Below are 127,961 nucleotides of genomic sequence, written 5' to 3'. Positions count from 1 at the left end.
ACTCTCTGTTTCCTCTCACTCCGCCAATTTTGTATCCATGCTGCTCCTGTCCCTTTTATTCCGTAGGTTCTGACATTGCTGACAAGCTTGTTATGCGGCACTTTAGCAAATGCCTTTTGGAAATCCACGTGCACCGCATCAATCGCACAAACCTCATCAACTGTCTCTCTTACCTCATCAAAAAATAGAATAAATCTCCTCTACTCTATCCCATTAAGCACTCCCATCACAGGTACAGCACGCATTAGATACAGAGTAGAGCCCCCACTACACTGTCCCATCAAACACTTCCAGGACAGGGACAGCACTGGGATTGGCTGCTCTCTGATTTGGGATCCTGAGTGTTGAGAGCCTCAACGAGGTGCAGCTGAGAGTGCTGGTGGCAGTTGGAGGTTGCAGAGGTGGAGAGAGGAGCTGCACTGAGCAAGGGAGAGCAGCTACCAACAAGCAGAGGAAAACTCCAACAACAGTCTCCATTAAAGAGAAGAAAGGGACATTTTTTGGAAACAAGGCTTTGTCTGGAGGTGGGTGCTGAACACCAGTAATTTACTTTGGACTGTTGGGGGAGGAACAAGTGGCTGGAACAACAAGGGGTGGGGCTGCCAATTCAGCAGGAATCTGTGCTGCTGCAAAAGCACACAGGAAAGCTCCCTCCCCACCCCAATTGCCAAGCCTGGGTCAGCTGAAGCTGCCCAGCTAAACAGACGGAAGGGGATAGATAGTGCCTGGGCAGCTTCAGCTGACCCAGGTGAAGACGACTCCCCCAACCAGAGGACCGGAAGACCAACTTCAAAGACTGTTTGTTTTAAGTGTACTGTGAGCACCACCTCCAGAAAGCAAGTCATCCCTTCCAGCCTGCCTTTGCCTCTCCTCTCTTACCTCAGCCTCTCCACTAACCTGTTGTTTGTTTGTTTGTCTTTTCAAATTTTTCTGTGAGTCGCTGTTATTTAGTGTGCAAGTCCACAATTTGGGGTGGGTTTAGCTCTTAGACCCATGGCAAGCCCTTCATCACCGGTGGCGGGGCCCTCTACTATCTACGCAGCTGCAGCTTCTGTGGCTGCCCACGTGGCCCCGTCACCCTTTAAATTATTGACATGCAGCCATGGGGTGAAGAGCTATCCCCACCCCAACATGTCTATTGAGGCCTGCGTTAAGGCAATGGCCGTGGTTGTCGGCCCCTCGGCCATTGTTGCGGCCTCAAAGATGTATGGGAAGGCTGTGTTCTTTTTGAAGACCGAGCGGGCGGTGTCCCTGGCCCTGAGTAAAGGGCTCACTGTGGGGGGGACCTTCCTGCCAGTGGACCCTCTGGGGGCCACTGCGCATCGGATAATGTTGTCCAACGTCCCACCCTTCATTCCCAGTGAGCTCCTCCTCCCCCACCTGCACCATCTGGGGGAGGTGAGGTCGGGGATCACCCCAGTCCGGCTTGGTCTTCGGGAGCACAGCCTCCAACATGTCTACTCCTTCCGCCGCCAGTTATTTATGCAGCTGGCATGGGAGGAGGACACGGAGGGCCAATTTAATGTGGAGTTCCAGGGGACAGCCTACCGCGTCTTTTGGACCTCGGACGGGGCGCGGTGCCACGTCTGCAAGGGGGTGGGGCATGTTCGTAAGAACTGCCCCAACCTCCCGGCCGCCAGCTCCACCTCGGCGGCCCAGAGTGGTTCCACAGCACCTCCTCCCACTCCCCCCACACATCCAACAGACACCGCTCAGTCGGTTCCGGAGGCTGTGGTTTTCACAGCCTCTGGCGGGGAGGGGAGCGTCCGACCGAGCGGAAGGAAGACGCGGGGAAAAAAAGAAACATCGTGAGGCGCGTCCCCTGGCCACTTTGACTCAACCCGAGCCTGAGCTCAGCCCAAAGCCCATTCCCATGGAATCCACCTGTCCCAGGGCTGGGCTCAGGCCCAGGGTGACTAAAAAGGGAAAAAAGGGTGCGGAGGCGGAGGCCTCTGATGACATGGAGGTCTCTGAGTCTCCGCGCCCAAATGCGAAAAAGAGGAGAAGGCACCCCTCCACAGAAATAACACAGGGCCCTGAGGTGCAGGGCCCATCTGTTGGAGGGGAGCTGCCTCCTGTTTCTGGTCCTCAGGTTCCCCCTACCGCCACCACCAAGGCTGCAAAGTCCGGGCAGGTGCTCCCTATTCCTCAGGATGGAGGGGAGGGGATGGCCCCGGTACGTGAGGCCCCTCCTGAAGGAGTAAGTGGGGCCCTGCTTGTGGTGGGGGAGCCTGGGGAAACCGCCCATTCCGCCACTGCTACTGGGTCGGGTGCCCTGAATGAAGGGGAGGGCGAGGCCCCAGAGGGTCGGGCCTCCCAGCCGGAGTCCACCACCAACCAGGAGACACCCGACCCAGTTATAACTGAGAATGCTGCCCCATCTGCTGGGCCTGTGGGTGCTGGCGGAGCGGGAGATGGCCTCCTCTCGCCGCCTCCAGTCTTGGCTCCGGCTGGTTTCCCGGAGTCCGGAACTTCTGTCTCCCCTGGACCACTCATTGGCCTGGGTGATGGAGGTGGAGGGGGGTCCTGAACCGCTGGTGCCTACAGGCTCCAGTTTCACAATAGAACCCAGAGAGGACTCCTCCGCCATTGATCCTGGGGGTGGGATCGTGACGGAGGCGGGACCAGCTGGCGCGGCCGGGACGTCTGCCCCACAGTGTGTGGTGGATGTGTCGGCCGCTGGCGGTGACGACCCGGAGGAGGATGGGGATTCGGTGCGGGGCACGGAGGATGATCTTGATTCCATCGCCAGTGAGGTGGTGGAGTCCCTCGTGCCTCCCACCGAATCTCCTCTCATCCCCACGGCGGAACTCCGGGATTTCCTCGCGGCTTGCAGAGGTTGCCGCAATAAAGTTCAGCTGGCCCTCGACCGTTGGTCGAATCTGGCGCTGATCATCCAGTCCGTCCGTGCCGCCCTTAAGATAGCGGGCAAGCGCGCGGACGTGAAACTGGTTGAGAGGCGCCGTTTTAATGTGTTCCTCAATGGGTTGCTGGGGGAGTGGAGGGCCAGGTGCACTTCCACTCCCTCCTCACAGTGAGGTGTTGGTGACGGGTTTTAAGTACCTTTGACATGAAGATAACCATAGCCAGCCTCAACATCAACGGCAGCAGAGGGGCTCACCGCAGATTTCACAATCTCTCAGTCCTTAGGGAAGGGAGATACGCGGTGAGCTTTCTGCAGGAAACCCACACCGTTCCGGGAGACAAAGCCACCTGGCTCCTGGAGTGGCAGGGTGGGGTCTACATGAGTCACCTCACCCCTATTTCTAGTGGGGTGGCTATCTTGTTGGCCCCGACTTTTCAGCCGGAGATCTTGGGGGTCAAGGAGCTAGTGCCGGGCCACTTGCTCCACCTCGCCGTTCACCTGGGTAGCGTGCCGCTCCACTTTGTGAACGTGTACGCGCCCAGGCCCAGCGCGTTGCAAGCGCGCTTCTTTGAAGAAGTGTCCGCTCTCTTGAGCTCCATCGATAGCGGCGAGTGCATCATCCTCGGGGGGGATTTTAACTGCACCCTCGAGGTGGGGGATCGCTCCGGTCCCCAGCGCGGCCAAGCGTCGGTGGAGAAGTTGAGGGGACTGATCAGCTCCCTTAACTTGGTGGACGTCTGGCGGAATCTCCATCCTGACTCCAGCGCCTTCACGTGGAGGTCTGGAGGAGGGGGGTCGCGAATCGACCACCTCTACATTTCGCAGGCGTACGTCTCCCGCGTTTCGGCGGCCTCCATGCGGCTGGTGCCGTGCTCGGACCACCGCCTGGTGTGGGCGGAGTTCACTCCACTCCACACGCGGGCGGGGTCCGCGTACTGGCACTTTAACAACCGGCTGCTGGAGGACGTGCGATTTCGGGACTCGTTCTGTCGATTCTGGGCCGACTGGAGAAGGAAGCAGGGGGGCTTCCCCTCCTTGAGGCTATGGTGGGATGTGGGCAAGACTCACATCCGCGTCTTCTGTCAGGAGTACGCGAGGGGGTCAACCAAGAGGCGGGAAGCCGAGATCGGGCGCCTTGAGAGGGAGGTGCTCGACTTGGAATCCCGCCTCGGTCATGCCGTCGCGGACCCGGCCCTGTGGCAGGCGTACAAAAAGAAGGGCGCGCTGAGGAACCTGCAGCTCATAGGGTCCCGAGGCGCGTACGTGAGGTCGCGGATCCAGATCCTGGAAGATTTGGACCGCGCCTCACCCTTCTTCTACTCGCTGGAAAAATGGCGGGGGGTCCGTAAGCAGCTCGTCGAGCTGCTGGCCGACGACGGATCCTCCATCACGGATCCGGAGGGAATGGGCCTCCTGGTCCGGACGTATTACAGTGCGTTGTTCTCTCCGGATCCGTCCAGCGAGGATGCGCGCAGAGTTTTGTGGGAGGACCTGCCGCAGGTCAGCCCGGAGCCGCCGAAGGATTGGAGGCTCCGCTCACGTTGGCGGAGCTGACCGGCGCCCTCCACCAGCTCTCGAGGGGCAAATCCCCAGGGCTGGATGGGTTGACCGTGGAGTTCCTCAGGGCGTTCTGGGACGTCCTGGGGGACGATTACGCGCGGGTCCTGGGGGAAAGCCTGGCGACCGGGGAGATGCCCCTCTCGTGGCGCAGGGCGGTCATCGTCCTGCTGCCAAAGAGGGGCGATCTCCGCCTGCTTAAAAACTGGCGTCCGGTCTCCCTCCTCAGCACGGATTATAAGATCTTTGCCCGGGCTATGTCTACCCGCCTGGGCTCCGAGCTGGCCCACATGATCCACCCCGACCAGTCCTACACGGTCCCGGGCCGGTCCATCCAGGACAACATCCACCTGGTCCGGGACCTGATCCATCTTTCCCAGAGGACTGGTCAGTCGGTCGCCTTTCTCTCCCTCGATCAGGAGAAGGCGTTCGACAGGGTGGATCACGATTACCTTTTCGGGACTCTGCGCGCTTTCGGACTCGGGCCGCATTTCGTGGCCCGGGTCCGACTTTTATACGCCGCCGCAGAGTGTCCAGTCAAAGTTAACGGGTCCTTGACGGCGCCCCTTCGATTTGGGAGAGGAGTGCCTCAGGGGTGCCCCATGTCCGGCCAATTGTATACCATCTGCGTGGAGCCCTTCCTGTGCCTGCTTCGCAGGAGGTTGACGGGATTGGCTCTGCGCGAGCCGGCCATGCGGGTCGTCCTCTCGGCTTACGCCGACGACGTGCTCCTCGCAATCACAGATCCCGTTGACTTGCGGAGGATGCGCGACTGCCAGCAGACCTTTTCTGCCGCGTCCTCCGCGAGGATCAATTGGGAGAAATGTTCCGGACTCCTGGTTGGTCAGTGGCGGGTGGACTCCCTGCCGGAGGAGATGACACCTTTTGCGTGGAGCACCACGCACCTCCTCTATCTGGGAGTCCACCTTAGCCCCGCTGAGGAAGCCTGGCCGGCAAACTGGCAGGAGTTGGAGGCGAAAGTCACTGCTCGGCTGGGGCGCTGGACAGGACTGCTCCGAGTGCTTTCCTACAGGGGCCGAGCGTTGGTCATAAACCAACTGATGGCCTCCATGCTGTGGTACCGGTTGGTCACTTTGGCCCCGCCCCCTGTATTTGCCACCAAGATCCAGTAGAAACTCGTCGATTTCTTCTGGGGCAAGAGGAAACACTGGGTCTCTGCCGCGGTCCTGAGTCTCCCGATCGAGGAGGGCGGTCAGTCGCTGGTGTGCGTCCGCACCCAGGCTGCGACTCTCCGCCTTCGGACCCTGCAGAGATACCTGTACGTCGAGCGTCCTCCCAGATGGTGTGCGCTGGCGACGTATTTTTTCCGCCAGTGTCACTGCCTTCAAGACGACACGCAGCTCCCGGTGGAGTCCGTTAGCCGCGCCTCTCTGAGGGAGTTGCCTGTCTTTTACCGGGATCTTTTCCGAGTCTGGAACATGGTCGCCTCCAGTCAGGGCGCTCCCCCGCCGGCGGAGGAGAGCGCCTCGGCTGTCCGGGCGGCCGACTCCGGGGACGGTCCGGCGGGCGGAGGAGTAGCCGAAACCCCCGGGACGCCCCTCACTGCGGATGGCGAGGGGGCTCGGGAGTGCGGAGCGATCCCGGCCGAGCTGACCCCCGCTCGGCCGGAACTGCTCATCGGACCCAGGCCCCGAAACCCTCCTCGGGAGCCGGTCCCGCACAACCCGAGCCGCCTCTAGGAAATGCCCTCCGTGCCATTCCAATCGGCGCGGAGGGGTTTCCTGTACGGGCTGCTCCTGCACACTCTCCACTTCCTCGCCCTCGTCAGCCGGCCGGACACGCCCTGGCGGTCCGCGTTGCCATCTGGCGGCGAGGGGAAACCCCGATGGAGGTCTCTCGACGCGGGAGTCTTCCCCCTTTACATCGGGGACCTGGGGTGGAGGGTGCTGCACAGAGCAGTCCCGTGCAATAGGCTTTTAAGTAGGTTCACGGACTCCCAGGCCAGCTGTACTTTCTGCGGCCTGGACGAGTCCGTGTTCCACATTTATATGGAGTGTGCGAGGTTGCAGCCCCTATTTGAGTATCTGAAGGGGCTGCTCCTCAAATTCTGGCTGCACTTCAGTCCCACGCTCCTGATCTTTGGGCACCCGGTGCGGAGGGGCTTGGGCCGGGAGGAGGATCTCCTCGTCGGTCTGCTCCTGGGCCTGGCCAAGGTGGCAATTCACAGGTCCAGGTTGCGGGCCGTCGGGGGGTCCGTCCTCCCCGTTTGCCTGCCCCTCTTCCACGGTTACGTTCGCGCCTGGGTGTCCCTGGAAAAGGAGCATGCGGTGTCCGCCGGTACGCTTGAGGCCTTCCGCGACCGGTGGGCACCGCAGGGACTGGAGTGCATCGTCGACGCCGAGAATGGCATTTTAATTTGAGTTTTTTGTTTAGTTATCTGGTGTTAATAAAGTTATTTTAAAAATATAAGTATGTATATAAAGGGGGCCTGAGGAATAAAGGCCCCCTCGACATAAAAATATATATAATGGGGGCCTGAGGAATAAAGGCCCCCTCGACATAAAAATATATATAAAAGGGGCCTGGGGTATAAAGGTCACCTAAAAAAAAACAAAAAAAAACAAAAAAAAAACAAAAAAAAAAAACAAAAAAAAAAAAAAACGGGGGTTAGATACAGAGTAAAGCTCCCTGGATTCTCTATCATACAGCCCGGGACAGCACCAGGTCTGCATTTCCCAGACTGAAGCCGCCCCTCAGCCCAGGCTGTGGGTTTTTAAAAATCCAGGCCTCAAACTGCAGCGCCGCCAGTGGCCGTAAGCTGGAACTGCAGCGTGACCTGTTTACATAGGGAATCCGCATGGGAAAAAAATGGGGGGAAAGGAGGGCGGCAGAAAGAGTTGGGGGGCATTAATCCCCTTCCCCCCGCCCCCTGTGACTCCCTACCCCGGATCCCGGGCCGCCCGACCCATCCCGACCCCTCTGGGCAGCGTCTCTCACCCTCCACCTCCTCCAGCGACTCCTCCGTCTTGCAGCTAAAAAAAAAAGAAAAAAAAAAACGGGGTTAGCTGCTAACCAGTTGGAGGTGCTGAGTGCATCAACGAGGTGCAGCTGATAGTGCTGCAGTCAGTTGCTGGAGGTGCTGTTGTAGAGGGAGAGCTGAGGACTGAACTGCAAAATTTTGAACAACTTTTGCTGCAGAGGAGGAAAGACTTTGGCAATAAGGCTGTATTTCGAGGTGGGTGTCGAGCACCAGGCTTTAATTCATTTGGACTGTTGTGGGAGGTGGAAGAGGCCGGAACAACAAGGGGTGGGGGCTGTACAATTCTGCAGGGATCTGTGCCATTGCACTGAATACACAAGGAAGCTCCCTCCCCACCCTAATTGCCCAGCCTGAGTCAGCTGAAGCTGCCTGGCTATAGAGACAGAAGGATCTAACTAGTGCCTGGGCAGCTTTCGGCTGACCCAGGAAAAGACCCCTCCCACAACCAGAAAACCGGAAGACCAGGAGTGTTTACAGTGCTCTGAGTACCACCCTTCAAGGAGAAAAAAAAAGCAAAGTCATCGCTTGCAACCTGTCTTTCCCCTTTCCTGTATTCCCTCAGCCTCTCCCCAAACCTACTAGTTGGTTTCTTTGTTTTTGCTTGTTTGCCTGCAATTTGGGGATGGGTTTGGCTCTTGAACCATGGCAAGCCCATCATCACTGGTGGCGGGGCCTTCTCATACCTATGCGGCTGTAGCCTCTGTGGCCGCCCGTGTGACCCCGTCACCTTTTAAATTCATTACTTCGAGCCATGGGGTAAAGAGCTATCCCCACCCCAATGTCTATAGAGGCCTGCGTAAAGGCAATGGCCGAGGTTGTCGGCCCCTCAGCCATTGTGGCAGCCTCAAAAATGTACGGGCAGGCTGTGTTCTTCCTGAAGACCGAGCGGGCCGTGCCCCTGGCCCTGAATAAAGGGCTCACTGTGGGTTGGACTTTCCTGCCGGTGAACCCTCTAGGGGCCACTGCGCAGCGGATAATGTTATCAAATGTGCCGCCCTTTATTCCCAGTGAGCTCCTCCTTCCCCACCTGCACCATCTGGGGGAGGTGAGGTCGGGGATCACCCCAGTCCGGCTTAGTCTTCGGGAGCACAGCCTCCGACATGTCTACTCCTTCCGCCGCCAGCTATTTATGCAGCTGGCGTGGGAGGAGGTCTTGGAGGACCACTTCAGTGTGGAGTTCCAGGGACGGTCTACCACGTCTTTTGGACCTTAGACGGGGTGTGGTGCCACGTCTGCAAGGGGGTGGGGCATGTTCATAAGAACTGCCCCAACCTCCCGGCCGCCAGTTCCACTTCGGCGGCCCAGGGTGGCGACACTGCACCTCCTCCCACTCACCCCACACATCCAACAGACACCGCTCAGTCGGTTCCGGAGGCTGTGGTTTTCACAGCCTCCGGCGGGGAGGGGAGTGCCCGTCCGAGTGGAAGGAAGACGCGGAGGAAAAGTAAACACTGAGAGGCTCGTTCCCTGGACGCCGTGACACAACCTGAGCCTGGGCTCAGCCCAAGGCCCGCTCCCAGGGAATCCACCTGTCCCAGGGCTGGGCTCAGGCCCAGAGTAACTAAAAAAAAAAGGGTGCGGAGGCCTCTGATGACATGGAGGTCTCTGAGCCTCTGTGCCCCAGCGGGAAAAAGAGGAGAAGGCACCCCTCCACAGAGGTAACACAGGGCCCTGAGGTGCAGGGCCCATCTGTTGGAGGGGAGCTGTCTCCTGTTTCGGGTCCCCAGATTCCCCCTACCACCACCAACATCAAGACTGCAAAGTCTGGGTAGGAGCTCCCTATTCTTCAGGATGGAGGGGAGGGGGAGGCCCCGCTACATGCAGCCCCTCCTGTGGGAGCAATTGAAGCCCTACTTGTGGTGGGGGAGTCTGGGGACGCTTCTGGAGAAGCCTCCCGTTCTGCCACTGGGTCCGGTGGCCTGCGTGGAGGGGAGGGCGAGCCCCCAAAGGGTCGGCCCTCCCAGCCAGAATCCACTGACAACCCGGAGACACCCAACCTGGTTATAACTGAAAATGCTGCCCCATCTGCTGGGCCTGTGGGTGCTGGCGGAGCGGGAGATGGCCTCCTCTCTTCACCTCCGGTCTCAGCACCGGCTGGATTTCCGGAGTCGGGAACTTCCGTCTCCCCTGGACCGCTCATTGGCCTGGGGACAGAGGTGGAGCGGGGTCCTGAACCGCTGGTGCCCACAGGCTCCAGTTCCATCTTAGAACCCAGAGGGGACTCCTCGGCCATCGATCCTGTGGGTGGGATCGTGACGGAGGCGGGACCAGCTGGCGCGGCTGGGACGTCCGCCCACAGTGTGTGGTGGGTGTGTCGACCGCTGGCAGTGACAACCAGGAGGAGGATGGGGACTCGGTGCGGGGCATGGAGGACAACCTTGATTCCATTGCCAGTGAGGTGGTGGAGTCCCTCGTGCCTCCCACCGAGTCTCCTCTCATCCCCACGGCGGAACACTGGGATTTCCTCGCGGCTTGCAGGGGTTGCCGCGATAAAGTTCAGCTGGCCCTCGGCCGTTGGTCGAGTCTGGAGCTGATCATCCAGTCTGTCCATGCCGCCCTCAAGAAAGCGGGCAAGGGTGCGGGCACGAAACTGGTTGAGAGGTGCCGTTTTAATGCGTTCCTCGATGGGTTGCTGGGGGAGTGGAGGGCCAGGTGAACTTCCGTTCCCTCCTCACAGTGAGGTGTTGGTGACGGGTTTTAAGTACCTTTGACATGAAGATAACCATAGCCAGCCTCAACATCAACGGCAGCAGGGGGTCTCACCGCAGATTTCACAATCTCTCAGTCCTCAGGGAAGGGAGATATGCGGTGAATTTTCTGCAGGAAACCCACACGCTTCTTTGAAGAAGTGTCCGCTCTCTTGAGCTCCATCGATAGCGGCAAGTGCATCATCCTTGGGGGGGATTTTAACTGCACCCTCGAGGTGGAGGATCGCTGCGGTCCCCAGCGCGGCGAAGCGTCGGTGGAGAAGTTGAGGGAACTGATCAGCTCCCTTAACTTGGTGGACGTCTGGCGGAATCTCCATCCCAACTCCAGCGCCTTCACCTGGAGGTCTGGAGGAGGAGGGTCCCGAATCGGCTGCCTCTACTTTTTGCAGGCGCTCGTCTCCCGCGTCTCGGCAGCCTCCATGCGGCTGGTGCAGTGCTTGGACCACCACCTGGTGTGGGCAGAGTTCATTCCGCTCCTCACACGGGGTCCGCGTACTGGCACTTTAACAACCGGCTGCTGGAAGATGAGCGATTCCGGGACTCATTCCGTCGATTCTGGGCTGACTGGAGAAGGAAGCAGGGGGGCTTCCCCTCCTTGAGGCTATGGTGGGATGTGGGCAAGACTCACATCCGCGTCTTCAGTCAGGAGTACGCGAAGGGGTCGACCAAGAGGCGGGAAGCCGAGATCAGGCACCTAGAGAGGGAGGTGCTCGACTTGGAGTCCCGCCTCGGTCATGCCGTCGCGGACCTGGCCCTGTGGTAGGCGTACAAAGAGAAGGGCGCGCTGAGGACCTGCAGCACATAGGGTCCCGAGGCGCATACGTGAGGTCGAGGATCCAGATCCTGGAAGATTTGGACAACGCCTCACCCTTCTTCTACTCGCTGGAAAAATGGCGGGATGTCCGTAAGCAGCTCGCTGAGCTGCTGGCTGACAACGGATCCTCCGTCACAGATCCAGAGGGAATGGACCTCCTGGTCCGTACTTATTACAGTGCGTTGTTCTCTCCGGATCCGTCCAGCGAGGACGCGCGCAGAGTTTTGTGGGAGGACCAGCCGCAGGTCAGCCCGGAGGGCGCCAAAGGATTGGAGGCTCCGCTCACGTTGGCGGAGCTGACTGGCGCCCTCCACCAGCTCTCGAGGGGCAAATTCCCAGGGCTGGACGGGCTGACCGTGGAGTTCCTCAGGGCATTCTGGGACATCCTGAGGGATGATTACGCGCAGGTCCTGGGGGAAAGCCTGGCGACCGGGGAGATGCCCGTCTCGTGGCGCAGGGTGGTCATCGTCCTGCTGCCGAAGAGGGGCGATCTCCGCCTGCTTAAAAACTGGCTGTCTGGTGGGCCGGCCCCAGGGATGGACCGACGGCCGAATAAGTAGCTGAAGCCCCCAGGACGCCCCTCACTGCGGGTGACGAGGGGGCTTGGCCGGAACTGCTCATCGGAAATGCCCTCCGGGTCATTCCAATTGGGGGGGAGGGGTTTCCTGTGCGGGCTGCTCCTGCTCACTCTCCACTTCCTCGCCCTCATCAGCTGGTCAGACACGCCCTGGCAGTCCGTGTTGCCATCTGGCAGCAAGGGGAAACCCCGATGGAGGTCTCTCTATGCGGGAATCCTCCTTTACATTGGGGGCCTCGGGTGGAGGGTGTTGCACAGGGCAGTCCCGTGCTATAGACTTTTAAGTAGGTTCACGGACTCCCAGGCCGCCTGTAAATTCTGCGGTCCGGATGAGTCCGTTTTCCACGTGTATATGGAGTGTGCGAGGTTGCAGCCCCTGTTTGAGTATTTGAAGGGGCTACTCCTCAGGTTTTGGTTGCACTTCAGCCCCACGCTCCTGATCTTTGGGCACCCGATGCGGAGGGGCGTGGGCCGGGAGGAGGATCTCCTCATTGGTCTGCTCCTGGGCCTGGCCAAGGTGGCAATTCACATTTCCAGGCTGCGGGTCATCGGGGGGTCCGTCCTCCCTGATTGCCTGCCCCTCTTCCGCAGTTACGTTCGTGCCCAGTTGTCCCCGGAGAAGGAGCATGCGGCGTCCGCCGGTACGCTTGAGGCCTTCCACGACCGGTGAGCACTGTCGGGGCTGGAGTGCATAATTGATGCCGAGAATGGCATTTTAATTTGAGTTTTGTTTTATTTATCTTTTTTTAATAAAGTTATTTTTATAAAATGTATATAAAGGGGGCCAGAAAAATAAAGGCCACCTCGACATAAAATATATAAAAGGGTCCTGGGGCATAAAGGCCATATTATAAAAATAGAGATGAAAAAAACGGGCAAGATACAGAGTAATAAGATCATAAGATCATCAGAACTAGGAGCAGGAGTAGGCCGTCCGGCCACTTAAGCCTGCTCCGCGATTCAATAAGATCATGGCTGATCTTTTCGTGGACTCAGATCCACTTACCCGCGCTCCCACCGTATCCCTTAATTCCTTTATTGTTCAAAAAGATATTTACCTTAGCTTTAAAAACGTTTACTGGAGAAGCGTCAACTACTTCACTGGGCAAGGAATTCCACAGATTAGCAACCCTCTGGGTGAAGAAGTTCCTTCTTAATTCAGTCCTAAATCTGCTCCCTCTAATCTTGAGGCTATGCCCTCTTGTCCTAGCTTCACCTGCCAGTGGAAACATCCTCTCTACTTGTATCTTATCTATTCCCTTCATGATTTTATATGTTTCTGTAAGATCCCCCCTCATTCTTCTGAATTCCAATGAATATAATCCCAATCTACTCAGTCTCTCCTCATAAGCCAACCCCCTCAACTCTGGAATCAACCTAGTGAACCTCCTCTGCACCCTCTCCAGTGCCAGTATATCCTTTCTCAAGTAAGGAGACCAAAACTGCACACAGTACTCCAGGTGCGGCCTCACCAGTACCTTATACAGCTGCAACATAACCTCTCTGCTTTTAAACTCAATCCCTTTAGCAATGAAGGACAAAATTCCATTTGCCTTCCTAATTACTTGCTGTACCTGCAGACCAACCTTCTGCGATTCATGCACAAGGACACCCAGGTCCCTCTGCATAGTAGCATGCTGCAACTTTTTACCATTCAAGTAATAATCGTTTTTACTGTTACTCCTACCGAAATGAATGACTTCACATTTATTAACATTGTATTCCGTCTGCCAGACCTTTGCCCACTCACTCAATGTATCTATGTTCCTCTGCAAAGTTTCACAGTCATCTGCATACTTTGCTCTGCCACTCATCTTAGTGTCATCTGCAAACTTTGACACCCTACACGTGGTCCCCAACTCCAAATCATCTATATAAATTGTAAATAATTGCGGTCCCAACACCGATCCCTGAGGCACACCACTAGTGACTGATTGCCAACCAGAATAGCACTCATTTATCCCCACTCTCTGCTTCCTGTTAGTCAACCAATCCTCTATCCATGCTAATACTTTACCCCTGACGCCATGCATCATTATCTTATGCAGCAGCCTCTTGTGCGGCACCTTGTCTAAGGCCTTTTGGAAATCTAGGTACACCACATCCACTGGGTCCCCATTGTCCACCTTGCTCGTAATGTCATCATAGAATTCCAAAAGATTTGTCAAGCATGACCTGCCCTTCATGAACCCATGCTGCGTCTGCCCAACGGGACAATTTCTATCGAGATGCCCTGCTATTTCTTCCTTGATAATAGACTCAAGCATCTTCCCCACTGCAGAGGTTAAGCTAACCGGTCTATAATTCCCCATCTTTTGTCTACCTCCCTTTTTAAACAGTGGCGTCACATCTGCTGTTTTCCAATCAGCTGGGACATTCCATTAGGGCCAGGAGACTTATCAATCCTTAGCTCCATTAGCTGGCCCAACACTACCTCTTCCGTAATAATGATTGTTTCCAGGTCCTCACCTACGTTCGTCTCTTTGTCAATTACTGGCATGTTATTAATGTCCTCCACTGTGAAGACCGATACAAAATACCTGTTTAATGCCTTGGCCATTTCATCATATCCCATAACTAAATTCCCCTTCTCATCCTCTAAAGGACCAACGTTTACTTTAGCCACTCTTTTTCGTTTTATATATTTATAGAAACTTTTGCTATCTGTCTTTATATTCTGTGCTAGTTTTTTCTCATGTTCTATCTTACTTTTCTTTATAGCTCTTTTTGTGGCTTTCTGTTGACCTTTAAAGTTTTCCCAATCTTCTAGTTTCAAGCTGCTTTTGGCCACTTTGTATGCCTTCTCTTTCAATTTGATAGCCTCCCTTATTTCCTTAGACACCCATGGCATATTACCCCTTTTCTTCCAGTCCTTCCTTTTCACTGGAATATACTTTAGCTGAGCACTTTGAAAAATTGCTTTGAAAGTCCTCCACTGCTCGTCAACTGTCCCACCATAAAATCTTTGTTTCCAGTCTACTTTAGCCAAGTCCTCCCTCATTCTATTGTAGTCCCCCTTGTTCAAGCGCAGGACCCTGGTATTGGATTTTATCTTCACACTCTCCATCTGTATTCTAAATTCAACCATACTGTGATCACTCCTTCCAAGAGGATCCCTAACTATGAGGTCATTAATTATTCCTGTCTCATCACACAGGACTAGATCGAGGATAGCTTGCTCCCTCGTCGGTTCCATTCCATACTGTTCAAGAAAACTATCACGGATACAGTCAATGAACTCCTCCTCAAGGCTACCCTGACTGAGCTGGTTCGACCAATCTACATGTAGATTAAAATCCCCCATGATAATTGCCGTACCATTTTTACAGGCATTAGTTATTTCTTTGTTTATTGCCCGCCCCAATGTGATATTATTTGGTGGCCTATAGACTACGCCTATCAATGACTTTTTCTTCTTAGAGTTTCTAATTTCCACCCAAATTGATTCAACCTCATTCTCCATAGAACCTATATCATCTCTCAGCACTGCCCTGATGTCGTCCTTGAATATCAGAGCTACACCACCTCCCTTACCTTCCTGTCTGTCCTTCCGAATAGTCTGGTACGCCTGGATATTTAACTCCCAGTCGTGACCAACCTGTAACCATGTCTCCGTAATGGCTACCAAATCATATTTATTCGTGATGATTTGTGCCGTTAACTCATCAACCTTGTTACGAATGCTACGAGCATTCAGGTAAAGTGCCTTTATGCTAGCTTTCTTACCCTCATGATTTCCAACATCTCTAATAATAACTCCTGAGTTATCCTTCCTTTCTGCTTCTTTCATAGTCTGCCTTGAACTTAAACCCTCCTGCACACATGTTAACCTGCTGCTTACCTTTTTATTTACCATCATACTCCCTGTCGTTTTCCCTTTCCCTGCCCCCTGAGTCACTAGTTTAAAGTCCTAGAGACCACCCTATTTATCCGTTTCACTAGAACACTGGTTCCAGATCAGTTCAAGTGGAGACCGTCCCATCGGTACAGATCCCCCCGGTTCCAAAACTGATGCCAATGCCCCATGAAATGGAACCCCTCTTTCCCACACCACTCCCTTAGCCACCTGTTTACTTCCCTAGTATTCTTATCCCTAAGCCAATTTGCACGTGGCTCGGGCAGTAATCCGGAAATTATGACCCTCGAGGACCTGTTCCTTAATTTCGCTCCCAGTGCTTTATAATCCCCAAACAGGTCCTCCATCCTAGCCTTGCCTATGTTGTTAGTCCCAATGTGGACCACAACAACTGGATCCTCCCCCTCCCGCTCCAATATCCTTTCAAGCCGGTCAGAGATGTCCTGCACCCTGGCACCGGGCAGGCAACACACCATGCGGGACTCCCGATCCGGCTTGCAAAGGATACTATCTATCCCCCTAATTATAGAATCTCCAAAAACTACCACTTGTCTTTTTGCTCCCCCCTCTTGAATGGCCTTCTGCACCATGGTGCCATGGTCAGTTGGCTCATCCTCCCCGCAGCCCTTTTCCTCATCCAGACAGGGAGCAAGTATCTCGTACCTGTTGGATAAGGTCAAAGGCTGAGGCTCCTCCACTCCTGAACTCAGGATCCCCCTACCTGCCTCACTTGCAATCACACCCTGTTGTCCCTGATCACTAACTGAATTTGAATTACTTAATCTACCAGGTGTGACTGCCTCCTGAAACAAAACGTCCAGGTAACTCTCCCCCTCCCGGATGTGCCGTAGTGTTTGAAGCTCAGATTCCAGATCATCAACTCTGAGCCGGAGTTCTTCCAGCAACCAACACTTGCTGCAGATGTGGTCCCTGCCGTTCACAATGGGGACAGCCAGCTCCCACATCATACAGCTACAGCACATCACCTGCCCAGCCATTTCTACTTAGTTAATTACTTTATTACTTTATATAAATTTATGAGTTAAATACTTTCTGATACTTCTCTGCTATGGTCTTTTTCAAATAACCAATTAATAGATAAATCAAAAAAAGAAAGTAGATTTTTAACCAATCACACAATACAGAAGAAATAAAAAAGCTTACCTTATCAACACACCAGAGTCCTTTTTTTTTGGTTAGAGGAGGAGGGCGGGTGGGAGACACTACATGTGTAGTGTCTCGGGTTCAGCCACTGCCCAAATATATAATGCTCCCACTCTGGGGAGAGTGAGTGTCTGGGAGCGAGTTACAAAAAACCTAAAGCAACATCAGCATAAGAGAATAAGCTGATCAGTGAGTAGCTGGTGACTATTTCTTTTGGTCTTATATTTATTTCTGATAAGTTAGTTAATAGTACAATAAAGAAAGACATGGTAGTGCACCTCAGTCCCATGAAATGCTCATCCTGTTCCATGTGGGAACTGCAGGACTCTTCTCCTGTCCTGGACAATCACATGTGCAGCAAGGGTCATCAGCTGGAGGAGCTCGAGCTCTGAATTTCAGAGCTGGAAAAGCAGCTCCCGTCAGCGTGCTGTTTTGCTAGACTGTGAGTTTTGAGGAAAGCACGTTTCTGGATGCAGTCGCCCCACAGCTTAGGAGAGAGAAGGTAGCAACGATTGGGCAACAGCCAGATGGACAAGGAGGATGCAGCAGGTATTGCACGAATCTGCTGAGAGCATCTTGATCTCCAACCAGTGTCCAGTTCCGAATACTGGTGAGGCCAATGGTCCATCGGGGAAGTACAGCCAGTACCAAGACCATAGCCCAAAGGGTGGCTCATCTGTACAGGGGTGGGGAGGAAGATCAGAAAAGCAATAGCAACTGGGGATTCTATAGTTAGGGGAACAAACAGGCGTTTCTGTAGTCGCAGACGTGATTCCAGGATGGTACGCTGCCCCCTGCACTTGATTCACCAGCAATAGTTTAAAATCAATGTTCATGTGGCAGAATTAATTTTCCTCATTCTTGCAGGTGGGTGGGGAGGATGGGGTGGGGGTGGGGGGGGGGGGGTGGGGGAGGTGGTGGGTGGGCTTGCCTGACACCTCCACATCCAGGGGAATGAAGTGTGATTTGAACAAAAATGGCAGGGTTTGAGAGAAATATAAGATACAGAAAGAAAAACCATGCATTTCTCTCATTCATATCCCTTCTTAAAGCCTATAGTTAATAGGATAGTCAATTAGGATAGTTAATTAGGCTATTAGGATAGCTAATGTTGTGCCTTTATTTAAGAAGGGCAGCAGGGATAAACCAGGGAACTACAGGCCGGTGAGCCTTACATCAGTGGTGGGAAAGTTATTGGAAGGGATTCTGAGAGACAGGATTTATATGCATCTGGAAAGGCATGGTCTGATTAGGGATAGTCAGCATGGCTTTGTGTGTGGGAAATCATGTCTCACGAATTTGATTGAGTTTTTCAAGGAGGTGACCAAGAGGATTGACGAGGGCAGGGCGATGGACGTTATCCACATGGACTTTAGCAAGGCCTTTGACAAGGTCCCGCATGGGATCCAGGGTGAGCTAGCAAATTGGATACAAAATTGGCTTAGTGATAGGAGGCAGAGGGTGGTAGTGGAGGGTTGTTTTTCAGATTGGAGGCCGATGACCAGTGGTGTGCCGCAAGGATCGGTGCGGGGCCCTCTGTTGTTTGTCATATATATTAATGATTTGGATGTGAATGTAGGGGGCATGATTAGTAAGTTTGCAGATGACACCAAAATTGGTGAATAGTGGACAGTGAAGAAGGTTGTCTAAGGTTACAACAGGATATAGACCAACTGGGAAAGAGGGCAAGGGAGTGGCAAATGGAATTTAATGCAGACAAGTGTGAAGTGATGTATTTTGGGAAGTTAAACCAGGGCAGGACATATACAGTGAATGGCAGGGCCCTGAGGAGTGTTGTTGAGCAGAGAGACCTTGGGGTGCAAGTACATAGTTCCCTGAAAGTGGCAACACAGGTAGACAGGGTGGTGAAGAAGGCGTATGGCATGCTTGCCTTCATCGGCCGAGGCATTGAGTACAAGAGTTGGGACGTCATGTTACAGTTGTACATAACGTTGGTTAGGCCGCACTTGGAGTACTGTGTGCAGTTCTGGTCGCCGCACTACAGGAAAGATGTGATTCAGCTAGAGAGGGTGCAGAAAAGATTCACAAAGATGTTGCCAAGTTTGGAGGGCTTGAATTATAAAGAGAGATTGGACAGGCTGTGTCTGTTTTCCCTGGAGCGAAGGAGGCTGAGAGGGAACATGATAGAGGTATATAAAATTATGAGAGGCATAGATAGGGTAGATAGCCAGAGTCTGTTTCCCATGGTAGGGGTGACTGACAACTGGAGGGCATAGATTTAAGGTGAGAGGGAGGAGGTTTAAAGGGGATCAAAGGGGTAAATATTTCACACAAAGAATAGTGGGTATCTGGAATGAGCTGCCTGAGGAGGTGGTGGAGGCAGGAACAGTAGCGACATTTAAGAGGCATCTGGACAGGTACTTGAATGAGCGAGGCATAGAGTGATATGGAATTAATGCAGGCAGGTGGGATTAGTATAGATAGGCATTATGGTCGGCATGGACGCGGTGGGCCTAAGAGCCTGTTTCTATGCTGTAAGACTCTATGACTAATAAAAATGGTCTTTACTGGATGCCAGGGCTGTTTTAATTTCCCCCTTTTTTTCTCAGGAGAGTTAGTTGTGGGCGGGTCAATCCTGAATTATCTGAGTCTTGCAAAGACTTTTGACTTCAGGGGATGGGTGGTTCCCTTTTCCTCTGACTGTGGGGGAGGAGCCTTTGTTACTCTCTCCTTTGTTCTCTGGGGACACTCCTACCTGCAGGTATTTCTGCAGACTTAACTGCACTCGCCTGTGTCACTTCGACGAGATGAGGCATCACCCTCACGGTTTCTGTGCCCCCTAGAGGTCTTTTGGTCTCTACAGGTTCCTGTAAATGCTGTTAGCAGTGCTGGTGGGGTGCTTCTGGAATCTACATTTACATAGGAGGTTGTGGGGTCTAGTCATTCACATTTATCGGGGTTGGTTGACCAGACAGCAGAGGTTTTCATCCAGGATTCTTCCTGGACTTCCTTTAACCTGCCCTGTTGGTCACTTTTTCCCTTTCTCTTTCTAAACTTTTGCCAGCCGTGTGCCTTCCTGCCTCCTTTTGTTCTCATTTGGGGTCCCTTACAGTTCACCAGCCCTCTGCTGGTGGGTCCTCCTAACACCAGTACAGGATTTAGGGCTGCAGGTTTCACTGTAGCTTGGGGTTTCCCCTCAACCTGGAACATGTGGCAATTCTTGCAGTACTCCACCACCTCTTTGTGGAGTTTTGGCCAGTCAAACTGCTGTCTTATGCGGGGGTTGGTCTTTCGTAAAAGCCACAGCTTGTTCTGCTGTGCTTTGCATCAGGTCATTGAGTGGATGTGCCCTGATTAACCCTCCCGGTTTCCCCTTTAGTTTCCAGCAGTCAGCGTTTAAATGCCCTGCTTTATTACAATGGAAGCACACAGATCTTCGGGTCTCACTCTTGCTCACTGCACCTTCCTTTTTTGCTGGAGGAGGGCCCCCTGTGTCTCCTGCTTTCCTTTCTCTCCCAGGACTGTCTGGGCTTCTATCACCTTCCCACCCTTTGTCCTTTTCGGATTTGTGGGGGTGATTAAGAAAGGTTCTCCCTGGGAAACCGACTTATAAATTAAAGCAAACTCATCGGTCAGAACGGCCGCTTGCCGGGCTCTCTGAACCCACTGCTCCTCTACATGGGTCTTTATTGAGAATGGGAGAGAGTTTTTAAATTCCTCTAACTGGATTACTTCTCTGAGAGTCTCATAGCTGAGCTGGATTTTTAAAGAACTCAGCCATTGGTCAAAAGCCAGCTGCTTGCTTCTTTCAAACTCCAGATAAGTTTGATTGGCTTGCTTTTTGAGGGTTCTAAACTTTTGGCGAAAGGCTTCGGGTACTAATTCATATGACCAGAGGATAGCATTTTTGGTCACTTCATAATTTAATGAACTCTCATCTGGCAACAAGGAATAAACCTCATGGGCTTTTCCAGTTAGTTTGCTTTGCGATAAGAGAGACCAGGTCTCAGATGGCCATTTTAGTTCACTTGCCAGTTTCTCAAACGACACAAAAAATACTTCCACATCTTCCTCATTGAATTGTGGAATTAACTGAATGCGTTTTAGCAATCCTGTACCCAGCCCTGAAATATGCTCCTCCATATTGGCCATTCTTTCACTGGGGTTACTCCATCACTCAAGCCGCTTCAACTCTCTTTCTTCGGATTCTTTCCGGAATATTCTTTCTCTCTCGCTCTCTCTCTCTCTCTTCCTCATTTCTTCTCCTGTCTTTCTTTCTCTCTTGCCTCTCTCTCTATTTCTTCACATTCCTTCTGAAAGGCTCTCTCTTTCTTTCTCTCCCTTTCCTCAAATTCAAGTCTCCTCTGGTCCAAGGGCGGCACAGTGGCGCAGTGGTTAGTGGTGCAGTGGTTAGCACCGCAGCCTCACAGCTCCAGTGACCCGGGTTCAATTCTGGGTACTGCCTGTGTGGAGTTTGCAAGTTCTCCCTGTGTCTGCGTGGGTTTCCTCCGGGTGCTCCGGTTTCCTCCCACATGCCAAAGACTTGCAGGTTGATAGGTAAATTGGCCATTATAAATTGCTTGCCAGTTTGCTACCCAGTATAGGTAGGTGGTAGGGAAGCATAGGGACAGGTGAGGATGTGGTAGGAATAGGATTAGTTTAAATGGGTCGTTGATGGTCGGCACAGACTCGGTGGGCCGAAGGGCCTGTTTCAGTGCTGTATCTCTAAACTAAACTAAACAATTGTATCTTTGCAAACAATACCCTGTCAGATTCTGTTTCTAACACTGCTTCTGCATCTCCTAATTCGAGAGAAAAATGGTGGGCCACTAGCCTTAGGAGTTCAGGCTTCCTATCCTTGCCACCTACTGTGATTCCACACTGCTCGGCCATTTTCCTCAACTCCTTCATAGACAGTGCTTTTAACCTATCGCAAATTACTTTACCCTGGCTTGGAGAGCTACTCACTTCAGTTGCAGACATGTTAATATTCAATAGCACACAATCACAAGAAAACCTGTATTGATCTTTGCTCGTTTTGATTGGGAAAAATTTGGCTTCTCACTTCCAATTTCACTCGTTCGTCTGTGGGTAAAATTCCTGATGCTAGCACCCAATTTCTGTTACGACCAGGTGAGAAAGATGTCTAGAGGTCTGTTACTATCTTCACCTGGTCTTATTGTAACAGGGTTGAATTTTAAACACACTCTGTTTTGAGCTCCCCTTTTGTGAATCCTTGTTCACAGCTTTCCAATTATAAGGCAAAGAAATGAGCACAAACAGGCTTTCTTTGGCTTAAAGAAGAAAAGTGAAATTTATTAAACTTACTTAATCTCTAATAAAGTTCACGCCTATGGATATACGATGCGCCCAGGCTAGCATGCACATGCGACATACACATGCAGATAGGGGCAGAAAAGAGAAGAAAAGTTTGTGGTTCACATGTTTTCACAAGATTCAGTTCCATGGGAAGGAGATGGACAGGCAGACATGTCTTTTTAGTCCAGGAGCTAACAGCCTTCAGAGTTCAAATCCTTTGTTGGAAGTTCAAATTTCAACAGCCAGCTAATCATGTGACTAAAACTGGTCTGACCACTTCTGCATTTGTGGATTCTGCTATCTTAGCACCTGGAATGCGAGCTCCCCTCACCATCAACATCTGGTAATCAAAAGTCCATTGTTGGTTGAATGGGTCAGGGCATGGTCCTTTGTCTCTTGTTCCAACACTATCTGTTATCGTGCAAATGTCTTTCCAGTCAGGAGCTTGCAATTTTAAGTTTTAATGTTCATGTGGCAGAATAATGTGTGCCTCAGTCTTGGCAGGTGAGGGTGGAGGGGCAGGTGGGGTTTGCCTGACAGTATTCTCGTGCATGAATCACAAAACGTTAGTACACAGGTACAGCAAGTAATAAAGAAGGCTAATGAAATGCTATCCTTTATTACGAGAGAAATTGAAAATAAAAGTAAGGATGTTACGCTTCAGTTACACAGGGCATTGGTGAGACCATATCGAGAAAACTGTATGCAGTTTTGGTCTCCTTATTTAAGGAAGGATGTGAATGCGTTGGAGGTGGTTCAGAGGAGATTTACAAAATAGATATCTGGAATGAGTAGGTTGTCTTATGAGGAAAGGTTGGACAGACTGGGCTTGTTTTCAATGGAGTTTAGAAGAGTGAGGGGAGACGTGATTGAAGTATATAAGATCCAGAATGATCTTGACAAGGTGGGTGTAGAAAGGATGTTTCCTCTTGTGTCCAGAACTAGGGGGGAACTGTTTTAAATTTAGGAGTCACCCTTTTAGGACAGAGATGAGGAGAAATATTTTCTCTGAGGGTTGTGCGACTTTGGAACTCTCTGCCTCAGAAGGTGGTAGAGGCAGGGTCATTGAATAAGTTTAAGGCGGGGGTAGATAGATTCTTGTTAGGCAAGGGAATCGAAGATTATCGGGGTTAGATGGTAGGTGTAGTATTCTTGTATTTCCAAAAGGCATTCAATAAGTTGCCACACAAAGAGCTAATACATGAGATAAAGCTGCATGGAGTTGGGGGTAATATTAGCATGGCAGATGATTGGTTAACAGACAGAAAGCAGAGAGCAGGGATCAACAGGGCAGTTTCAAGTTGGCAGACTGTAACTAGTGGAGTGCCAAAAGGATCAGTGCTAGGGCCTCAGCTATTTACAATTTATATTAATGACTTAGATTACGAGACTGAGAGCAATGTATCTAAGTTTGGTGATGGTACAAAGCTAGCTGGCAATGCAAGCTGTGAGGATGAGGCCGCAAAGAGATATGGACAGGTAAAGTGAGTGGGCAACAAGGTGGCAGATGGAGTACAAAGTGGGGAAGGGTGAGGTTATTCACTTTGGTAGTAAGAACTGAAATGCAGAATATTTTGTAAAAGGTGAGAAATTTTGAAATGTTGATGTTCAGAGAGACTTGGATGTACTTGCACAAGGAATGCAGAAAGTTAGCATGCACATATAGCAAGTTCAAAGTAGAGTGGAGAGCCAGGCATACCTCAAAATGAGGTGTCAACCTGGTGAAGCTACAACACAGGACTACAGGACTACGTGTGCCAAACAGTGTAAGCAGCATGTGATAGACAGAGCTAGGCAATCCCACAACCAACAGAACAGATCTAAGCTCTGCAGTCCTGCCACATCAAGTCGTGAATAATGGTGGCAGACAATTAAACAACTAAGTGGAGGAGGTAGCTCCACAAATATCCCATCCTCAATGATGGGGGAGCCCAACACATCAGTGCAAAAGATAAGTCTAAAGACATCTCAGCCTTTTCCTGAGGTCCCCAGCATCATAGGTGCCAGTCTTCAGCCAATTTGATTCACTCCAGGTGATATCAAGTAACAACTGAAGGCACTGGATACTGCAAAGGCTACGGGACCTGACAACATTCTGGCAAAAGTACTGAAGACTTGTTCTCCAGAACTTGCCGTGCCCCGAGCCAAACTGTTCCAGTACAGCTTCAACACTGGCATCGACCCTGCAATGTGGAAAATTTCCCAGATATGTCCTGTACAGGAAAATCAGGACAAATCCAACCCGGCTAATTACCACCCTATCAGTCTACTCTTAATCATCAGTAAAGTAATGGAAGGTGTCGTCGACAGTGTTATCAATTGGCACTTGTTTCGCAATAACCTGCTCACTGATGCTCAGTTTAGGTTCTGCCAGAGTCACTCAGTTCCTGACCTTTTGGTTCAAAAATGGGCAAAAGAGCTGAACTACAGAGGTGAGGTGAGAGTGACTGCTCTTGACATCAAGGCAGCATTTGACCAGGTATGGCATCAAGGAGCCCTAGCAAAACTGAGGTCAACGGGAATCAGAGGGAGAACTCTCCACTAGCTGGAGTCCTACCGAGCACAAAGGAAGATGGTTGCGGTTGTTGGAGGTCAAGCATCTCAGTCCCAGGACAGCACTGCATGTGTTCTGCAGGGTAATGTCCTAGGCCCAACCACCTTCAGCAGCTTCATCAATGACCTTCCTTCAGTCATAAGGTCAGAAGTTGGGATGCTTGCTGATGAATGCACAATGTTCAGCACCATTCGCGATTCCTCGGATACTGAAGCAGTCTGTGTAGAAATGCAGCAAAACCTGGACAATATCCAAGCTTGGGCTGATAAGTGGCAAGTAACATTCCCACCACACAAACGCCATGCAATTACAATCTCCAAAAAGAGAGACCTCCAACATCTCCCGTTGACATTCAATGGCATTACGATTGCTGAATCCCGCACTATCAACAATCTGGGGTTATCATTGACCAGAAACTGAACTGGAGTGGCCATATAACTACCATGGCTAAAAGAGCAGGTCAGAGGCTCGGAATCCTCCTGACTCCCCAAAGCTTGTCCACCAACGACAAGGCACAAGTCAGGAGTGTGATGGAATACTCTCCATTTGCCTGGATGAGTGCAGCTCCAACAACACTCAAGAAGCTTGACACCACATCCAATGAATGAACTAAAAAAAGAGAAGATATGGAAAGATGTCCTTTGTTTTGGAGTCCCAAATGCATCCAGACAGCTGTCACTGGGATCTTCCCAGAACAGTTCTTTCTAGACGATGTTGAAGATCAGTTTGGGTAGGCTTTCCAAGAAACGCAGCAACAGAGGTTCCAGATAGGCCTCACAGCAGAGGTGTGGCATTGATATAACTGTTGGCAAACAAGAGGCGCAAACCACAGCATCACGTGAGAATGAAAGATGCTGCATTAGCTTTCAGTATTGTTATCAGAATGTCCAGCAAACTTTAAATTAATTCATGGGGAGATTGGGTGTGGGGATGACGATTAACCCACATCCGTCGATAGCACTGCACGGAACAGCTAGCTTCCTGTACTCTGTCCCATCAAACATCACAGCAGGTACTGCACGGGTTCGATAGAGAGTAGCGCTCCTTCTACACAGTCCTATCAAATACTGACCTGATGGGATATAAATTTATCTCAATTACATTCGTTAAACATTCACTCCCTCCATCACTGGCAAATTGTAGCTACAACGTGTAATATCGAATGGACAACTCACCAAAGCTTCTTCAGCAGCACCTCCCAAAGCCACGAGCTAGAAGAACAAGGGCAGGAGGTATATGGAAACACCATCACTTCCACGTTCTCCTCTAAGTCACACTCCATCCAAATGTTGTTCCTTCATTGTCTCTGGGTCAAACTCCTCAAACTCCTACCCTGACAGCATTGTGGGAGGACCATCACCACACAGCCTGCAGTGATTCAACAAGAGAACCCACATGACCCACCACCACCTTCTCAAGGGTACAAAGAGCGGCGGCACAGTGGCGCAGTGGTTAGCACCGCAGCCTCACAGCTCCAGCGACCTGGGTTCAATTCTGGGTACTGCCTGTGTGGAGTTTGCAAGTTCTCCCTGTGTCTGCGTGGGTTTTCTCCGGGTGCTCCGGTTTCCTCCCACAGCCAAAAGACTTGCAGGTTGGTAGGTAAATTGGCCATTATAAATTGCCCCTAGTATAGGTAGGTGGTAGGGAAATATAGGGACAGGTGGGGATGTGGTAGGAATATGGGATTAGTGTAGCATTAGTATAAAATGGGTGGTTGATGGTCGGCACAGACTCGGTGGGCCGAAGGGCCTGTTTCAGTGCTGTATCTCTAAAAAAAAAGAACAGTACAGCACAGGAACAGGCCATTCGGCCCTCCAAGCCTGCGCCGATCTTGATGCCTGCCGAAACTAACACCTTCTGCACTTCCGGGGCCCATAAACCTCTATTCCCTTCCTATTCATATTAGAATGGGCAATAAATGCTGGCCTTACCAGGGCTACCACATCCCAAAATTGGTTCTCAAGTGTTCAGTGACCAAAGGACACAGAGCTAAGAAAGAACCAGAAGCAGAAGTGAGATGAGGAGACAGTTATTTTACACAGCGAGTTGTTGTGATCTGGAATGCACTGCCTGAAAGGGCAGTGGAAGCGGATTCAATAGTAATGTTAACTCTGTTTCTCACTCCACAGATGCTGCCTGATCTGTGACAAGAGGAGACATTTTTTACACAGTGAGTTCTGATCTGGAATGTTCTGCCTGATTCAATAGTAACTTTCAAAAGGGAATTGGATAAATATTTGAAAGGGAAGACTTTGCAGGGTTATGGGGAAAGAGCAGTTGAGTCGAACTAATTGGAACTCTCTTTCAAGGAGGTAGTACAGGCACAATTGGCCGAATGGCCTCCTTCTGTGCTGTATGATTCTATGAAATGTAGTAAAAGGCGATGCTAAGGAGGAGCCAAAGTACATACACAAAGAATTATTTATTGCACTGTTCACAATCATTGCAGCTCCATCATGTAACTTTGATCGACTGACAGTAAAAGCACAGATTCACTCTGAGATCAGTTATTGAAAGCTGACTGACCTCCAGCAGAATCTCCCGTCACACCCGTAAACGCTAGTAACGCGAAGGAAAAACATCAAGGCCGGAATTTTATGTTGGACGGGAGGCCCCACCCACCGGCCGAAAAGTTGGGGGTGGCTGCCCGGGGGGAGCAAAGCCAGGATTTTTCACTTCCCAAGCCCTTAATTGGCCCCGGGCAGGACTTCGACCTGCTTTAGGCAGGAAGTCCCGCCTAATGGAGCTGCCAGCCAATCGGCTGTAGTCCCAGCAGCGTCACTGGGAGTGGTGGCCACAGCTGAGACTACACCCAGCCAGCGGAAGCACGAGGAAGTCTGTGCCCGGAATTAAAGTCAGTTTTTGGGGACTCATCAGGGACAATCAGCCAGGCCCCGACGAGGCAGTTGGGTAGGGGGCGGTGAGGGGGAAGTGTTGTGGAGTTGGGTCGTGGGGGGGGCCCTCTGTGGGGCACAAGGTGCCCAATCAGGAGAACTCCCTTTCCAGCCCATAATAATGCAGCCAGCTTTTGGCTGGCAGTGTGCTTGGGGCCTTTGCTGTAAAATAATAGTGGCGGTGGGAGGAGGCCCTTAAGTGGCAGTTAATTGGCCTGGATGGGTGGGCTGTTTCTCACCACCACCCCACATAAAATTGCAGGGGGGCAGGAAGGTGTCAGGAGCGGCCCTGCCACCACCCTGCTCGATGGTGGGGGTGACCTAAAATTACAGCCCAGGAATGTAAGGGGAAAACACCAGGAATGTGAGTTAAATGTCAAGAATGTGAGCGAGAAAAGGATTGAACATGGGTTGGTTCCCTCTGGTACCTCTGGTAGAGAGAAAAGGTTGAGCAGTAACACCTCCCCCCCCCCAAAGAAAACTCAGGAATTGGGTTACCCAGTTAGCGTTTGATTTATAAATTCTGCTTTAATTCTTGGCCCTAAAATTGTTGCATTCTACAAAACAAAAACTGAAATATTGAAATATTTTACTTGGCCTTTCCTAACCAACAACACTTGACTAAAGTGGATGCGCAACTGGCCAAATGTCACAAATCGCCAGTGTTATGATCCTGTAGTTTGTTTTCTTTTCTGGGAAGTTTGCGGTGTGCCTTTAAGGCTGTAAAAGGATCAGGCCAACTTTAAGGCAACAGGTTCCGGGGACTGTGAGTCAAAAGATGCATTTTAGTTGCCGTTGGATACAACCCTACAGAGTGGAACAGCTAGCTTCAAATGTGCATCATGGTTGCCCCAGATACAGCCACTCAGAAACTGAGGCTAAATATACATTGTTGTGATTAACTGTTTGAACTGGCTTTTTATTTTGAAATAGACTGTTCTAAGACAGACAGCTGGACCAGCATGATTGGAACAGAGATCTCTGGTAATTTAAACTGAAGGAAGGTGAATTTTAGGCTGATCACTTTTTCACCCCTCAAAATTCTAAAATAAATTGATTAATTGAAGTGCTTGCGAGTTGTTGATTGGCTGAGGCCATCACCGGATGAAAGATGAGTTGATGTTTTGGATGTTGGACATTTTTTCTATCCCCATTGGACGACTGTGAGGACTTCAATCAACCTCGGTCAGTTCCACATTGGAAGATTCCACTTTGGCAGGAGGGTAAATCTGCAAGGAGAATACTTTTTTCTATTTTAAATGTTGTTTATATCTTAGTGTTTTAAGAATTTATTTTTTCTAATGAAACAGTTAATTTGTTGATCTAAAGACACCTGGTTTGGTTAGCCTCATTCGGCAGTTAATAGATGGTCAGTTTGGCTCTGGTTTTCTTTAATTTGGAAAGTTTAAAGTGATATGTTAGGCGATCTGTAGAGGGACGGAAGTATGTTTCTCCCACTGCAATCAGAATCATATATTTTGATTGGGGGCTTTGTCTTGAGCTTGAGGTTGTAACAGCAGGAATAGGTCCAACCAGAGATTATTACTGGGTCACTATTGGATACGTGGGCTGTGGTCACTATTGGATACGTGGGCTGTGGTCACCATTGGATACGTGGACTGAGGTCACTATTGGATACGTGGATTGTGGTCACTATTGGATACATGGCTGTGGTCACCATTGGATACATGGACTGAGGTCACTACTGGATACGCGGGCCGCGGTCACTCCCTCAGGTTCCTCAGTACAGCTGCTGTTTGTACCTCACCTGCTCCATTATAGAGAACCTTAAGGCTGAATATTGGGAGAGTCTCAGGACTCAGCATTAACACAGGGCAGTAGCTTGAGGCCCCCGCTTTCCCGAAATGGCTGCACCAGAATTTATAACCACCTGCATTTATACAGACTTAGGTTGGGAAAGATCATTTTCAGATTCCATTTGAAATGAGTGTGTGATCAGAGACGAGCTGAAGAGTTGTTTAACATGAAGAACTTTGTACTCTGTATCAGGATCACACAGTGAATGCTAAACACCCGAAGAGAAAATATTTACAAAGCTACGGGAACGGGACAAGGGAGTGGGACTAGCTGAGTTGCTCATGCAGCGAGCCAGCACAGACACGGTGGGCTGAACTGCCTCCTTCTGTGCTGTAACCATTCAATGACTTTAACAACAAAATGAATTTGAACAGTTATTATTCGAAAGCACCTTCTGTAACTCCGTACCGAGACCGACAATAAGACAGCGGAAAGCCAAACGTAGAGAGAACCCATCGCCAACTCTTCAGTATTTCGTCCTTCTCACTCTGCTTCTTGTCTCATGAAACTGAAATACAGAAGTTGCTCAAAGCGTTCCTTCACCTCCTGCGAAACCTGCCCACAATCAGTTTATAAATCTTCCTGAATTTACTAGCTAACTGGAAGTCTCTTCATGTTGATTTGAAAAAGAGAGCAAAGTGTTGCTGACTAACAGACTAGGGATATTTATATAACTGTTGGAAAAAAGAGGGACAAACCACAGCATCAAGTGAGAAGGACAGATGCTGCATCAGCTTCCAGTATTGTCAGAATGTCCATCAACCTCTATGGGGGATAAATTGATTAGCGGGGAGGAGGAGGAGTGTTGGGATGGCGTTCGACAAATAACCCACATCCGTAGATTGTGCTGCACAAATACACATTCTTGTGTTCCAGAAAGCTGGGTCCTGAAGGATAGAACTGGAGCCCAAACCTTACGCACTTGTAAGCTTTTATTTACCAAGATACGTTTTACAAGCATGCACCTCCTGATCCCCATTACCACAGTTTCAGTCTGCTCCTATGTAAAGACAAGTGAATCCCCAGTTAATGCCCATCACCTGAACACAATTCAATATTCAATTACTATACCAGTAACCCACACCATTTAAAGATAGTCAGTACCTCTTAAAGAGGAGGTGGATTGGTCTTCTGGATGTGGTGTGAGGAAGTGGAATGAAACCTATCACAAATGTCTGAGCCTGGGAGAGTGCGGACATAAAGTTTCCCTGATGCTGCACTGGAGGCCTTGGTGTCGGAAATGGAGAGGAGGAGGGACATCCTCTATCCCTGAGAGGAAGTGGGTGGTCTGGAGGTGGAGGAGGGACATCCTCTATCCCTGAGAGGAAGTGGGTGGTCTGGAGGTGGAGGAGGGACATCCTCTATCCCTGAGAGGAAGTGGGTGGTCTGGAGGTGGAGGAGGGACATCCTCTATCCCTGAGAGGAAGTGGGTGGTCTGGAGGTGGAGGAAGGACATCCTCTATCCCTGAGAGGAAGTGGGTGGGCTGGAGGTGGAGGTGGAGGAGGGACATTCTCCATCCCTGAGGAGAAATGGGTGGTCTGGAGGTGGAGGAGGGATATCCTCAGGAGAAGGAATGGGGCATCCTCTATCCCTGAGGAGAAGGGAAACTTCATAGCACATGCTGAGGAAGCAAGGGGAGGAGATTACAGAGGAGCTAAACACAAGGAATGTGGAGCCATGTACCTGGATACAGTGTCGATGAAGTTCAATTATCTGACAAGAGTTGTTGAGTTAAGATCAAACTTCAAATGACAGCTGCACTTCTAGCCACATCAGTGGCTGAATTAACATCATCCCTATCCCCCACTTACCCACAATTTCTATTACTCAGTACTGAACACTTCAATGAACAGGCTTGACATCACACACTCACACTCAGCATTGTAGAAAAGGTTACACCCATAACTCACACCACACACAGACGCATACACAGATATACAAACAGATACACACACATACATACACAGACACACACAGAGATACACACCCACACAGACGCACAAACAGATACACACACACACACAGATATACAAACAGATACACACACACAGATACACACATACACAGATACACACACACACCACACACACAGATATACAAACAGATACACACAAACACGCACAGATACACACACCACACACAGATATACAAACAGATACACACACACAACACACACAGATATACAAACAGATACACACACACCACACACACACCACACACACACATATACAAACACACCACACAGACAGATACACACACACACAACACAGATACACACACACAAACACACACAGACACACAATCTACACACAGACACACAATCTACACACACAGATACACACACACAGACACACACAGATATACAAACAGATACACACACACAGACACACACACAACACAGATACACACACACCACACACACAGATATACAAACAGAGAAACACACACACCACACATACAGATATACAAACAGATACACACACATACATACACAGACACACACAGAGATACACACCCACACAGACGCACAAACAGATACACACACACACACACACACAGATATACAAACAGATACACACACACAGATACACACATACACAGATACACACACACACCACACACACAGATATACAAACAGATACACACACACACACACACACACAAACACGCACAGATACACACACCACACACAGATATACAAACAGATACACACACACCACACACACAGATATACAAACAGATACACACACACCACACACACACATATACAAACACACCACACAGACAGATACACACAACACAGATACACACACACAAACACACACAGACACACAATCTACACACAGACACACAATCTACACACAGATATACAAACAGATACACACACACAGACACACACACCACACACACAGATATACAGACACAGATACACACAGATACACACACACACAGACACACAATCTACACACACAGATATACAAACAGATACACACACACAGACACACACACAACACAGATACACACACACCACACATACAGATATACAAACAGAGACACACACACACCACACATACAGATATACAAACAGACACAGATACACACACACACAGACACACAATCTACACACACAGATATACAAACAGATACACACACACAGACACACACACAACACAGATACACACACACCACACACACAGATATACAAACAGAGACACACACACACCACACATACAGATACACACACACAGATACACACATACACAGATACACACACACACCACACACACAGATATACAAACAGATACACACACACACACACACACACAAACACGCACAGATACACACACCACACACAGATATACAAACAGATACACACACACCACACACACAGATATACAAACAGATACACACACACCACACACACACATATACAAACACACCACACAGACAGATACACACAACACAGATACACACACACACACACAAACACACACAGACACACAATCTACACACAGACACACAATCTACACACAGATATACAAACAGATACACACACACAGACACACACACCACACACACAGATATACAGACACAGATACACACAGATACACACACACACAGACACACAATCTACACACACAGATATACAAACAGATACACACACACAGACACACACACAACACAGATACACACACACCACACATACAGATATACAAACAGAGACACACACACACCACACATACAGATATACAAACAGACACAGATACACACACACACAGACACACAATCTACACACACAGATATACAAACAGATACACACACACAGACACACACACAACACAGATACACACACACCACACACACAGATATACAAACAGAGACACACACACACCACACATACAGATACACACACACAGATACACACACACAGATACACACACACACACACACACACACACACACAGCCACATCACTGAGACATATTGCTGAACACTCATTAACGAACTTTCTCTTCCTTGTGGGAGAAGGTGCGGGATAACAGGAGGCAGCACCAGGAAACTGGAACAGACAATTCTTGCAATACTGGGAATGGGAAGGGGCATCACTAAAGCTGTGGTGATTGGTGAAGCTGGAGAGATCAATGATCAGGGTTTCTGTAAACCTAATCTTCCTTCTCGGTCCTCACTTCTTCCCCATCCCACTCAGACTGAATGAAACATTGCAGCTGGTGTCAGCGCACTCTCACTCCTCTCACCAAATCACAACCTTAACCCTTTCGCCTTTTCATTTCAGCTCCCACAAAGAAGAATCTGTTCAGCCAGTGGAGGAAGAAGATGGATGATGATGAAGTACTGTTGCTTGATTTCACTCTCGCAGCTCAGAGACTGACTCTCTGTGGACTTCAGACGCTAGTATAGATGAGGGAACACGGGCACAAGGAGCTGTGGAGTTGGAGGATCCCATATGTGCCAGCTCGCCGGAGGGAAGGTTGCAGACAGTTCTGCTGCACACAACTCAGGTGAGGAGTTTGGATGAGCCAGGCTACAGATGAAGGCTGATGGGCGTGCTCAACAAAGTACTCGGTAAACTGGAAATCCTGCCCAAAAGCTTGGGCACAATATCAAGGAGCGTGGAGGAGTCAGTCCCCAACCTTGGCACAGGGCTTTGCACAGATCTTGGAGCTCATTCATTCCAGGCGGAACCCAACCTGTTGGAGCGTCTGATTACCAATCTGAGCTTCCAACACAGCACAGACTGCTGCCTTGGAGTCTCAGTCTGCTGCCATTATATACCTCTGGGTGCCACTGTTGAAATGGGATTCCAGATCAATGCAGCAGTTCAGCAACAGTTCTCCAGCAGATGGTGAGGGTTCCTGAGGCACTGGGAGACCGGCAGTGGCTCCATAGAAGAGGAGCCTGCTGTTCCCTGTCATGATGACAGCATTCCTGCATCCAACCCAAACACTCTGCCAGTGCCCTTGCTGCCCAGAATGCTGCAGCCCAGGCCAAATGGTGCAATCTCCAGCCCAGCCCTCGAGGCCCAGAGTGCCATCCGCAGTGTCCGTCTGAATTGAAGCTCAGCAGACTTCCTCCGCCCAAGCTCCCAGCCACTAAGAGCACCTCGTAGAAGCAACAACGATAACTGGCATTTATATAACACCTTTAATGTAGCGAATTGTCCCAAAGGAACTTCACAAGAGCACATGAAAGTTACATGATGGAGCTACCAGGATTGTGTACAGTGTTCACAATCATTGCAGCTCCATCATGTAACTTTGATCGACTGACAGTAAAAGCACAGATTCACTCTGAGATCAGTTATTGAAAGCTGACTGACCTCCAGCAGAATCTCCCGTCACAGCCGAGGAGCTAGAAACAGCAGCCAGTTCCCTGAGCAAAGCAGCTGGAATAATTGGGGTTTCAAACCTGTCCTACTCACAGTCACCTCTGCCCCATGAGCTCTCCCACTGTTTACACCATAAATAAAGCCTGGCCATTTAGACAGACTGATATTGAGAATGTTCACATTCAGATTCCATTCAGAGTAACGGGGTCATCTGGACTTTGTGTGATAGTGTAAAACGGCCAATCAGCAGCCTGTTTTATATCTCTCCCCATTTTTATTTCCATTCCAGCCAATGTCAGGGATTTAAATCGGGCTGTTGATTCGCTATCACCCATGTTACACTGTCCCACTAAGTCTAAATGATCATCACAGTGTGATGCAGAACCTTGCTGAATAGCTGATTAACAGGACGAATTTTGTACTCAGTACCCAGGATCACATAGTGAATGATGACCAAAGCAAGTCTAGTTTAAATTGCTGGATGAGATTCAGTGCAGGGCGAGTGGAACAGGTTTATATTATGGTTTGAACATTCAGTTTCTCAGCCTCCTGCGATGGATCAGTCCTGCTCCTTTCTGGGGACAAAACAAGATTAAATAAAATGAGCCATATTAACAGTAAAATAAGAGCATTTTCAGAACCGCCATATACAACCTGCAGCTGTTTACATAGGATTCCCCATGTATTTAAAAACAGATTAGATTATCAGTGTTAAACACTGACACAATGGGTCTGATTGTTGTTCCTGTTTTCAGCAAGAACAACAACTTGCATTTATAAAGGGCGACGTTTGCTGACAACGCAACCATCAGGTGGCGCAGTACTAGCACATGCGAAAATGCAGCCTGTTCCACTGTAACATCAGTGTCTGCAACGTTCAGGCAGCTGCCAGGATTAATGATGGTTTATCTGTTTATCACAGATAAACAACTTCAACCCAAAGATCCACTCAAATATTGTCATGCTGCCACCGCCATCCCACCCCCAACAGTCTCCCCTCCCTCCTGCGCATGCGCCAGTTATTTAGTAGCTAGTCATCTTAATTCACCTAAAGTGAATTACTTTAGGAGCAGTGACTGTCATTTCATAAGCAAACATGACAGCAGACAATGGACGTTTTGGTTGATACTCGGAGAACGTTGCACTGTTTAAACTTTCTCAGAAGGACAGCACCTCTGACAGTGCTGCACACCCTCCGTAATTCAGTGAGGTTTCAGTGCCATCCCGCTGTCCACTCACTCACTTCCCGCTTCACCCCCCATCCTGCTCTCCGGCCGCTCACTCCCCGCTTCCCCCCCCCCATCCCACTCTCCGGCTGCACACTCCCCACTTCCCCCCCCCACCATCCTGCTCTCCGGCTGCTCACTCCCCGAGCGGCCGGAGAGTGGGATGGTGGGAGGAAGAGGGGACTGAGAAGCCGGAGAGCAGGATGGGGGAGGACGAAAGCGAGGTGTGAGCGGCCGGAGAGCAGGATGGTGGGCGGAAGAGGGGAGTGAGCAGCTGGAGAGCAGGATGGTGGGCGGAAGAGGGGAGTGAGCAGCTGGAGAGCAGGATGGTGGGCGGAAGAGGGGAGTGAGCAGCTGGAGAGCAGGATGGTGGGCGGAAGAGGGGAGTGAGCAGCTGGAGAGCAGGATGGTGGGCGGAAGAGGGGAGTGAGCAGCTGGAGAGCAGGATGGTGGGCGGAAGAGGGGAGTGAGCAGCTGGAAAGCAGGGTGGCTGGAAGCGAGGAGTGGGGAGTGAGTGGGCGAGGGGGGAGAATGTTTTCCTTCGCATGCACCAGTTAGTCCTGGCAAGACGTAGGCTGAGTATGTGCAGCATCTCAGCGCAGGCGACCGTTTGCACATGTTCACAGCTTGGAGCGCTCTGATTATGTCAGCAGACCGCTGCGATGTCAGGAGTCACTTTGTTTATATAGCAAGAACAAAAACTTGCATTTATATAGCACTTTTAACATGTGCTTCACAGGAACACAATCAGGCAAAATGGAACACCGAGTCACATGAGGAGATATGAGGACAGGTGACCAAAAACTGAGTCAAAGGGAACTGCAAATCATTTTCAACACTGTGATAACCATCATTCTCATCATCTGAACAGCAGCCAATCCCCAGAGTGTTTTATTCTTTTTCCGGGTCTTGAGGTGAGTGGTTGGTGTTTTCCAGAAAGCCTTGGGGAAAGACTGAGGTTGGAAAGTGAACAGGAATCTGACTGTCAATAACCCAGCACTGCAATCAAATTCAACTCAATCAGTTTTGAACCATAATATGCCCTGAGGGCTTAACCTTGCAGATTAAAATAGACAATAGTGAATACAGGTGGTCTGGGAGATTTAATCAGGTCCCCGATAGCTCAGCAAGTTCCTGCTGTGAGGAGCTGAATCATACAGACCAGAAAGGGGCCAGTTTCCATCCCATGTCTGGGCTGAGTTAGCCAATCCCAGCTGGGCTGCAGTCGGGGCTCTCCAATTGGTCCAAGAGCTACTGGGATAGGGAAAGGAAACATTGCCCAGAGTTCCTGATCCTGCTGGGATCCAGCGACCTCTGCTGGACATGCACTGTGTGGTTGTTCATCGACCAGAATGGCTCAAGTGTTTGAATCACCACCAAAGCTCACCCATGAATCAAGCTTCAGGCATTTAAAGACAAGAGTCTCCCAGCAATATTACATACCTGGATTTATCCCTCAACAAAATAATCCACATCACTATAAGGGCGAGGAGTTTCACTCCAAGTGGAATGCACAATATCGCAATGGGGAAAGTCTCTGCAGCTGAACAGAAAGAGAAAGAAATCAAATTAGAGACAAGCAAAGGTGAGAGACCAACAATGCAGAGACAATTAATCAAAGTCTGTGGATAATTGTGAATCTCGATTGCAGGACAGAAATATCGTGATGGACCTCAATTAAGCGAAGAGTATGGACTGTGAATGAAAATGGCAATTGGAGTGTATGAATAATATAGTTCCTTACACTGACAGGGATTAATCCTGTAGAAATTCAATTCTGGGTACTGCCTGTGCGGAGTTTGCAAGTTCTCCCTGTGACCGTGTGGGCTTCCTCCGGGTGCTCCGGTTTCCTCCCACAGCCAAAGACTTGAGGGTTGATAGGTAAATTGGCCATTGTAAAATTGCCTCCAGTGTAGGTAGATGTTAGGAGAATTGAGGGAAGGTAGGGATGTGAGAGGGAATATGGGGTTAATGTAGGATAAGTATAAATGGGTGGTTGATGGTCGGTGCTGACTCGGTGGGCCGAAGGGCCTGTTTCGGTGCTGTATCTTTCTATGACTCTAATAAAAAAACTTACAGTGACAGGGATTAATACAGTAGTATTTACAGTGACAAGTTAATACTGTTGTATTTACAATGAAAAGGTTTAATACTGTCACCCTTCGAGCATAAAAAGATAGCATGCAGGTACAGCAAGCAGTTAGGAAGGCAAATGGCATGTTGGCCTTTATTGCAAGGGGATTGGAGTACAGGAATAAAGAAGTCTTGCTATAATTGTACAGGGATTTGGTGAGACCACATCTGGAACACTGTGTGCATTTTTGGTCTCCACATTTAAAAAAGGATATACTTGCATTGGAGAGGTTGCAGCGAAGGTTCACTAAATTGGTCCCTGGGATGAGGGGGTTGTCCTATGATGAAAGGCTGTGTAAATTGGGACTACATTCTCTGGAGTTTCGAAAAATGTGAGGCATCTCATTGAAATGTACATGATTCTGAAAGTTCTGGATCGGGTAGACACTGAGAGATTGTTTCCGCCATGCGGGGAATCTAAAACAAGATGTTATAACCGAGGCAGGAGGAGTGCACTGTTAATTCAGTCCCACTTCTCCACAGGTCACAACATGTATTTAAATTTTCCCACTTACTGAAACAGCCAATCTATTTTACTCCAGAATAAAGCACACCAACCAGATATTTTTTAATAAACAACAAAATTATCCATTTATTATAAACTAAGTCTTAACCAATAATGAAGTAAACATATGCACGAATTGAAATATTAAAACCCTTTATTTTTATCCTCGCCCTCACACACTCACATAAACTACCGGTTAACCGGGAGAAAAAATGATTTTTGTTTACAACTGTTACAGTTGGAAGGAATAAAAAACTGAGACTGAAGAGAAGGTATGGAAGTCCTCTGTGTTGGTGAGGTGTCCCAAAGGCGAATAGGTGGCTGCCACTGGGAATCGTCCTAGAACAGTTCTTTCCAACAATGTTGATGAACAGTCTAGGTAGGTTTTCAAGAGATGCAGCTACGGAAGGCATTGCATAAGTCTTACATCAGATGTGCAGTAACAAAGGTTTCAATTCTTGCACATTCTATGCAAAGTTCTTTCAAAGATGCAAGGTTTCTGAAAACATTCAGGATTTCTTCAAATACAGGGAGGCAACAATACAACTTGATGCAGGAATTCTTTAAAGAGAGAGCTGTTTTCTTCTGGCAGGTCAGGAAGCAAATTTCTTTCTGTTCTTGGCCAAACAACCACTGGCCTTTCTTAAGAGTTCAAAATGAAACAAAAGCTTTTCCAGAGGCAGGCTGTATGACAACCTGAAATCTTGGTTTGTCATTTCCTTGTAAACATCCTTTTCAGAGTCACAGCACAAACACCCTGCTGGGTTATTTGCAAACCGATGTTTTTCAGTAAAATTTGTTTAATGGTCAACCTTCTGTTGACCTTCCCATAAAAAAACATCCAAAGTTCAGCTTCTTGAAGATTCCAGCATCCATGGAATCCTTTTCAGTTTTTAAAATATAGATTCTCAAGTTATAACAAAAAATGGAAACCCTCGTAACAACAGGGGCACAGTCTCAGGATAAGGACTGTGTTACGATCAGGTGAGAAAGAGGTCTAGGATTCCCTTTCGGCCTTCACCTGGTATTACTGTAACAGGGTTTTATTTCAAATACACTGTGTTTTTAGCTCTCCCTTGGTGAACTCTTGTTCACAGCTTTCCAATTATAAGGCAATGAAACCAGCACAAACAGGTTTTCTTAGGTTTAAAGAAGAAAAGTGAAATTTTATTAAACTTAAACTCTAATTCAGTTAATGCCTATGGATGCACGACGCGCCCATGCTAGCATGCATACGTGGTATACACATGCAGATAGGGACAGAAAAGAGCAGAAGAAATAAAGCGTAAAAGCTTACAGCAATATCTGAAGAGTTTTTGTTACAGGTCTTCGAACTCACTGCAGAGTCCTTGCTTGTAAGCAGATCTTGCTTTTCATTGGGGCCCAGTATTCTTCTTAAACCTTGTTCACTGTAGGAGACTTTTCTCTCTTGGGGTTCATGTGTCTTCAATGGATTCAGAAGCTGGTGAGAAAGCGATGGGAGCAGGCAGACAGACAGACAGGAGGTCTTCTTCAGTCTGGGAGTAAACAGTTTTCTGCAGATTCTCAGTTCAAAACTGTACAAATCAGAAATAAATCGAGATGCCAACCAAGCAGGTTAGTCATGTGACTAATTGGTCTGACCACATCTGTTTGTGGATTGTATTGGAGCAGGGGATAGCTCCTTTGTTCCAAAAATATCTTTCCAGCCAGGGGCCTGGTAACCCATTGTCACAGGCCTTCTCTTCTTCCCAACAACAATTTGAAATTTAATGTCCGTGTGGTGAAATTAATGTGCCTCATTCTTGGCAGGTGGGGGGCCCAGTATGACAACTGAGATGAGAAATTACTTCACTCAAGGGGTTGTGAATCTTTGGAATTCTCTACCCCAGAGGGTTGCGGATGCTCCATCACTGAATATATTTAAGGCTGAGACTGAGGCTGGGCGGGAAAGTGGAATTGAAGCCCAAGATCAGCCATGATCATATTGAATGGCGGAGCAGGCTTGACGGGTCACATGGTCTATTCCTGCTGCTATTTCTTTTGTTCTTGTGAGCCTGCTCCGCCTTTCGATAAGATTATTCCTGATCTGGTTGTGATCCTAACTCCACTTTCCTGTCTGCCCCCCCCCATAACCCTTGACTCCCTTGTCTATCAAAAATCCATCTAACTCAGCTTTGAATAAACTCATTGACCCTGCCTCCACTGCTTTCTGGGGAACAGAATTCCACAGACTAATGACCGTTCGAGAAAAAGAAATTCTCCTCATCGCCATCTTAAAAGGGAGAGCTCTTATTCTTAAACTGTGTCCCCTAGTTCTCGTCTCCCCCACAAGAGAAAACACCCTCCCAGTATACACTCTATCACGTCCCCTCAGGAACCTATATGTTTCAGTAAGATCACCTCTCATTGTTCTAACCTCCAACAAGTCTCGGCCCAACCTGTTCAACCTTTCTTCATAAGATAAGCTCTCCATCCCCAGAATTAGTCGAGTGATCCGTCTCTGAACTGCTTCTAACACAATTATATCCTTTTCAAATAAGGAGACCAAAACTGCACACAGTTCTCCAGATGTGGTCTCACAAGGCCCTGTCCAGCTGCAGTAAAACTTACCCACTTTGACACACAATTTCCCTTGCAATAAACATCAATGTTCCATTTACCTTCCTAATCACTTGCTGTACCTGCATATTAACCTTTTGTGATTCATGTACCAGGACACCCAGATCCCTCTGTACCACCGGGTTCTGCAATCTCTCTCCATTTAAATAGTATACCGCTTTTCTAAGCTTCCTGTCAAAGTGGACAAGTTCACATTTTCCCACATTATACTCCATCTGCTAAATTTTTACCCACTCACTTAATCTATTTATATCCTTTTGTAAACTCTTTATGTCCTCTTGACAGCTTACTTCCTATCTTGGTGTCCTGGGCAAATTTAGCAACCATACATTTGGTCTCTTTTTATTTATATTTTATTTAGCGATACAGCACTGAAACAGGCCCTTTGGCCCACTGAGTCTGTCCCGACTAACCCTACAGTAATCCCATATTCCCTACCACCTGCCTACACTAGGAGCAACTTACAATGGCCAATTTACCTATCACCTGTGGGAGGAAACCGGAGCACCCGGCGAAAACCCACGCGGTCACAGGGAGAACTTGCAAACTCCACACAGGCAGTACCCAGAATCGAACCCGGGTCCCTGGAGCTGTGAAGTTGCGGTGCTAACCACTGTGCCGCCCCAATTCATTGACATAAATTTAAAATAGTTGAGGCACCCGCACTGAACCCTGTGGCACTCCACTTGTTACATCTTGTCAACCTGAAAAAGACCCATTTATCCCTACTCTCTGCTTCATGTTAACTAACTAGTCTTTTATTCATGCTAATATGTTACTTCCTACACCATGTGCTCTTATCTTGTGTAGTAACCTTTTATGTGACACCTTATCAAATACCTTTTGGAAGTCCAAATACACCACAACTACAGATTCCCCTTTATCCACCTCGCTTGTGAATTCCTCAAAGAACTTTAATAAATTAGTTAAACATGATTTCCCTTTTACAAAACCATGTTGAGTCTGTCAGATCCCATTATGATTTTCGAAGTATCCTTCTATAAACTCCTTAATAATGGATTCTAGCAATTTCCCTATGATATATGTTAGACGAACTGGCCTATAGTTTCCTGCTTCCTGTCTCCCTCCTTTCTTGAATGAAGATTTTACATTTGCTATTTTGCAATCCGCTCAGACCCTTCCAGAATCTATGAATTTTGGAAGATTATAAACAAAGCCTCTACTCTGTCTGCAGCCACTTCTTTTAAGACCCTAGGATGCAGACCATCTGATCCTGGGGAGTTGTCAACCTTTGGGTCGAATAGTTTTCCCAGCAGCTTTTCCCTGGTGATGGTGATTGTTTTAAATTTCTCCCTCCCTTTCACCTCCTGATTTTCAAGTATCTTTGGCAGGTTTTCTCAGTCTTCTGCAGTGAAAACAGATACAAAATACCTGTTCAACACCTCCGCTATTTCCTTGTTTACCATGATCAATTACCCAGACTCACACTCTAGAGAACCAATTCTAGCTTTAGTTACTTTTTTCTTATTTAAATACATGTAGAAACCCTTACAATCTGTTTTTATATCACCAGCTAGTTCTCTCTCAGACTGTCCAAGCTTCTGACACAGCACTAACCTTTGCAGATTTATACAGTGTTTCTTTCATTTGATACTATCCTCAACTTGCTTATTTAACCACGGATGATGCATGTTTCTCAAAGAATCATTCTTTCCACTGGAATAAATCTTTGCTGAGAGTTATTAAATATCTCCCTAAAAGTCTGCCACTGCATCTCTACTGTCCTACCTTTTAACCTAGTTTCCCAGTTCACTTTAGATAACTCTGCCTTCATAGGAACATAGGAGCAGGAGTAGGCCATTCAGCCCATCCAGCCTGCCCTGCCATTCAAGATGATCATGGCTGATCATCCACTTCAATGCATTTTTCCCACATTATCCCCATATCCCCTTATGTCATTGGTATTTAGAAATCTGTCAATCTCTGCTTTAAACACACTCAATGACTGAGCTTCCACAGCCCTCTGGGGTAGAGAATTCCAACGATTCACAACCCTCTGAGTAAAGAAATCTCTCCTCATTTCTGTCCTAAGTGGCTTCCCGCTTATTTTGAAATTGTGTTCCCTGGTTCGAGACTCCCCACCCAGGGGAAACATCATGGCTGCATCTACTCTGTCTATCCCTTTAAGTATTTTGTAGGTTTCAATTAGTTTTTTTCTATTCTTTCATGGGATGTGGGCGTCGCTGGCCAGGCCAGCATTTATTGCTCATCCCTAATTGCCTTTGAGAAGGTGGTGGTGAGCTGCCTTCTTGAACCATTGCAGTCCAAGTGGGGTAGGTACACCCACAGTGCTGTTAGGGAGTTCCAGGATCTTGACCCAGTGACAGTGAATGAATGGCGATATAGTTCCAAGTCAGGATGGTGTGTGAATTGGAGGAGAACTTGCAGGTGGTTGTGTTCCCATGCATTTGCTGCCCTCGTCCTTCTAGTTGGTAGAGGTCATGGGTTTGGTAGTTGCTGCCTAAGGAGCCTTGGTGCATTGCTGCAGTGCATCTTGTAGATGGTACACACTGCTGCCACTGTGCATCGGTGGTGGAGGGAGTGAATATTTGTAGATGGGCTGCCAATCAAGCGGGCTGCTTTATCCTGGATGGTGTCGAGCTTCTTCAGTGTTGTTGGAGCTGCACCCATCCAGGCAAGTGGAGAGTATTCCATCACAGTCCTGACTTGTGCCTTATAGATGGTGGATAGGCTTTGGGGAGTCAGGAGGTGAGTTACTCGCCGCAGGATTCCTAGCCTCTAACCTGCTCTTGTAGCCACAGTATGGCTACTTCAGTTCAGTTTCTGATCAATTGTAACCCCAGAATGTTGATAGTAAGGGATTCAGCAACAGTAATGCCATTGAATATCGAGGGGAGATGGTTAGATTCTTTCTTGTTGGAGATGGTCAATGCCTGGCACTTGTGTGAGATCACCTCTCATTCTTTGAAACTCTTCAGAATACAGGCCTAGTTTCCCCAATCTCTCTTCATAAGACAGTCCCTCCATCCCAGGAACTAGTCTGGTAAATCTTCGTTGCAATAATATCTTTCCTAAGGTAAGGGGACCAAAACTGCACATAGTATTCCAAGTGTGGTCTAACCAAGGTTCTATACAAAACTTCACTACTCCTGTAATCAAATCCTCTTGCAATAAAGGCTAACCTACCATTAGCCTTCTTAATAAAAGCAAAATACTGCGGATGCTGGAAATCTGAAATAAAAACAAGAAATGCTGGAACCACTCAGCAGGTCTGGCAGCATCTGTGGAAAGAGAAGCAGAGTTAACGTTTCGGGTCAGTGACCAGTTCCGATGAAGGGTCACTGACCTGAAACGTTAACTCTGCTTCTCTTTCCACAGATGCTGCCAGACCTGCTGAGTGGTTCCAGCATTTCTTGTTTTTATTAGCCTTCTTAATTGCTTGCTGAACCTGCATGTTGGCTTTCATTGACTTATTGACAAGGATACCCAGGTCCCTTTGCACATCTAATTGCTTTCTAATCACTTAACATTTAAGAAATACTCTACACCTCTGTTCCTCCTACCAAAGTGGATAACCTCACATTTTTCCACATTATATTCCATCTGCCACATTCTTGCCCACTCACTAAATCTGTTCAAATCCCCTTGAAACCACTTTGCATCTTCCTCACAACACACATTCCCACCTAGTTTTGTGTCATCCGTGAACTTGGAAATACTACATATGGTGCCCACATCCAAATCATTGATATATATTGTGAACAGCTGGGGCCCAAGCACTGATCCCTGCGGTACCCCACTAGTCACAGCCTGCCAATACGGGAATGACCCGTTTATTCCTACTGTCTGCTTTCTGCCTGTTAACCAATCCTTAATCCATGCCAGTAGATTACCTCCTATCCCATGTGCTTTAATTTTGCTAAACAACCTCCTGTGGGGGACTTTATCAAAAGCCTTCTGAAAATCCAGGTATACCACTCTGCTTTATCAATTCTGTTAGTAACATCCTCAAAAAACTTCAACAGGTTCATCAAACATGATTTCCCATTCATAAATCCATGTTGACTATGCTCAATCAGATCATTATTATCCAAGTGTCCATTTATCACATCCTTTAGAATAGATTCTAGCATTTTCCCAATGACCGATGTAAGGCTAACAGGTCTGTAATTCCCTGTTTTCTCTCCCTCCCTTCTTAAATAGTGGGATGACATTTGCAACCTTCCAATCTGCAGGAATTGCTCCAGAATCTATAGAATTTTGGAAGATGATCACCAATGCATCCACTATCTCCATAGCTACCTTTTTAAACACTCTGGGATGTAGAATATCAGGTCCTGGGGACTTATCAACCTTCAGCCCCATTAATTTCTCCAATACAACCTTCTTACTAATACTAATTTCCTTCAATTCCTCATTCCCCCTAACCCCTTGGATCTCTAATTCTGGGAAATTTCTTATATCTTCCTCAGTGAAGACAGACACAAAATAATTATTTAGCTTCTCTGCCATTTCTCTATTCCCCATTATAAATTGTCCTGACTCTGCCTGTAATGGACCCACATTTGTCTTTTTCCTTTTTACGTACCTGTAGAAGCTTTTACAGTCAGATTTTATATTTTTTGCTGGCATACTCTTGTATTTACCTTTATTTAGGTTTAAACACTAGTCTTAGGCCCACACATCTCCCCTTCAAACTGAATGTGAAATTCTCTCATGTTATAATCACTGTCACCTAGAGGCTCCTTTACCATGAGGTTAATGACCAATCCTGTCTGATTGCACATTACCAGGTCTAGAATAGCATGCTCCCTAGTTGGTTCCAGAACGTACTGCTCTGTGAAATTGTCCGAAATACACTCTGTGAACTCATTTTTCAAGCAACATTTGCCAATCTGATTCGTCCAATCTATATAGATTAAAATCACCCATGTGATTGCAGTACCTTTCTTACAGGCCCCATTTATTTCTTCCTGTATACTCTGTCATACAGTGTAGCAACTGTTCATTACGAATGCTGTGTGCATTCAGATACAGCGCCTTTAACTCTCTCTTTATACCATTTCTGCCATCTCTGGTCTTCTCTGCTGGTACACTCTTAAGCTTGTATGCCATGTTCCTTCCTGCCACACTCTGGTTATCATTACTTAATTCGCCACTCTGCTCTATTACCTTATCGTTTTCATTTGATTTACCACATCTCCTCTCACATGATCTCTTCCCCCCACTCTTTGGCCTACTTGTCTCGAGAGACAATGGGTAAGCGCCTGGAGGTGGTCAGTGGTTTGTGGAGCAGCGCCTGGAGTGGCTATAAAGGCCAATTCTAGAGTGACAGACTCTTCCACAGGCGCTGCAGATAAAATTGGTTGTCGGGGCTGTTACACAGTTGGCTCTCTCCTTGCGCTTCTGTTCTTTTTCCGGCCAACTGCTAAGTCTCTTCGACTCGCCACGCTTTAGCCCCGCCTTTATGGCTGCCCGCCAGCTCTGGCGATCGCTGGCAACTGACTCCCACGACTTGTGAATAATGTCACAGGACTTCATGTCGCGTTTGCAGACATCTTTAAAGCGGTGACATGGACGGCTGGTGGGTCTGATACCAGTGACGATCTCGCTGTACAATGTGTCCTTGGGGATCCTGCCATCTTCCATGCGGCTCACATGGCCAAGCCATCTCAAGCGCCGCTGGCTCAGTGGTGTGTATAAGCTGGGGATGTTGGCCACCTCGAACACTTCTGTGTTGGAGATACGGTCCTGCCACCTGATGCCAAGGATTCTCCGGAGGCAGCAAAGATGGAATGAATTGAGACGTCGGTCTTGGCTGACATACATTGTCCAGGCCTCGCTGCCGTAGAGCAAGGTACTGAGGACACAGGCTTGATACACTCGGACTTTTGTGTTCCGTGTCAGTGCGCCATTTTCCCACATTCTCTTGGCCAGTCTGGACATAGCAGTGGAAGCCTTTCCCATGCGCTTGTTGATTTCTGCATCGAGAGACAGGTTACTGGTGATAGTTGAGCCTAGGTAGGTGAACTCTTGAACCACTTCCAGAGCATGGTCACTGATATTGATGGATGGAGCATTTCTGACGTCCTGTCCCATGATGTTCGTTTTCTTGAGGCTGATGGTTAGGCCAAATTCGTTGCAAGCAGCCGCAAACCTGTCAATGAGACTCTGCAGACACTCTTCTGTGTGGGATGTTAATGTAGCATCGTCAGCAAAGAGGAGTTCTCTGATGAGGACTTTCCGTACTTTGGTCTTCGCTCTTAGACGGGCAAGGTTGAACAACCTGCCATCTGCTCTTGCGTGGAGAAAAATTCCTTCTTCTGAAGACTTGAACACATGAGAGAGCAGCAGGGAGAAGACGATCTCAAACAGTGTGGGTGTGAGAACACAGCCCTGTTTCACGCCACTCAGGATAGGAAAGGGGTCTGATGAGGCGCCGCTATGTTGAATTGTGCCTTTCATATTGTCATGGAATGAGGTGATGATACTTAGTAGCTTTGGTGGACATCCGATCTTTTCTAGTAGTCTGAAGAGACCACGTCTGCTGATGAGGTCAAAGGCTTTGGTGAGATCAATGAAAGCAACGTAGAGGGGCATCTGTTGTTTGCGGCATTTCTCCTGTAGCTGGCGAAGAGAGAACAGCATGTCAGTGGTGGACCCGCATGGGTCCTAGTTATGCCTGTCTTTTTGTGGGATATGTCGAGCATTCTTTGTTCCAGTCCTACTCAGGCCCCCTCCCCCAACTCTTTTTCCGGTACATTGATGACTGTATCGGTGCCGTTTCCTGCTCCCGCCCCGAACTAGAAAACTTTATCAACTTTGCTTCCAATTTCCACCCTTCTCTCACCTTTACATGGTCCATCTCTGACACTTCCCTTCCCTTCCTCGACTTCTCTGTTTCCATCTCTGGGGATAGGTTATCTACTAATATCCATTATAAGCCCACTGACTCCCACAGCTACCTCGACTACACTTCTTCACACCCTACCTCCTGTAAGGACTCCATTCCATTCTCCCAGTTTCTCCGTCTCCGACGCATCTGCTCTGATGATGCTACCTTCCATGACGGTGCTTCTGATATGACCTCCTTTTTCCTCAACCGAGGATTTCCCCCCACTGTGGTTGACAGGGCCCTCAACCGTGTCCGACCCATTCCCCGCACCTCTACCCTCACCCCTTCCCCTCCCTCCCAGAACCGTGACAGGGTTCCCCTTGTCCTCACTTTTCATCCCACCAGCCTCCATATCCAAAGGATCATCCTCCGCCATTTTCGCCACCTCCAGCATGATGCCACTACCAGTCGCATCTTCCCCTCCCTTCCCCTGTCAGCATTCCGAAGGGATCGTTCCCTCCGCGACACCCTGGTCCACTCCTCCATTACCCCCACCACCTCGTCCCCGTCCCAGGGCACCTTCCCCTGCAGTCGCAGGAGGTGTAATACCTGCCCATTTACCTCCTCTCTCCTCACTATCCCAGGCCCCAAACACTCCTTTCAGGTGAAGCAGCGATTTACTTGTACTTCTTTCAATGTAGTATACTGTATTCGCTGCTCACAGTGTGGTCTCCTCTACATTGGGGAGACCAAGCGCAGACTGGGTGTCCGCTTTGCGGAACATCTCCGCTCAGTCCGCAAGCAGGACCCTGAGCTTCCGGTTGCTTGCCATTTCAACACTCCCCCCTGCTCTCATGCTCACATCTCTGTCCTGGGATTGCTGCAGTGTTCCAGTGAACATCAACGCAAGCTCGAGGAACAGCATCTCATCTACCGATTAGGCACACTACAGCCTGCCGGACTGAACATTGAGTTCAATAATTTCAGAGCATGACAGCCCCCCACTTTACTTTCATTTTTAGTCATTTTTAGTTATTTTTTCTTCCTTTTTTTTGCATTCCTTTTTACATTTTTTACAATCTTTTTTTGCATTTATTTCATTTCATCTTAGTTTATTCAGTTTGCTTACCCACTGTTTTTTTCAGGTTGTTTTTCTTCAGGTTTGCACTTGCTGATGTTCTATATTCAGTATATTCACACCTAATCTGTACTAATGCTTTGTCTTTCAAAACACCATTAACATATTGTTTGCCTTTGCTCCGTGACCTTTTGGTCAGCTATGTGGCCTGGTCCAATCTGCACCTTCTCCTTTGTTATCTCTTGCCCAACCCCCACCTCACTTGTTTATAATCTGTGACTTTTCTAATATTTGTCAGTTCCGAAGAAGGGTCACTGACCCGAAACATTAACTCTGCTTCTCTTTCCACAGATGCTGCCAGACCTGCTGAGTGAATCCAGCATTTCTTGTTTTTGTTTCAGATTTCCAGCATCCGCAGTATTTTGCTTTTATATTATTATGTCAGTGGTGGATCTCTGTGCTCGAAAGCCACACTCTGCCTCAGGGTAGACACGCTCAGCCAGCTTCTGGAGCCTGTTTAAAGCAACTCGAGCGAAGACTATCCCCACTATGCTGAGCAGGGAGATTCCACGGTAGTTGTTGCAGTCACCGCGGTCACCCTTGTTCTTACAGAGGTTGATGATATTGGCATCGCGCATGTCATGTGGTACTGCTCCCTCGTCCCAGCAGAGGCAAAGCAGTTTGTACAGTGCTGAAAGTATAGCAGTCTTGGCACTCTTGATTATTTCAGGGGTAATGCCATCCTTCCCAGGGGCTTTTCCGTTGACTAAAGGATCAATGGCATCACTGAGTTCCGATTTTGATGGCTGTACATCCAGCTCATCCATGACTGGCAGAGACTGGGCTGCATTGAGGATGGTCTCAGTGACAACATTTTCCCTGGAGTACAGTTCTAGGTAGTGCTCAACCCAGCGGTCCATTTGCTTGCGTTGGTCAGTGATTGTGTCCCCTGATTTAGATTTGACGGGGGGCGATCTTCTTGATGGTTGGTCCAAAAGCTCTCTTAATGCCATCATACATTCCTCTGATGTTTCCGGTGTCAGAGGCCAGCTGAATATGACTGCATAGGTGTTGCCAGTAGTCATTTGCGCAGCGCCTGGCTGTTCTTTGTGCAGTGCTTCTGGCTGCTTTAAGTGCTATGGATGTTAACGCGCTGGGGGCTTTCTTGTCGTTCAACAGTGCAATGCGCTTAGCAGCTATGACAGGTTCCAGCTCTTCAAAGTGAGATTGAAACCAGTCTGCATTCTGCTTCACACGTTTGCCATAGGTGGTCATTGCTGAGTCATAGATGGCGTCTCTGATGCGGGCCCACATGGTCTCTGCATCCCCTGTGGGAGTGTTTTGAAGGGCTTTTTCAAGTGAATTTAGAAACTTATGTAACAGCTGTGGATAAGAAATTCTGCTCGTGTTGATGCGCGGGCGGCCCTACTGCTTGGAGTGATGCAGCTTTTTTGATTTGAGTCTAACTTTGCTGCACACCAGGGAGTGGTCAGTGTTGCAGTCCGCACTGTGGAAGCTGCGTGTGATTTGAACGCTGTTTAGAGAGGCTCGCCTTGTGACGATGAGGTCCAGCTGGTGCCAACGACGTGATCTTGGGTGCCTCCAAGAAACCTGGTGACAGGGTTTAGTGTGAAAGAACAAGTTGGTGATGCAGAGGTTATGATAGGTACACAACTCAAGCAGTCTCTGTCCATTCTCATTCATCCTTCCTTTTAGTGTAAAAGCCCTCTTTACTGCCCTAGTTATATGACTCGACAGAACACTGGTCCCAACATGGTTCAGATGAAGACCGTCCCAACGGTACAGCTCCCACATTCCCCAGTACAGGTGCCAGTGCCCCATAAATCAAAACCCAGTTCTCCCTCATCACTCTTTGAGCGATGCATTTAACTATCTAATCTTATTTACCCTCCGCCAATTTGCTCATGGCTCAGGTAATACCCCAGAGGTTATTTCCTTTGTGGTCCTGCTTTTTAATTTAGCTTCTAGCTGCTCATACTCGCTTTGCAGAACCTTTTTCCTGGTTCTATAAATACGTTGTTGGTACCCATGGGGATGATGACAACTGGATCCTCCCCCTCCCACTGCAAGTTCCTCTCCAGCCCTGAGCCGATGTCCCGATCCCTGGCACCGGACAGATAGAGAGAAACTATTTCCTCTGGTGGGAGAGTCCAGAACAAGGGGCCATAACCTTCAAATTAGAGCTAGGCTGTTTGGGGTGATGTCAGGAAGGACTTCTTCACACAAAGGATAATGGAAATCTGAAACTCTCCCTGGAAAAGCTATTGATGCTGGGAATGTATTGAAAATTTCAACACTGAGATTGATAGATTTTGTTCGACAAGGGTAGGAAGGGTTCCAGAAACAAGTTCATTAAATGGAGTTAAGATGCAGGTCAGCCAGGAAGTCAGTGAATGACAGAACTTTGTTTTTGAAGTGTAGTCACTGTTTTAATGCAGGATACACAGCAGATAATTTGCACACAGCAAGATCCCATAAACAGCAATGAGATAATTATCAGACTATGGTTTGATGATGTTGGTTCAGAGATAAATATTGACCAGGACATTAGGTCAACTCCCATACTCTTCCAGATAAGGCCTTACTTTAATATCTCTTCTCATACACAGTACCTTAAACAGTGTCACATTCCATCAGTATTGCATTGGAGTGTCTTGAACCCACAACCGACTGACTCAGAGGTGAGAGTGATAACCACTGAGCCACAGCTGATGAGTGTTTTATATTACACTGCTCACCCTCTTGTACAACCCCTATACACTGGAGAACGTGGGAATTGTTTCTTACCATGTACAACCTGCAGCTGTGTCTCAGTCTGGATCAGATGTTGATAATTGTCCAATGATGTGTATTCCACCAGACACAGGTAAGGGTGATTGTCATTCACACTCAGCTGGTTTATCCTGGTTGAGGCGTTTCCCTCCTGTGGATTCCCGATGAGCTCGTACCGATTTCCACCATTTGCAGTTGTCCAAGATCCATTTGATTGGGCTCTGAATGTGACTATGTGTTGGTAGGGCTCCTTCCTCATCCATGTAACAGTGGACAGGGTGCGGTAACTCCTGGGTGTGAACATACAGGGCAATGTAACTGAAGCTCCCTCGGTCCCAGTCACCACTGAGACATTTCCACTAGCAGCTGAGGAAAGGACAGACATTAGAATGGATCAGTGTCTTCACAGATCACAGAATTGCTACACTGCAGAAGGAGACCATTCAGCCCAACATGTCTGCACCGGCTCACCGAAAGAGCAATTCACTTCCTGCTATTCCCCCCGCCTTCTCCCCAAAACCCTGCACATTCTTCCTTTATTTCAATCTAATTCCCTTTTAAATGTTTCAATTGAACCTCCCTCCACCACACAGTGAGGCAGCAAAATCCAGGTCTTGATGAGAACTTTAATTTATTTCAGTTCTGAGCTCTCCCTGTGGTCCAGTAGGTAGAGGCATTGCCCAGTGTAGTACTCAGCCAGTGGAGATCCCAGGGATTGTGGGCTCAGGGGGCCGGGTAGCAGAACAGATTGAAAGATGGTGACAAAACAGGAAACAGAGGGTAAGAGGTCAGGGACGTTTCTCAGACTAGCAGAAAGTGGGAAGTGGTTTGACTTGTACTGAATGGTTTTGTTAATACAACCCAATGCCCTGTTTGTTTTGTCAATGGCTTCACTGCATTGGTTGTGAATTTTGAGTGATGTGTGTACATTAACAGTCTCGATCCTTTTCTCTCTCAGCCACTTTCTGTATTATTCCCTGTAAATGTTCAGTGAATTCCGTGTTGATCCTACCTACCCGCATCACACTGCATTTGTCTCGGTTAAATATCATTTCCCATTGGTCCCAGAAATGCCCAGAAGATTCAATCGACGTGCGGGGCAACATCGGAGGAAGGTTAAAGTGCAGCTAATGGCACCTCAGCCAGTGCAGCACTCCCTCGGTACTGCCCTGAAGTGTGAGCTGAGCAGCAATGACCCAATTGACATCGTCTCCCTGTGATCCACCCGCCAATTCTCCACTGAGAATATATGAAGTGGTGGAACAGGTCCAATCAGCTTTGAGCTGGACACTGCAGGCCTACAGCACTGAGACTGAGATGGACATGCTGCACTTACCCAATGTCCAAACTGAAATAGCTCATTATCCTAAAATATTATTACTGATCTCACCCAGATGGCCTTCCTTACAGCACAAGCCTGGTCAATGAGTGGCAATGGACTATTTGACTGTGGAGAGCATCACATGCTGGCCCATTGTCTTATTCAATGTCCAATAAGACACCTTCCAGCAGGAGTGTCTGGAGAGTGATCAGGAGCAGGAATCCCGGGCAATATTCCCCTTTCAAAGCCCGGGATTGCTGAGAGTTTATTTACCCATGTGGTTCAGGACCAGACCAGGTGAAGCCTTTAGACATTGAGCTATCGGGGCAGCTGCAGCCCCTGAACATTGTTCCTCACCTTCCACTCTCAGACTCGTTAGTTTCTGTGTTTGAAATTTTCCAACAGTGAGCTCCACACGACACTGATAATAACCACTGTCCGCCCGGATCAGCCGCTCCATCATTATTGAGACATCTTTGTTACTGAAGTTCCCCACGAATCTGAATCGATTCCCGCCGTCCTGCTGTATCACATTCTCACACAGCTCACTCTGTGAATGGCCCGGACCAGAATATGTACACTTAAAAATAACATTGTAACGGCCTTTGTACCATATCACAGAGCCGGTGACCGTCTGATCAGTGTGTGGGTGGGTGAAAGTACACGGCAAGACAGCGGACCCTCCTTCCTCAACACTCACATCATCCGCAGCGCTCATTGTCCAACCATTAGCAGAAACCTCTGTGGAGAGAGAGAGAGAATATTAAAACAGCACAGGGACAGAGAATACTGTTTCAAAATCAAACTGTGAGATAATATACTGATTGTGATCTAGTGACAGCAGATATAACATCATATGGTCAGATTGGGATGGTTTATACACAGACATCAGACACGAGTGAGTTACAGGCTAGAATATAACAGAGGGGTTTGGGTAGTTTATACATAGAATAATGGATAAATAACAGTGAGGTACAGGCTGGAATATAACAGAGGGGTTTGGGTAGTTTATACATAGAATAATGGATAAATAACGGTGAGTTACAGGCTGGAATATAACAGAGGGGTTTGGGTAGTTTATACATAGAATAATGGATAAATAACAGTGAGGTACAGGCTGGAATATAACAGAGGGGTTTGGGTAGTTTATACATAGAATAATGGATAAATAACAGTGAGTTACAGGCTGGAATATAACAGAGGGGTTTGGGTAATTTATAGAATAATGGATAAATAACGGTGAGTTACAGGCTGGAATATAACAGAGGGGTTTGGGTAGTTTATACATAGAATAATGGATAAATAACAGTGAGTTACAGGCCGGAATATAACAGAGGGGTTTGGGTAGTTTATACATAGAATAATGGATAAATAACGGTGAGTTACAGGCCGGAATATAACAGAGGGATTTGGGTAATTTATAGAATAATGGATAAATAACGGTGAGTTACAGGCTGGAATATAACAGAGGGATTTGGGTAATTTATAGAATAATGGATAAATAACGGTGAGTTACAGGCTGGAATATAACAGAGGGGTTTGGGTAATTTATAGAATAATGGATAAATAACGGTGAGTTACAGGCTGGAATATAACAGAGGGGTTTGGGTAGTTTATACATAGAATAATGGATAAATAACAGTGAGTTACAGGCCGGAATATAACAGAGGGGTTTGGGTAATTTATAGAATAATGGATAAATAACAGTGAGTTACAGGCCGGAATATAACAGAGGGATTTGGGTAGTTTATACATAGAATAATGGATAAATAACAGTGAGTTACAGGCCGGAATATAACAGAGGGGTTTGGGTAGTTTATACATAGAATAATGGATAAATAACGGTGAGTTACAGGCCGGAATATAACAGAGGGATTTGGGTAATTTATAGAATAATGGATAAATAACGGTGAGTTACAGGCCGGAATATAACAGAGGGATTTGGGTAATTTATAGAATAATGGATAAATAACGGTGAGTTACAGGCCGGAATATAACAGAGGGATTTGGGTAATTTATAGAATAATGGATAAATAACAGTGAGTTACAGGCTGGAATATAACAGAGGGATTTGGGTAATTTATAGAATAATGGATAAATAACAGTGAGTTACAGGCTGGAATATAACAGAGGGATTTGGGTAATTTATAGAATAATGGATAAATAACAGTGAGTTACAGGCTGGAATATAACAGAGGGGTTTGGGTAATTTATAGAATAATGGATAAATAACAGTGAGTTACAGGCCGGAATATAACAGAGGGATTTGGGTAATTTATAGAATAATGGATAAATAACAGTGAGTTACAGGCTGGAATATAACAGAGGGATTTGGGTAATTTATAGAATAATGGATAAATAACAGTGAGTTACAGGCCGGAATATAACAGAGGGATTTGGGTAATTTATAGAATAATGGATAAATAACAGTGAGTTACAGGCTGGAATATAACAGAGGGATTTGGGTAATTTATAGAATAATGGATAAATAACAGTGAGTTACAGGCCGGAATATAACAGAGGGATTTGGGTAATTTATAGAATAATGGATAAATAACGGTGAGTTACAGGCCGGAATATAACAGAGGGATTTGGGTAATTTATAGAATAATGGATAAATAACGGTGAGTTACAGGCTGGAATATAACAGAGGGATTTGGGTAATTTATAGAATAATGGATAAATAACGGTGAGTTACAGGCTGGAATATAACAGAGGGATTTGGGTAATTTATAGAATAATGGATAAATAACGGTGAGTTACAGGCTGGAATATAACAGAGGGATTTGGGTAATTTATAGAATAATGGATAAATAACGGTGAGTTACAGGCCGGAATATAACAGAGGGATTTGGGTAATTTATAGAATAATGGATAAATAACGGTGAGTTACAGGCTGGAATATAACAGAGGGATTTGGGTAATTTATAGAATAATGGATAAATAACGGTGAGTTACAGGCCGGAATATAACAGAGGGGTTTGGGTAGTTTATAGAATAATGGATAAATAACGGTGAGTTACAGGCCGGAATATAACAGAGGGATTTGGGTAGTTTATAGAATAATGGATAAATAACGGTGAGTTACAGGCTGGAATATAACAGAGGGATTTGGGTAATTTATAGAATAATGGATAAATAACAGTGAGTTACAGGCCGGAATATAACAGAGGGATTTGGGTAATTTATAGAATAATGGATAAATAACGGTGAGTTACAGGCCGGAATATAACAGAGGGATTTGGGTAATTTATAGAATAATGGATAAATAACGGTGAGTTACAGGCTGGAATATAACAGAGGGATTTGGGTAATTTATAGAATAATGGATAAATAACGGTGAGTTACAGGCTGGAATATAACAGAGGGATTTGGGTAATTTATAGAATAATGGATAAATAACAGTGAGTTACAGGCTGGAATATAACAGAGGGATTTGGGTAATTTATAGAATAATGGATAAATAACGGTGAGTTACAGGCCGGAATATAACAGAGGGATTTGGGTAATTTATAGAATAATGGATAAATAACGGTGAGTTACAGGCCGGAATATAACAGAGGGATTTGGGTAATTTATAGAATAATGGATAAATAACGGTGAGTTACAGGCTGGAATATAACAGAGGGATTTGGGTAATTTATAGAATAATGGATAAATAACGGTGAGTTACAGGCTGGAATATAACAGAGGGATTTGGGTAATTTATAGAATAATGGATAAATAACAGTGAGTTACAGGCCGGAATATAACAGAGGGATTTGGGTAATTTATAGAATAATGGATAAATAACAGTGAGTTACAGGCCGGAATATAACAGAGGGATTTGGGTAATTTATAGAATAATGGATAAATAACGGTGAGTTACAGGCCGGAATATAACAGAGGGATTTGGGTAATTTATAGAATAATGGATAAATAACGGTGAGTTACAGGCCGGAATATAACAGAGGGATTTGGGTAATTTATAGAATAATGGATAAATAACAGTGAGTTACAGGCCGGAATATAACAGAGGGATTTGGGTAATTTATAGAATAATGGATAAATAACAGTGAGTTACAGGCCGGAATATAACAGAGGGATTTGGGTAATTTATAGAATAATGGATAAATAACGGTGAGTTACAGGCCGGAATATAACAGAGGGATTTGGGTAATTTATAGAATAATGGATAAATAACGGTGAGTTACAGGCTGGAATATAACAGAGGGATTTGGGTAATTTATAGAATAATGGATAAATAACGGTGAGTTACAGGCTGGAATATAACAGAGGGATTTGGGTAGTTTATAGAATAATGGATAAATAACGGTGAGTTACAGGCCGGAATATAACAGAGGGATTTGGGTAATTTATAGAATAATGGATAAATAACGGTGAGTTACAGGCCGGAATATAACAGAGGGATTTGGGTAATTTATAGAATAATGGATAAATAACAGTGAGTTACAGGCCGGAATATAACAGAGGGATTTGGGTAGTTTATAGAATAATGGATAAATAACGGTGAGTTACAGGCCGGAATATAACAGAGGGATTTGGGTAATTTATAGAATAATGGATAAATAACGGTGAGTTACAGGCCGGAATATAACAGAGGGATTTGGGTAATTTATAGAATAATGGATAAATAACGGTGAGTTACAGGCCGGAATATAACAGAGGGATTTGGGTAATTTATAGAATAATGGATAAATAACGGTGAGTTACAGGCCGGAATATAACAGAGGGATTTGGGTAATTTATAGAATAATGGATAAATAACAGTGAGTTACAGGCTGGAATATAACAGAGGGATTTGGGTAATTTATAGAATAATGGATAAATAACAGTGAGTTACAGGCTGGAATATAACAGAGGGATTTGGGTAATTTATAGAATAATGGATAAATAACAGTGAGTTACAGGCTGGAATATAACAGAGGGATTTGGGTAATTTATAGAATAATGGATAAATAACGGTGAGTTACAGGCCGGAATATAACAGAGGGATTTGGGTAATTTATAGAATAATGGATAAATAACGGTGAGTTACAGGCCGGAATATAACAGAGGGATTTGGGTAATTTATAGAATAATGGATAAATAACGGTGAGTTACAGGCTGGAATATAACAGAGGGATTTGGGTAATTTATAGAATAATGGATAAATAACGGTGAGTTACAGGCCGGAATATAACAGAGGGATTTGGGTAATTTATAGAATAATGGATAAATAACGGTGAGTTACAGTTTGGAATATAACAGAGGGATTTGGGTAATTTATAGAATAATGGATAAATAACGGTGAGTTACAGGCTGGAATATAACAGAGGGATTTGGGTAATTTATAGAATAATGGATAAATAACGGTGAGTTACAGGCCGGAATATAACAGAGGGATTTGGGTAATTTATAGAATAATGGATAAATAACGGTGAGTTACAGGCCGGAATATAACAGAGGGATTTGGGTAATTTATAGAATAATGGATAAATAACGGTGAGTTACAGGCTGGAATATAACAGAGGGATTTGGGTAATTTATAGAATAATGGATAAATAACGGTGAGTTACAGTTTGGAATATAACAGAGGGATTTGGGTAATTTATAGAATAATGGATAAATAACGGTGAGTTACAGGCCGGAATATAACAGAGGGATTTGGGTAATTTATAGAATAATGGATAAATAACGGTGAGTTACAGTTTGGAATATAACAGAGGGATTTGGGTAATTTATAGAATAATGGATAAATAACGGTGAGTTACAGGCCGGAATATAACAGAGGGATTTGGGTAATTTATAGAATAATGGATAAATAACGGTGAGTTACAGGCCGGAATATAACAGAGGGATTTGGGTAATTTATAGAATAATGGATAAATAACGGTGAGTTACAGGCTGGAATATAACAGAGGGATTTGGGTAATTTATAGAATAATGGATAAATAACGGTGAGTTACAGGCCGGAATATAACAGAGGGATTTGGGTAATTTATAGAATAATGGATAAATAACGGTGAGTTACAGGCCGGAATATAACAGAGGGATTTGGGTAATTTATAGAATAATGGATAAATAACGGTGAGTTACAGGCTGGAATATAACAGAGGGATTTGGGTAATTTATAGAATAATGGATAAATAACGGTGAGTTACAGGCTGGAATATAACAGAGGGATTTGGGTAATTTATAGAATAATGGATAAATAACGGTGAGTTACAGGCTGGAATATAACAGAGGGATTTGGGTAATTTAGAGAATAATGGATAAATAACGGTGAGTTACAGGCTGGAATATAACAGAGGGATTTGGGTAATTTATAGAATAATGGATAAATAACGGTGAGTTACAGGCTGGAATATAACAGAGGGATTTGGGTAATTTATAGAATAATGGATAAATAACGGTGAGTTACAGGCTGGAATATAACAGAGGGATTTGGGTAATTTATAGAATAATGGATAAATAACAGTGAGTTACAGGCCGGAATATAACAGAGGGATTTGGGTAATTTATAGAATAATGGATAAATAACGGTGAGTTACAGGCCGGAATATAACAGAGGGATTTGGGTAATTTATAGAATAATGGATAAATAACAGTGAGTTACAGGCCGGAATATAACAGAGGGATTTGGGTAATTTATAGAATAATGGATAAATAACAGTGAGTTACAGGCCGGAATATAACAGAGGGATTTGGGTAATTTATAGAATAATGGATAAATAACGGTGAGTTACAGGCCGGAATATAACAGAGGGATTTGGGTAATTTATAGAATAATGGATAAATAACGGTGAGTTACAGGCCGGAATATAACAGAGGGATTTGGGTAATTTATAGAATAATGGATAAATAACGGTGAGTTACAGGCTGGAATATAACAGAGGGATTTGGGTAATTTATAGAATAATGGATAAATAACGGTGAGTTACAGGCTGGAATATAACAGAGGGATTTGGGTAATTTATAGAATAATGGATAAATAACAGTGAGTTACAGGCTGGAATATAACAGAGGGATTTGGGTAATTTATAGAATAATGGATAAATAACAGTGAGTTACAGGCCGGAATATAACAGAGGGATTTGGGTAATTTATAGAATAATGGATAAATAACGGTGAGTTACAGGCCGGAATATAACAGAGGGATTTGGGTAATTTATAGAATAATGGATAAATAACGGTGAGTTACAGGCTGGAATATAACAGAGGGATTTGGGTAATTTATAGAATAATGGATAAATAACGGTGAGTTACAGGCCGGAATATAACAGAGGGATTTGGGTAATTTATAGAATAATGGATAAATAACAGTGAGTTACAGGCCGGAATATAACAGAGGGATTTGGGTAATTTATAGAATAATGGATAAATAACGGTGAGTTACAGGCCGGAATATAACAGAGGGATTTGGGTAATTTATAGAATAATGGATAAATAACGGTGAGTTACAGGCCGGAATATAACAGAGGGATTTGGGTAATTTATAGAATAATGGATAAATAACAGTGAGTTACAGGCCGGAATATAACAGAGGGATTTGGGTAATTTATAGAATAATGGATAAATAACAGTGAGTTACAGGCCGGAATATAACAGAGGGATTTGGGTAATTTATAGAATAATGGATAAATAACGGTGAGTTACAGGCCGGAATATAACAGAGGGATTTGGGTAATTTATAGAATAATGGATAAATAACGGTGAGTTACAGGCTGGAATATAACAGAGGGATTTGGGTAATTTATAGAATAATGGATAAATAACGGTGAGTTACAGGCTGGAATATAACAGAGGGATTTGGGTAATTTATAGAATAATGGATAAATAACGGTGAGTTACAGGCTGGAATATAACAGAGGGATTTGGGTAATTTATAGAATAATGGATAAATAACAGTGAGTTACAGGCCGGAATATAACAGAGGGATTTGGGTAATTTATAGAATAATGGATAAATAACGGTGAGTTACAGGCCGGAATATAACAGAGGGATTTGGGTAATTTATAGAATAATGGATAAATAACGGTGAGTTACAGGCCGGAATATAACAGAGGGATTTGGGTAATTTATAGAATAATGGATAAATAACGGTGAGTTACAGGCCGGAATATAACAGAGGGATTTGGGTAATTTATAGAATAATGGATAAATAACAGTGAGTTACAGGCCGGAATATAACAGAGGGATTTGGGTAATTTATAGAATAATGGATAAATAACGGTGAGTTACAGGCTGGAATATAACAGAGGGATTTGGGTAATTTATAGAATAATGGATAAATAACAGTGAGTTACAGGCCGGAATATAACAGAGGGATTTGGGTAATTTATAGAATAATGGATAAATAACGGTGAGTTACAGGCTGGAATATAACAGAGGGATTTGGGTAATTTATAGAATAATGGATAAATAACAGTGAGTTACAGGCCGGAATATAACAGAGGGATTTGGGTAATTTATAGAATAATGGATAAATAACAGTGAGTTACAGGCCGGAATATAACAGAGGGATTTGGGTAATTTATAGAATAATGGATAAATAACAGTGAGTTACAGGCCGGAATATAACAGAGGGATTTGGGTAATTTATAGAATAATGGATAAATAACGGTGAGTTACAGGCTGGAATATAACAGAGGGATTTGGGTAATTTATAGAATAATGGATAAATAACAGTGAGTTACAGGCTGGAATATAACAGAGGGGTTTGGGTAGTTTATACATAGAATAATGGATAAATAACAGTGAGTTACAGGCTGGAATATAACAGAGGGGTTTGGGTAGTTTATACATAGAATAATGGATAAATAACAGTGAGTTACAGGCTGGAATATAACAGAGGGGTTTGGGTAGTTTATACATAGAATAATGGATAAATAACGGTGAGTTACAGGCTGGAATATAACAGAGGGATTTGGGTAGTTTATACATAGAATAATGGATAAATAACAGTGAGTTACAGGCTGGAATATAACAGAGGGGTTTGGGTAGTTTATACATTAAATAATGGATAAATAACAGTGAGTTACAGGCTGGAATATAACAGAGGGGTTTGGGTAGTTTATACATAGAATAATGGATAAATAACAGTGAGTTACAGGCTGGAATATAACAGAGGGGTTTGGGTAGTTTATACATAGAATAATGGATAAATAACAGTGAGTTACAGGCCGGAATATAACAGAGGGATTTGGGTAATTTATAGAATAATGGATAAATAACGGTGAGTTACAGGCTGGAATATAACAGAGGGATTTGGGTAGTTTATACATAGAATAATGGATAAATAACAGTGAGTTACAGGCTGGAATATAACAGAGGGGTTTGGGTAGTTTATACATTAAATAATGGATAAATAACAGTGAGTTACAGGCTGGAATATAACAGAGGGGTTTGGGTAGTTTATACATAGAATAATGGATAAATAACAGTGAGTTACAGGCTGGAATATAACAGAGGGGTTTGGGTAGTTTATACATAGAATAATGGATAAATACCAGTGAGTTACAGGCCGGAATATAACAGAGGGATTTGGGTAATTTATAGAATAATGGATAAATAACGGTGAGTTACAGGCCGGAATATAACAGAGGGATTTGGGTAGTTTATACATAGAATAATGGATAAATAACAGTGAGTTACAGGCTGGAATATAACAGAGGGGTTTGGGTAGTTTATACATTAAATAATGGATAAATAACAGTGAGTTACAGGCTGGAATATAACAGAGGGATTTGGGTAGTTTATACATAGAATAATGGATAAATAACAGTGAGTTACAGGCTGGAATATAACAGAGGGGTTTGGGTAGTTTATACATTAAATAATGGATAAATAACAGTGAGTTACAGGCTGGAATATAACAGAGGGATTTGGGTAGTTTATACATAGAATAATGGATAAATAACAGTGAGTTACAGGCTGGAATATAACAGAGGGGTTTGGGTAGTTTATACATTAAATAATGGATAAATAACAGTGAGTTACAGGCTGGAATATAACAGAGGGATTTGGGTAGTTTATACATAGAATAATGGATAAATAACAGTGAGTTACAGGCTGGAATATAACAGAGGGGTTTGGGTAGTTTATACATTAAATAATGGATAAATAACAGTGAGTTACAGGCTGGAATATAACAGAGGGATTTGGGTAGTTTATACATAGAATAATGGATAAATAACAGTGAGTTACAGGCTGGAATATAACAGAGGGGTTTGGGTAGTTTATACATTAAATAATGGATAAATAACAGTGAGTTACAGGCTGGAATATAACAGAGGGATTTGGGTAGTTTATACATAGAATAATGGATAAATAACAGTGAGTTACAGGCTGGAATATAACAGAGGGGTTTGGGTAGTTTATACATTAAATAATGGATAAATAACAGTGAGTTACAGGCTGGAATATGACAGAGGGGTTTGGGTAGTTTATACATAGAATAATGGATAAATAACAGTGAGTTACAGGCTGGAATATAACAGAGGGATTTGGGTAGTTTATACATAGAATAATGGATAAATAACAGTGAGTTACAGGCTGGAATATAACAGAGGGGTTTGGGTAGTTTATACATAGAATAATGGATAAATAACAGTGAGTTACAGGCTGGAATATAACAGAGGGATTTGGGTAGTTTATACATAGAATAATGGATAAATAACAGTGAGTTACAGGCCGGAATATAACAGAGGGATTTGGGTAATTTATAGAATAATGGATAAATAACGGTGAGTTACAGGCTGGAATATAACAGAGGGGTTTGGGTAGTTTATACATTAAATAATGGATAAATAACAGTGAGTTACAGGCTGGAATATAACAGAGGGATTTGGGTAGTTTATACATAGAATAATGGATAAATAACAGTGAGTTACAGGCTGGAATATAACAGAGGGGTTTGGGTAGTTTATACATTAAATAATGGATAAATAACAGTGAGTTACAGGCTGGAATATAACAGAGGGATTTGGGTAGTTTATACATAGAATAATGGATAAATAACAGTGAGTTACAGGCCGGAATATAACAGAGGGATTTGGGTAATTTATAGAATAATGGATAAATAACGGTGAGTTACAGGCTGGAATATAACAGAGGGGTTTGGGTAGTTTATACATTAAATAATGGATAAATAACAGTGAGTTACAGGCTGGAATATAACAGAGGGATTTGGGTAGTTTATACATAGAATAATGGATAAATAACAGTGAGTTACAGGCTGGAATATAACAGAGGGGTTTGGGTAGTTTATACATTAAATAATGGATAAATAACAGTGAGTTACAGGCTGGAATATAACAGAGGGATTTGGGTAGTTTATACATAGAATAATGGATAAATAACAGTGAGTTACAGGCCGGAATATAACAGAGGGATTTGGGTAATTTATAGAATAATGGATAAATAACGGTGAGTTACAGGCTGGAATATAACAGAGGGGTTTGGGTAGTTTATACATTAAATAATGGATAAATAACAGTGAGTTACAGGCTGGAATATAACAGAGGGATTTGGGTAGTTTATACATAGAATAATGGATAAATAACAGTGAGTTACAGGCTGGAATATAACAGAGGGGTTTGGGTAGTTTATACATTAAATAATGGATAAATAACAGTGAGTTACAGGCTGGAATATAACAGAGGGATTTGGGTAGTTTATACATAGAATAATGGATAAATAACAGTGAGTTACAGGCTGGAATATAACAGAGGGGTTTGGGTAGTTTATACATTAAATAATGGATAAATAACAGTGAGTTACAGGCTGGAATATAACAGAGGGGTTTGGGTAGTTTATACATTAAATAATGGATAAATAACAGTGAGTTACAGGCTGGAATATAACAGAGGGGTTTGGGTAGTTTATACATAGAATAATGGATAAATAACAGTGAGTTACAGGCTGGAATATAACAGAGGGGTTTGGGTAGTTTATACATTAAATAATGGATAAATAACAGTGAGTTACAAGCTGGAATATAACAGAGGGGTTTGGGTAGTTTATACATAGAATAATGGATAAATAACAGTGAGTTACAGGCTGGAATATAACAGAGGGGTTTGGGTAGTTTATACATAGAATAATGGATAAATAACAGTGAGTTACAAGCTGGAATATAACAGAGGGGTTTGGGTAGTTTATACATAGAATAATGGATAAATAACAGTGAGTTACAGGCTGGAATATAACAGAGGGGTTTGGGTAGTTTATACATAGAATAATGGATAAATAACAGTGAGTTACAAGCTGGAATATAACAGAGGGATTTGGGTAGTTTATACATTAAATAATGGATAAATAACAGTGAGTTACAGGCTGGAATATAACAGAGGGGTTTGGGTAGTTTATACATAGAATAATGGATAAATAACAGTGAGTTACAGGCTGGAATATAACAGAGGGGTTTGGGTAGTTTATACATAGAATAATGGATAAATAACAGTGAGTTACAAGCTGGAATATAACAGAGGGGTTTGGGTAGTTTATACATTAAATAATGGATAAATAACAGTGAGTTACAGGCTGGAATATAACAGACGGGTTCAGATGGTTTATAGTTGATGGGTTCAAAACCAAGATAGACAGGTGAAACAGAATGTGAGCAATGGGGGCCTTTAATGAGGAGATATTTCAGGTACAGGCTAAAAACATTCCTAGGATGGCGAAAGGAAGAAGAACATCCAATACTACAGCTTCTTGGATGAATAAAGATATTGAGTTTAAAATGGGACAGGAAAAGAAGGTTTATGATCAATGTCTGATTCATTATACATAGAGAGTCAGTACTGAAAGTGTTTGGGAGACCTGAAAAAGGAAAGAAGACAAAGAGAATGTATGAGAAAATATAAGTGGGTAACATAAAGTTTTTTTTAAATTCCTGTGGGCATCACTGGCAAGGCCAGCATTTGTTCCCCATCCCTAATTGCCCCAGACAATTGAGTGACTTGCTGGGCTATTTCAGAGGGCAGTTCAGAGTCAACCACATTGCTGTGGGTTTGCAGTCACCTATAGGCCAGACAAGGACATTAGTGAACCAAATGTTTTTGTTAATGGCAAGTGATAATAGTTTTATGGCACCATTCTTGAAAGTGGCAATTATTTTGAGATTCTTTTCAATTATTTGAAATTAAATTCCACCAGCTGCTATGGTGGGATTTGAACACATGCCCCAGGGGAATTAGCCTGGGCTTCTAGATTATTACATCAGTGACAGCACCACTGAACCACTGTCACCCTCAATCTCTGATCTATTCTTGTAGCCATAGTATTTATATGGCTGGTCCAGTTAAGTTTCTTCTGAATCCCTCCAGGATGTTGATGGTGGAGTATTCAACGATGGTAATGCTGTAGAATGTCAAGGGCTGATGGTTAGATTCTCTCTTGTTGGAGATGGTCATTGCCTGGCAATTCTGTGGTGCGAATGTTACTTTCCACTTATCAGCCCAAGCCTGAATGTTGTCCATGTCTTGCTACATGCAGGCTTGAACTGCTTCAGATTCTGAGGAGTCACAAAAGGTGCTGAACATTGCACAATCATCAGGGATCATCCCCACTTCAGAGCTTATGATGGAGAGAAGGTCATTGATGAAGCAGCTGAAGATGGTTGGACCTGGTACACTACTCTGAGGATCTCCTGCATCTGGGCCTGAGATGATTGGCCTCCAACAAGCATAAACATCTGGAACACTAAAGTCCTTTCTAAACATAGTAGATGGATAGTCAGCGGAAAGGTTCTGGTGATTAGGGACCAGAAAATAAATGGTGTGGAGGCAGAGGGCATGGCTGAGGTACTGAATGAACATTTCTCCCCAAAATAGGAGGAAGCTGCCGGTGTCACAGTAATGGAGGAGGTAGTAGAGAAATTGACTCGGAGAAACGAGATAAAGAGGAAGTACTTGAAAGGTTAGCAGTGTCCAAAGTAGGAAAGTCACCCAGACCAGATGTGGGAAGCATCCTAGATTCCTGAGGGATAAGGATGGAAATAGCAGAAGCTGTGGCTACAATCGTCCAATCCTCTTTCAATATGGGAGTGATGCCAGAGGGCTGGCAGGTTGTAAATGTTACACCCCTGTTCAAAAAGGAGGAGAGGGATAAACCTAATAACTACAGGCCAGTCAGCCTAATGTCAGTGGGTAGATTGGGGGCTGTGGGGTGGGGGAGAAACTATTCCAGACAATAATCTAAGACAAAACTAGTTGTCACTTAGAAAAATATGGGTTAACAAATGTCAGCCAGCACAGATCTGTTAAAGGCAAATAATTTCTGACAACTTGATTGAGTTCTTTGATGAAGTAATAACCTGGACTTTGGTATACAAGGCATAATTTCAAAGTTTGCAGATGACACGAAACAAAGAAATGAGGGGAATGGTAAAGAATTCAGGAGGACATAAACAGACTGGTAAAATGGGTAGACACATGGCAGATGAAATTTAATTCCGAGAAGTGTGCAATAATGCATTTTGGAAGGAAGAATGAGGAGAGGCAATATAACAAAAAATACAATTTTAAAGAGGCTGTAGAGAGCGCTGTGTCTGAACAGCAATGTCCCACTGTCAGTGCAACAGGACAGGATTTTCAGTCCCCAAAACTCTCGATTAGATTCTAGGCTGTAATTCACTTCCAGCTCGGACAAGAGACTTGGGCATTTCTATATAAAAATCTGTCTTAGTGGCAGGAGAAGTGGATAATGGTCTTTAAAAATTATATGGGATCCTGGGCTTTATAAATAGTGACATAGATTACAAAAGCAGGGAAGTTATGCTAACCCTTTATAGTGAGAGCTGTGGCTTAGTGTGTAGCACTCTCACTTTGCAATCAGAAAGCTGTCTGTTCAATGCCCATTCCAGAGGCTTCAGCACAAAATCACTCCAGTCCAGTACTCAGGCAGTGCTACACTGTTGGAGGTCCTGTCTTTCGGGTGAGACGTTAACTCGAGGCCCTGTCTGCTCTCAGGTGGATGTAAAAGATCCCACTGCACTACTTGAAGCAGAGCAGGGGAGCTGCTGTAGAGTCCATCTTGCTTCTTTGCTCAGGAGTGGACAATTCAGCGTTACCAGGATCTGGGCTGTTCAAATTTGGAATCCTGACGTTACATCAGCCAGTTGTCTTCAGGATGGTGCCAATTCAACGTGTTCAGGCCCTGGCAGGGGATGCTGCTGCTTGCGCACATATCAATGAAGAACGGGGCATGGGGTCACACAGGTAGTGACCTGTGGGACTGCCTGTCTCCGGGAAGCAAGGGCAGCCTGCAGAGCACCACAAGAGGCAACACTACATGAATAAATTTCATGGCACAGACTTCAAACAGGCAGGTCTTATTAACAAATGTCTCAGCAAGTGTCGCAGGAAATGTCTCGTCACCCTTTGTGTGAAGTTCTTACTGACATAACCCTTGAACAGCCTAACTATAAATCTAAGGTTATGCTCCCTTGTTCTGTAATTCCCCCACCAGAGGAAATTGTTAAATACTTCCATCATCTAAAACACCTCCATTATATTATTTGTTGTTCCGTATGTAAATGAGCTGATCCTGTATTAAATCCTGAGGTCATCAGAGAGCGCTGTGTCTGATGAGCAATATCCCACTGTCAGTGTAACAGGACAGGATTTTCAATCCCCAGAACTCTCGATTAGATTCTAGGCTGTAATTCACTTCCAGCTATCCATTATTTTATAAATAAAATCAAACAGCACAGGAGGCCATTCCCCCATCATGCCTGTGCTGGTTCTTTGAGAGAGATATCTAATTCGTCCCACACCTTTACTCTTTCTCCATGGTTCTGCAATATTTACCCTTCAAGTATTTATCCAATTCCCTTTTGATGGTTGGTATTGAATCTGTTTCCACCAGCCTTTCAGTCACTGCATTCCAGATCATCTGAACTCACTCTGTAAGAAAATATCACCCTCCTGCCAATGGAAACAGTTTCTCATGATTTACGCTATCAAAACTCCTCAATGTTTTTAAACCCCTCGACTAAATCTCCCTCAACCTTCTCTGCTCTAAGGGGACAATGCCAGCTTCTTCAGTCTCTCCTCACATGCTTGGAAGGAGCTGTGTTGAAATAAACAATGAATTGGAGGAATTATGAAAATAAAAAGTCAACTTTTACACTGAACCACAAGAACAAGGACAATTATTGCACAGACAATATGGAGTAGTGATCACGTGAACCCCCTCTTGTGTTGACAATACACAGTTCCGTCTGTGGAGGGTTAAACTTGTTAACTTCATCTGAAATAGCTCTGGGAGAACCCATTGCATATTGATGACTCCTATCTACCTGCATGAACTAACAAAAGGTTCAGAAGACAGACTGACTCACAGCCCAAACCAAAATGAATGAGTTAAGTAGCATCATTATAACAGAATGATTCCCATTCAGACGTCAATAGATAGCCATGGTTTCTACATCCTGGTCCATTGTGTGCTCACACCAGGGAACAGGGCCATGCACCACCTAACAGAAAGTCAAATGTGATGGATTTTGACCTTAATTGGTAGCCCTCTGGAGAGAGAGGAAGATCCAGACAAGACCACCGAAAGCCAGTTTCCAGCCAGAGGCTGAGAGAGAGATCCAGCTAAGCAGAACCCTGCTGAGCAAGAACTGAACAACCATTACAGCAGAGAAATTACAAAGTGACTTTAAGACTCTCCATCTGTGAAGGTAAACCAAATTCACACCACCAACCTTGGGCTGAGTTTTAACCAATAGAACTGTACAACACCTCAGCAAGATGGAGAGAAAAAATGGAGAGATGGTGGCGTAGTGGTAATGTCACTGGACTAGCAATCCAGAGGTCCAGGCTAATGTCCTGGGGACATGGGTTCAAATCCCAACATGGCAGCTGGTGGAATTTAAATTCAATTAATTAATTAATTGAATTAAGTTCATTTAGGGTGGTGCAGTGGTTAGCACCGCAGCCTCACAGCTCCAGCGACCCAGGTTCAGTTCTGGGTACTGCCTGTGCGGAGTTTGCAAGTTCTCCCTGTGGGTTTCCGCCGGGTGCTCCGGTTTCCTCTCGCAGCCAAAGACTTGCAGGTTGATAGGTAAATTGCCCCTAGTGTAGGTAGGTGGTAGGAGAATGGTGGGGATGTGGTAGGGAATATGGGGATAATGTAGGATTAGTATAAAATGGGTGGTTGTCGGTCAGCACAGACTCGGTGGGTCGAAGGGCCTGTTTCAGTGCTGTATCTCTAAATAAATAAATAAAGAGCAAGCAGACAACCAGGCCTGTACCTTTAAAAGAAGACTTTTCTCCCCAGATGATTCAACAGCATTCTGTAATCCACAAAGTTTTATATTACCTTGGACTTTAAATGCATCCGACCTTTTTCTCTCTATCTATTCTTGTGTATGTGTGAATGTGCGAGTGGGTGAAGGTTGCGACCATTTCAGGAATTGTTCCAAAGAAAATAGGTGTTTTTTTAACCTACAAGAAAACTATCGTTTGTCAGTTTATTTGGCCCTAAAAATGCACCATTTTTAACAAAACACAATCGCAATCAGTTGGGAGGTGAAAATTGGAAGCCACCCACACAAGTTACCACCTGTCCATACCAAAATGGGGGCTCAAAGCTGGGATTCTGAACTGCTTAAATAAAATATTTGGAAATGGGAGGAAAATGGATCTCTAAAACTGTGAAAATTGAACAAACAGGTTTTCTCATATCATTCATTTCTTTTCTCGGGTGCGAGAAACAAAAGGACGCATTTCATGCAGAAGAGCAGGAGACATGTCACATGATAAGTTAAATTGATTAAGTATTGAAGATTTGAAAACCCTGTGATGGAAATCCCACATGCCAAATGGAAATATTAGTTTTATCGCATGGAACTTGGCCTGAGACTTGTACTGGACATTGTTACAAATAACTTTTAAAAACTGAACAGCTAGCAGCCCAGATGGCCAAGCACAATTTGCATATGAAATACCAAAGAATCAGTCTGGAGACAGATATGATTACTCAGCTAGTCAGAACAATGGGGTGCTCTCTGATTCACTTATCTGGGATGACCTTATCAATGAGGGGTCATCAAAAGCCATCGACACCCATTGACATTGAAAGAGTCAAATCTCCCCTGCCAAGTATGTCTGAACAGCTAGGAGGAGAGCCCTGAATTTCAAAGATCATTCCGGAAGATGCTGATTCAGACATAAAGTGGTGGTCACATCACATGACTGCTTGGCCCACTCAAGAGATTTGTGATTGGTGACTCAGAAGTCAGACAGTCACTGGGATCCAGCAAGGGAACAGCATCTCTGTCTCTGTCTCTCTCTCTCTCTCTCTCTAGTAGAGATCCTGAGAAGCCTCAATCTGCGTCTGGTGGAAGACAAGTCTACAGATCCTTACAGTCAGCAACCGGGGGACAAGGATAAAGTCTCTCTCCTGCCTTCCAGAACCTGAGTAACCAGCCTGACCCGTGCACATGGCCCAGCGAGATCTTCAGGACTGCAATTTCAACTAAAAACTCTGGGACTGAGACTCAGTATTTACATTCCATTTATAAAGGACTCGATTCCAACCTCCCAACTCTGCTTTTCCCTCTGTAATCTATTTGTGTGTGTGTGTGTGTGTGTGTGTGTGTGTGTGTATATGTATGTGTGTGTGTATGTGTATGTGTGTGTGTGTATGTGTATGTGTGTGTATGTGTGTGTGTATGTGTGTGTGTGTGTTTGCGTGCGTGCGTGTGGCTCTTGTGTGAATGTGGGTATGGATGCATAGCGTATTTTAGTAATTTTAACCGGTTTAGAGTGATAAGGTTAATAAACTTACATCTTTCTTGTTTAAACTCAAGAAAGAAAACCTGTCTGATTGGTTCATTTGCAAATATATTAGAGGAACAGGAGTAAGCGCTCACTGAGGTGGTAAGTTAAATCTCTGTTAAAAAAGATAAACCCTGCTGTGGTCAACCCAGAGAAGGGGCAAAAGGGGAGTCTGAGACCCCTTCCTCACCTGGTCGTAACAGAAATTTGGGGGCTCTAGTCTGGCATTGTACACAGACAAACGAGAAATTGGAAGTGAGAAACCAAATTGATCCCAACAAAAAAAAAATCAATACAGGTTTTCTTGTGGTTTGTGTTGCTAGAATACTAACATCTCCGCATCCGAGGCCAGTACTTTCCCAAGCCAGGATGAAGTAACTTGGGATAAGATAAAGGCCCTATAAGTGGAAAAGTTGAAAAATGTGGCTGGGCAGTTTGGGATTACTTTCCGTGCAAGAGGTAAGAAATCCGACATCCTAAGACTTGTGGCCAACCATTTTTCACTCGAACCTGAAGATTCGGAGACAGGGTTGGAGTCAGACTCAGACAAGGTAATGTTAGCTAGGACACAATTCGAACAAAGGAAACATGAATTGGAAGACAGGAAGAAAGAGAGAGAATTTTCCAGAAGGAGCAGCAAGATAGGGAGTTACGGCGGCTTGAATTAGCTGGGGGTGGGGTGGGGTGGGGCAGTGTGGGGCCAGTGAAAGCATGGCCAATATGGAGACTGCACTTAACTCAGGACCATGTGCTGAGCTCATAAAGTTCTCCCAATTGATCCCAAGTTTCAATGAGGGGGATGTGGAAGCATTTTTGTAACTTTTGAAAAGCTTGCGAGACAGTTGAAATGGCCGGCAAAGAGCTGGATCCTCCAGCGACAAAGCAAGCTAACAGGAAAAGGTTTATTCACTGTTGCTGGTTCATTAAATTATGAATTGACTAAAAATGCTATCATTGGGGCATATGAGCTAGTACCAGAAGCGTACTGCCAGAAATTCCGAACCCTCCGGTAACAAGCTGATCAAACTTACCTCGAGTTTGAAAGCAGTAAGGAGCTGTTTTTTGGCCAGTGGTTAAGGGCCCTTAAAGTGCAGCCCACGTATGAAAACCTCAGAGAGTTGATTCTACTTGAGGAATTGAAAAACTCTCTCCCTCTTTCTATAAAGACCCATGTGGAGGAACAAAAAGTGCACAGAGCGAGTCCAGTTGCAGCTTAGGGGAAAGCCTATAAGGTTAATCAGGGCACACCTGCCCAGTGCTGGAAAAGGGACCCTGATGGAAAGCACAGCAGAGCAGGCTGTGGCTTTAATTGCAACAGCAGTAAGTCCCAGGAAACAGTCTGCTCTGGGTACAGGAAAATGTAACGAGATCCCTGAATGTTATCAGGATATTGTGTCCAAAGGGAGAGTAACCCCATACCCCAAAGAATGAGTGACCGCCAGGCAATCTAAGAGAACCAGGCAGGTAGTGCAGGAGTCCCCTGATATGATCTCACTCGCTAATCGGTTTTCCATTTTGGATACTAGTGAGGGTGATGATTCCTCAGAGGAGTGGCAGTCAGATCCAAGTTTGTGGCATCACAGGTGGCTCAGCTGCATAGAATGGGGGGACGAAGAGTGGAAGAGCAGTAGTGATAGGGGATTCATTAGTTAGGGGAACAGAGAGGCGTTTCTATGGCAGTAAACATGACTCCAGGGTGGTGTGTTGCCTCCCCTGGTGTTAGGGTCAAGGATGTCACGGAGCGGCTGCAGGACATTCTTCTGGGGGAGGGTGAACAGCCAGAGGCCGTGGTCCACATTGGTACCAATGACATAGTTAAGAAGGGGGATGAGGTCCTGAAAGCAGATTTTAGGGAGCTAGGAAGGAGACTAAAAAGCAGGACCTCAAAAGCAGTAATCTCAGGATTACTCCCAGTCCCATATGCAAGTGAGCAGAGGAATAGTAGAATTGAGCAATTGAACATGTGGCTGAAGAACTGGTGTAGAAGGGAACGCATCAGATTTCTGAGGCATTGGGACCTGTTCTGGGGCAGGTGGGAACTGTACAAGATGGACGGGTTGCATCTGAGCAAGACGGACGAATATCCTTGCAGGGAGATTTGCCAGTGCTGTTGGGGGAAGGTTTAAACTAAATTGTCAGGGGGTGGGAACCTGAGAGGGAGCTCAGATTGCAGGGAAGCAAAACTGGTAACTTGTCAGGGGTGTGTGAACCAGGAGCAAGTATCAGAGAGGAAAACCAAGGAGCACAGAATACTGGGGGAGATAGATAGAACAAGAGTGCAAAAAACAAAGAACAGTACAGCACAGGAACAGGCCATTCGGCCCTCCAAGCCTGCGCTGATCTTGATGCCTGCCTAAACTAAAACCTTCTGCTCTTCCGGGGACCGTATCCCTCTATTCCTATCCTATTTATGCATTTGTCAAGACGCCTCTTAAACGTCGCTATCGTATCTGCTTCCACCACCTCCCCTGGCAGCAAGTTCCAGGCACTCACCACCCTCTGTGTAAAGAACTTGCCTCGCACATTCCCTCTAAACTTTGCACCTCGCACCTTAAACCTATGTCCCCTAGTAACTGACTCTTCCACCCTGGGAAAATGCTTCTGACTATCCACTCTGTCCATGCCACTCATAACTTTGTAAACCTCTATCATGTCGCCCCTCCACCTCCGTCATTCCAGTGAAAACAATCCGTGTTTATCCAGCCTCTCCTCATAGCTAATGCCCTCCAGACCAGGCAACATCCTGGTAAACCTCTTCTGTACCATCTCCAAAGCCTCCACTTCCTTCTGGTAGTGTGGTGACCAGAATTGTACGCAATATTCCTAGTGTGGCCTAACTAAGGTTCTGTACAGCTGCAGCATGACTTGCCAATTTTTATACTCTATGCCCCGACCGATGAAAGCAAGCATGCCGTATGCCTTCTTGATTACCTTATCCACCTGCGTTGCTACTTTCAGTGATCTGTGGACCTGTACGCCCAGATCTCTTTGCCTGTCAATACTCCTGAGGGTTCTGCCATTTACTGTATACTTCCCACCTGTATCAGATCTTCCAAAATGCATTACCTCACATTTGTCCGGATTAAACTCCATCTGCCATTTCTCCGCCCAAGTCTCCAACCGATCTCTATCCTGCTGTATCCTCTGACAATCCTCATCACTATCCACGACTCGGAGTCGGGAATAGTAAATTATTAGGTGGGGTCAGCGTAAGGGAGAAAGTAATAAAGTCTGAATCAGGGTTAATGTGCATGTATGTGAATGCATGGACTGTGGGTAATAAGACCAGTGAGGTACAGGTGCAGATTGCCTTGTGGAAATGTGATGTTGAGGCTTGAACAGAGACCAGGCTCAAAGAAGGGCTGGACTGGGTGTTGAATATTCCTGGATACAAGGTGTTCAGGAAAGGTAAGAAAGGGAAAAAGGGGGAGGAGTGGCGGTATTGTTGAAGGAAACTGTTGCAGTGCTGGAGAAAAAGGATGTCCCAGAGGGGTCGAGGACAAAATCAATTTGGCTAGAGCTAAGGAAGAAAAAAGATACAGTTACATTGCTCAGTGTTATCTACAGGCCACCAGCTAGTGGGAAGGACGTGGAGGAACAAATTTGCAAGAAAATTCCAGTGAGCTGCAAAAATTATCGGGTAGTTATAATGGGGGTCTTTAATTATCCAAACATAGACTGGGATAATAGGAGTGTAAAGGTCAGTGACGGGCAAGAGTTCCTAGAGTGTGTTCACGAAAATGTTTTACAACAGTATGTTGCTAGTCCAACAAGAAAGGAGGCACTGCTAGACCTGGTTCTTGGGAATGAGGTGGGCCGATTGGATCAAGTATCAGTAGGAGAGCATTTAGGGGATAGTGATCATTGGATCATAAGGTTTAGGCTGACTATGGAAAAGGACAAAGAGCAATCCAGAGTAAGAATAATCAACTTCAATGGGAGAAGAATGGAGTTGGGCGAATAAATTAGAGTTAAAAGCTGGCAGGAAAACCGGTCGATGACAATGGGGAAAAGTAGGGCAAACAAATCCAGAGCTCCCTGGATGACAAAAGAGGTAAAGATTAATATAAAGAAGAAAAAGTGTGCTTGTGACAGATGCCAGGTAGAAAATACTATTGAGAACCAGGCTAAATATAAAATGTCCAGTGGGGAAGTGAAAAATCAAATAAGAGAAGCAAAGAGAGAGCATGAAAAGAGACTGGCAACTAGCATTAAAGGGAATCCCAAAGTTTTCTATAGGAATATAAATAGTAAAAGGGTGGTAAAAGGAGGAGTGGGGACTATTAGGGACCAGAAAGGGGATTTACACATGGAGTTAAAGGGCATAGCTGAGGTATTAAATTTGCATCTGTCATTACCAAGGACGAAGATGCAACCTAAGCATTGTTGAAAGAGGAGGCAAGTCAGACATTAGAGGGTTTAAAATTGACAATGAGGAAGTATTAGATAGGCTGTCTGTACTTAAAGAGGATAAAGCACCAGGACCAGATGAGATGCATCCAAGGATATTGAGGGAAGTGACAGTGGAAATCGCAGAGGCACTGGCCATAATTTTTCAGTCTTCCTTATACTCGAGGGTGGTGCCAGAGGTCTGGAGAATTGCAAACATTACTCCCTTGTTCAAAAAAGGGTGTAAAGATAAGCCCAGCAACTACAGGCCAGCCAGTTTGACTTCAGCGGTGGGAAAACTTCTAGGAAAAATAATTTGGGACAAAATCAATAGTCACATGGACAAATACGAGTTAATTAAGGAAAACCAGCATGGATTTCTTAATGGAAAATCATGTTTAACTAATTTGCTCGAGTTTTTTGAGGAGGTAACAGAGAGGGTTGATGAGGGCAATGCTGTTGATGTAGTGTACATGGACTTTCAAAATGCGTTTGATACAGTGCCACATAACAGACTTGTGAACAAACCTGTAGCTCATGGAATAAGCAGGACAGTAACAACATGGATACGGAATTGGCTGAGTGACAGGAAACAAAGAGCAGTGGTTAATGGATGTTTTTCGGACTGCAGGAATGTTTGTAGTGGAGTTCCCCAGGGATCAGTGTTGGGACCCTTGCTTTTCCTGATATATATTAATGACCTAGACCTTGGTGTACAGGGCACAATTTCAAAGTTTGCAGATGATACAAAACATTGTGAACTGTGAGGAGGATAGTGTAGAACTACAAAAGGACATAGACAAGTTGGTGGAAGGGGAAGACAGGTGGCAGATGAAGTTCAATGCTGAGAAATGTGAAGTGATTCATTTTGGTAGGAAGAACATGGAGAGGCAATATAGAATAAAGAGTACAATTCTAAAGGGGGTGCAAGAGCAGAGGGACCTAGGTATATACGTGCATAAGTCATTGAGAGTCTGGGGCTTTATTAATAAGGGCATAGAGTACAAGAGCAAGAAAGTTTTGTTGAACTTGTATAAGACACTAGATTGTCCTCAGCTGGAGTATTGCGTTGAATTCTGGGCACCGCACTTGAGGAAAGATGTGAGGGCATTGGAGAGAGTACAGAAAAGATTCACCAGAATGGTTCCAGGGATGAGGAATTTCAGTTATGAAGATAGATTGGAGAAGTTAGGACTGTTTTCCTTGGAGAAGAGAAGGCTGAGAGGTGATTTGATAGAGGTATTCATAATCATGAAGGGTCTGGAAAGAGTAGCTAGAGAAAAACTGTTCCCACTCATGAAAGGATTGAGAATGAGAAGGCACAGATTTAAAGTATTTGGTAAGAGAAGCAAAAGTGACATGAGGAAAAACTTTTTCCTGCAGCAAGTGGTTAAGGTCTGGAATGCACTGCCTGAGAATGTGGTGGAGGCAGGTTCAATTGAAGCATTCAAAAGGGAATTAGACAGTTATATGAAAAGGAAGAATGTGCAAGGTTATGGAGAGAAGGCAGGGGAATGGAACTGAGGAAATTGCTCTTTCAGAGAGCCAGTGCGGAGACAATGGCCTCCTTCTGCACTGTAACGATTCTGTGATTCTGTGAAATCAACACTGCTGCTTCAGAGGGAAAAAGGACAAGCTGCAACAATATTAAGATTTCTGAGTGGATGACAGAGTGGATGAGAGTGAATGAAAAAATGCATGTGTGTTTTCCAGTGTTTTCTCTTTTTTTTAACTCCTATAATGAAATGCATCCATTGTCACATTTCATTTGGCGTGGTCCAGAGGTGTGACGGAAGCCCCACATGCCAAATGGAAATATTAATTTCATCATATGGAACTTTGCCTGAGACTTGTACTGGACATTGTTACAAATAACTTTTGAAAACGCAACAGCTGGCAGCCAAGCTGGCCACGCACAATTTGCATATGAAAACACCAAAGAATCGGGCCGGAGACAGATGTGATTACTCAGTCGAGCCAGGTCAATGGGATGCTCTCCGATTCATTTATCTGGGATAACCTTATCAATGGGGGTCGTCAAAAGCCATCGACATCCATTGACATTGAAAGAGCCAAACCTCCCACTATCAAGTATGTCTGAACAGCTCGGGGGAAAATTTCAAAGATCATTCCGGAAGATGCTGATTCAAACACAAAGAGGTGGTCACATCACATGACTGCTTGGCCCACTCAGGAGATTTGTGAGTGGTGACTCAGAAGCCAGACAGTAACTGGGATCTAGCTAGGGAACAGCATCTCTCTCTCTCTCTCTCCAGTACAGATCCTGAGAAGCCTCAAGCTGACGCTGGTGGAAGACAAGTTTACAGATCCTTACAGTCAGCAACCAGGGGACAAGGATAAAGTCCCTCTCCTGCCTTCCAGAACCTGAGAAGCCAGCCCGACCCGTGCATATGGCCCAGCGAAGACTTCAGGACTACAATTTCAACTAAAGACTCTGGGACTGAGATTCAGTATTTAAACTGCATTTATTAAGGATTCTACTCCAACCTCCCAAAATTTGCTTTTCCCTCTGTAATTTATTTGTGTGTGTGTGTGTGTGTGTGTGGCTCTTGTGTGAATATGGGCATGGAGGCGCAGTGTATTTTAGTAATATTAACCGGTTTAGAGTGATAAGGTTAATAAACTTACATCTTTCTTGTTTACACTCAAAAATACCTGTCTTGTTGGTTCATTTGCAATTATATTAGGAAAACTGGAGCAATTGTTCACTGAGGTGGTCAGTTAAATCACTGTGTTAAAAAAAGATAAACCCTGTTGTGGTCAACCCAGAGAAGAGGCGAAAGAGGAGCCTGAGATCCCTTCCTCGCCTTTTCGTAACAACCTGAGCTGCCCAGGTGGGAGTCACTTTCAAACAAAAAACAAAGAAACCTAAAATGTTGAAGAATCTAGTGAGCCATTTTAATTTTAACCCAGAACCAGGAGAAGCAACCATGGGATCTGATACTGAAAACAGGGCCCTAGCTAGAATTCAGAAAGAGAGGGAGGAGTTGCACTTGAGAAAAGAGGAAAGGGTTTCAACTTCAAAAGGAAAAAGAGGAAGAAGAGTTTCAACTTCAAAAGGAAAGGCAGGAAGCGGTGAGAAAGTTTGAGTTAGAAAGGCTGCAAGTACAAGGTGAGAATGCAACCAGCCACTCAAACTAGATCCACAATTCGCAAAGTAACTTTGCTGTTTTAAGATACTCACAATTTGTGCCAAAATGTAATAAGGAAGAGGTCGAGCTCCATTTTATCTCCTTTGAAAAAATAGATACAGACTAGGATGGCCAAAAGAATATTGGACCCTCCTCGTACAAGATGAATTGGTGGGTAGAGCTTGTGAAGTTCATTCCATGTTATCAGAAGAAAGCTCCTCTGATTAAGAACAGACTAAAACTGCGATCTTAAATGCATACGTGCCTATCAGCCGCAGGTTTGAAATGCTAGGAAAAAACCTGCCCAAACCTTTATTGAATTTGAAAGAATTAAACTCATGGCTTTCGTTCACAGGATCCGATCTCTCAAGTTAGAATCTCAAATGGAAATTTGAGAGAAATAATTGTACGAGAAGGATTTAAAAATAGCATCCCCCTCAACATAAAGACTCATATGGAGGAGCAAAGAATTACAAGGGTAAGAGAAGCTGCTGAAATGGCAGATGATTATGTGCTTACTCAAAAATCCTTTTTCATGGAAAACCCATCTATAATAATCGCAAGAGTTCTGGGAAGGACAGAAAGTGGATTAATAATAATAAAAGATGGGGTGCTGGTGAAAAGGGAACCAAAAGTGAGAATGCAAGAAGACCTGCACCAGTAAGGAAATAAAGTGCAAAGGGCAGGAATGTTTTCCACAGACCTGTGTGTTTCCATTGCAGTAAAACGTGGCATGTGAAAGCTGGAATTTAAAGGGGAGACAGTAAATTTTGTAGGAGTTCACAGAGCTGAGTTGGAAAAGGAGCCCAAGTAGGCAACAAGGCAGACAAGCCTGTGACCCGAACCACTGTAATACACTCCTCAAAGAATACTGTCCCAGATGTAGCAGAAGTAGAAAAGATTCCTGAAGGTTATCAGGATTTTGTTTGAAAGGGAAAGGTGTCCCATATCCCTCTAATGAGACAGGAAAATCCATTGTTCTGCTCTGAGATTCATTGGCCACTCACTCCTTAATGCTGGGTAAAAGGATGACCGTTCCACCAGACAGCTCAATCAAGGCAAAGGTTCTGGTAAGAGGCACTGAAGATGGATACATGTCAGTGCTCTTGTATTGGATCCACCTACACTAGTATCTGGACCAGTTACAATAGGGATTATTCATTGTCTGCCTGTGGCCGGAATAGATTTGCAGCTCGGCGATGTGTTGGCTGGAGGTAAAGTGATAGCAGCCCCAGTGGTCTTAAACCAGCCAAATGAGGCCAAAGAGAAAGAACAAATACAGAAAGAACATAGGAACTTGGAAACATAGGATCATAAGAACTAGGAGCAGGAGTCGGCCATTCAGCCCCTTGAGCCTGTTCCACTAATCAACTTGATCATGGCTGATCTTCCACTTCAACACCATTTTCCTGCACTATCCCCATATCCCTTGACATCTTTAATGTCTAGAAATCTATCAGTCTTTTCCTTGGACATACTCAATGACTGAGCCTCAATAGCCCTCTGTGGTAGAGAATTCAACAGATACACCAGACTCTGCATGAAGAAATTCCTTCTCATCTCAGTCCTAAATGGCCTATCTCTTATTCTGAGTCTGTGTCCCCTGGTTCTAGACGCCTCAAGCCAGGGGAAACATCTTACCTGCAAGAACCCTGTCGAGCCCTGTAAGAATTTTGTATGCTTCAGTGAGATCACCACTCATTCTTCTAAATTCTAGAGAATATAGGCCCAGTCTCCTCAATCTCTCCTCGTAGTACAATCCGACCATCCCAAGGATCAGTCTGGCAAACCGCTATTACACTCCCTGTATGGAAAGTATATCCTTCCTTAGGTAAGGAGACCAAAACTATACACAATACTCCAGGTGCAGTCTCACCAAGGCTCTACACAATTGCAGCAAGACTCCTTTACTCCTCTACTCACATCCTCTTACAATAAAGTCCAACATAGCATTTGCCTTCCTAATTGCTTGCTGCACCTGCAGGTTAGCTTTCAGTGACTTATGAACAAGGACACCCAGGTCCCTTTGGACATCAACACTTCCCAATCTCTCACCATTTAAGAAATACTCTGCATTTCTGTTCTTCCCAGCAAAGTGAATAACTTCACAGCTGGAATTTTACACCTCCTACAGGAGTGGGCTAGTGGCATGGGTGGGGGGGGAGTTGTAAAATTGAGTGGGAGGCACGCTGTGCCATTCCCGACGCCTTGCCGACTCCACTACAAATTTACCAGGGGCAGTGGCGGCGTGAAACGGCCAAGACAATTGTCCCTGGTGAAGCCTCACAAACCTTTATCCGGGACCGGCGTCCCTCTTGCTGCCGAATCTTGGTGGAGTTCCAGCAGTAGCGCTGCTGGTACTGAGAGCTGCTGGCCCACTGATTGGCAGAAGTCCCACCTAAGGCCAACTTAGGGCCTGGGGGACATATGATCTTGGTGTTGCTCCCAGGCCTGGCGAAGGCGGGCTTGCCCCTGACGTTATGGATGGTGGGTGGAGCCTCCCACCCAACCTCAAATTCCGGCCCACATTTTTCCACGTTATATTCCATCTGCCATGTTCCTGCCAACTCACTTGGCCTGTCTTTTCTTTAATTCATTCATGGGATGTGGGCGTCACTGGCCAGGCCAGCATTTATTGCCCATCCCTAATTGCCCTTGAGAAGGTGGTGGTGAGCTGCCTTCTTGAACCGCTGCAGTCCATGTGGGCTAGGTACACCCACAGTGCTGTTAGGAAGGGAGTTCCAGGATTTTGACCCAACGACAGTGAAGGAACGGCGACATAGTTCCAAGTCAGGATGGTGTGTGACTTGGAAGCGAACTTGCAGGTGGTGGTGTTCCCATGCATTTGCTGCCCTTGTCCTTCTAGTTGGTAGAACTCACGGGTTTGGAAGGTGCTGTCTAAGGAGCCTTGGTGCGTTGCTGCAGTGCATCTTGTAGATGGTACACACAGCTGCCACTGTGCGTCGGTGGTGGAGGGAGTGAATGTTTGTAGATGGGGTGCCAATCAAGTGGGCTGCTTTGTCCTGTTGTCGAACTTCTTGAGTGTTGTTGGAGCTGCACCCATCCAGACAAGTGGAGAGTATCCCATCACACTCCTGACTTGTGCCTTGTAGATTGTGGACAGGCTTTGGGGAGTCAGGAGGTGAGTTACTCGCCTCAGAATTCCCTACCTCTGACCTGCTCTTGTAGCCACAGTATTTATATGGCTACTCCAGTTCAGTTTCTGGTCAATGGTAGCCCTAGGATGTTGATAGTGGGGGATTCAACGATGGTAATGCCATTGAATGTCAAGGGGAGATGGTTAGATTCTCTCTTGTTGGAGATGGTCGTTGCCTGGCACTTGTGTGGCGCAAATGTTACTTGCCACTTATCAGCCCAAGCCTGGATATTGTCCAGGTCTTGCTGCATTTCCACACAGACTGCTTCAGTATCTGATGAGTCACAAATGCTACTGAACATTGTGCAATCATCAGCGAACATCCCCAATTCTGACCTTATGATTGAAGGAAGGTCATTGATGAAGCAGCTGATGATGGTTGGGCCGAGGACACTACCCTCAGGAACTCCTGCAGTGATGTCCTGGAGCTCAGGTGATTGACCTCCAACAACCACAACCATCTTACCTTGCGCTAGTTATGACTCCAACCAGCAGAGGACTTTCCCCCTGATTCCCATTGACCTCAGTTTTGCTTGGGCTCCTTGATGCCATACTCGGTCAAATGCTGTCTTGATGTCAAGGGCAGTCACTCTCACCTCACACCTTGAGTTCAGCTCTTTTGTCCACGTTTGAACCAAGGCTGTAATGAGGTCAGGAGCTGAGTCGCTGTGGCAGAACCCAAACTGAGCGTCACTGAGCAGCTTATTGCTAAGCAAGTGCCGCTTGATGGCACTGTTGATGACACCTTCCATCACTTTACTGATGATTGAGAGTAATCCCCTTGATGCTTCTTTGCATCCCCTCACAACTCACATTCCCACTGTTACCATATCCATGATATTAAGTATGTATTGATGCCCTGCTTTTGTTTTTGGCAAGGTTCCTACACAATCTACTAACACGCTGCTAAATGGTTCCTCAATCACTGATGTGGGAACTAGCGGTGCTGGTTTTATGGTAGGTTGTGGTTTTCCCACCATTTGACAGGTATGGCATGTCCTACAAAATTGTCTCACATCCTTTGTAAAACCTGACCAGGCTTATGTGTGATTTGGTCTTTCAAATTCCCCTATGTCCTGCAAAAGGAATGTCGTGTGCTAACCTTAATAATCCTTGGCGATATTTAGGTCGTTCCACTATCTGTTCAACAACTGTCCAGCCTTTGTCTGCAGGCCTATGAGGCGGTCTCCATTTCCTCCTCAAAACCCCGTTTGCCATATAACAGCCTTCTGGGACTCCTGTCTCCTCAGCTTCTGACAGAACTCTCTGTGCTATTCGGTATATCTCTGGATCAGCTTGCTGTGCTGCAATGATAGACGATCTGTTAAACAACTCATTTGGATTATCTAAATCCCCAAATAAGGGTTTCAGATACTTGGCTATCTATTTGTGGTGCCCCTTTTACCTCCAACAATGGATCCTGTTTAGCCATTGCTCGGGTAACTATACACGCAGGAAATATCCACGAAAAATTGTTCCAGTAATTGCTCCATTTCCTTAATTTCACTTGGTTTCTCTGTAACTTTAGGAGACACTGATACTTTTGATCCAGAAATCATTTCCTCGGAGTAGATCAGTTCCCTTCACTGGTAAACTATGGACAACACCTACAGTAACTATCTCAGATATTAAGTCACTCTCTAGGCATACTTTATACAAAGATATGCGTATATACACCCCGCCAATTCCATTAAGTAAAACTTTAGGGTTCAAGGCACTCTCTGGTGGAACCCTTATATCTTTCTCTAGCAAGAGCGATTAGGTTGCTCCTGTGTCGCTGAGTATAATGATAGGTTTTCCTGTCTCACTTACAGGAGTTACTCACCCCTTTGACAGAAATTCATTGTAACTCTCAGGTATTTTATTCTTAACCTCTACACTCTTTTAGTTCTAGTATCTGGTTTCATAGCTGTCATCAAAGCTATAGCCTGGTCTGCTATACTCTCAGTCTTTTCCTCTGCATTAACTTTGCATACCCCAACAGATCCTATGGGTTTACCTCACTATTTCCAGCACTCTGAACGAACATGGCCCGTTTTGTTACAATGATAACACTTTGGCTTGCGAACCTCACTTCTATCCTCAGCACCTTCCTTTCTGACCTGAGGAGGTGATCCTGAGGCATTCCCAGCTGTTCCTTCTTGTCCCCGGCTACTTGCTTTCCTTTCACTCTCCCAATTTCTATCCTTCTCAGGTTTATGGGGGTGACGGACAAAAGAGGTTGGCTTATTCACAAGCTCAAAATCATCAGCAATCTCTGCTGCTTGCCTAGCTTTCAAAACTTTCAGGTTATCTATATGAGTTCCCACTACTGAAGGAATGGCGTTTTTAAAGTCTTCTAAGAGAATCAATTCTCAAAGGTTCTCATATGTGGTTTCTATCTTTAATGCCTGTATCCAATGGTCAAAAATAATTTGCTTCACCCTCTCAAATTCTCAATATGTCTGCCCAGTCAATCTCCGTAAGTTCCTAAACTTCTGACCGTAAGCATCAGGGACTAACTCATACACAGTGAGAATAGCCTTTTTTGCCATCTCATAATCTGCAGAAGCCTCTTCAGGAAGCATGGCATAAACTTAATGAGCTCTGCCTACCAACCTGCCCTGCATAAGCAGTGTCCAGCTTTCTTTCGGACATTTCATCTGTTTGGCTATTTTTACGAAAGATATGAAAACTGCCTCTACGTCCCTTTCCTCAAATGTAGGAAGAGACTGTATAAATTTAAACAGCTTTTCGCTGGGTCCTGAGCTAAATTCGGATTCTTCCTGACCTGAACTTTCTCTGGATTCAAGACCATCCCTTTGTTTTAGTTCCATCTCTTTTAATTTAAATTCCCACTCTTTCTCCCATCCTCTTTCTGGAATTCAAGCTTAAGTCTTTTGTTGTTTCTTTCTCTTGTTCAAGTTTACTTATTACTATTGCTTTTTCTTTTTCTCTTTCCTCTTTTTACAATTCAAGTTTTCTTAATTCCCTTTCATCCTCAAGTTTTTTCATTTCTAACTGAATCCTAGCCAATACCACTGCATCACTCTCTGAACTATTGCTTTCTTGTTCCTCATATTCTCCTTCATCATCTTCTTCTCCTAATTCCAGATGTTGGACTATTATGTCAATTATCTCTGCTTTTTTGGCACCTAATTTCAATTCTAACCCCAATTTTGCTGCCAATTCTTTTAATTTATTCTGAGTTAAAGTTATCAAGTCACTCAGGGAAACATTCTGCTTTCCCAAAACCTCTGCTGCAACCATTAATGCCATTATAATGGTATAGACTTTACCTTATTATACAAGAGATCTGGTTCTTTATTTCTTTGTAATTGGCGTTACATTAGATCCCAACAATTGAGTTTCCAATTGACCCCAATTTAAATATGTTATCCCAGAAATGAGTAATTAATATGATTCCAATTGCAAACCCTCCAAATTAGTCTCATTCTGACCCCAGATGTGAGCCATTTAATTAAAATAAGATTCAATCATGAGCGAGCCCCCAATTAATATGTTACGACATGACCGCTCAAGACAAAGCCCCTAATAAAAATATACAATTCTAATTGCGGTGGGAGCAATGCACTGTCAATTGAGACCTGTCACTCCACAGATTGCCTAACTTTAAACTTTCCAAACTAAGGAAAATCACAGGCGAATTGAACCATCTATTAACCCCTGAATGGTATGAACTAAACCAGGTGTCTTTAGATCAACAAATTAACTGTTTATTAGAAAAACTAAATTCTTAAACACTATTAAGATAAAACAACAGTTAAAAATAGAAGTAACAAAGTCCTTGCAGATTTACACTCCTGTCGAAATGGAATCTTCCCAATGTAGAAACTATCCAATGTTGCTCGAAGTCTTCGCAGTTGTCTGATGGGGGATGGTGGGGGGGAAGGTTCTCCAACAGTAGGACAATCACTAGTCTAGTTCAGCAGTTGAAGTGTTGTTCTTCTTGTCCAGCGATGAACACAGCAACAGTTTGCTACCACTTTCAAAGAAATCAATGTGGCTTAACTTTTAGAATTTTGAGGGGGTGGGGGGGGGGTAAAATAGTCTAAATTTACTTTCTTCAGTTTAAATTAACAGAGATCTCTGGTCAGTTCATGCTGGCCCAGCTGTCTGTCGGTTAGAACAATCTGTCTCAAATAAAAAGCCACTTTAAAAGTCAATCGTAGCATTGTATACCGACCCTCAATCTCCGAGTGGTTATATCCAAGGCAACCAGGATGCACCCTTGGAACCTGGTTGGCTCTCTCTCCACATGGTTGTATCCACGGGCAACCAAAATGCACCTTCTTGGTAACTCCTGAGGCTTGCTTGTTCTTAAAGCAGTTCAGATCTTTTGGCATCTCAAAGGCACACCACATATTTTCCCCCCAAAAAACAACAGGATCATAAGAGCAACTAGTTTTGTGCCATCAGCAAACTTGAAAATATTATATTTGGTGCCCATGTCCAAATCATTGATATATATTGTGATGATTCTTGCAGTACCCAGCTAGTCATGGCCTGTTTATTCCTACTCTCCATTTTCTGTCCATTAATCAATTTTCAATCTATGCCAGTATATTACCCCTAATCCCATGTGTTCTAATTTTGCTTACGAATCTCCTATGTGGGACCTTATTGAATGCCTTCTGAAAATCCAAATATATCACATCCACTGGTTTCCCCTTATCTATTCTGCAAGTTATATCCTCAAAAAACTCTAACAGGTTTGTCAAACATGATTTCCCTTTCATAAATCCATGTTGACTCTGCTCAATCCTACCATCATTTTCTAAGTGTCCAGTTGTAACATCCTTTAAAGTAGATTTTAGCATTTCCCCTACTACTGATGTCAGACTTACAGGTCTGTAGTTCCCCAGTTTTCTCTCCCTCCTTTCTTAAATAGTGGGGTTACATTTGCTACCTTTCAATCTCCAGAAACCATTCGAAAATCTATAGAATTTTGGAAGATGATCACCACGCATTATCTCTACAACCACCTCTTTCAACACTTTGGGATATAGATCATCAAGTCTAGGGGATTTATAAATTTTCACTCCCATTAATTTATTCGGTACTACTTTTTTTTAACTAATACTAATTTTGTTCAGTACCTCATTCCTGCTCGTCCCTTGGTTCTTTAGTTTTTTGGCAATTTTTTTGTATCTTTCTCTGTTAAGACAGACACAAAGTATTTGTTTAGTTTCTCTGCCATTTCCTATTCCCCATTATAAATTCCCCTATCTTTGCCTGTAATGGGCCCACGTTTGTCTTTGCTAATCTTTTCCTTTTTACATACCTATAGAAGCTTTTACAGTCCGTTTTTATATTTCTCACTAGTTTACTTTCATATTTTATTTTCTACTTCTTTATCAGTTTCTTGCTCCTCCATTGCTGAATTCTAAACTGCTCCCAATCCTCAGGCTTACTACTTTTTTGGCAACTTTGTAAGCCTCTTCCTTTGATCTAACATAATATTTAACTCCTCTATTTATGCATTGTTGGATCACCTTTCCTGTTGGGCTTTTTTTGTCTCAAAGGAATGTAAATTTGTTGTAAACCATGTATTAATTCTTTAAATGCTGCCCATTGTCTGTCTACCATCATACCTTTTAATGTATCTTCCCAACCAACATGCCCCTCATACCTTTGTAGTTTCCTTTGTTTAGATTTAACCCTAATTTCAGTTGAACGACATCACTTTCAAACTTAAAGTAAAATTCTACGATATTATGGTCACTCTTTCCTAGAATTCATTTATAATGAGATTATTAATCAACGCTTTCTCATTGCACATTGAGATCCAAAATAGCCCGTCTTCTAGTTCGTTCCTCAACATACTGTTCTAAAAAACCATCTCATATACATTCCAGGATTTTGTCCTTCATAACATTAATGCTAATTAGGTTTACCCCAACAGTATGTAGAATAAATTCCCCATGATTACTGCATTACTCTTATTATATGCTCCTACCAATGTTTGCTGTCCCTTCTGTTAGTTAGCTCTCACCAAACTGATTCTACATCTTGATCTTTCACTCTAAGATCCTCTCTCATTAACGTACTGATCTCATCCTTTATTAACAGTGCTACCCCACCTCCTTTTCCTTTTTGCCTATCCTTCGGAAGTGTCTAATACCCTTGAACATTCAATTCCCAGCCTTGATCACCCTGCAGCCATGTCTCCATAATGGCAATCAGATCATATCTATTTACTTCTATTTGTGCTGTCAATTCATCTACTTTGTTGTGAATGCTGTGTGCATTCAGATAGAGTGCCTTTAGTTCTGTCTTTTTATTATATTCACAACCTCTGGCCTTATCTGTTGGTGCACTCTTACGCTCTGTCCCTTTCTGCCACACTTAGATGATCAATTCCTTTATTACTAACTTGCTCTCTTGCCTTCTCCTCTCTCTTTAAATTATCTAATCTTCTCTCAGTTGATCCCATCACCCCCACTATTTAGTTTAAAATCCTCTCTACCACCCTAGTTATACGACTCGCCACAAAACTGGTCCCAGCATGGTTCAGGTGAAGAACGTCCCAATGATAAGAGCTCTCACTTTCCCCAGTACTGGTGCCAGTGCCCAATGAATCAAAACGAATATCTACCACACCGGACTCTGAATCATACATTTAACCCTCTAATCTAATTTACCCTCTAACAATTTGCTCATAGCTCAGTTAATGATCCAGAGATTATTGCCTTTGAGGGTCTACTTTATAATTTAGCCCCCAGCTGCTCATACTCCCTAGGTAGAACCTCTTTCATAGTCCTATCTATGTCGTTGTTACCCATGGACTACGACAACTGGATCCTCCCCCTCCCACTGCAAGTTTCTCTTCAGACCCGAGCAGATGTCCCGAACCCTGGCACCGGGCAGGCAACACAGCCTTCTGGACTCTCGCTCTTGGCCGCTGAGAACTTTGTCTATCCCCCTTACTACACTATCTCCTACTCCCGCCACATTTCTCCTTACTCCCTCCACTTGAATTTCTTTCTGTACCATGGTGCCATAGTCAGTTTGCTCATCTGCAGTCCTCGCTTTCATCCATACAAGCTGAAAGAACCTCAAACCTGTTGGACAATTGCAAGGGCTGAGGCTCCTCCACTTCTGCCTTCTCGATCCCCTTACTTGCCTCACTCACAGTCCCTCCTGTCCCTGACCACTGACATCAGAAGACGCTATCCTCAGCGGTGTGTGACGGCCTTCGGCCTCCAGCTCATTGACTCTGAGCCGAAACTCCTCACACTGCATATACTTACTGAAGACACGTTTACCGTGGATCACGCCAGCGTCCACCAGTTCCCACATACTGCAGCCGGAACATCACTTGCCCTGCCAGCTTTATTATGTGTTAAGTAATTTATTTTTCTTAGTTTAGAATTAATAAACCCCACTACTACTAAGCCCCACCACTACTGATAAGCTTTACTACTGCCAGTAAAGCTTACTACTAATGAAACCTCACTAATAAATTACCTGAGTCTCAGAAGATAATGTTAGACTAAACCCAATTAAAATTCCTTAGTTCATATAAGAAAAAAAAAGAAAATGTTCACCAACCAATCACTTTCCTTCTTTGCTGTAATGTCATACACCAATTTTCTTTGGAAAGCTCTGAACCCACAGACTCACCATCGTAACTTTTCAAACCCTCGCTGCTATCTCAAGGTTCCCCTCTATTTCTGGGAAGCAACTTGCTTCTTCGACAGCTACTGGAGGGTGAAAAAGAAGCACCTCTTTTCCCCTCTGCACCGAATTCCCACGAGTCAAATTCCCAGCTTCACACTCTGACTACGTCTCACGCGGCAAAGTCTTCTTTCCGTGCGCCCCTTACTCCAATCTATGGAATATTCCCTGACTGTATGGGAACTAGGTACATGGCTAAAAAAGATCCAACAGAGCAAGCTGAACCACAAAGTCAGGCCTGAGGCCTGACTGGCTGAAAATTTTTGGAGACTTGGGGAAAGAGAAGGAAGTATACAGTAAATCTTCAATTAAAGCCCAGCAGGCAGACCCTGAGTTAAAAAAGAATAGAGCAGACAGCCTGTTCTGATGCAGAGGCTGAGAAGATGCCTGAATGTTATTACTTCAAAAATGGATTAATAATAAGAAAATGGAGACCTCCGCAGTGACCTACAGAGGAGGGGTTGACAGTGGTTCACCAAATTGTACTCCGCCTAAACATTGTAGGGAGATTCTGAGGATTGTCCATGAAATCCCTATGGCTGGTGTTACGTGAGTGCTTCTATTTTTCTTTGTACAATATATTTTAAGAAATTATAGTTGGATTGTGGACACTGATTCATCTGGAATCATGAAGAGGCTGAACTTTGTGGTTGTTTTAAAAAAAAGGAAGATCAAAAGAAGGTTCTTGGTTTCAGCGAGTAAACAAGTACTGGAAAACATGTGATTTCAAGTAAACATAGCAGGGCTTGTGTTTTGACCTGAAGAGCTATTTACAAGGAAATGACAATTCAATATTTATGGTTGTCACAAGGCTTGTTTGTGAAAAGGTTTTAGTTTCATTTTGATCTGTTAAAAACAGTCAGTTGGAGTTTGCTTATTGACCTGCCAGGAGAGCAGAAGATCAAGCAGCCCATCTTTCTCTTGAAAAGCAAACCCTGTGTCAAGTGTTGCCTCCTGTATTTGAAGAAATCCGGCATGTTTGCAGAAACCTTGCATCTTTAAAGGAACTTTGCATCAAACGTGTGAGAATTGAAACCTTTGTTGCTGCACACCTGATGCAAGACCTATGTGAAGCCTTCTGTAGCTGCATCTCTTTGAATGCCTACCCAGACTAATCATGAATATCACCTGGAAAAAACTGTTCCAGGAAGATTCCATTGACAGCTGCCTATTCCCCTTTGGGACACCTCGCCAAAACAAAGGACATCCATACCTTCTTTTCAGTCAAAGTTTTTTTTTATTCCTCTTATTTCTTTGTAACAGCTGTAAACAAAAATCCTTTTTTTTGCCGGTTAACCAGTTGTGTATGTATGTGTGTGCGTGAGGGCTAGGATGAAATAAGGGGCTTTAATATTTCCATTTGTGCGTACATTTTACTTCATTATTGATTAAGACTTGGTTTAGAATAAAAAGATAATTTAGTTGTTTATTAAAGAAACCTGGTTGGTGTGCTTTATTCTAGGGGAAACATCGAGTATCTGATTGATGGCTTCGGTAAGTGGGAAAATTTACATATATGTTGTGACCTATGGAGAAGTGGGACTGAATTAACAGTGCACTCCTCCCGCCTCAGTCATAACACTGGGCACGTGGCTATCAGAAAGACCCAACATTTTTACTGGCCTCAAATCCACAAGGAGGTGGTTAAATTTTGCAAGACCTGCCATACTTGCTGGGAAACCAAACCCACAATCAAACCTACTCTAATAATCCCTACCCCTGCTTTTGAGGAACCCTTCAGCAGAGTTCTGGTTGAATGTGTGGGACCACTGACTAAAACTCGGACAGGTTACCAATACCTTCAAAGCATCATGGATATGGCCACCCAGAAGACATACCCTTAAGAAAAATTACTTCCAGAGCTCGAGTTGAGGGTCTGACACCATTTTTCACATGATACAGCTTGCCCAAAGAAATTCAGTCCAGCCAAGGAACTAATTTCCCCAACATTCCAAGTGCACAACCTTGGTATCGAACAGTTGAAATCTTCAGCATACCGCCCACAGTCTCCAGGGGTTCTGGAACGATACTATCAATCCCTGAAAACCACGATCAGGGCATTGTGCTGTGATTGCCCCCATGACTGGGATAAAGAAATTTTCTTTTTGCCGATTGTTACCAAAGATCCACCAAATGAATCCACAGACTTCAGCCCATTTGAATTGGGTTTTGAGGCCCGCTGAAACTAGTTCAAGAAAAATTCCTGAATCATAGGGAGGAAACCTCACCACTACATTTCGTGTCCACTTTTCGAGAGAGACTTTTTAAAGTCGGTGCTGTAAGAAAATAACACCTGAAAGAATCTCAGACCATGAAAAGGCAGGCAAAAAAAAAACGCAGCCCGTGAATTTAAACCAGGGGATCAGCTTCTGGTACTGTTACCATTGCAAGGCGAACCTCTAAAATCCAGATTCAGTGGCCCATACAGTCTAGGAAAAAGGTCAGTGACATGAATTACTTAATTAATACCCCAGACCAGAGAAAAAAGCAAAGACTCTGCTACGTCAATATGCTAAAACAATACCACAGCCAGGAACCAGATAGGCCAGTAAGTGTATGCCAAACAGTAAGAGCAATAGAGAAAGACAGCACTAGTGAAGACAAACTAGGCGAGGAAGAAAATCCAGAAAATTCTCAAATCGAAGCCCCCACAATAAAATTGGAAAATACAGAAATATTAAGCAGACTAGGCACCATATTCAACTATCTCTCTGACCAGCAGAGACAGGACCTAGCAACACTGCTAAGGGAGTTCGAGGAAATTTGCAGGGACAAACCGGGTTGCACATCTTTAACAATACACGATGTAGATGGAGGAGAGACACCACCAATAAAACAGAACCCATACAGACTGACCCCTGACAAACTGGCTCAGGTCATCACAGAAATCAAATAAATGCTGGACAATGATTTAATTGAACTCAGCCAAAGCAGCTGGAGCTCCCCTATTGTATTGGCAACCAAACCAGATGGATCAACCAGACTTTGCAATGACTACAGCAAAGTCAATCAGTAACAAGAACAGATTCCTATCCAATCCCCCGTATTGAGGACTGCATTAACTGAGTAGGAAGCTTCACCTACATTAGTAAAATTGACTTATTGAAAGGATATTGGCAAGTCCCCAGGACCACCCAAGCAAGAGAAATTTCAGCACTTCTCACCCCGATGCCTTATACCAATGTACAAAGATGCCTTATACAAAGAACACCCCAGCAACTTTCCAAAGACTCATGAACCAGGCGGTAGCTGGTTTAAACAACTGTGTCATCTAATTGGATGACCTATTAGTTTACAGTGATACCTGGGAAGACTACCTGAACCATTTAAGGGAACTCTTGAAGGGTTTACTGACAGCTCACCTGGAGGCCAATTTAGCAAGGAGCAAGTTCACTAAGGCTAAAGTAAGCTATTTAGGTCACATTCTAGGCCAAGGTCAGGTGTTGTCAAGGGCAGGAAAAGTGCAAGGCCTGGTAGATTTCCCCATTCCCAAAACTCAGAGGGAAATAATGCATTTCCTGGGAATGTGTGGGTTTTACCGGTTAAAGGTTTAAAGGTTGCAACCATTTCAGGAACTGTTTTAAAACAACAGGATGAAGTGTTGCAGGCTCCTTTTGGTTAAGCCTCTATCCAAAGTCAATTGGGAAATTCCTGGATTAGTTTCACTGATGGGGAATCCCAAAATCACCTTGAAATTTCTCTTCTGAAGTTGTTGGAAGATGTCGTCAGCAGGGCACCATTATGGGTACCCGCATGGGTCCTAGTTATGCCTGTCTTTTTATGGGATATGTCGAATATTCCTTCTTCCAGTCCTATTTAGGCCTCCTTCCCCAAATCTTTTTCCAGTACATTGATGACTGTATCGGTGCCGTTTCCTGCTCCCGCCCCGAACTGGAAAACTTTATCAACTTTGCTTCTAATTTCCACCCTTCTCTCACCTTTACATGGTCCATCTCCAACACTTCCCTTCCCTTCCTCGACTTCTCTGTCTCCATCTCTGGGGATAGGCTGTCTACTAATATCCATTATAAACCCATGCTTAAAACTCTCCATTTAATGACATTTTCTCCAGACTATTTTGAAGTGACACACAAACTATTTCTAAAACATTATTGGACTGCAAACTTGGCTTCTTGTGGAGGCTGGGCTCCCACAGCTCCCACAGCTACCTCGACTACACTTCTTCACACCCTGTCTCCTGTAAAGACTCCATTCTATTCTCCCAGTTTCTCCGTCTCCGACGCATCTGCTCTGATGATGCTACCTTCCATGACGGTGCTACTGATATGACCTTTTTCCTCAACCGAGGAATCCCCCCCACTGTGGTTAACAGGGCCCTCAACCGTGTCCGGCCCATTTCCTGCACCTCTACCCTCACCCCTTCCCCTCCCTCCCAGACCCGTGACAGGGTTCCCCTTGTCTTCACTTTCCACCCCATCAGCCTCCATATCCAAAGGATCACCCTCCCCATTTCCGCCACCTTCAGCGTGATGCCACTACCAACCGCATTTCCCCTCCCTTCCCCGTCAGCATTCCGAAGGGATCGTTCCCTCCGTGACACCCTGGTCCACTCCTCCATTACCCTCACCCCCTCATCCTCTTTCCACGGCACCTTCCCCTGTAATCGCAGGAGGTGTAATACCTGCCCATTTACCTCCTCTCTCCTCACTATCCCACGCCCCAAACTCTCCTTTCAGTTGAAGCAGCGATTTACTTGTACTTCTTTCAACGTAGTATACTGTATTCGCTGCTCACAATGTGGTCTCCTCTACATTGTGGAGACCAAACGCAGACTGGGTGACCGCTTTGCGGAACACCTCCGCTCAGTCTACAAGCAGGACCCCAAGCTTCTGGTTGCTTGCCATTTCAACACATACCCCTGCTTTCATGCTCACATCTCTGTCCTGGGATTGCTGCAGTGTTCCAGTGAACATCAACGCAAGCTCGAGGAACAGCATCTCATCTACCGAATAGGCACACTACAGCCTGCCGGACTGAACATTGAGTTCAATAATTTCAGAGCATGACGGGCCCTCCATTTTACTTTTATTTTTAGTTATTTTTTTATTTTTTATTTTTTTTAATATATATTCTTTGGTGTTTATTTTATTTTATTTCATCTTAGTTTTCTCAGTTTGCATACCCACTTTTTTTTTTCATGTTTGTACTTGCGGCTGTTCAATTTTCAGTCCGTTAACACCCTTTCTGTACTAAAGCTTTGTCTTTCAATGCACCATTAACAAATCTTTGCTCCGTGACCTTTTGGTCAGCTATTTGGTGACCTTGTCCTATCTACACCTTCTCCTTTGTTGTCTCTTGCCCCACCCCCGCTTTACTTGCTTGTAACGGTTTACATTTCTAATATCTGCCAGTTCTGATGAAGGGTCACTGACCTGAAACCTTAATTCTGCTTCTCTTTCCACAGATGCTGCCAGACCTGCTGAATATTTCCAGCATTTCTAGTTTTTATTTCAGCAGGGTACCTGCTTGGCTGGAGGATTCTCACAGCTGTTCTGCTGAAAAAGACTTTCTCAGGCTGCTCTGCCCCTCTCTCTCCAGAGAGATAACTTTTACGTTATCTTCATTTTTAACCTGCAATAAAACCTCAGGGACTAAGGCACCATTTTTAACAAAACATGACTGCGGTTAGTTGAGAGGTGAAAAGTGGAAGCCACCACTTACCACCTGTCTGTAACACTCCACTTAACTGATTCCTCATCCTTTGCACCATTCTAGGAAGTCTTTTCTGCAGTTTCTCCTTGGCATCATTTATCATTTCTAAAAACACCTAATTCCCTGAGCCATACAGTGGTTAATTATGATATCCCTGTGTCCAGCTGGAAACCTGATACTCACTCCACCCCTCCCCGTTTCTCTGACTCTGACTGTCGCTCCCCTGGACTTTCTCCCAATCGCGACCCTGTAGTGAAATGATAAAAATGGCAATTGGCTAACAAAATGAATTTGAACAGTTGTTGGAAAGCACCTACTGTAACCCCGCACCGAGACCGAGAGCAGGACTGCAGAAAGCCAAACGTAGAGAAACCTCATCACCAAACTCTCCGGTGTTTCGTCTTTCTCACTCGCTGCTTCGTGTCTCTTAACTCCAAAATACAGAAGTTGATCAAAGTGTTTCTTCATTTCCAGTGCAAAGATGATGGGAAATTACACAGAATACATTAGTGTTGCTCACAAAGGGAACGGTGATGAAATATGAAATGAACGGGAGGAATTATGACATAAAAGCAAACTGCTGATCTGAACTACAAATGGGCACATTTATGCCACAGACAAAATTGAAGAAGTCAGGTGACCCCCTCCTGCGCTGTCAATAAACATTTCTGTCTGTTCAAGATGAAACCCATTATCCACATCTGAATTAACTTTAGGGAATTTGAATTGAAAAACACCCCATTCCATGCACCCCCTCCAATCTTCAGGAATGGAGGTAACAAAGATTATTGTAGACAGACTGACTCTGCAGCCATAGGTATGAAGTCACATCTTTTCATCAGAATAGACAACATTTATATACCTTCATAGAACAACGCTTCCCATATCCTGGAACATAGTATGAATCATCCCAGAGGAGAGAGGCCTTAGTCACCTGACTGACACCCCAACCTGACAAGTTTCTACCTTAAAAGGGGTGAGAGAGTGAGAGGGGCAGAACAGCCAGAGAAGGGTTTTTCCAGCTTAACAGCTGTGAGAATGTTCCAGTTAAGCAGCTGCCCTGCTGACTACATCTTCTAATTACTGCAGCACAGAAATTGCAAGTTTTGTGTCATCCACAAATATTGAAATTGTGCCCCCACATCGATGTCATTAATATATATCAGGAAAAGCAGGGGTTCCAACACTGACCCCTTGAGAATGTCTTCCTCCAGTCTGAAAAAACAACCGCTCATCACTACTCTCTGTTTCCTCTCACTCCGCCAATTTTGTATCCATGCTGCTCCTGTCCCTTTTATTCCGTAGGTTCTGACATTGCTGACAAGCTTGTTATGCGGCACTTTAGCAAATGCCTTTTGGAAATCCACGTGCACCGCATCAATCGCACAAACCTCATCAACTGTCTCTCTTACCTCATCAAAAAATAGAATAAATCTCCTCTACTCTATCCCATTAAGCACTCCCATCACAGGTACAGCACGCATTAGATACAGAGTAGAGCCCCCACTACACTGTCCCATCAAACACTTCCAGGACAGGGACAGCACGGGGTTAGCTGTTAACTAATTGGAGGTGCTGAGTGCATCAACGAGGTGCAGCTGACAGTGCTGCAGTCAGTTGCTGGAGGTGCTGTTGGAGAGGGAGAGCTGAGGACTGAACTGCAAAATTTTGAACAACTTTTGCTGCAGAGGAGGAAAGACTTTGGCAATAAGGCTGTATTTCAAGGTGGGTGTCGAGCACCAGGCTTTAATTCATTTGGACTGTTGTGGGAGGTGGAAGAGGCCGGAACAACAAGGGGTGGGGGCTGTACAATTCTGCAGGGATCTGTGCAATTGCACTGAATACACAAGGAAGCTCCCTCCCCACCCTAATTGCCCAGCCTGGGTCAGCTGAAGCTGCCTGGCTATAGAGACAGAAGGATCTAACTAGTGCCTGGGCAGCTTTCGGCTGACCCAGGAAAAGACCCCTCCCACAACCAGAAAACCGGAAGACCAGGAGTGTTTAGAATGCTCAGAGTACCACCCTTCAAGGAGAAAAAAACAGCAAAGTCATCGCTTGCAACCTGTCTTTCCCCTTTCCTGTATTCCCTCAGCCTCTCCCCAAACCTACTAGTTGGTTTCTTTGTTTTTGCTTGTTTGCCTGCAATTTGGGGATGGGTTTGGCTCTTGAGCCATGGCAAGCCCATCATCACTGGTGGCGGGGGCCTCTCATACCTATGCGGCTGTAGCCTCTGTGGCCGCCCGTGTGACCCCGTCACCTTTTAAATTAATTACTTCGAGCCATGGAGTAAAGATCTATCCCCACCCCAATGTCTATAGAGGCCTGTGTAAAGGCAATGGCTGAGGTTGTCAGCCCTCGGCAATTGTGGCAGCCTCAAAAATGTACGGGCAGGCTGTGTTCTTCCTGAAGACCGAGCGGGCCGTGCCCCTGGCCCTGAATAAAGGGCTCACTGTGGGTTGGACTTTCCTGCCGGTGAACCCTCTAGGGGCCACTGCGCAGCGGATAATGTTATCAAATGTGCCGCCCTTTATTCCCAGTGAGCTCCTCCTTCCCCACCTGCACCATCTGGGGGAGGTGAGGTCGGGGATCACCCCAGTCCGGCTTAGTCTTCGGGAGCACAGCCTCCGACATGTCTACTCCTTCCGCCGCCAGCTATTTGTGCAGCTGGCGCGGGAGGAGGTCTTGGAGGACCACTTCAGTGTGGAGTTCCAGGGACGGTCTACCACGTCTTTTGGACCTTAGACGGGGTGTGGTGCCACGTCTGCAAGGGGGTGGGGCATGTTCATAAGAACTGCCCCAACCTCCCGGCCGCCAGTTCCACTTCGGCGGCCCAGGGTGGCGACACTGCACCTCCTCCCACTCACCCCACACATCCAACAGACACCGCTCAGTCGGTTCCGGAGGCTGTGGTTTTCACAGCCTCCGGCGGGGAGGGGAGTGCCCGTCCGAGTGGAAGGAAGACGCGGAGGAAAAGTAAACACTGAGAGGCTCGTTCCCTGGACGCCGTGACACAACCTGAGCCTGGGCTCAGCCCAAGGCCCGCTCCCAGGGAATCCACCTGTCCCAGGGCTGGGCTCAGGCCCAGAGTAACTAAAAAAAAAGGGTGCGGAGGCCTCTGATGACATGGAGGTCTCTGAGCCTCTGCGCCCCAGCGGGAAAAAGAGGAGAAGGCACCCCTCCACAGAGGTAACACAGGGCCCTGAGGTGCAGGGCCCATCTGTTGGAGGGGAGCTGTCTCCTGTTTCGGGTCCCCAGATTCCCCCTACCACCACCAACATCAAGACTGCAAAGTCTGGGTAGGAGCTCCCTATTCTTCAGGATGGAGGGGAGGGGGAGGCCCCGCTACATGCAGCCCCTCCTGTGGGAGCAATTGAAGCCCTACTTGTGGTGGGGGAGTCTGGGGACGCTTCTGGAGAAGCCTCCCGTTCTGCCACTGGGTCCGGTGGCCTGAGTGGAGGGGAGGGCGAGCCCCCAAAGGGTCGGCCCTCCCAGCCAGAATCCACTGACAACCAGGAGACACCAGACCTGGTTATAACTGAAAATGCTGCCCCATCTGCTGGGCCTGTGGGTGCTGGCGGAGCGGGAGATGGCCTCCTCTCTTCACCTCCGGTCTCAGCACCGGCTGGATTTCCGGAGTCGGGAACTTCCGTCTCCCCTGGACCGCTCATTGGCCTGGGGACAGAGGTGGAGCGGGGTCCTGAACCGCTGGTGCCCACAGGCTCCAGTTCCATCTTAGAACCCAGAGGGGACTCCTCGGCCATCGATCCTGTGGGTGGGATCGTGACGGAGGCGGGACCAGCTGGCGCGGCTGGGACGTCCGCCCACAGTGTGTGGTGGGTGTGTCGACCGCTGGCAGTGACAACCAGGAGGAGGATGGGGACTCGGTGCGGGGCATGGAGGACAACCTTGATTCCATTGCCAGTGAGGTGGTGGAGTCCCTCGTGCCTCCCACCGAGTCTCCTCTCATCCCCACGGCGGAACACTGGGATTTCCTCGCGGCTTGCAGGGGTTGCCGCGATAAAGTTCAGCTGGCCCTCGGCCGTTGGTCGAGTCTGGAGCTGATCATCCAGTCTGTCCATGCCGCCCTCAAGAAAGCGGGCAAGGGTGCGGGCACGAAACTGGTTGAGAGGTGCCGTTTTAATGCGTTCCTCGATGGGTTGCTGGGGGAGTGGAGGGCCAGGTGAACTTCCGTTCCCTCCTCACAGTGAGGTGTTGGTGACGGGTTTTAAGTACCTTTGACATGAAGATAACCATAGCCAGCCTCAACATCAACGGCAGCAGGGGGTCTCACCGCAGATTTCACAATCTCTCAGTCCTCAGGGAAGGGAGATATGCGGTGAATTTTCTGCAGGAAACCCACACGCTTCTTTGAAGAAGTGTCCGCTCTCTTGAGCTCCATCGATAGCGGCAAGTGCATCATCCTTGGGGGGGATTTTAACTGCACCCTCGAGGTGGAGGATCGCTCCGGTCCCCAGCGCGGCGAAGCGTCGGTGGAGAAGTTGAGGGAACTGATCATCTCCCTTAACTTGGTGGACGTCTGGCGGAATCTCCATCCCGACTCCAGCGCCTTCACCTGGAGGTCTGGAGGAGGAGGGTCCCGAATCGGCCGTCTCTACTTTTTGCAGGCGCTCGTCTCCCGCGTCTCGGCAGCCTCCATGCGGCTGGTGCAGTGCTTGGACCACCACCTGGTGTGGGCAGAGTTCATTCCGCTCCTCACACGGGGTCCGCGTACTGGCACTTTAACAACCGGCTGCTGGAAGATGAGCGATTCCGGGACTCATTCCGTCGATTCTGGGCTGACTGGAGAAGGAAGCAGGGGGGCTTCCCCTCCTTGAGGCTATGGTGGGATGTGGGCAAGACTCACATCCGCGTCTTCAGTCAGGAGTACGCGAAGGGGTCGACCAAGAGGCGGGAAGCCGAGATCAGGCACCTAGAGAGGGAGGTGCTCGACTTGGAGTCCCGCCTCGATCATGCCGTCGTGGACCCGGCCCTGTGGTAGGCGTACAAAGAGAAGGGCGCGCTGAGGACCTGCAGCACATAGGGTCCCGAGGCGCATACGTGAGGTCGAGGATCCAGATCCTGGAAGATTTGGACAACGCCTCACCCTTCTTCTACTCGCTGGAAAAATGGCGGGATGTCCGTAAGCAGCTCGCTGAGCTGCTGGCTGACAACGGATCCTCCATCACAGATCCAGAGGGAATGCACCGCCTGGTCCGTACTTATTACAGTGCGTTGTTCTCTCCGGATCCGTCCAGCGAGGACGCGTGCAGAGTTTTGTGGGAGGACCAGCCGCAGGTCAGCCCGGAGGGCGCCAAAGGATTGGAGGCTCCGCTCACGTTGGCGGAGCTGACTGGCGCCCTCCACCAGCTCTCGAGGGGCAAATTCCCAGGGCTGGACGGGCTGACCGTGGAGTTCCTCAGGGCATTCTGGGACGTCCTGAGGGACGATTACGCGCGGGTCCTGGGGGAAAGCCTGGCGACCGGGGAGATGCCCCTCTCGTGGCGCAGGGCGGTCATCGTCCTGCTGCCGAAGAGGGGCGATCTCCGCCTGCTTAAAAACTGGCGTCCGGTCTCCCTCCTCAGCGCGGATTATAAGATCTTTGCCCAGGCTATGTCTACTTGCCTGGGATCCGTGCTGGCCCACATGATCCACCCCGACCAGCCTTACACGGTCCCGGGCCGGTCTATCCAGGGCAACATCCACCTGGTCCGGGACCTGATCCATCTTTCCCAGAGGACTGGTCAGTCGGTCGCCTTTCTCTCCCTCGATCAGGAGAAGGTGTTCGACAGGGTGGATCACGAATACCTTTTCGGGACTCTGCGCGCTTTCGGTTTCGGGCCGCATTTTGTGGCCCGGGTCCGAATTTTATACACCGCCGCAGAATGTCTAGTAAAGGTTAACGGGTCCTTGACGGCGTCCCTTCGCTTTGGGAGAGGAGTGTGTCAGGGATGCCCCATGTCCAGCCAATTGTACACCATCTGCGTGGAGCCGTTCCTGTGCCTGTTTCGCAGGAAGTTGACTTGCGGAGGATGCGCGACTGCCAGCAGACCTTTCCTGCCGCGTCCTCCGCGAGGATCAATTGGGAGAAATGTTGCGGTCTCCTGGTGGGTCAGTGGCAGGTGGATTCCCTGCCGGAGGAGTTGACACCTTTTGCGTGGAGCACCACGCACATCCTCTATCTGGGAATCCACCTTCGCCCCGCTAAGGAAGCCTGGCCGGCAAACTGGCAGGAGTTGGAGGCGAAAGTCACAGCTTGGCTGGGGCGCTGGACAGGACTGCTCCGACTGCTTTCCTACAGGGGCCGAGCACTGGTCATAAACCAACTGGTGGCCTCCATGCTGTGGTACCAGTTGGTCACTTTGGCCCTGCCCCCTGTATTTGCCACCAAGATCCAGAAGAAGCTTGTCGATTTCTTCTGGGGCAAGAGGAAACACTGGGTCTCTGCTGCAGTCCTGAGTCTCCTGATCGAGGAGGGCGGCCAGTCGCTGGTGTACATCCACACCCAGGCTGCGACTCTCCGCCTTCGGACCCTGCAGAGGGTCCTCCCAGATGGTGTGCTCTGGCGACGTATTTTTTCCGCCAGCGTCACTGCCTTCAAGATGACACGCAGCTCCTGGCGGAGTCCGTTAGCCGCGCCTCTCTGAGCGAGTTGCTTGTGTTTTACTGGGATCTATTCAGAGTCTGGAACATGGTCACCTCCAGTCAAGGTGCTCCCCCGCTGACGGAGAAGAGAGCCTCGGCTGTCTGGTGGGCCGGCCCCAGGGATGGACCGACGGCCGAATAAGTAGCTGAAGCCCCCGGGACGCCCCTCACTGCGGGTGACGAGGGGGCTTGGCCGGAACAGCTCATCGGAAATGCCCTCCGGGTCATTCCAATTGGGGGGGGGGTTTCCTGTGCGGGCTGCTCCTGCACACTCTCCACTTCCTCGCTCTCATCAGCTGGTCAGACACGCCCTGGCAGTCCGTGTTGCCATCTGGCAGCAAGGGGAAACCCCGATGGAGGTCTCTCTATGCGGGAATCCTCCTTTACATTGGGGGCCTCGGGTGGAGGGTGCTGCACAGGGCAGTCCTGTGCAATAGACTTTTAAGTAGGTTCACGGACTCCCAGGCCGCCTGTAAATTCTGCGGTCCGGATGAGTCCGTTTTCCACGTGTATATGGAGTGTGCGAGGTTGCAGCCCCTGTTTGAGTATTTGAAGGGGCTGCTCCTCAGGTTTTGGTTGCACTTCAGCCCCACGCTCCTGATCTTTGGGCACCCGATGCGGAGGGGCGTGGGCCGGGAGGAGAATCTCCTCATTGGTCTGCTCCTGGGCCTGGCCAAGGTGGCAATTCACATTTCCAGGCTGCGGGTCATCGGGGGGTCCGTCCTCCCTGATTGCCTGCCCCTCTTCCGCAGTTACGTTCACGCCCAGGTGTCCCCGGAGAAGGAGCATGCGGCGTCCGCCGGTACGCTTGAGGCCTTCCACGACCGGTGAGCACTGTCGGGGCTGGAGTGCATAATTGATGCCGAGAATGGCATTTTAATTTGAGTTTTGTTTTATTTATCTTTTTTTAATAAAGTTATTTTTATAAAATGTATATAAAGGGGGCCAGAGGAATAAAGGCCACCTCGACATAAAATATATAAAAGGGTCCTGGGGCATAAAGGCCACATTATAAAAATAGAGAAGAAAAAAACGGGCGAGATACAGAGTAATAAGATCATAAGAACTAGGAGCAGGAGTAGGCCGTCCGGCCCCTCAAGCCTGCTCCGCGATTCAATAAGATCATGGCTGATCTTTTCGTGGACTCAGATCCACTTACCCGCGCTCTCACCGTATCCCTTAATTCCTTTATTGTTCAAAAAGATATCTACCTTAGCTTTAAAAACGTTTACTGAAGAAGCGTCAACTACTTCACTGGGCAAGGAATTCCATAGATTAACAACCCTCTGGGTGAAGAAGTTCCTTCTTAATTCAGTCCTGAATCTGCTCCCTCTAATCTTGAGGCTATGCCCTCTTGTCCTAGCTTCACCTGCCAGTGGAAACATCCTCTCTACTTGTAACTTATCTATTCCCTTCATGATTTTATATGTTTCTGTAAGATCCCCCCTCATTCTTCTGAATTCCAATGAATATAATCCCAATCTACTCAGTCTTTCCTCATAAGCCAACCCCCTCAACTCCGAAATCAACCTAGTGAACCTCCTCTGCACCCTCTCCAGTGCCAGTATATCCTTTCTCAAGTAAGGAGACCAAAACTGCACACAGTACTCCAGGTGCGGCCTCACCAGTACTTTATACAGCTGCAACATAACCTCTCTGCTTTTAAACTCAATCCCTTTAGCAATGAAGGACAAAATTCCCAACACCGATCCCTGAGGCACACCACTAGTGACTGATTGCCAACCAGAATAGTACTCATTTATCCCCACTCTCTGCTTCCTGTTAGTCAACCAATCCTCTATCCATGCTAATACTTTACCCCTAACGCCATGCATCCTTATCTTATGCAGCAGCCTCTTGTGCGGCACCTTGTCTAAGGCCTTTTGGAAATCTAGGTACACCACATCCACTGGGTCCCCATTGTCCACCTTGCTCGTAATGTCATCATAGAATTCCAAAAGATTTGTCAAGCATGACCTGCCCTTCATGAACCCATGCTGCGTCTGCCCAACGGGACAATTTCTATCGAGATGCCCTGCTATTTCTTCCTTGATAATAGACTCAAGCATCTTCCCCACTACAGAGGTTAAGCTAACCGGTCTATAATTCCCCATCTTTTGTCTACCTCCCTTTTTAAACAGTGGCGTCACATCTGCTGTTTTCCAATCAGCTGGGACTACCCCAGAGTCCAGCGAATTTTGGAAAATTACCGCCAGTGCACCTGCTATTTCTCCCGCCATCTCTTTTAGTACCCTGGGATGCATTCCATCAGGGCCAGGAGACTTATCAATCCTTAGCTCCATTAGCTTGCCCGACACTACCTCTTCTGTAATAATGATTGTTTCCAGGTCCTCACCTACGTTCGTCTCTTTGTCAATTACTGGCATGTTATTAATGTCCTCCACTGTGAAGACCGATACAAAATACCTGTTCAATGCCTCGGCCATTTCATCATATCCCATAACTAAATTCCCCTTCTCATCCTCTAAAGGACCAACGTTTACTTTAGCCACTCTTTTTCGTTTTATATATTTATAGAAACTTTTGCTATCATAGTTAGGGGAACAGATAGGAGGTTCTGTGGGAATGAGAGAGACTCACGGTTGGTATGTTGCCTCCCAGGTGCCAGGGTTCGTGATGTCTTGGATCGTGTTTTTGGGATCCTTAAGGGGGAGGGGGAGCAGCCCCAAGTCGTGGTCCACATAGGCACCAACGACATAGGTAGGAAGAGAGATGGGGATTTAAGACAGAAATTCAGGGAGCTAGGGTGGAAGCTTAGAGCGAGAACAAACAGAGTTGTTATCTCTGGGTTGTTGCCCGTGCCACGTGATAGCGAAGCGAGGAATAGGGAGAGAGAGGAGTTGAACACGTGGCTGCAGGGATGGTGCAGGAGGGAGGGTTTTGGTTTCCTGGATAATTGGCGCTCTTTCTGGGGTAGGTGGGACCTCGACAAACAGGATGGTCTTCACCTGAACCAGAGGGGTACCAATATCCTGGGGGAGAGATTTGCTAGTGCTCTTCGGGGGGGTTTAAACTAATTCAGCAGGGGAATGGGAACCTAAAGTGTAGTGCCAGTGTACAGGATGTTGAGAGTAGTGAGGTCAGGGATATGGTTACAAGGACGCAAGAGGGCACTGGCAAGCAAGAACCTGGTTTAAAGTGTGTCTACTTCAACGCCAGGAGCATCCGGAATAAGGTGGGTGAGCTTGCAGCATGGGTTGGTACCTGGGATCTCGATGTAGTGGCCATTTCGGAGACATGGGTAGAGCAGGGGCAGGAATGGATGTTGCAGATTCCGGGATTTAGATGTTTCAGTAAGAACAGAGAAGATGGTAAAAGAGGGGGGGTGGGGTGTGGCATTGTTAATCAAGGAGAGTATTACAGCGACAGAAAGGACGTTTGAGGACTCGTCTACTGAGGTAGTATGGGCCGAGGTTAGAAACAGGAGAGGTGAGGTTACCCTGTTGGGAGTCTTTTATAGACATCTGAATAGTTCCAGAGATGTAGAGGAAAGGATAGCGAAGATGATTCTCGACAGGGGCGAGAGTAACAGGGTAGTTGTTATGGGGGACTTTAACTTTCCAAATATCGACTGGAAATACTATAGTTCGAGTACTTTAGCTGGGTCAGTTTTTGTCCAGTGTGTGCAGGAGGGTTTTCTGACACAGTATGTAGACAGGCCAACCAGGGGCGATGCCACATTGGATTTGGTACTGGGAAATGAACCCGGCCAGGTGTTAGATTTAGATGTAGGTGAGCACTTTGGTGATAGTGATCACAATTCGGTTAGGTTTATCTTAGCGATGGGCAGGGACAGGTATATACCACAGGGCAAGAATTATAGCTGGGGGAAAGGAAATTATGATGCGATTAGGCAAGATTTAGGATGCGTAGGATGGGGAAGGAAACTGCAGGGGATGGGAACAATAGAAATGTGGAGCTTGTTCAAGGAGCAGCTACTGTGTGTCCTTGATAAGTATGTACCTGTGAGGCAGGGAGGAAGTTGTCGAGCGAGGGAGCCGTGGTTTACTAAAGAAGTTGAAGCGTTTGTCAAGAGGAAGAAGAAGGCTTATGTTAGGATGAGACGTGAAGGCTCAGTTAGGGCGCTTGAGAGTTACAAGCTAGCCAGGAAGGATCTAAAGGGAGAGCTAAGAAGAGCAAGGAGAGGACACGAGAAGTCATTGGTGGATAGGATCAGGGAAAACCCTAAGGCTTTCTATAGGTATATCAGGAATAAAAGAATGACGAGAGTTAGATTAGGGCCAATCAAGGATAGTAGTGGGAAGTTGTGTGTGGAATCAGAGGAGATAGGGGAAGCGTTAAATGAATATTTTGCGTCAGTATTTACAGTAGAGAAAGAAAATGTTGTTGAGAATACTGAGATTCAGGCTACTAGGCTAGATGGGATTGAGGTTCACAAGGAGGAGGTGTTATCAATTTTGGAAAGTGTGAAAATAGTTAAGTCCCCTGGGCCAGATGGGATTTATCCTAGGATTCTCTGGGAAGCTAGGGAGGAGATTGCAGAGCCTTTGTCCTTGATCTTTATGTCGTCATTGTCGACAGGAATAGTGCCGGAAGACTGGAGGATAGCAAATGTTGTCCCCTTGTTCAAGAAGGGGAGTAGAGACAGCCCTGGTAATTATAGACCTGTGAGCCTTACTTCGGTTGTGGGTAAAATGTTGGAAAAAGTTATAAGAGACAGGATTTATAATCATCTTGAAAAGAATAAGTTCATTAGAGATAGTCAGCACGGTTTTGTGACGGGTAGGTCGTGCCTCACAAAACTTATTGAGTTTTTCGAGAAGGTGACCAAACAGGTGGATGAGGGTAAAGCAGTGGATGTGGTGTATATGGATTTCAGTAAGGCGTTTGATAAGGTTCCCCACGGTAGGCTATTGCAGAAAATACGGAAGTATGGGGTTGAAGGTGATTTAGAGCTTTGGATCAGAAACTGGCCAGCTGAAAGAAGACAGAGGGTGGTGGTTGATGGCAAATGTTCATCCTGGAGTTTAGTTACTAGTGGTGTACCGCAAGGATCTGTTTTGGGGCCACTGCTGTTTGTCATTTTTATAAATGACCTGGAAGAGGGTGTAGAAGGGTGGGTTAGTAAATTTGCGGATGACACTAAGGTCGGTGGAGTTGTGGATAGTGCCGAAGGATGTTGTAGGGTACAGAGGGACATAGATAGGCTGCAGAGCTGGGCTGAGAGATGGCAAATGGAGTTTAACGCGGAAAAGTGTGAGGTGATTCACTTTGGAAGGAGTAACAGGAATGCAGAGTACTGGGCTAATGGGAAGATTCTTGGTAGTGTAGATGAACAGAGAGATCTTGGTGTCCAGGTGCATAAATCCCTGAAGGTTGCTACCCAGGTTAAGAGGGCTGTTAAGAAGGCATATGGTGTGTTAGCTTTTATTAGTAGGGGGATCGAGTTTCGGAGCCACGAGGTCATGCTGCAGCTGTACAAAACTCTGGTGAGACCGCACCTGGAGTATTGCGTGCAGTTCTGGTCACCGCATTATAGGAAGGATGTGGAAGCTATGGAAAGGGTGCAGAGGAGATTTACTAGGATGTTGCCTGGTATGGAGGGAAGGTCTTACGAGGAAAGGCTGAGGGACTTGAGGTTGTTTTCGTTGGAGAGAAGGAGGAGGAGAGGTGACTTAATAGAGACATATAAGATAATCAGAGGGTTAGATAGGGTGGATAGTGAGCGTCTTTTTCCTCGGATGGTGATGGCAAACACGAGGGGACATAGCTTCAAGTTGAGGAGTGATAGATATAGGACAGATGTGAGAGGTAGTTTCTTTACTCAGAGAGTAGTAAGGGCGTGGAACGCCCTGCCTGCAGCAGTAGTAGATTCGCCAACTTTAAGGGCATTTAAGTGGTCATTGGATAGACATATGGATGAAAATGGAATAGTGTAGGTCAGATGGTTTCACAGGTCGGCGCAACATCGAGGGCCGAAGGGCCTGTACTGCGCTGTCATGTTCTAATTCTAATTCTAATCTCTCTTTTATTCTGTGCTAGTTTTTTCTCATGTTCTATCTTACTTTTCTTTATAGCTCTTTTTGTGGCTTTCTGTTGACCTTTAAAGTTTTCCCAATCTTCTAGTTTCAAGCTGCTTTTGGCCACTTTGTATGCCTTCTCTTTCAATTTGATAGCCTCCCTTATTTCCTTAGACACCCATGGCAGATTACCCCTTTTCTTCCAGTCCTTCCTTTTCACTGGAATATACTTTTGCTGAGCACTTTGAAAAATTGCTTTGAAAGTCCTCCACTGCTCGTCAACTGTCCCACCGTAAAATCTTTGTTTCCAGTCTACTTTAGCCAAGTCCTCCCTCATTCTATTATAGTCCCCCTTGTTCAAGCGCAGGACCCTGGTATTGGATTTTATCTTCACACTCTCCATTTGTATTCTAAATTCAACCATACTGTGATCACTCCTTCCAAGAGGATCCCAAACTATGAGGTCATTAATTATTCCTGTCTCATCACACAGGACTAGATCTAGGATAGCTTGCTCCCTCGTCGGTTCCATTCCATACTGTTCAAGAAAACTATCACGGATACACTCAACGAACTCCTCCTCAAGGCTACCCTGACTGACATGTAGATTAAAATCCCCCATGATAATTGCCGTACCATTTTTACAGGCATTAGTTATTTCTTTGTTTATTGCCCGCCCCAATGTGATGCTATTATTTGGTGGCCTATAGACTACGCCTATCAATGACTTTTTCTTCTTAGAGTTTCTAATTTCCACCCAAATTGATTCAACCTCATTCTCCATAGAACCTATATCATCTCTCAGCACCGCCCTGATGTCGTCCTTGAATATCAGAGCTACACCACCTCCCTTACCTTCCTGTCTGTCCTTCCGAATAGTCTGGTACCCCTGGATATTTAACTCCCAGTCGTGACCAACCTGTAACCATGTCTCCGTAATGGCTACCAAATCATATTTATTTGCGATGATTTGTGCCGTTAACTCATCAACCTTGTTACGAATGCTACGAGCATTCAGGTAAAGTGCCTTTATGCTAGCTTTCTTACCCTCATGATTTCCAACATCACTAATAATAACTCCTGAGTTATCCTTCCTTTCTGCTTCTTTCATAGTCTGCCTTGAACTTAAACCCTCCTGCACACATGTTAACCTGCTGCTTACCTTTTTATTTACCATCATACTCCCTGTCGTTTTCCCTTTCCCTTCCCCCCGAGTCACTAGTTTAAAGTCCTAGAGACCACCCTATTTATCCGTTTCGCTAGAACACTGGTTCCAGATCGGTTCAGGTGGAGACCGTCCCATCGGTACAGATCCCCCCGGTTCCAAAACTGATGCCAATGCCCCATGAAATGGAACCCCTCTTTCCCACACCACTCCCTTAGCCACGTGTTTACTTCCCTAATATTCTTATCCCTAAGCCAATTTGCACGTGGCTCGGGCAGTAATCCGGAGATTATGACCCTCGAGGACCTGTTCCTTAATTTCGCTCCTAGTGCTTTATAATCCCCAAACAGGTCCTCCATCCTAGCCTTGCCTATGTTGTTAGTCCCAATGTGGATCACAACAACTGGATCCTCCCCCTCCCGCTCCAATATCCTTTCAAGCCGGTCAGACATGTCCTGCACCCTGGCACCGGGCAGGCAACACACCATGCGGGACTCCCGATCCGGCTTGCAAAGGATCTATCCCCCTAATTATAGAATCCCCTATAACTACCACTTGTCTTTTTGCTCCCCCCTCTTGAATGGCCTTCTGCACCATGGTGCCATGGTCAGTTGGCTCATCCTCCCCGCAGCCCTTTTCCTCATCCAGACAGGGAGCAAGTATCTCGTACCTGTTGGATAAGGTCAAAGGCTGAGGCTCCTCCACTCCTGAACTCAGGATCCCCCTACCTGCCTCACTTGCAATCACACCCTGTTGTCCCTGATCACTAACTGAATTTGAATTACTTAATCTACCAGGTGTGACTGCCTCCTGAAACAAAACGTCCAGGTAACTCTCCCCCTCCCGGATGTGCCGCAGTGTTTGAAGCTCAGATTCCAGATCATCAACTCTGAGCCGGAGTTCTTCCAGCAACCAACACTTGCTGCAGATGTGGTCCCTGCCGTTCACAATGGGGACAGCCAGCTCCCACATCATACAGCTACAGCACATCACCTGCCCAGCCATTTCTACTTAGTTAATTACTTTATTACTTTATATAAATTTATGAGTTAAATACTTTCTGATACTTCTCTGCTATGGTCTTTTTCAAATAACCAATTAATAGATAAATCAAAAAAAGAAAGTAGATTTTTAACCAATCACACGATACAGAAGAAATAAAAAAGCTTACCTTATCAACACACCAGAGTCCTTTTTTTTTGGTTAGAGGAGGAGGGCAGGTGGGAGACACTACACGTGTAGTGTCTCGGGTTCAGCCACTGCCCAAATATATAATGCTCCCACTCTGGGGAGAGTGAGTGTCTGGGAGCGAGTTACAAAAAACCTAAAGCAACATCAGCATAAGAGAATAAGCTGATCAGTGAGTAGCTGGTGACTATTTCTTTTGGTCTTATATTTATTTCTGATAAGTTAGTTAATAGTACAATAAAGAAAGACATGGTAGTGCACCTCAGTCCCATGAAATGCACATCCTGTTCCATGTGGGAACTCCAGGACTCTTCTCCTGTCCTGGACAATCACATGTGCAGCAAGGGTCATCAGCTGGAGGAGCTCGAGCTCTGAATTTCAGAGCTGGAAAAGAAGCTCCCGTCAGCGTGCTGTTTTGCTAGACTGTGAGTTTTGAGGAAAGCACGTTTCTGGATGCAGTCGCCCCACAGCTTAGGAGAGAGAAGGTAGCAACGATTGGGCAACAGCCAGATGGACAAGGAGGATGCAGCAGGTATTGCACGAATCTGCTGAGAGCATCTTGATCTCCAACCAGTGTCCAGTTCCGAATACTGGTGAGGCCAATGGTCCATCGGGGGAGTACAGCCAGTACCAAGACCATGGCCCAAAGGGTGGCTCATCTGTACAGGGGTGGGGAGGAAGATCAGAAAAGCAATAGCAACTGGGGATTGTATAGTTAGGGGAACAAACAGGCGTTTCTGTAGTCGCAGACGTGATTCCAGGATGGTACGCTGCCCCCTGCACTTGATTCACCAGCAATAGTTTAAAATCAATGTTCATGTGGCAGAATTAATTTTCCTCATTCTTGCAGGTGGGTGGGGAGGATGGGGTGGGGGGGGGGGAAGGTGGTGGGAGGGCTTGCCTGACACCTCCACATCCAGGGGAATGAAGTGTGATTTGAACAAAAATGGCAGGGTTTGAGAGAAATATAAGATACAGAAAGAAAAACCATGCATTTCTCTCATTCATATCCCTTCTTAAAGCCTATAGTTAATAGGATAGTTAATTAGGATAGTTAATTAGGCTATTAGGATAGCTAATGTTGTGCCTTTATTTAAGAAGGGCAGCAGGGATAAGCCAGGGAACTACAGGCCGGTGAGCCTTACATTAGTGGTGGGAAAGTTATTGGAAGGGATTCTGAGAGACAGGATTTATATGCATCTGGAAAGGCATGGTCTGATTAGGGATAGTCAGCGTGACTTTGTGTGTGGGAAATCATGTCTCACGAATTTGATTGAGTTTTTCAAGGAGGTGACCAAGAGGATTGACGAGGGCAGGGCGATGGACGTTATCTACATGGACTTTAGCAAGGCCTTTGACAAGGTCCCGCATGGGATCCAGGGTGAGCTAGCAAATTGGATACAAAATTGGCTTAGTGATAGGAGGCAGAGGGTGGTAGTGGAGGGTTGTTTTTCAGATTGGAGGCCGATGACCAGTGGTGTGCCGCAAGGATCGGTGCTGGGTCCTCTGTTGTTTGTCATATATATTAATGACTTGGATGTGAATGTAAGGGGCATGATTAGTAAGTTTGCAGATGACACCAAAATTGGTGGATAGTGGACAGTGAAGCAGGTTGTCTAAGGTTACAACAGGATATAGATCAACTGGGAAAGAGGGCAAGGGAGTGGCAAATGGAATTTAATGCAGACAAGTGTGAAGTGATGTATTTTGGGAAGTTAAACCAGGGCAGGACATATACAGTGAATGGCAGGGCCCTGAGGAGTGTTGTTGAGCAGAGAGACCTTGGGGTGCAAGTACATAGTTCCCTGAAAGTGGCAACACAGGTAGACAGGGTGGTGAAGAAGGCGTATGGCATGCTTGCCTTCATCGGCCGAGGCATTGAGTACAAGAGTTGGGATGTCATGTTACAGTTGTACATAACGTTGGTTAGGCCGCATTTGGAGTACTGTGTGCAGTTCTGGTCGCCGCACTACAGGAAAGATGTGATTCAGCTAGAGAGGGTGCAGAAAAGATACACAAAGATGTTGCCAAGTTTGGAGGGCTTGAATTATAAAGAGAGATTGGACAGGCTGTGTCTGTTTTCCCTGGAGCGAAGGAGGCTGAGAGGGAACATGATAGAGGTATATAAAATTATGAGAGGCATAGATAGGGTAGATAGCCAGAGTCTGTTTCCCATGGTAGGGGTGACTGACAACTAGAGGGCATAGATTTAAGGTGAGAGGGAGGAGGTTTAAAGGGGATCAAAGGGGTAAATATTTCACACAAAGAATAGTGGGTATCTGGAATGAGCTGCCTGAGGAGGTGGTGGAGGCAGGAACAGTAGCGACATTTAAGAGGCATCTGGACAGGTACTTGAATAAGCAAGGCATAGAGTGATATGGAATTAATGCAGGCAGGTGGAATTAGTATAGATAGGCATTATGGTCGGCATGGACGCGGTGGGCCTAAGAGCCTGTTTCTATGCTGTAAGACTCTATGACTAATAAAAATGGTCTTTACTGGATGCCAGGGCTGTTTTAATTTCCCCCTTTTTTTCTCAGGAGAGTTAGTTGTGGGCGGGTCAATCCTGAATTATCTGAGTCTTGCAAAGACTTTTGACTTCAGGGGATGGGTGGTTCCCTTTTCCTCTGACTGTGGGGGAGGAGCCTTTGTTACTCTCTCCTTTGTTCTCTGGGGACACTCCTACCTGCAGGTATTTCTGCAGACTTAACTGCACTCGCCTGTGTCACTTCGACGAGATGAGGCATCACCCTCACGGTTTCTGTGCCCCCTAGAGGTCTTTTGGTCTCTACAGGTTCCTGTAAATGCTGTTAGCAGTGCTGGTGGGGTGCTTCTGGAATCTACATTTACATAGGAGGTTGTGGGGTCTAGTCATTCACATTTATCGGGGTTGGTTGACCAGACAGCAGAGGTTTTCATCCAGGATTCTTCCTGGACTTCCTTTAACCTGCCCTGTTGGTCACTTTTTCCCTTTCTCTTTCTAAACTTTTGCCAGCCGTGTGCCTTCCTGCCCCCTTTTGTTCTCATTTGGGGTCCCTTACAGTTCACCAGCCCTCTGCTGGTGGGTCCTCCTAACACCAGTACAGGATTTAGGGCTGCAGGTTTCACTGTAGCTTGGGGTTTCCCCTCAACCTGGAACATGTGGCAATTCTTGCAGTACTCCACCACCTCTTTGTGGAGTTTTGGCCAGTCAAACTGCTGTCTTATGCGGGGGTTGGTCTTTTGTAAAAGCCACAGCTTGTTCTGCTGTGCTTTGCATCAGGTCATTGAGTGGATGTGCCCTGATTAACCCTCCCGGTTTCCCCTTTAGTTTCCAGCAGTCAGCGTTTAAATGCCCTGCTTTATTACAATGGAAGCACACAGATCTTCGGGTCACACTCTTGCTCACTGCACCTTCCTTTTTTGCTGGAGGAGGGCCCCCTGTGTCTCCTGCTTTCCTTTCTCTCCCAGGACTGTCTGGGCTTCTATCACCTTCCCACCCTTTGTCCTTTTCGGATTTGTGGGGGTGATTAAGAAAGGTTCTCCCTGGGAAACCGACTTATAAATTAAAGCAAACTCATCGGTCAGAACGGCCGCTTGCCGGGCTCTCTGAACCCACTGCTCCTCTACATGGGTCTTTATTGAGAATGGGAGAGAGTTTTTAAATTCCTCTAACTGGATTACTTCTCTGAGAGTCTCATAGCTGAGCTGGATTTTTAAAGACCTCAGCCATTGGTCAAAAGCCAGCTGCTTGCTTCTTTCAAACTCCAGATAAGTTTGATTGGCTTGCTTTTTGAGGGTTCTAAACTTTTGGCGAAAGGCTTCGGGTACTAATTCATATGACCAGAGGATAGCATTTTTGGTCACTTCATAATTTAATGAACTCTCATCTGGCAACAAGGAATAAACCTCATGGGCTTTTCCAGTTAGTTTGCTTTGCGATAAGAGAGACCAGGTCTCAGATGGCCATTTTAGTTCACTTGCCAGTTTCTCAAACGACACAAAAAATGCTTCCACATCTTCCTCATTGAATTGTGGAATTAACTGAATGCGTTTTAGCAATCCTGTACCCAGCCCTGAAATATGCTCCTCCATATTGGCCATTCTTTCACTGGGGTTACTCCATCACTCAAGCCGCTTCAACTCTCTTTCTTCGGATTCTTTCCGGAATATTCTTTCTCTCTCGCTCTCTCTCTCTCTCTCTCATTTCTTCTCCTGTCTTTCTTTCTCTCTTGCCTCTCTCTCTATTTCTTCACATTCCTTCTGAAAGGCTCTCTCTTTCTTTCTCTCCCTTTCCTCAAATTCAAGTCTCCTCTGGTCCAAGGGCGGCACAGTGGCGCAGTGGTTCGTGGTGCAGTGGTTAGCACCGCAGCCTCACAGCTCCAGTGACCCGGGTTCAATTCTGGGTACTGCCTGTGTGGAGTTTGCAAGTTCTCCCTGTGTCTGCGTGGGTTTCCTCCGGGTGCTCCGGTTTCCTCCCACATGCCAAAGACTTGCAGGTTGATAGGTAAATTGGCCATTATAAATTGCTTGCCAGTTTGCTACCCAGTATAGGTAGGTGGTAGGGAAGCATAGGGACAGGTGAGGATGTGGTAGGAATAGGATTAGTTTAAATGGATCGTTGATGGTCGGCACAGACTCGGTGGGCCGAAGGGCCTGTTTCAGTGCTGTATCTCTAAACTAAACTAAACAATTGTATCTTTGCAAACAATACCCTGTCAGATTCTGTTTCTAACACTGCTTCTGCATCTCCTAATTCGAGAGAAAAATGGTGGGCCACTAGCCTTAGGAGTTCAGGCTTCCTATCCTTGCCACCTACTGTGATTCCACACTGCTCGGCCATTTTCCTCAACTCCTTCATAGACAGTGCTTTTAACCTATCGCAAATTACTTTACCCTGGCTTGGAGAGCTACTCACTTCAGTTGCAGACATGTTAATATTCAATAGCACACAATCACAAGAAAACGTGTATTGATCTTTGCTCGTTTTGATTGGGAAAAATTTGGCTTCTCACTTCCAATTTCACTCGTTCGTCTGTGGGTAAAATTCCTGATGCTAGCACCCAATTTCTGTTACGACCAGGTGAGAAAGATGTCTAGAGGTCTGTTACTATCTTCACCTGGTCTTATTGTAACAGGGTTGAATTTTAAACACACTCTGTTTTGAGCTCCCCTTTTGTGAATCCTTGTTCACAGCTTTCCAATTATAAGGCAAAGAAATGAGCACAAACAGGCTTTCTTTGGCTTAAAGAAGAAAAGTGAAATTTATTAAACTTACTTAAACTCTAATAAAGTTCACGCCTATGGATATACGATGCGCCCAGGCTAGCATGCACATGCGACATACACATGCAGATAGGGGCAGAAAAGAGAAGAAAAGTTTGTGGTTCACATGTTTTCACAAGATTCAGTTCCATGGGAAGGAGATGGACAGGCAGACATGTCTTTTTAGTCCAGGAGCTAACAGCCTTCAGAGTTCAAATCCTTTGTTGGAAGTTCAAATTTCAACAGCCAGCTAATCATGTGACTAAAACTGGTCTGACCACTTCTGCATTTGTGGATTCTGCTATCTTAGCACCTGAAATGCGAGCTCCCCTCACCATCAACATCTGGTAATCAAAAGTCCATTGTTGGTTGAATGGGTCAGGGCATGGTCCTTTGTCTCTTGTTCCAACACTATCTGTTACCGTGCAAATGTCTTTCCAGTCAGGAGCTTGCAATTTTAAGTTTTAATGTTCATGTGGCAGAATAATGTGTGCCTCAGTCTTGGCAGGTGGGGGTGGAGGGGCAGGTGGGGTTTGCCTGACAGTATTCTCGTGCATGAATCACAAAACGTTAGTACACAGGTACAGCAAGTAATAAAGAAGGCTAATGAAATGCTATCCTTTATTACGAGAGAAATTGAAAATAAAAGTAAGGATGTTACGCTTCAGTTACACAGGGCATTGGTGAGACCATATCGAGAAAACTGTATGCAGTTTTGGTCTCCTTATTTAAGGAAGGATGTGAATGCGTTGGAGGTGGTTCAGAGGAGATTTACAAAATAGATATCTGGAATGAGTAGGTTGTCTTATGAGGAAAGGTTGGACAGACTGGGCTTGTTTTCAATGGAGTTTAGAAGAGTGAGGGGAGACGTGATTGAAGTATATAAGATCCAGAATGATCTTGACAAGGTGGGTGTAGAAAGGATGTTTCCTCTTGTGTCCAGAACTAGGGGGGAACTGTTTTAAATTTAGGAGTCACCCTTTTAGGACAGAGATGAGGAGAAATATTTTCTCTGAGGGTTGTGCGACTTTGGAACTCTCTGCCTCAGAAGGTGGTAGAGGCAGGGTCGTTGAATAAGTTTAAGGCGGGGGTAGATAGATTCTTGTTAGGCAAGGGAATCGAAGATTATCGGGGTTAGATGGTAGGTGTAGTATTCTTGTATTTCCAAAAGGCATTCAATAAGTTGCCACACAAAAAGCTAATACATGAGATAAAGCTGCATGGAGTTGGGGGTAATATTAGCATGGCAGATGATTGGTTAACAGACAGAAAGCAGAGAGCAGGGATCAACAGGGCAGTTTCAAGTTGGCAGACTGTAACTAGTGGAGTGCCAAAAGGATCAGTGCTAGGGCCTCAGCTATTTACAATTTATATTAATGACTTAGATTACGAGACTGAGAGCAATGTATCTAAGTTTGGTGATGGTACAAAGCTAGCTGGCAATGCAAGCTGTGAGGATGAGGCCGCAAAGAGATATGGACAGGTAAAGTGAGTGGGCAACAAGGTGGCAGATGGAGTACAAAGTGGGGAAGGGTGAGGTTATTCACTTTGGTAGTAAGAACTGAAATGCAGAATATTTTGTTAAAGGTGAGAAATTTTGAAATGTTGATGTTCAGAGAGACTTGGATGTACTTGCACAAGGAATGCAGAAAGTTAGCATGCACATATAGCAAGTTCAAAGTAGAGTGGAGAGCCAGGCATACCTCAAAATGAGGTGTCAACCTGGTGAAGCTACAACACAGGACTACAGGACTACGTGTGCCAAACAGTGTAAGCAGCATGTGATAGACAGAGCTAGGCAATCCCACAACCAACAGAACAGATCTAAGCTCTGCAGTCCTGCCACATCAAGTCGTGAATAATGGTGGCAGACAATTAAACAACTAAGTGGAGGAGGTAGCTCCACAAATATCCCATCCTCAATGATGGGGGAGCCCAACACATCAGTGCAAAAGATAAGTCTAAAGACATCTCAGCCTTTTCCTGAGGTCCCCAGCATCATAGGTGCCAGTCTTCAGCCAATTTGATTCACTCCAGGTGATATCAAGTAACAACTGAAGGCACTGGATACTGCAAAGGCTACGGGACCTGACAACATTCTGGCAAAAGTACTGAAGACTTGTTCTCCAGAACTTGCCGTGCCCCGAGCCAAACTGTTCCAGTACAGCTTCAACACTGGCATCGACCCTGCAATGTGGAAAATTTCCCAGATATGTCCTGTACAGGAAAATCAGGACAAATCCAACCCGGCTAATTACCACCCTATCAGTCTACTCTTAATCATCAGTAAAGTAATGGAAGGTGTCGTCGACAGTGTTATCAATTGGCACTTGTTTCGCAATAACCTGCTCACTGATGCTCAGTTTAGGTTCTGCCAGAGTCACTCAGTTCCTGACCTTTTGGTTCAAAAATGGGCAAAAGAGCTGAACTACAGAGGTGAGGTGAGAGTGACTGCTCTTGACATCAAGGCAGCATTTGACCAGGTATGGCATCAAGGAGCCCTAGCAAAACTGAGGTCAACGGGAATCAGAGGGAGAACTCTCCACTAGCTGGAGTCCTACCGAGCACAAAGGAAGATGGTTGCGGTTGTTGGAGGTCAAGCATCTCAGTCCCAGGACAGCACTGCATGTGTTCTGCAGGGTAATGTCCTAGGCCCAACCACCTTCAGCAGCTTCATCAATGACCTTCCTTCAGTCATAAGGTCAGAAGTTGGGATGCTTGCTGATGAATGCACAATGTTCAGCACCATTCGCGATTCCTCGGATACTGAAGCAGTCTGTGTAGAAATGCAGCAAAACCTGGACAATATCCAAGCTTGGGCTGATAAGTGGCAAGTAACATTCCCACCACACAAACGCCAGGCAATTACAATCTCCAAAAAGAGAGACCTCCAACATCTCCCGTTGACATTCAATGGCATTACGATTGCTGAATCCCGCACTATCAACAATCTGGGGTTATCATTGACCAGAAACTGAACTGGAGTGGCCATATAACTACCATGGCTAAAAGAGCAGGTCAGAGGCTCGGAATCCTCCTGACTCCCCAAAGCTTGTCCACCAACGACAAGGCACAAGTCAGGAGTGTGATGGAATACTCTCCATTTGCCTGGATGAGTGCAGCTCCAACAACACTCAAGAAGCTTGACACCACATCCAATGAATGAACTAAAAAAAGAGAAGATATGGAAAGATGTCCTTTGTTTTGGAGTCCCAAATGCATCCAGACAGCTGTCACTGGGATCTTCCCAGAACAGTTCTTTCTAGACGATGTTGAAGATCAGTTTGGGTAGGCTTTCCAAGAAACGCAGCAACAGAGGTTCCAGATAGGCCTCACAGCAGAGGTGTGGCATTGATATAACTGTTGGCAAACAAGAGGCGCAAACCACAGCATCACGTGAGAATGAAAGATGCTGCATTAGCTTTCAGTATTGTTATCAGAATGTCCAGCAAACTTTAAATTAATTCATGGGGAGATTGGGTGTGGGGATGACGATTAACCCACATCCGTCGATAGCACTGCACGGAACAGCTAGCTTCCTGTACTCTGTCCCATCAAACATCACAGCAGGTACTGCACGGGTTCGATAGAGAGTAGCGCTCCTTCTACACAGTCCTATCAAATACTGACCTGATGGGATATAAATTTATCTCAATTACATTCGTTAAACATTCACTCCCTCCATCACTGGCAAATTGTAGCTACAACGTGTAATATCGAATGGACAACTCACCAAAGCTTCTTCAGCAGCACCTCCCAAAGCCACGAGCTAGAAGAACAAGGGCAGGAGGTACATGGAAACACCATCACTTCCACGTTCTCCTCTAAGTCACACTCCATCCAAATGTTGTTCCTTCATTGTCTCTGGGTCAAACTCCTCAAACTCCTACCCTGACAGCATTGTGGGAGGACCATCACCACACAGCCTGCAGTGATTCAACAAGAGAACCCACATGACCCACCACCACCTTCTCAAGGGTACAAAGAGCGGCGGCACAGTGGCGCAGTGGTTAGCACCGCAGCCTCACAGCTCCAGCGACCTGGGTTCAATTCTGGGTACTGCCTGTGTGGAGTTTGCAAGTTCTCCCTGTGTCTGCGTGGGTTTTCTCCGGGTGCTCCGGTTTCCTCCCACAGCCAAAAGACTTGCAGGTTGGTAGGTAAATTGGCCATTATAAATTGCCCCTAGTATAGGTAGGTGGTAGGGAAATATAGGGACAGGTGGGATTGTGGTAGGAATATGGGATTAGTGTAGCATTAGTATAAAATGGGTGGTTGATGGTCGGCACAGACTCGGTGGGCCGAAGGGCCTGTTTCAGTGCTGTATCTCTAAAAAAAAAGAACAGTACAGCACAGGAACAGGCCATTCGGCCCTCCAAGCCTGCGCCGATCTTGATGCCTGCCGAAACTAACACCTTCTGCACTTCCGGGGCCCATAAACCTCTATTCCCTTCCTATTCATATTAGAATGGGCAATAAATGCTGGCCTTACCAGGGCTACCACATCCCAAAATTGGTTCTCAAGTGTTCAGTGACCAAAGGACACAGAGCTAAGAAAGAACCAGAAGCAGAAGTGAGATGAGGAGACAGTTATTTTACACAGCGAGTTGTTGTGATCTGGAATGCACTGCCTGAAAGGGCAGTGGAAGCGGATTCAATAGTAATGTTAACTCTGTTTCTCACTCCACAGATGCTGCCTGATCTGTGACAAGAGGAGACATTTTTTACACAGTGAGTTCTGATCTGGAATGTTCTGCCTGATTCAATAGTAACTTTCAAAAGGGAATTGGATAAATATTTGAAAGGGAAGACTTTGCAGGGTTATGGGGAAAGAGCAGTTGAGTCGAACTAATTGGAACTCTCTTTCAAGGAGGTAGTACAGGCACAATTGGCCGAATGGCCTCCTTCTGTGCTGTATGATTCTATGAAATGTAGTAAAAGGCGATGCTAAGGAGGAGCCAAAGTACATACACAAAGAATTATTTATTGCACTGTTCACAATCATTGCAGCTCCATCATGTAACTTTGATCGACTGACAGTAAAAGCACAGATTCACTCTGAGATCAGTTATTGAAAGCTGACTGACCTCCAGCAGAATCTCCCGTCACACCCGTAAACGCTAGTAACGCGAAGGAAAAACATCAAGGCCGGAATTTTATGTTGGACGGGAGGCCCCACCCACCGGCCGAAAAGTTGGGGGTGGCTGCCCGGGGGGAGCAAAGCCAGGATTTTTCACTTCCCAAGCCCTTAATTGGCCCCGGGCAGGACTTCGACCTGCTTTAGGCAGGAAGTCCCGCCTAATGGAGCTGCCAGCCAATCGGCTGTAGTCCCAGCAGCGTCACTGGGAGTGGTGGCCACAGCTGAGACTACACCCAGCCAGCGGAAGCACGAGGAAGTCTGTGCCCGGAATTAAAGTCAGTTTTTGGGGACTCATCAGGGACAATCAGCCAGGCCCCGACGAGGCAGTTGGGTAGGGGGCGGTGAGGGGGAAGTGTTGTGGAGTTGGGTCGTGGGGGGGGCCCTCTGTGGGGCACAAGGTGCCCAATCAGGAGAACTCCCTTTCCAGCCCATAATAACGCAGCCAGCTTTTGGCTGGCAGTGTGCTTGGGGCCTTTGCTGTAAAATAATAGTGGCGGTGGGAGGAGGCCCTTAAGTGGCAGTTAATTGGCCTGGATGGGTGGGCTGTTTCTCACCACCACCCCACATAAAATTGCAGGGGGGCAGGAAGGTGTCAGGAGCGGCCCTGCCACCACCCTGCTCGATGGTGGGGGTGACCTAAAATTACAGCCCAGGAATGTAAGGGGAAAACACCAGGAATGTGAGTTAAATGTCAAGAATGTGAGCGAGAAAAGGATTGAACATGGGTTGGTTCCCTCTGGTAGAGAGAAAAGGTTGAGCAGTAACACCTCCACCCCCCCAAAGAAAACTCAGGAATTGGGTTACCCAGTTAGCGTTTGATTTATAAATTCTGCTTTAATTCTTGGCCCTAAAATTGTTGCATTCTACAAAACAAAAACTGAAATATTGAAATATTTTACTTGGCCTTTCCTAACCAACAACACTTGACTAAAGTGGATGCGCAACTGGCCAAATGTCACAAATCGCCAGTGTTATGATCCTGTAGTTTGTTTTCTTTTCTGGGAAGTTTGCGGTGTGCCTTTAAGGCTGTAAAAGGATCAGGCCAACTTTAAGGCAACAGGTTCCGGGGACTGTGAGTCAAAAGATGCATTTTAGTTGCCGTTGGATACAACCCTACAGAGTGGAACAGCTAGCTTCAAATGTGCATCATGGTTGCCCCAGATACACCCACTCAGAAACTGAGGCTAAATATACATTGTTGTGATTAACTGTTTGAACTGGCTTTTTATTTTGAAATAGACTGTTCTAAGACAGACAGCTGGACCAGCATGATTGGAACAGAGATCTCTGGTAATTTAAACTGAAGGAAGGTGAATTTTAGACTGATCACTTTTTCACCCCTCAAAATTCTAAAATAAATTGATTAATTGAAGTGCTTGCGAGTTGTTGATTGGCTGAGGCCATCACCGGATGAAAGATGAGTTGATGTTTTGGATGTTGGACATTTTTTCTATCCCCATTGGACGACTGTGAGGACTTCAACCAACCTCGGTCAGTTCCACATTGGAAGATTCCACTTTGGCAGGAGGGTAAATCTGCAAGGAGAATACTTTTTTCTATTTTAAATGTTGTTTATATCTTAGTGTTTTAAGAATTTATTTTTTCTAATGAAACAGTTAATTTGTTGATCTAAAGACACCTGGTTTGGTTAGCCTCATTCGGCAGTTAATAGATGGTCAGTTTGGCTCTGGTTTTCTTTAATTTGGAAAGTTTAAAGTGATATGTTAGGCGATCTGTAGAGGGACGGAAGTATGTTTCTCCCACTGCAATCAGAATCATATATTTTGATTGGGGGCTTTGTCTTGAGCTTGAGGTTGTAACAGCAGGAATAGGTCCAACCAGAGATTATTACTGGGTCACTATTGGATACGTGGGCTGTGGTCACTATTGGATACGTGGGCTGTGGTCACCATTGGATACGTGGATTGTGGTCACTATTGGATACATGGCTGTGGTCACCATTGGATACATGGACTGAGGTCACTACTGGATACGCGGGCCGTGGTCACTCCCTCAGGTTCCTCAGTACAGCTGCTGTTTGTACCTCACCTGCTCCATTATAGAGAACCTTAAGGCTGAATATTGGGAGAGTCTCAGGACTCAGCATTAACACAGGGCAGTAGCTTGAGGCCCCCGCTTTCCCGAAATGGCTGCACCAGAATTTATAACCACCTGCATTTATACAGACTTAGGTTGGGAAAGATCATTTTCAGATTCCATTTGAAATGAGTGTGTGATCAGAGACGAGCTGAAGAGTTGTTTAACATGAAGGACTTTGCACTCTGTATCAGGATCACACAGTGAATGCTAAACACCTGAAGAGAAAATATTTACAAAGCTATGGGAACAGGACAAGGGAGTGGGACTAGCTGAGTTGCTCATGCAGCGAGCCAGCACAGACACGGTGGGCTGAACTGCCTCCTTCTGTGCTGTAACCATTCAATGACTTTAACAACAAAATGAATTTGAACAGTTATTATTCGAAAGCACCTTCTGTAACTCCGTACCGAGACCGACAATAAGACAGCGGAAAGCCAAACGTAGAGAGAACCCATCGCCAACTCTTCAGTATTTCGTCCTTCTCACTCTGCTTCTTGTCTCATGAAACTGAAATACAGAAGTTGCTCAAAGCGTTCCTTCACCTCCTGCGAAACCTGCCCACAATCAGTTTATAAATCTTCCTGAATTTACTAGCTAACTGGAAGTCTCTTCATGTTGATTTGAAAAAGAGAGCAAAGTGTTGCTGACTAACAGACTAGGGATATTTATATAACTGTTGGAAAAAAGAGGGACAAACCACAGCATCAAGTGAGAAGGACAGATGCTGCATCAGCTTCCAGTATTGTCAGAATGTCCATCAACCTCTATGGGGGATAAATTGATTAGCGGGGAGGAGGAGGAGTGTTGGGATGGCGTTCGACAAATAACCCACATCCGTAGATTGTGCTGCACAAATACACATTCTTGTGTTCCAGAAAGCTGGGTCCTGAAGGATAGAACTGGAGCCCAAACCTTACGCACTTGTAAGCTTTTATTTACCAAGATACGTTTTACAAGCATGCACCTCCTGATCCCCATTACCACAGTTTCAGTCTGCTCCTATGTAAAGACAAGTGAATCCCCAGTTAATGCCCATCACCTGAACACAATTCAATATTCAATTACTATACCAGTAACCCACACCATTTAAAGATAGTCAGTACCTCTTAAAGAGGAGGTGGATTGGTCTTCTGGATGTGGTGTGAGGAAGTGGAATGAAACCTATCACAAATGTCTGAGCCTGGGAGAGTGCGGACATAAAGTTTCCCTGATGCTGCACTGGAGGCCTTGGTGTCGGAAATGGAGAGGAGGAGGGACATCCTCTATCCCTGAGAGGAAGTGGGTGGTCTGGAGGTGGAGGAGGGACATCCTCTATCCCTGAGAGGAAGTGGGTGGTCTGGAGGTGGTGGAGGGACATCCTCTATCCCTGAGAGGAAGTGGGTGGTCTGGAGGTGGAGGAGGGACATCCTCTATCCCTGAGAGGAAGTGGGTGATCTGGAGGTGGAGGAAGGACATCCTCTATCCCTGAGAGGAAGTGGGTGGGCTGGAGGTGGAGGAGGGACATTCTCCATCCCTGAGGAGAAATGGGTGGTCTGGAGGTGGAGGAGGGATATCCTCAGGAGAAGGAATGGGGCATCCTCTATCCCTGAGGAGAAGGGAAACTTCATAGCACATGCTGAGGAAGCAAGGGGAGGAGATTACAGAGGAGCTAAACACAAGGAATGTGGAGCCATGTACCTGGATACAGTGTCGATGAAGTTCAATTATCTGACAAGAGTTGTTGAGTTAAGATCAAACTTCAAATGACAGCTGCACTACTAGCCACATCAGTGGCTGAATTAACATCATCCCTATCCCCCACTTACCCACAATTTCTATTACTCAGTACTGAACACTTCAATGAACAGGCTTGACATCACACTCTCACACTCAGCATTGTAGAAAAGGTTACACCCACAACTCACACCACACACAGACGCATACACAGATATACAAACAGATACACACACATACATACACAGACACACACAGAGATACACACCGACACAGACACACAAACAGATACACACACACACACACAGATATACAAACAGATACACACACACAGATACACACACACACGACACACACAGATATACAAACAGATACACACACACACAAACACGCACAGATACACACACCACACACAGATATACAAACAGATACACACACAACACACACACAGATATACAGATACACACACACCACACACACACATATACAAACACACCACACAGACAGATACACACACACACAACACAGATACACACACAAACACACACAGACACACAATCTACACACAGACACTCAATCTACACACACAGATATACAAACAGATACACACAGACACACACACCACACACACAGATATACAAACAGACACAGATACACACACACACAGACACACAATCTACACACACAGATATACAAATAGATACACACACACAGACACACACACAACACAGATACACACACACCACAGACACAGATATACAAACAGAGACACACACACACCACACATACAGATATACAAACAGATACACACACATACATACACAGACACACACAGAGATACACACCCACACAGACGCACAAACAGATACACACACACACACACACAGATATACAAACAGATACACACACACAGATACACACACACACAGATACACACACACACCACACACACAGATATACAAACAGATACACACACATCACACACAGATATACAAACAGATACACACACACCACACACACACATATACAAACACGCCACACAGACAGATACACACACACACAACACAGATACACACACACACACACACAGACACACAATCTACACACAGACACACAATCTACACACACAGATATACAAACAGATACACACACACAGACACACACACCACACACACAGATATACAAACAGACACAGATACACACAGATACACACACACACAGACACACAATCTACACACACAGATATACAAACAGATACACACACACAGACACACACACAACACAGATACACACACACCACACACACAGATATACAAACAGAGACACACACACACCACACATACAGATATACAAACAGATACACACACATACATACACAGACACACACAGAGATACACACCCACACAGACGCACAAACAGATACACACACACACACACACACACACAGATATACAAACAGATACACACACACAGATACACACATACACAGATACACACACACACCACACACACAGATATACAAACAGATACACACACACCACACACACAGATATACAAACAGATACACACACACCACACACACACATATACAAACACGCCACACAGACAGATACACACACACACAACACAGATACACACACACACACACAAACACACACAGACACACAATCTACACACAGACACACAATCTACACACACAGATATACAAACAGATACACACACACAGACACACACACCACACACACAGATATACAAACAGACACAGATACACACAGATACACACACACACAGACACACAATCTACACACACAGATATACAAACAGATACACACACACAGACACACACACCACACACACAGATATACAAACAGACACAGATACACACAGATACACACACACACAGACACACAATCTACACACACAGATATACAAACAGATACACACACACAGACACACATACAACACAGATACACACACAGCACACATACAGATATACAAACATACACACACAGACACACACACAGATACACAGAAACACACACACAAAGATACAGACACACACACACACAGATACAGACACACACACACACAGCCACATCACTGAGACATATTGCTGAACACTCATTAACGAACTTTCTCTTCCTTGTGGGAGAAGGTGCGGGATAACAGGAGGCAGCACCAGGAAACTGGAACAGACAATTCTTGCAATACTGGGAATGGGAAGGGGCATCACTAAAGCTGTGGTGATTGGTGAAGCTGGAGAGATCAATGATCAGGGTTTCTGTAAACCTAATCTTCCTTCTCGGTCCTCACTTCTTCCCCACCCCACTCAGACTGAATGAAACATTGCAGCTGGTGTCAGCGCACTCTCACTCCTCTCACCAAATCACAACCTTAACCCTTTCGCCTTTTCATTTCAGCTCCCACAAAGAAGAATCTGTTCAGCCAGTGGAGGAAGAAGAGATGGATGATGATGAAGTACTGTTGCTTGATTTCACTCTCGCAGCTCAGAGACTGACTCTCTGTGGACTTCAGACGCTAGTATAGATGAGGGAACACGGGCACAAGGAGCTGTGGAGTTGGGGGAGCGGTGGGAGGATCCCATATGTGCCAGCTCGCCGGAGGGAAGGTTGCAGACAGTTCTGCTGCACACAACTCAGGTGAGGAGTTTGGATGAGCCAGGCTACAGATGAAGGCTGATGGGCGTGCTCAACAAAGTACTCGGTAAACTGGAAATCCTGCCCAAAAGCCTGGGCACAATATCAAGGAGCGTGGAGGAGTCAGTCCCCAACCTTGGCACAGGGCTTTGCACAGATTTTGGAGCTCATTCATTCCAGGCGGAACCCAACCTGTTGGAGCGTCTGATTACCAATCTGAGCTTCCAACACAGCACAGACTGCTGCCTTGGAGTCTCAGTCTGCTGCCATTATATACCTCTGGGTGCCACTGTTGAAATGGGATTCCAGATCAATGCAGCAGTTCAGCAACAGTTCTCCAGCAGATGGTGAGGGTTCCTGAGGCACTGGGAGACCGGCA

General features: G+C 45.9%; 1 protein-coding gene and 1 long non-coding RNA gene across 3 annotated transcripts in view; both read right to left on the bottom strand.

Annotated features, from left to right (window-relative positions):
- Positions 1 to 30,008: 30,008 nt before the first annotated feature.
- On the bottom strand, positions 30,009 to 96,202 carry LOC137367030 (sialic acid-binding Ig-like lectin 15). Its single transcript, XM_068028526.1, has 5 exons — positions 96,052 to 96,202; positions 53,268 to 53,651; positions 51,605 to 51,955; positions 37,106 to 37,205; positions 30,009 to 35,011 (listed from the first exon to the last, which is right to left on the bottom strand). The coding sequence occupies exons 1-5, from the start codon at positions 96,200 to 96,202 to the stop codon at positions 34,996 to 34,998; spliced, it is 1,002 nt and encodes a 333-aa protein (XP_067884627.1). The 3' UTR covers positions 30,009 to 34,995.
- Positions 96,203 to 124,130: 27,928 nt separating this feature from the next.
- The window catches only part of LOC137367036 (uncharacterized), a 9,003-nt gene continuing 5,172 nt past the window's right edge, over positions 124,131 to 127,961 (bottom strand). For both annotated transcript variants that reach the window (XR_010973675.1, XR_010973676.1), the window contains one exon: positions 124,131 to 127,961. This exon is cut by the window's right edge. This is a non-coding gene — a long non-coding RNA (uncharacterized lncRNA).

The sequence above is a fragment of the Heterodontus francisci genome, unplaced genomic scaffold (genome assembly GCF_036365525.1).
Source record: "Heterodontus francisci isolate sHetFra1 unplaced genomic scaffold, sHetFra1.hap1 HAP1_SCAFFOLD_736, whole genome shotgun sequence".
Classification (NCBI taxonomy): Eukaryota; Metazoa; Chordata; class Chondrichthyes; order Heterodontiformes; family Heterodontidae; genus Heterodontus; species Heterodontus francisci.
The sequence above is the reverse complement of the archived record's forward strand: the minus strand, read 5'-3'. Positions and strand labels throughout refer to the sequence as shown.

Bases quoted from the DNA above. Each gene is read 5' to 3' on its own strand.
- LOC137367030 (XM_068028526.1), bottom strand. From the start codon at position 96,202: ATGAAGAAACACTTTGATCAACTTCTGTATTTTGGAGTTAAGAGACAC. The intron at 53,652-96,051 runs GTAGGTGCTTTC...CTCTCTCCACAG, and splicing joins GGTCTCGGTGCGGGGTTACA to AGGTTTCTGCTAATGGTTGG. The intron at 37,206-51,604 runs GTAAGAAACAAT...CTTTCTGTTCAG, and splicing joins ACAGCTGCAGGTTGTACATG to CTGCAGAGACTTTCCCCATT.